This window comes from Dreissena polymorpha, chromosome 7 (assembly GCF_020536995.1).
Source record: "Dreissena polymorpha isolate Duluth1 chromosome 7, UMN_Dpol_1.0, whole genome shotgun sequence".
In the NCBI taxonomy this organism is placed as follows: domain Eukaryota; kingdom Metazoa; phylum Mollusca; class Bivalvia; order Myida; family Dreissenidae; genus Dreissena; species Dreissena polymorpha.
In genome coordinates, this window is record NC_068361.1 from 45,222,093 (window position 1) to 45,366,271 (window position 144,179).

A 144,179-nucleotide genomic window follows, 5' to 3' on the forward strand; every position below is an offset into this window, starting at 1 on the left:
AGTATTGCATAGTGGGTGTCATCATTTTACTTACTTGAAAGCCGCGACTTGCTAAAATCAATCCCATGTCAAATGTAAGTTTCAATAAAAACACAAATGCTATCTACACAATTGTGAGATGTATTCAACAGCTTGGGTATTGACATAATACTGAATATGCATAACAACATCAACGAACTGTAAACGTTCACATTACTCAATTATCTATACAAATGTGAAACGTGTTGTCCATGAGTTTTAAATATCATCGTATTCAAATATCAAACTTAAAATACTGCACTACATATTCAGGAGCAAAAAGCAATACTGTAATCGTAGGGTTGAAATCATACACACAAGTCTTTATGGTGATATTTGCTATATACGCAAGACACGTACAATATATACCGCAAATGCCGACCAAATTAACTATGGCTTCCGGATTCGGTATATTGTGATATAAACAGATAAACAGATATAATACATTAATGAAAATGTACATAACGTCATTGCCAGCATTAATACGAGGTGACAAAAAGATAGTTCGATAAAGTACATAAGTAAATGGTGAACTTGAAGATTTTCAACCCGTATTTGCTGAATACGATGTACGTACTTTTGACAGTTTATATAATTGATAAAATACCCAATATCGACGATTAATTGCGGCTTAGAAATTACCCTACCTAACACAATAGGCATACAATTAGCCGCGATCTGTGAACACTGGGCTTAATACATGTGCGTTAAGTGTCATGCAAGTTTTGCCAGTGCAGTCCGCACAGAATAATCATCAATGACCCTTTCCCTTTCAGTGGATATTTTCTTTTAAAGATGGTAAGTGTTGTTCCTTTTAAATCTGTGCGGACGACACAGGCTAATCTGGAATGACACTTAAAGCGCAAGCTTTAAGCCCTGTTTTCCAAGAACGCGGCTGGAATTAACTCAACTACTCAATTACTCAAATCTTAAGTGATTAATGCGTGAGCCGATCATTGTTGCACATGAGATACGACTAAATCCTTTAATATCCAAATAAGTGACATCTTATTGCATGCATTTTGTTTCTACGGAAAGAAAACTCTTTGTCGCATATGAAATACCGGTATTGAAATGTTTCTAGGATTGCAACAACAAATACAGCGAATGCTAAGTACATAGTAAACGCACGATACAATACGTGTACGGAGTCACATGTATGACCAACTTCTTTAACATCCGAATAAGTTACATCTTATTGCCTATATTTTGTTTCTACGGAAAGTATACTCTACCCATGCGTTCAATGAACAGGGTGGGTATCACGACCGTAATTAAGTAAAAACTTAACTTACATGTGAATTGTTTCCTCATTTAGTTTTCGTAAAATTCGAAATGAGTTTAAGCGCTTAATTTTGTGTAACCAAAAGTATTTTATAGTTTTGAGTCCGACTCAACCCCGAGTTTAATTGCTGAGATTTGAGATTGACTGAGATGTTCATACTTAGCTGAATGCAAATTCAAATCTCAACTTCTGAGTTGAGTTTGAAAATTGAGAACGTTAATGATACTGTGCCCTGGGCCATAACTTATAACGTTAATGTTACTGTGCCCGGGGCCATAACTTATAGCGTTAATGATACTGTGCCCTGGGCCATAACTTATAACGTTAATGATACTGTGCCCTGGGCCATAACTTATAACGTTAATGATACTGTGCCCGGGGCCATAACTTATAACGTTAATGATACTGTGCCCTGGGCCATAACTTATAACGTTAATGATACTGTGCCTTGGGCCATAACTTATAACGTTAATGATACTGAGCCCTGGGCCATAACTTAAAACGTTAATGATACTGTGCCCTGGGCCATAACTTATAACGTTAATGATACTGTGCCCTGGGCCATAACTTATAACGTTAATGATACTGTGCCCTGGGCCATAACTTATAACGTTAATGATACTGTGCCCTGGGCCATAACTTATAACGTTAATGATACTGTGCCCGGGGCCATAACTTATAACGTTAATGATACTGTGCCATGGGCCATAACTTATAACGTTAATGATACTGTGCCCTGGGCCATAACTTATAACGTTAATGATACTGTGCCCTGGGCCATAACTTATAACGTTAATGATACTGTGCCCTGGACCATAACTTATAACGTTAATGATACTGTGCCCTGGGCCATAACTTATAACGTTAATGATACTGTGCCCTGGGCCATAACTTATAACGTTAATGATACTGTGCCCTGGGCCATAACTTATAACGTTAATGATACTGTGCCCTGGGCCATAACTTATAACGTTAATGATACTGTGCCCTGGACCATAACTTATAACGTTAATGATACTGTGCCCTGGGCCATAACTTATAACGTTAATGATACTGTGCCCTGGGCCATAACTTATAACGTTAATGATACTGTGCCCTGGGCCATAACTTATAACGTTAATGATACTGTGCCCTGGGCCATAGCTTATAACGTTAATGATACTGTGCCCTGGGCCATAGCTTATAACGTTAATGATACTGTGCCCTGGACCATAACTTATAACGTTAATGATACTGTGCCCTGGGCCATAGCTTATAACGTTAATGATACTGTGCCCTGGGCCATAACTTATAACGTTAATGATACTGTGCCCTGGGCCATAGCTTATAACGTTAATGATACTGTGCCCTGGGCCATAACTTATAACGTTAATGATACTGTGCCCTGGGCCATCACTTATAACGTTAATGATACTGTGCCCTGGGCCATAACTTATAACGTTAATGATACTGTGCCCTGGGCCATAACTTAAAACGTTAATGATACTGTGCCCTGGGCCATAACTTATATCGTTAATGATACTGTGCCCTGGGCCATAACTTATAACGTTAATGACTCTGTGCCCTGGGCCATAACTTATAACGTTAATGATACTGTGCCCTGGGCCAAAACTTATAACGTTAATGATACTGTGCCCTGGGCCATAACTTATAACGTTAATGATACTGTGCCCTGGGCCATAGCTTATAACGTTAATGATACTGTGCCTTGGGCCATAACTTATAACGTTAATGATACTGTGCCTTGGGCCATAACTTATAACGTTAATGATACTGTGCCCTGGGCCATAACTTATAACGTTAATGATACTGTGCCCGGGGCCATAACTTATAACGTTAATGATACTGTGCCCTGTGCCATAACTTATAACGTTAATGATACTGTGCCCTGGGCCATAACTTATAACGTTAATGATACTGTGCCCTGGGCCATAACTTATAACGTTAATGGTACTGTGTCCTGGACCATAACTTATAACGTTAATGATACTGTGCCCTGGGCCATAACTTATAACGTTAATGATACTGTGCCCTGGGCCATAACTTATAACGTTAATGATACTGTGCCCGGGGCCATAACTTATAACGTTAATGATATTGGGCCTTGGGCCATAACTTATGACGTTACTTACGGAAAATCTAAGAAGATTCCTCAAATCTGCAAAATTACTTTGGCTATTTCTTGTTTATGTATTTTCATATCAAAATGTTTAAAACAAGTGAAAAATACTAGTACGTTTACAATTTTATCATGTTGCGAGCAGAAAAATATTAAATTTACAAATAAAATTTAATCTTTAATTTGCTATTAAAAGAATGACTCTAATTAAGATTCACCTAAGGAGATTTATGAATACTGACACTAAACCGTTGGGGGAAAAGCAATATCATATAATACATAGCACGTTCTTTGTCGTAAAAGCAATGTTTGCAAGTGTCCGGCATTTTTGTCGTACGTTGAATTGTGTAGGCGTGCTTTTAAATCTAAATGCGACCCGTAAAGCATGGGCATTTCAGTCAAATTAACAGAGGTACGCGGTGTTCGATAAGATAAAATCCATAACAACTTTAAATGCACAAAACGTTGCCCAAATCAGCTGTTATTCGTTGTTGCAGTACCACATAACACAAGACCTTATCAGGTAGCATGTCGAATCAAAATAATGGAAGCGTATATTGTACAGTTCACTATCATGTCAGCAGAACAACTTTAGTCAGAATTGTTTATGTTTATATAAATGCTATCATAAATAACTTTCGAATGCCGTTTAAAGTTATGTTACCCACCGATCAAGTGACTTAAGCCGACTTAGAGCTCGGTATCACATCAACCAAATAACTGAGGTGCGCATGTTTCATTTAGGAAGAATGTCAAGCAAATAGTTCAATGAGATTCCGTTTTGTTCTGCATCACGTCTGACTCAATCAAATTGACTATATAAGTCAGTTTAGTAGCCTGACTGTCGACCAAATAATTGAAGTAAGTGTATACAGTTTTTTGTTCAACCAAACAATTGACGAATGTTCAGTAGCACGTCACCTAATGACAATATGGTGTTAACTTCAGCTACACGTCTGCAAAATTACTAAACCTGCTTTCAGTTTTGTATAACGTAAACCAACTACAATACACAGTTTTACGGTCAGTAAAACATCGCCCAAATTTTGAAAGTTCAATATTTTTTTCAGCCGATATCGACAGTAGATCAATGTTTCCGATATCAAGACGAATCAACTTTTGTCAGCAGATCCCAATAGCCGAAGCAAACATGAATACACTTTTGTCAGAAGATTTAAAAAAACAATCAACTTTTGTCAGCAAATTCCAAAAGCCGAAGTCAGCATGAATTTAATGTTATCAGCAGATTTCAAAACCAATCAACTGTTGTCAGAGGATTTCAGCAGCTGTTGCACAACAATTTTCGTCTTTCGAACGCGGTCGAAGTCAGGAAGGTGCTCCACCATGGAGTGCTTTACGTGCTGGTGGTCCTTGACGATGTACTCGGTGTCAGCGAAGCGGCACGTCTGGCGTTGCACGATCACCCGGCCTCCTGGCTTCGGGGCTTCCTGGGACTGCGATAGAAGTAACGTTGAAAGAATGCATAAATGAGCCTCGTTCCGGTAAAACTGAGATGAATGCATGTGCGTAATGTGACGGCCCGGGTCAGCCTGTGTTGTCCGCACAGGCTAATCTGGGACGCCACTTTACGCTCACGCATTAAGCCCAGTTTTCCCAGAACGAGGCTAAAATAATAAAATGGATGATACTATTATCGTATAAATAATCTTATAAAGATTGACCAATATTAAAGAAGTTAAAGTGCAAGAAAAGATTATTAAGATGTTTGATTAATGTTGCGGAAAAACGAGTGCCCCTTGTCGCTTAGCTTTTGTTGTATTTATTGTTTGTAATGCAATAAATAAGTGTATGTTTGTCATTGATGTATACGACCGTACAATAGTTAATGCATTAAACGAGTGCTCATAACATACTTTTTGTGGAGGGGGATAGAAGATAAAACTCATAAAAAGGCGGACAGACGAATTAATAATGGCTTGTAAAATACTTATGCCGTCGAACGGTTGTAGTACATTTTATATATGGCAGACGGACATAATATTATCAAACCAATAACTGGTTGTAAAATACTGGAGAATATGAGTTTTAACGTTCAATGACAAGAAAAAAACATTATGGCAGGCAGGCTAATAAATAACTTCACGTATACACTTCCACGAAAAAAGAGGGGTTAGATAGTACGTACCAATATGTGGTACCGGGCTTACCAAAAACTGATTGTAACATGTTTTGCGGTTCCAATTTATTTTACAGTGTTAAGATAAAATGAATGGATATAAGGCAGGCGGATCACATCAAAAAACGCGTGAAACACAGATTGAAGGGTGGAACAATAGTATATTTTTTGTCGGACAATCAAGACACATACGGGCTGCGAACGTTGTTTTCGGAGAGGAATAAATCAAAACATGCTTAAATACATGCCCTTAAAGTGTCGTGCCAGATTAGCCAGTGCAATCTATACATACTGATCAGGGACGACACTCTCCGTAATAACTGGATTTTCGCTAAGAAGACACTTCCATTTAACAAAAAATTCCAAAAAAGCGGAAAGGTTCGTCCCTGATTATCCGGTGCAGACTGCATATACTAATCTGAGGCGACTCTTGGCGAAAATGCATTAAGTGCCATTTTCCCAGAGCTACACATAATTATTGTACGAAATCTTACGTCGAGCTTGTATCGTTTCAGGGGCGGTAGGTTTTTCGTTTTATGTCCCATTCCGTATTTGATGTGGAACGCTTGTATCCGGTTCTCGAGCAGTTTCAAAGACGGTTCGCTCGTCAAGAAATCCTTGTATGGCGTTTCTTCCTCCAGTAATGCCTGTAAACACCGAAATTATAGATTAAATGTTATGAACATATTTTTGTATGTTATTGTACGCCTTTTAATTTAATATTTTTGTTTACGATAAAACTTATGTTGAACATGTTAATTATGTTAATTGCTGGTGTTTAACCCAAACGTCAGTATATTTTTGTCCAATCATAATGCGGAATAAAATCACGTGAGCTCTTTTGTCATTGGCAATCAACATCGATCTTGGTCATTATGGCTCGAATGGTTGCATTTGGCACGGAAATCATAACCTTATTAATATGATATAATACATACATTAATCATACATGTTGACGGTAAATGGCTCCCGTTATGTTGCGTCTTTGTAAAAACAATACTCAGTACACGTGAAAGACGTGATGTATTATTGGTAAATAAATAAAAGAATTTTTTTAGTCACATTTAGTCGAGCCTTAACTATAATTTTACTATAAAACGCGAATTTATACGTAAGTGTTTTTGCCAGAACATGTGTCGACGTATAATGAAGTATTTCATGACAAGTAACTTGTTTATAAAAACGTATCATCGCAGGGTGTTATAGGATGCTATCTTTAATAACGTGTGCTAAATGTACATCATACATATATCAAACACAATCTTTGACAAACAAAGTCGAAAAAACTTATATGATCTATATGCTTTTTTTATTTTAACCTCATGGAAATTCATAAAATATAAAAAAAAAGCTTATTTATTCAAGATTTAAACTTATTTTAAAATGAAATTAGTTAAAATAAAATAAACTACATTATTAATATATGTAATTTTATGAAAAAGAAAAAAAATGTAATCCATATGTTTACAATTATTGGTATTAATTTGTATGCAATCTTAATACACGCAATTTAAACCATAAAACAACTAATTTATCGGAATATTAATTAACTAAATTTTCGTTAATGAGATAATTGTATAGAAATACAGTGACGTCACTTTATTACTGTAACCGGTACACAAGCCGCATAACGCATCAGAAATATTTGCCTTTAAACTACGCCTATAAATAATCACTGCATATATAAAAGTGCTGGTGATTTATTTTCGGCCAGTATGGGATTTAAACCCCCGACACTGGGTACTAGTCCGTCATCAACTGACATTTGTGAATCAGTCCAAAAAATAGCGGTGTGTATCTCTTCCATGACGTAATGCTCGTCAAGATTTTGGCATGTTTTAAGTTTGTCATTAAATGCTTTATATTGATACATGTGAACATTGGATCTAAAAAGCTCCATTAAAACAAGAATAAAGTTAAAATAAGAAAAAATAACCCGCAACGGGACTCAAACCACTGACCCCTGGAGTAAAACTCTAACGCTTAGAACACTCGGCCATCCGTGGTCATAAGAGGAGTGATGTATATTTTACTTTATATAAGCAATCCTCGTAGTATCACACAATACAACAACAACAACTGAACTCTCCAAATTATGCAATCGTTTCGCGTTGCAACGCTTTATAATTTGCAGGTTTTTAAATCGTCAAAAAATGCATATAATGGATATGTTAGTGCATGGTTAATGTTTAGTATTATTAATTCCTCACGAATATCATTACTTCAAGGAAAATGTGTGAAAGTTTCACATTTGTATATAATTGTGTCTAACAAAACGTGAACAGGCCCCTTTAAACTGAGGGTAAAAGTAACTGTGGGATTTCACGTTGGAAGTTGAAAATAGCGAATCATATTTCCCATAATACTTAACGATAAAAAACAGAGATCGGTTTGACTCGATGTGAAAACATTGGGTATGAGGTGTGTTAGTTATACAAAAACAGTACGAGTATGCAAACACGTATATGCACACAAACATAAACATAAACGTGATTACACAATATATACTGCATTCAAACACACATGTTTGCAAAACTGACTAATAAACCATTTTTAAATATAAGTCGTAGACTTTCTAAATGAATTAAAAAAAGATTAAATAAACGAGCGAAATAACAAAACGGTTATTACATATATGGTAAACCAGTTTTCTGAACATTATTAAGCGTTTCTAACACGGATCAATCCAATAATTATGGAAGTTCAAAAACGGAACATCCTAGTGTTTAAGGTTATGTTTGATTTATTCTCGAGACTTGGTTCGAAAAACTAGTAAGAGCAACATAAAAGTGTTCTTATTTATCTTAGTAAGTTTTAAGCGTATATCTGACAAGTTAAGACATCGCATGACTAACGTCAAAAATACACGAAACTTTGAACAAGTCCCTTTGAATTTAGAAACAAATGCGACCCGTTCTGGAAAAACTGGGCTTAATGCATGTGTGTACATTTTCGTCTCAGGTTAGACTGTGCGGACTGCACAGGCTTATCAGGGTCGACGCTTTCCACATACACACGATTTTATCTTAAAAGACTTTCTTTATACGAAAGTAAATAAAATCTGAAAGTGTCTTTACTGTGCGGACGGCTAAGCTTTATTTGTGACAACACTTTGCGTGCATGTTTTTAGCCCGGTGATCCAAAAGCGAGGCTCACACATACAGGAAGAACATAACGACTCGTTATGAAACATACAGGAAGTATATAACCACTAATTATCAAACATACAGGAAGTATATAGCCACTTATTATGAAACATACAGGAAGTATATAGCCACTTATTATGAAACATACAGGAAGTATACACCCACTTATTATGAAACATACAGAAAGTATATACCCACTTATTATGAAACATACAGGAAGTATATAGGCACTTATTATGAAACATACAGGAAGTATATAGCCACTAATAATGAAACATACAGGAAGTATATAGCCACTTAATATGAAACATACAGGAAATATATAGCCACTTATTATGAAACATACAGGAAGAACATAACCACTCATTATGAAACATACAGGAACTATATAGCCACTTATTATGAAACATACAGGATGTATATAGCCACTTATTATGAAATATACAGGAAGTATATAGCCACTTATTATGAATCATACAGGAAGTATATAGCCACTTATTATGAAACATACAGGAAGTATATAGCCACTTAATATGAAACATACAGGAAATATATAGCCACTTATTATGAAACATACAGGAAGAACATAACCACTCATTATGAAACATACAGGAACTATATAGCCACTTATTATGAAACATACAGGATGTATATAGCCACTTATTATGAAATATACAGGAAGTATATAGCCACTTATTATGAAACATACAGGAAGTATATAGCCACTTAATATGAAACATACAGGAAGTATATAGCCACTTATTATGAAACATACAGGAAGTATATAGCCACTTATTATGAAACATACGGGAAGAACATAACCACTCATTATGAAACATACAGGAAGTATATAGCCACTTATTATGAAACATACAGGAAGAACATAACCGCTCATTATAAAACATACAGGAAGTATATAGCCACTTATTATGAAACATACAGGAAGTATATAGCCACTTATTATGAAGCATACAGGAAGAACATAACCGCTCATTATAAAACATACAGGAAGTATATAGCCACTTATTATGAAACATACAGGAAGAACATAACCGCTCATTATGAAACATACAGGAAGTATATAGCCACATTTATAACGACCCTTGTAGCGCACGGGTTCATACTCACCACAATGTCTACCTGATGAGTAAACAGTACACGCATCACATTATTCTTATTTAAGACATGAAATTAAAAACTTGTAATACATCGCAATCGACCATTGTCGGCTAAGGTGCTACTTTAAAGTACCCCGGGTACTCTTCAGTATATAAAATATACTCAAAGGTGACCTACCTACATACTATTATTATTTTGCTTATGATAATTGAAATAAATTACTTGTTAGACCTAATCAACTGCAAGCGTCACTGCTGCCAGTAAATGCTCGCATTCTTTTAATGATGCATACTAATTTCAGGGCGTTTTAACCAATTGTTAATAGTATTCTGTAACTCAAAAACGGTGGAAACAATCTGTTACCTTCGTCAGCCTGTCCTGTACCCTCTGGTTCACAAACTTAATGGCGGTCTTCCAGTTCAGAGATACGTTGCTTCCACTGGTATCTTCCGTCCTCGCTGATTCCTGGCCATGATTAAAGCTTAGCTGGGAACCATCGAGTGCCGGAAGGCTAGGAACGTTTTCTTTCGAAAACGTCGAAGCCTCGGAGATGTCGAATGTTCCTTCAATGGGCGCATTGTCTTTATTGTCCGCGCTTGTGTGGGTTTTGGACTTCGCATGTTTGGTACCTTTAGTTGAAGCTTTACTGTTATTATTTTTCTCTCTATGGTGTGTCGTTGTCATGTTATCAGGCGTTCGTTCGGAGAGTATTTTACTAGCACTGCCTTCACGGAGTATTATCTCTTCTTGCGTTTTCTCCTCGCGGATTGCCGGCAGCTTAATCTCATGGGTCGAGAGCTCGGTCACAAAAACTGGAGGGACGGGTTTATGAGCACTGGCTACGTGGCTTGACTTTCCGTTACTATTGTTTTCGTTTCTAAACTCTGTGAGATGTTTTGGTAAATCGATAGACGATGTTTCGCTCGTCTCCGAAGCCGTGTCGGCTTTGCGCACTGCCTGCATTAAAGCGATAAGTCCTGGTTTTACCGAAGCTTGGGATTCGGAAACATTACTGTAAGAACTCACTAAAGTTCGCGGAGTATTAGAGGGCACGGTTCTAACGCTGAGCTGTTGATCGCTGCTATTAGCCTTTTGAGGTTTGGGGGTTCTCTTCTTAAATTTCTTCGTTTCCATTTCTGAAATGAAAAACAACAATTAAACAACGTTAAATTAGATAAGTATTTCTTCATGAACAACAAAAAACGGTGATTGCGAGTTTTCGATTAACAGAACTGGAAAACAAGCAAACGAAATGTCAGACTCCGATTTAACACACGCGCCGATATAACACTTATGGTAATCGCTGCATAGACAATTATGCACACGCACCTATCACTTCCGCCTCCATCATCTGCTGCAGGGATTCGCGAATTTGCGCGATACTTCGCGGCTTCCGGTTGTTTTGCGTCTTGATCACTCTGCGTCTTGTCGGCGGGTCAGCGTTGCCAGATGCCTTCTTCTGTTGCTCCCTGATTTTGGCCTTCTCGTGCATAAGCTCCCGGTAGTAGACGACGCCTGTTTGATTGCAAACGTTAATCTTTTTTAAACGTGAAATAAAAATAAGTCGCGCTCCGATAAAACAGGGGTTAATTGCATGTGCATAGAGTGGCTAATCAGAGACGACTCTTTCCGAATAAACTGGATGTTCGTCAAGCAAAGTCTTCCTTAAAACGAAAAATACAGTAAAAGCGGAAAGTGTCTTCCCTGATTAGCCTGTGTGGATTTCAAGGCTAATCTGGGACGACACTTTACGCACACGCATTAAATTTTGTTTCAAGTTGTTATTCTTATAATGTCATAAAAATTCTATGTTGAAAAGGGAAATTTATTTGAAGCATGTCAAATACTGTCAAATACAGTTGGATAATAATACGTGCATGCAAATCTTCCTATCATATGAAGAAACACTTCATGCAAATGTAATTTATGTGGGTTGATAACTGTATGACTACTTAGTCGCGTAAGTTTTGATCTGCGGAACATACGAACAGAATAACAACAACACGTCAATGATAATTCAAGTATACCTCTTTTGCGTCAAACAGAGGGGGTAATTACGTGATAAACAAGATGGTGACGTCAATGCCGAGACCGGTTTATTTCGCTGTTTTATACCCTTTATTACTTTTGGTTAATTTTTGTAATGCCGTTCACTTTCCGGCCACATCACTAAGAAAGTGAAAAGCGTTTATTCCGTTTAAATTTTATGCTATATATATATCGACTTAAATCTTTACGAATTTTCTTAGTGAAGCTATAATTAGGTCATCCCGCTAAGAAATTTCGAGGCGAGAAAAGTCGAATTATAGAACCAATATTAATACGAAATTAACGCTAGTAATGTTGTTGCTGATATGAGTGAGTAAGTGAGGGACATTAAAAAAACAAGTAATAAAGGGTATTCAACGGCGAAAAATACTTGTTTCGGCATTGACGTCGCCATCTTGAATGTCACGTGTTAAGCACTCTATCGTAATCAGGATATAAAACCTGAATCAATCAATAATTTCTTGAGACTTCGTTCTCTTCGTTAATGGAACAACTGGACCAATGACCATTAACATTCATGCCGATGAAAAGTGTTTATAAAAATGTGCTTTAGAATTATAATGAAAAGTAATGTGGTTGTTGTTTGTTCGATGTTATGCACACAAAACATATGAACAGCAATTTTAAGTAATTTAAGCGCACTAAATAAATTGACTGTTCAAATTGATACTCATGTCCAACGCCGCCCTGTCAACAACGCTCCATAAACAAACACAACACGGATCGCACGTACATATACTGCCGAAATCTTAATTAAACTATTTACCAGGCACAATTGGTTTGAGAAGCATGACTTCCTTTCCCTCCCGGAAGTACTGAAGCAGGTGCTGCATCTCCTCCTCCACATCCGGTACGGACTTCGATGTTTTAAATGGTTCCACCTGAATACGAGAATGTGTATGTCAATGTCAACATATTTATTTAAGCTTAATTGCATCGCAAACTCAGGCTTTTTGAAACGTTATTGAGTCCGTTTTCTGGTAATTACAAGTACTAGGTTTTCTTTCGAAAAGATCTAAAGAAAGCTCCCGCTTTTGAGATCGCACCCGTGACCTCCCGCTCGCTAGACGGAGACCACATCCACTACGTTAATGCGACCCCTTTCGATTCGAAATTTCAATTAAGATTATGTCTATCAATGAAAAGGCAAAATTTCTATTAAGTTTCGGTCTTCCGGTGAATGTGTTCAAATTCGATTACGATACCTTTCGAATGAAAACATGTCTGTGATGATAATGTTTACCCGTTTACTGTCACAATGGCGATTAACATGATGTTTACCAGTTTATATATACAAATATTGATAAAAATTATGTTAACCGATTCATATATAAAATATAAACCGGTTCATATTAAAATGTCGTTAAGATTATGTTTCGCGGTTTATGTATAAAATATTGAAGAAAATTAAGTTAAAAATAATCTTTAAATTGTCGAGATTGAATAAACCGTTTTACACATAACATGTGGGAGAATATTTAGTTAACCGGTTTGTTTGTAGTATTCTTAAATATTCCCTTGTGAGCCACTTAAGAAATCTTCAAAAATAAGCCATCCGCTTCATCTGCAGGTGAAAAACCTTATTATACAATTCGGTTCTTTATTTGTTCAAGAACCCATTATCCAAATAAGGAGGAAGCAAACAAATGTTGTAAAATTCACACATACGCAACAAACACACACACAATGAGCAAACGTGGGGTCACCGCCTTGGAACGGTCGATGCTTAGAATTGGGGTTTTAAACCGGTTTTAATGTGCTCAAAACCTCACACGTGGTCCATTTATACGTTTAACAATTTAGTGCAAATTAACCTCATATCACCATTTGTAAAATCAAACAGATATGAAATAATATGCATTTAAATTTAATTTCCATTTAATTACCATTTAATTACCATTTATCTACTAAATGGTTAAATACACTAACATACCAGAGTACCAAAACTGTAACCATCTTAGGCACGCTGAAGTTAAAACAAAACGAGTATCAACTACCTCTGGTCTTTATCAAAAGTCTTTTGGTGTATAGCATCATATACCTTAACAGGTAAACAGGCCGAATTACAAAGCTTGGTTGTGTATGTATATCTTAAAAATAACTTTAACCAGAAATTTTATTTGACAATATATGTGATATATTATAACCGTGTGTGTTAATTGCACAATGTGAGAGAATTTAATGCTGTACCTTTTTGGATAAATAATCAATCTTGTCCTATTTAAACATAAACAATACCATTATCATTAAGTGAAATGTATTTTCTAATAATAAACAATGTGCATGCACTTTTCAGTATCCAAAACGTCCTCATACATAAACATAGCAAGTTTAAAAAAGGTACAATATCTCAAAATATATCAGAACGCACATTGAGCATTTCTTCCGGTTTTTTATTTACCCCACCAACTTTTCATGTCTTATATATCAAATTATGGATCATATACACATTAAATATTATATCACTTAGTCTCAAACTTGTGTATAAATGCAGTTGGTAAGATTATAAACTGTTTCAGGAACAAATTGAAACATGTCATAGACAAAAAACACGTTTTCTGTAGCCAATGTTTATGTATGCAGTCATATTCTCGCATTTAATTTCTCTCTTTCACAAAAAAACGTATTTATTAAAATAAAATGTTAGCACTTACTTCAATTAAAAAGATAACCAAACTCGTGGAAAATAAATCGCGTTTGTGTCATTTGTGAAAACAAGGTATCTTGTAGATTGTTTTTGCGGCCTTGTTGTTTCCATCTTGGATTTAGATTCCATGGGAACAAAACATGTTGTTCGAACACAGATTTTCTTTTACCCAAGACAATGTACACCATCATCAGTATATTGAAAACAAAGTTCTAATCATACTTATTGAGCTACCGTTCCTATTAGACTTAAGTATCCACGCAAGATGACCTATATGGTCAGATAGAGTGGATAACAAAACAAATAACTTTCATTTTGTTTACGTTTTTTTTTCCAAAGAATCATAAACAACATATTGTTTCAGCAAACATAAAAAATCTTAAAATCTTTGCATCATGGAAAACATCGAACTTAAAATTAGACTTAATTTCTCATCCGGTCTTTAGATTATCCATTTAAACATTTATAAAAAATCAGATGGTCATATAACGAGTGTGAATACACAACGATTCTTTTCACAAAATTGTATAAATAAACGAATTATTATATTGTTGCTAATTCACCTTTTTCGTCTGCGGCAGCATTTGCTCGGTGATTTTATGGTGCATGTATCCAAGCAACGGAATAAGGTCAGCCTGCTTCATCTGCATGCGCATGCGCAGCTTGTTCTTGACGTGCACGCGCATGATATCCATGGTTATCGGATTCGCCTTGCGGTTGGAAACTAGGCGCTCGAAGTTCTTCGTATCGAGCACGAAGCATTGCGTGTCGGCCGTACATCGGACCGTCTGAACGTACGTCCTAAATAGGGAACGCTGCTAGTTTCTAACTTATTTCTTTAAGTTCTAGTTGAGTCAAAAATTAAAGGCTTATTACAGATCTACGGCTATTTACACACTGCCAAGCCCGTGTTCTGGGTAGGACTAGAATCACCTGTTGTTGTTTGTTATGGAGATTATATGAACGGTCCTCAAGTTAACTATCAATAACGCCTTTAACATTACATGAGATGGCTACACACATAAAACTAGTAATTTTGTTGATATGGAAATATTGCGTGAACTAGCTACAGGACTGACATCGTCAAAATACAAAATCTCATTTGAGAAATTAATCAAAAAGCCTTTAAGACGAGCGCTCTATTACAGATGTGAGCCCCGTTCCTACAGGACTATTATAATGGCGTCGTAAAACTAACCCCAGATTCAAGAGCGTCTCGACATCTTCCAGCACCTCCTTGCTCTGCGTAGAACACAGATTTGAGCCCATATTCCTACCAGGCCATTATAATGGCGTCGTAAAACTAACCCCAGATTCAAGAGCGTCTCGATATCTCCCAGCACCTCCTTGCTCTGCTAAGAACACAGATTTGAGCCCATATTCCTACCAGACTATTATAATGGCGTCGTAAAACTAACCCCAGATTCAAGAGCGTCTCGATATCTCCCAGCACCTCCTTGCTCTGCTAAGAACACAGATTTGAGCCCATATTTTCACAAGACTATTATAATGGCGCTGTAAAACTAACCCCAGATTCAAGAGCGCCTCGATATCTCCCAGCACCTCCTTGCTCTGCTAAGAACACAGATTTGAGCCCATATTCCTACCAGACTATTATAATAGCTCTGTAAAACTAACCCCAGATTCAGGAGCGTCTCGATATCTCCCAGCACCTCCTTGCTCTGCTAAGAACACAAATTTGAGCCCATATTCCTACCAGACTATTATAATGGCGCTGTAAAACTAACCCCAGATTCAAGAGCGTATCGGTATCATCCAACAACTCCTTGCTCTGCACAGAACACAGATTTGAGTCAATATTCCAACCAAACTATTATAATGGCGCTGTAAAACTAACCCCATATTTATGAGAGTCTAGATATCCCACAGCACATCTTTGTTCTGCTAAGAACACAGATTTGAACCGACATTCCTACAAAGCTATTAGAATGGCGCTGTAAAACTAACCCCAGATTCAAAAGCGTCTCGAAATCTCCCAGCATCTCCTTTCTCTGCTAAGAATATAGATTTGAGCCCATTTTCCTACCAGACTATAATAATGGCGCTGTAAAACTAACCCCAGATTCACAAGCGTCTCTATATCCCCCATCACCTCCTTGCTATGCACAGAACACAGACTTGAGCCCATATTCCTATCAGACTATTATTATGGCGCCGCTGCAAAACTAACCCCCGATTCAAGAGCATATCGATATCTCCCAGCACCTCTTTGTTCTGCACAGAACACAGATTTGAGCCCATATTCCTACAAGACTATTAAAATGGCGCTGTAAAACTAACCCCAGATTCAAATGAGTCTCGATATCCCCCAGCACCTCCTTGCTCTGCTAAGAACACATATATGACGCCATATTCCTATCAGATTATTATAAAAGCGCCGTAAAACTAACCCCAGATTCAAGAGCATCTCGATATCCCCCAGCACCTCATTGCTCTGAACATAACAAAGGTTTGAGCCCATATTCATACCAGACTATTATAATGGCGCTGTAAAACTAACCCCAGATTTAGGAGCGTCTCTATATCTCCCAGCACCTCCTTGCTCTGCACAGAACACAGATTTGAGCCCATATTCCTACCAGACTATTATAATAGCGTCGTAAAACTAACCCCAGATTCAAGAGCGTCTCGATATCTCCCAGCACCTCCTTGTTCTGCTAAGAACACAGATTTGAGCCCATATTCCTACTAGACTATTATAATGGCGCTGTAAAACTAAGCCCAGATTCAAGAGCGTGTCGATATCTCCCAGCACCTCCTTGCTCTGCTAAGAACACAGATTTGAGCCCATATTCCTACCAGACTATTATAATGGCGCTGTAAAACTAACCCCAGATTCAAGAGCGTCTCGATATCTCCCAGCACCTCCTTGCTCTGCTAAGAACACAGATTTGAGCCCATATTCCTACCAGACTATTATAATGGCGTCGTAAAACTAACCCCAGATTCAAGAGCGTCTCGATATCTCCCAGCACCTCCTTGCTCTGCTAAGAACACAGATTTGAGCCCATATTTTCACAAGACTATTATAATGACGCTGTAAAACTAACCCCAGATTCAAGAGCGCCTCGATATCTCCCAGCACCTCCTTGCTCTGCTAAGAACACAGATTTGAGCCCATATTCCTACCAGACTATTATAATAGCTCTGTAAAACTAACCCCAGATTCAGGAGCGTCTCGATATCTCCCAGCACCTCCTTGCTCTGCTAAGAACACAAATTTGAGCCCATATTCCTACCAGACTATTATAATGGCGCTGTAAAACTAACCCCAGATTCAAGAGCGTATCGGTATCATCCAACAACTCCTTGCTCTGCACAGAACACAGATTTGAGTCCATATTCCAACCAAACTATTATAATGGCGCTGTAAAACTAACCCCATATTTATGAGAGTCTAGATATCCCACAGCACATCTTTGTTCTGCTAAGAACACAGATTCGAACCGACATTCTAGAAGCTATTAGAATGGCGCTGTAAAACTAACCCCAGATTCAAAAGCGTCTCGAAATCTCCCAGCATCTCCTTTCTCTGCTAAGAATATAGATTTGAGCCCATTTTCCTACCAGACTATAATAATGGCGCTGTAAAACTAACCCCAGATTCAAGAGCGTCTCTATATCCCCCATCACCTCCTTGCTCTGCACAGAACACAGACTTGAGCCCATATTCCTACCAGACTATTATTATGGCGCCGCTGCAAAACTAACCCCCGATTCAAGAGCATCTCGATATCTCCCAGCACCTCTTTGTTCTGCACAGAACACAGATTTGAGCCCATATTCCTACAAGACTATTAAAATGGCGCTGTAAAACTAACCCCAGATTCAAATGAGTCTCGATATCCCCCCGCACCTCCTTGCTCTGCTAAGAACACATATATGACGCCATATTCCTATCAGATTATTATAAAAGCGCCGTAAAACTAACCCCAGATTCAAGAGCGTCTCGATATCCCCCAGCACCTCATTGCTCTGAACATAACAAAGGTTTGAGCCCATATTCATACCAGACTATTATAATGGCGCTGTAAAACTAACCCCAGATTTAGGAGCGTCTCTATATCTCCCAGCACCTCCTTGCTCTGCACAGAACACAGATTTGAGCCCATATTCCTACCAGACTATTATAATAGCGTCGTAAAACTAACCCCAGATTCAAGAGCGTCTCGATATCTCCCAGCACCTCCTTGTTCTGCTAAGAACACAGATTTGAGCCCATATTCCTACTAGACTATTATAATGGCGCTGTAAAACTAAGCCCAGATTCAAGAGCGTGTCGATATCTCCCAGCACCTCCTTGCTCTGCTAAGAACACAGATTTGAGCCCATATTCCTACCAGACTATTATAATGGCGCTGTAAAACTAACCCCAGATTCAAGAGCGTCTCGATATCTCCAAGCACCTCCTTGCTCTGCACAGAACACAGATTTGAGCCCATATTCTTACCAGACTATTATAATGGCGCTGTAAAACAAGTCCCAGATTCAAGAGCGTCTCGATATCCCCCAGCACCCCATTGCTCTGCTAAGAACACAGATTTGAGCCCATATTCCTACCAGACTATTATAATGGCGCTGTAAAACTAACCCCAGATTCAAGAGCGTCTCGATATCCCCCAGCACCTCCTTGCTCTGCACAGAACACAGATTTGAGCCCATATTCCTACAAAACTATAAAAATTGCGCTGTAAAACTACCCCAGATTCAAAAGAGTTTGAATATCCCCCATCACCTCCTTCCTCTGCACAGAACACAGATTTGAGCCCATATTCCTACAAGACTATTATGATGGCGCTGTAAAACTAACTCCAGATTCAAGAGAGTCTCGATATACCCCAGCACCTCCTTGATCTGCACAGAACACAGATTTGAGCCCATATTCCTACCAGACTATTATAATGGCGCTATAAAACTAACCCCAGATTTAAGAGAGTCTCGATATCTTCCAGCATCTCCTTAATCTGCACAGAACACATATTTGAGCTCATATTCCTACAAGACTATTACAATGGCGCTGTAAAACTAACCCCAGATTAAAGAGCGTTTCGATATCTCCTAGCACCTCCTTGCTCTGCACAGAACACAGATATGAGCCCATATTCCAACCAGACTATTATAATGGCACTATAAAACTAACCCCAGATTCAAGAGAATCTCTATATTTTACAGCACGCCTTGTTCTGCTAAGAACTCAGATTAGAGCCAATATTTCTACCAGACTATTATAATGGCGCTGTAAAACTAACCCCAGATTTAAGAGTGTCTCGATATCCCCCAGCACCTCCTTTCTCTGCATAGAACACATATTTGAGCCCATATTCCTACCAGACTATTATAATGGCGCTGTAAAACTAACCCCAGATTCAAGAGCGTCTCAAAATCCCCCAGCACCTCCTTGATCTGCACAGAACAAAGATTTGAGCCCATATTCCTACAAGACTATTTTAATCGCGCTGTAAAACTAACCCCAGATTCAAGAGCGTCTCGATATCTCCCAGCACCTCCTTGCTCTGCACAGAACACAGATTTGAGCCCATATTCCTAATAGACTATTAAAATGGCGCTCTAAAACTACCCCCAGATTTAAGAGCGTCTCGATATCCCCCATCACCTCCTTGCTCTGCACAGAACACAGATTTGAGCCCATATTCCTACCAGACTATTATAATGGCGCTGTAAAACTAACCCCAGATTACAGAGAGTCTCGATATCCCCCAGCACCTCCTTGCTCTGCACAGAACACAGATTTATGTGGCTCTCCTTCATGTGCTTCTCGATGGCGGCGTACCCCTGCTCTCTGCGGATCACCAGGTCTTCCGGTTTCGTGTCCCACACGGACGGATCCTCGTACTTCCGGAGGATCGCAGCGCGACGCGCTTCGCTGAGTATGAGCACATGGTTGTGATTAGATTTGTTGTTTTTTAGTATGAGCCTAGCTACAGGAAAAAGGGACATAATGCATGTTCGTACAGAATCACCCCAGATGACCCTGCGCAGCCCGCACAGGAAAATAAGGGACAACACTTACCGCTTTTATGGTAGTTTTCGTTTAAAAGCCCATAAACACTCACAATAAACGAATATTTTGTTCAATATTTCGAAACATGAAGTTAACACATAAAAAATAGATGTTCCTTATAGCAATAGCTAAAATGTCAAAGCTAGACGCGAGATTGGCTTCGGCAGCTTCGGAAGCACGACTTACCTCTCAAGAATACGTCGTTCTTAGGCGCTGCTCTAAGCCAATCTCGTGTTCGCTCGTAAATGTTCGGATATCGTGGCGGGAAATTAACATGGAACATATTGTCGCAGAAAAAAAAAACATGCATGGTGTATCTCGTTAAATCTATGTTACCACACCACATATAGATTCGAAATTTCGGCTATTGCTTAAATAAACACTGTATTGTATGGTTAAACTTTATTTTACGAAATATTTTGCGAATTATTCGTTGAATTTGAGTATTTATGTTACTTTTAAGGGAGCCTACTTTTAGGAAAAAAAAACAGTTGCTGGGAAAGTGGCTTCGCATATTAGGCAGTGCGGACTGGCACTTTACGTACATGCATTTCACCCCCTTTTCACAGAGGAAGGCCCATACAAAAGTTTTGTTTATCTATCTAGTCTATCGACCAGTAAAGCAAAACAACATCCGGAAGTTTGCTGAAAATTATAATACAAATATAAGATATATGATTTGTGAATTAAAGGTTAATACACTAAGTATTTATTCAATGTTAAATAATGGGCGATTAATTATCACTCCGGTATGTTCTAAAGAAAAGCTTAATTAAACATCGCTCTTTATATAATACGTTTTATATTGTGCCATTTATAATCTTTAACCTATTTTTTCGGAAAAAAATCTTTAAAACTAGCCTTTACATTACTTTTTCGTTTTGTGCTAGATATATGATTTTTTTTTATGTTAAAAGGCTGAAGTCAAAATACGTCTTTAAGGATAAAAACCATTTGGATCTAACACGCACTTGGTTAAAAACCAACCAAATACGTTTTAAAAAAACACTATTAAATAAAAAGAAATAAAAAATACTTCATATGTGCAAATCTTAAAAGGTAAGCGTTTCTTTGAAAAAATAACACACACACAGCGTCACTGCAAACATATCATTTACCTCTATTTTAAAATAAATAAACACTAATTTAAAAAAAAGACAAACAAACGTTTTAAGGAAGTCATGAATTTGAATAGGACACTATAGTGTGTGCTTCTATAACCAGAGGAGGTAATCACGTGATAGTCAAGGTGGCGACGTCCATGCCAAAACTGTTATTTTTCGCCGATTTATACACTTTATTACTTTTGTTTAATTTTAAATGACTATCACTTTCCAGCCATATCTGTAAAAGATGATACGCATTAGTTTCTTCATAAAATTCGCTGTATATCTCGACTTTACTTCCCGCGAATTTTCTTAGTGGTTAATTTGGTTATCGCGCCTAAAAATTTTGCAGCGAGTAAAGTCGAGATATAAGGCGCATATTGATATGAAATAAACGCAAGTAACTTTCTTGCTGGTATGGCTAGATATGGCTAGAACGTGTGAGTCATTAACAAATTAAAACAAGTATTTATGATATAAAACGTCGAAAAATACCTCGGAACTGACGTCACCATCTTGACTATCACGTGATTACACCCACTGTACAACTAAATTATTTGGTTCCAAGCGGTGGACATTATTGTGTGCTGTCTTCTAAAACTTATAAACATGCACAAATTAAAACATGGTATGTGCAATGTTAAGCACTAAATAATTATAATACCAAAATAGTATCTTATAAATAATTATAATAACACAAAAGTATCTTATAAACAAAAATCTATACTAAACTCTGCGAATGAAAGCAACTTGCCATTGAAACATACAAATCATGTTTTTTTGAGCAAAATAGAGCATTCTATGAAAATACAAATGCAAACATCAAGCGAAGTGCAAGACCATTTTTCTTTTTTATTCTTGTTGTTTAAAATAATAAATTCACTGTAAAAATAGCGCTACCAATCCCGTTTCTCATTTATGGAAAGTTGCTTTCAATTGCAAAACTTACTATTTTCTCCTTCGTTCGCTTGTTTATGAAATAATTGTATTATAACATGATTCAACAAAACGTTTTGATCATTGCAAAGAAGATGGTCTATCAAAAGTGCGTAAATTGCATAAATCTAAACATACAAATGTGTATTACTTAACCGATGTGCATGTATTGATTTAATATTAGATCATCACCATAGATAATTACATTGATGTACATCTAATTATTGCATATAAAACTACGACCATGAAATTATCTTTGTCAGCAAAAATTGATTTGAGATTGACATTTTTTATGATTTTATCCATAATTAACTTACATCAAGCTTACTACGTTAAGGTGGCACCCTCGACTTCTCTATTTGAGTTACTTTATGTCACTGTTTTGAGATGAGTGGATGGATAACACCGCTGTGGACCATTATTTTCTTGGCGGTTATCAGGCTAGCATGTGCGTATTCCAAAGTTTATGAGGTATTTCAGTGATATATTGCTTTATCTATAAACATTTTTCGGTCTGCGAAAACGGGTCAAAATTCATTTCGCATGCTGTAAACCCAGATTGTCCTGTTAGGTAAGTCCGCACGGGCTTATCAGGGGCTATGCTTTTCGCTGTAATTAGATTCCGCTAATAAGATATTTCCTTTGTACGAAAAAACAAACAATACAGACGGAAAGTGACTCCCGGATCAGCCTGCGTTGACTACACAGGCTAATCTGAGACGACAGTTTACGCACATTTAACCCCGTTACACAGATCGAGGCTCAGTTATCATTTCCGATAACTTCACGGTCTACTTGTGTCCCCTTGCTAACGCGCCTATGATTGTTGTCTGCTCAGGTACAACTTAAAAGCAGCCTGGGTACTCTAAGTGTACTACAAGAAACCCTGGGGACGGTATATACGCTTAAAGGCATCCAATTATTCTCCATGGTACTTTTTAGTATATGTTCAGTACCCCGGGTACGTTATAGTATACTTTAAGTATTATCTAAGACGGCAACGACCAATTTAGTCTTTATTACAAAAAGTGCTTAAACTCCATGGCTTTCTGGTCGACGTCTGCCTCGAATGGCAACAGGTGCTACTGGACGCAATTATTTTGGGATCGCGTTCTGTGAAAACGGGATGTAATGCATGTGAGTCCCAGGGCAGACACTGCCCGCTTCAATGGTATTTTCCGTTTTAAAGAAGTCTCTCCTTAACGAAAATACATTTAAGGCGGTAAGTGTCGCCCCTGATTAGCCAGTGCGGACTTCAGTACTATCCCCTGGCTTACCGGAGATGCTCGAACTCCATGGCTATCTGGTCGACGCCCGCCTCGAAGGGCCATAGTTGCGGGTACTGGCCCGGATGCTTCTTAGGCTGGATGATGATGTTGGCACTTCCGCTGCGGGAACAGAACATTGGTAAGGCAGTTTTACCAAATGATTTTAAATGTTTTCACTCTTGGGGTGGTATGACATATATGTCGAAAATATTACGCTCCTCTTCGGAAAGATAATATTGTTATTGATTTCTTGCTAAAACGTTTAAACTTAATAAGGGCAAGACTTTCATGATTTTTCCATAAAACAATTATGTAAAGAATTCTGGATGAAGATATTGGCTCTGCCGTTGCGTAAACAGAATATTGGTAAGGTATTCTCATTCAAACGTTTTCACCTTCTGAGGGCAAATTATGTTCATGTTTGTCCGAAAATAATATATTCCGGGGTATGCAAGGATTCCAGATGCCGAAAATAAGTTTGAGATGTACGGAACAAAAAGAGGTGCGATGATGAATTAAAACATTATTGCTTATTCGACATCATTCTTTATTGACTGAAAAATGAAAAAAATGTTAAACATCTTACACAAAATGCGTCCAATTACTTTCATGGGCTGTTTTAATACCTGATAATAAAATGCAACCCCTCGACAGGGTCACCCTGGCGTACAATGTTAGTGTCGAAAATGTAGCGTTCCTTCCTGATGCTCATTTCTAGCAGCTTCTTCAACTTCACGTTCATGTCTTTGAAAAAAGAATTCGTTTCGATGAATTCCCGGATCTCCGCGTATTTTGCCTCTTGCTCCGCCTGCGGAGAAAATAGTTCGGTTTAATGTAGTCCCATAAAATTTTGATAATACTAACTCCGTTTCCATTTCCCATACGGCCCCATTATTAAACTTCGATCTTTCGAATTGTTCTTGTAATTCATATACTTCAAATGGTGTAAGACCGGTATGGTTTTAAAAATAACTGTGTCCTCTGTCAATAAATTCTGTCAAAAATACAAGGTTTACGAACTTTTAAGAAAGTAACATTCGCCCAAAGGCAAGCAACTTCGAAGTTCCGGAAGTGAAATTTGGACAAAAGCCCCGTTCACCAATGAACGCATCCAAACGTTCTTCTTTCAACGTAATTCTCAATCAAATGCACCAAAGTGGTGCATATACACAAACAATACAAAAAATAATCACAAAATGCTTGGATGTGATCGCTAAATCGCTTTTAAATCCGAGGAGAAAATGAAATCTTTATAAATAGTTTCGGAATTATTTAGTGGAATGTAACCTAAATGGAAAAATAGTTCGCTATAAAGTAGTCCCGTGTGTACAGAAAAGTAGTTCGATTGTAAGTAGGCCTGTATAATCAAGTTTTATACAATCACTTTAGTCAGACTCAAAGCTAACAAAACTTATGTAAACACCAAGTTGAGCATTATTGTCAAACTCAGCACACATATTGCAAAAAAAAACTTGAAGTTGAGTAAGAATATTGACTTAATGAAAGTTTGTAATATGAGCGCTTGTTCAGACCTTTAACGACCTGTCGAAGAGTTCCTGGTCGATCACCATGAGATCCGTGTCTTCATCCGTGACCACGGTGGCGTTACGAAACGTGTCCTTGTTCACGAGGGCCAACTCGCCAAAAGCTCCACCCTGGCCTGTGAAATAATGAAACAGTGAAATCAAACGCGCATTGTGGGATAAGGTGCACACTTATTTTATGTGATATGCAAATATTAAGAATATACCGCAGTTTTATAAGTGACCACGGCGGCGTTACGGAACGTGTTCTTATTCATGAGAGATAACTCGCAGAAAAAGCCACCTTGATCTCTCAAATCCAAAATGCATTTGGGCTTGGGAGCAAAACTATTTTATCTGTTATACTTATGTTTAGCAGATACCAACGTGTATCATTGTGATTGTTCTCGAGAGATAGAATAATTATGTGGTGTCATTAGGGAGATTAAAAAAGAAAAACACATTGTGGATCAACCCGTCACCTCTGGATCGCTGGTCGGAAATCAAAAACACAATGATTCATTGACCCAAGAAGATTTGGGCTCTTCTAAGGAACTATTATTTCTTTTACATCTAATGATAAAATATGACATTTCTGCAGTGAAATAACAACAGTGAAAATAAACAAATTGTTCTTTTCAACGGTGAATAGAACACATTTTCGGAACTCCTTTTTCTATTTTTAGATTATCATAAATAATTGTATGTATATTTTCTATGATCACGACTGAATTAAAATCGACATTCCACCGAATCCAACAATTTTTCTTTGAATTATATGCTTTTTCGACGTTTATTTACACTGTAAAAGAGTTTAAATGGAGAATTTCGATGGTATAATGACGTCATTTCGACACACTAACGACGTCATTTTGTGTTTTGAAATGTATTGAGTCACGACATTGGAGAAACTCCGAAAAAAGGGTAACTTCTCAGCGAAAGGGAAACAGTTGTTAAATATTTTCTTGAAAAATGGGCATAAAAAGAAACATCAAATGTGTTCATTATGTCAGTGTAATATCGTTTGTTATTTCACTCGTGATCATAGACAAATAATATATTTTCTATGATCACTCGTGAAATAACAAACGATCTTACACTGACATGAACAAATAATCTCTATATCTGATATGCACCTGCTAAGCAGAACCCACAGTTTTATCAGTTCATGCTCAATCCCCTATTCCTGGTGTGCCTACATATTGAGCGCAGACATACAAAGTCAGAGGACGAACGGAATGTTAAGCTAATCTGGGACTTGGACCATACACCGTTAGGTTGATGTAACAGGAAAAACCCAGAATAAGCCTCACTCTGTGAAAAGGGGGTTAAATTGATGTGCGTAAAGTGTCTTCCCAGATTATCTTTCTCAGTCTACACAAGCTAATCAGGGAGGACACTTTAAATAATATTTTCGTTTATATAAAGTTTCTTCTTAGCACAAATCCAATTTAGGCGGGACGTGTCGTCCCTGATTAGCGAGGCTCAAGTATGTTCAGTAATCAGATGCTATAATATGGATTGCTGGCGACACCAACCTGCCAGACATCGATTGCAATATCAATACCACGGTAACTCGTACTCTAACAAGACCAACCAAACATTTCTTGCCATCGTTGCTGATTTAGGGGCAGAACAGTGCGTAACATTCCAAATAAAAGGTAACAACATCCTCGACCTCTTTATAACAAATGGGCCATCACGGTTGGAGAAGATCAAGCCAGTCCCAGGCGTCAGTGACCACGACATTGTATTTGTGCAGGCCTCAACACGTGTTCCTTGATCCAAACCACCTCAAAGAAAGATTCTGCTTTGGAACCATGCTGACCTTGCTACCACTCACTCAACTATTGGCGAATTTCGTGACATATTCCTCAACAGACATTACTCGGATACATACATCAACACTCTTTAGAAAGAATTTTAGCAGTTCTGTATTAACACCATAGAAAAACATGTTCCATCAAAATGTGCAACAAAACGTTACAACCAACCCTGGGTGAATCGAAAGATCAAGTGCCTATCAAGACAAAAAAGAGGGCCCTCAGGAGATCCAAACATACAGGGAAACCAGAAGATCTTACCCGATGTAAACAGCTGCAAAAGAGAGTCCAATACGAGTGCAGACGGGCATACAACACATACATCAGCGATACTGTATTTGAAGATCGCAACCCTAAGAAGATGTATTCCTTTATCAAAACAGGAAGATGTGACAGCAGTGGTATTGCCCCCCTGAACATGAAGGTCTCCTGCATAACGACCCTATGTCTAAGACTGCAATCTGGAATGAGCAGTTTGCAAGTGTAGTCACAGAAGAGGGCCCAAGTAACATTCCAAAGATGAGCGGAACACCATACCCATCAATGGCAACCTTCAACATAGGAATTTAGGGCGTACACAAACTCTTGTGGAACCTGAACCCACACAAGGCAACAGGACCTGATGCCATCCCTACAAGGTTCATTCAAGAATTTGCAAGTGAACTCTCACCTTTGTTGACCCTCATCTTTCAGGCCTCTCTGTCACAAGCCTGCGTGCCTGATGACTGGAAGCAGGCATTGGTGGCTCCCATATTCATGAAGGGCGACAAAAGCACACTTGCCAACTACAGGCCTATCTTCCGCGCCTCAGTCTGCTGTGAAGTCATGGAGCATATCATGCACAGCCAGATAATGCAGCATATGGAAGACCTGAACATATCGTCAGACTCACAGCATGGATTCCGAAAGCACCGGTAATGTGAGACACAGCTTCTTCTGACCTTACATGATCTTTCGGCAGCTCTTGATAACGTGAGCAGACAGACGCCATCTTTCTCGACTTTAGCAAAGCGTTCGAAATGGTCGCACACGAACACCTGGCTGTGAAACTGAAGCATTACGGCATCAGTGGAAACATACTCACCTGGATCAGAAGCTTCCTATCAAACCGAAGTCAACAGGTACAGGGTATACAGTCAAACCCAGGTACAGGGTGTACAGTCAAACCCAGTACCAGTGACAATGGGTGTTCCTCAAGGCTTGGTGTTAGGACCCATGCTATTCCTGGTGTACATCAATGCCATGCCCTCCATAGTTAAACCCACAACAAGGCTCTTCGCGGTTGACATTTTCCTGTACAGAAAAATCAAGTCTCCAGAGGATGCACAGATATTACAGGATGACCTCAAAGCCATCCAAGAGAGGGAAACAACTTGGAAGATGTCCTACATTCCAGACAAATGTGAGGTACTGAGTATAACAAGAGAGCGACACCCAATACAAGCAGACTACAACATCCAAGGGCACCAACTAGCCTTAGCCAAGACAGGAAAATACCTAGGCGGGACGCTTGCCACCGATCTTTCCTGGAAACCACATGTGGACAGCTGCACTAAGTCTGCCAATAACTCCCTCGCCTTCCTCCGCAGAAACCTCTCCAGCTGCCATCAAGACATAAAGCTGCAGTGCTACAAATCACTAGTCAGACCTGCCCTCGACCACACATCAGCAGCTCGGGGCCCTCACACACAGACATGTATCCAGCAGTTCGAGGCGGTGCAGCGAACAGAAGCGCGATTCATCACAGGCAATTACAGGACCACAAGCAGCACTAGCCAGATAATCGCAGACCTTGAGCTACCTTCCCTAGAACTTCGCGGCCAGCACTCAAAACTCCTGATGATGTATCGGATCACCTATGGTCTTCTCGACATTCCAGCGACCGATCTCCTCCGGCGATCGATCACATCTACACGAGTACATGGACTAGAAGACAAGAATGGTGCAGTGGTCCGTAACTGGATACCATACTGCAGAACAGACACATACCGTCACTCTTTCTTCATCTTTCTTCATCCGCTCGATTGCGGAATCAGCTACCAAAGCACCTAACAGTTCTACAGACTCCTGTGTCATTCAGGGAAGGACTGGCAGGCCTCTTATTCATAAATTGAACCTTCCTGACTGTACATTATTATAAATATTTAAGGTTTTATCTTTTTAACTGCACTCTTACGATCACCTTGTAAATGAAGAATGTACGTGTATGCTCCAGAGTAAGATTTGTAAATCACATGGAAGAAGAAGATGGGTTTGAAGGTTTGAGAGGAAGAGCATATACACTGGGATCAACGGGCAGCTTGATGTATTATACAAGATGTTATTAAGTTTCAGAACATATATTGTGAAAGAAAGAAATCAAAGACGTCCGTTAGTTTCTTTACCGTTGAAACATGCATAAACGTTGCGCAAATATCATAGTTCGGAAAGCAGTGTGAATACATGTAGGGGAAAGCTGGAGCGTTTGTGCATAACGCAGTCGGACAGTGGAAGGCGGAAGCTATACCAAACGGGAATCTACTGCACAAACGAAAGCGCTCAGATAGAGGCATTGTTCCATTCTGAAAACATCAGCTGCACAGTGGACAAAGACTCCTACATGTATATAGTGAACTTGACCGGACTGTCATGGGACCATGACGACCGCTTTACCCAATTGACCTCTGCACAATAGAATGATCATAGAACGACACGGCAGTGCAATACTTTTTTTGAACAGTTCGTTCTCTTCATCCTCGGATCTTTAATCTGCGTTCTCTGTACGGATGGAATTAACTCCAAGTAGTTTACTTAGGTAAGTATATTAGTGTTTCTTAAGAGAGGCCTCGTCAGTTCTGGAAGTCGCAACAGTCAACGAACTGCCTCTCTCACCTCACTGTAGCACTACAAACTAGGTTAACCGATTAATCTATTAACCTACCGGAATGATAAGTTAACCGGTAACATTATTAGGAAAAGGTTAACCTTATGTTTTTTTAAATATGCATTTGTCATGAAATATATCGTACGATTTTACTTTTTGAGCTCGACAAACTGCTTACTTTATCAATGCAAGCGAGAGAACATGTACGACCGATATGACAGTTTTAACGTATAATTTAGCATTTTTACTTGTTAAGGCTGTTCAGTTAACCGGTGGTTGATCGGTTACAATACAATTTTAACCGATTAATATATTTTTAATACCTGTTGCCTCCCTACTACAATCAATCAAGTGCTGCAGAATCGTACTCGATTAGAGGCCCTCTCACAGCGAAATACACATAAATTATGAGGCAGACCGAATAGCAGAGCTGGGAGCGAAAGAATACCAACATGGAAAAAGGTTCAGTCTCCAGGAAATCGATACCGTCAACAATTGCCTGTTCACAACTAAACAGCCAGAAAGCAGATACAATCACTTGTGCAGATTTGTTCTGAGGCCGTTTCATCAAAGATCGTACGATAACCTTCATTAACGACTGAAAATTTAAAACTTAACATATACACGCTGTTGGTAAATACCTCCGCAAGATATAAGCAATGGGTAAGACAATGTTGAAATATATGATTTTACTGGACATTAGCAAAAAATAAGCCTCGGTCTTTAAAAATAAAGTCTCATTGAAATTCGTATCGTTTTCTAAATTTGTTGGATAATGTTTGATGAAACGGCCCCTGGTGATCGTGTTACGACTGCGTTCACGGAACAATTCCATAAGTAAACCCCCATAGGTACAAGAGATTCCATCTCGCGCCGTTTCCAAAATGCTTATCTGGATAAGCCGAACACACGACTGAACGCATCCTCCAGGAATACAAGGAACTCCAACACAGACGGGAAAATGAGTGGACGAATATTTACGGAATACCGTAACGACCATCGTAGTTAAATATTAAAATCCGGAGGCCGACAATGCGATAGTACGATAATACGATGGCGACAATTCAATAGTACGATAGCGACAATGCGATAGTACGATGGCGACAATGCGACAACGCGATAGTACGATGGCGGCAATACGATACTACGATGGCGACAATGCGACAACGCGATAGTATGATGGTGACAATTCGATAGTTATATCGTACTGTCGCGATGGTATCGTCGCATTGTCGCCATCGTGCTATCGCATTGTCGCCCTCTAGATTTTAATGTGTTACCACGATGGCACTTACGGTATTCCGTAAATATGCTAGTCTGAATGAAACGCTGTATGGGCAGGTGGAAGCTCCACAGAAGACCACCTGTTTCACCGTTTGCTTTAGATTAAAACTGTAGGGGTAATGAAAAAAGGAAAATTCCATTGAATCAATAACAATGCTGGAAACTCATGATTTACCGTTATTTGAATTTTAGCACACACTTAATCAGTAGATGAACATATATCGATTTATGTTAGTCAAAAAATAGAATTTGTCCAATGAGTTTACGTCAATAGCATTGAGTATGCAATCGTATGCAATCATTTGCATGGCAAATATAAATCCGACTTAAGGAAATGTAATCTTCAATTGACATATATCTAAAAAAAAACATAAACAGTGGAAGAAATTCAAGCGTGTCTCGTTACCGTATTTCATTATAAATTTTCCGAATTTATTTCGATCTAGAGGCGCCAGCAATTTCGTCGGTTTCTTCGTCATTTCCGAGTCAGTGTCGGCATCCTCTTGGTCTGACACATATTTCGCCTCTGTTTTATGTAAGGTTACGTCATGCACCTCTACTGACGTCACTTCAAAAGGACAATATTTTTATTTTATTAGATGTTCATTTTTTTTTAAGTTTGATATGATTGAAAAGGGTGTTAATGTCGTTAGTCTTGTTTCATACAGGGATGTATCATAACAAAATAGATTGCAATCGAAAAGGAAAGTGTTTCAAACATTATCTTTACTTGTTCGGACCCAAATCAGACTACAAACTGTTTTAATGACAAAATTTGGTTGTTGTTTTTTAAACAAGCATATTGAGCGAATCTAGAAAAGCGATTTTCTTTTATTACATACACACAATTTTGTCTTGCTGATTTAACATAAATATTTTCAGCTAAATCATAGTTTAATAATGTGGGAAGCAAACAGTAAATGACATGTCATTTATTTTAAAGCCTATAAGCTTTAGAGCTTAAGAGTTAACTCGAATCCCTCTATTAAGTGTAAAATATCTTGTAGACTAGACAGTCGTGAAATCACATGACCCGCGTCAGGCAATAAATGGGTCTAATGCGCTATTAAGCTTGCAAACCTCCGTACAAGCTACCTAGCTGGTATAGAGGTACGCTGGCCACAGAGCGCGTAAGACCGCTTTTTACCTGACGCGGGTCATATACTATGGGCTAACCCACTAGGAAAAAAATGATTCTGTAAAACTGCAGTAGAAACAATGAAGATGAACATTTCTCGATAAGCAATAACATCAATAATTAGAATAAGTTGTAGGTCACCTGACGCCTTTTCCATCCCGCTCAGAATCGAGACTTCCGATTCAGGAGCTTTGGGGAGCTTTTTTACCGACTTCCGTTTTGCTGCCGCAGACGCTCTAGCGGTGGATTCATCCACGCCTTCTCCCGTCATCTTAGGGTCAATAAACACGCTGACCGAACCCCTTAGGATGATGTAGAAACTGTTGGGTACATCGACATTTAATGTTATAACAGAGAATCACACTAAACTTGTCGTTGTCGGCTCAGGAAATTTTTTTAAGTACCCCGGGTACTCGTTAGTCTACTACAATGTACCACGGGTACAACACGGGTACGGATATACGCGTTGAGACATCCGGTCATGCTTTGGGGTACGTTTAAGCATATTTGCGTTAGTCCGGGAACTTTAGAGTATACCTCAGAGTACATAGGGTACTTTTATGTAGTACCTGAGCCAAAATGATCATTCGAGTGAGAATAATACTTCTAAACAAATAACACAATATTTTATGCGTTTTCTTATTTTAAAAATGCATAATGTCTCCAGATGTGATATTGATAATTTTAATTAAGAAATTTCAAAGTTGCAAAGGTACACATGCTTTATACAAAACATGATTGTAACATTATTGATACCAGTTTTTACTATTACTAAGTGTAGTAACATTAGATTAAAATTTAGTTATTATCTACATATACTTTGGATTTGGTAGTGTTTGAAATCAAACAGTCTAAGGTTATTGTGAACATACTCACAAACGTAAATACACGCAAAACACATTCACGTTAACTTGACAGTATTTATTGGTTAAATTTATTTGTGACACAATGATTTATTACAGTTTTCTTACAAAGGTGTTATTTCACGACGGTAAAAGAGTGAAGTAAGTGATCGTTTTGATGACAATCAGTGAGTTAAAATAGTTAAACACGTGGCCATGACTGACGTTCTTTTTACGTGAGCGTTAACGTTTGACGGCCTACCATAGTTCTCCGTTGTGTTTGCTATATTCAGAAGTCGAGTTTGATGATTTAAACCATGTTATACATGAACATAATGATCATTGAACTATCAAGAACATTCTGATAAGTTGTGTTTTTCGGGCTTTTTCAAGTGGGTGTATTTTTAGGCATTTTCTGTTTTAAATAGTTTTAAATAATCGGATACAATTGTTACGAACTTTTTCTGAAATATACTCTTACACAATTATTTAGAATCCAAATAAAACATATTAACATTCTCTATAACGATAGGTAAAATTTTTTTTTTTTTACCAAGAATTGACTACTTAATACTTAATTGAAACATCTTACAAAATGTTCTTCGTATCTAACGTGTTAGACAACGGCATACATATATACGACATACCATACAAGCATTAGAGCGCAACGTTCGCTTAATGACCCAACATGCGCTACTTACCAAAAATCTTCAAAATAGCTACATTGTCCACAATACAAATGCAATTAAATTCAGCGATCAATCATGTCATGGTAATTGTTCCGAGAAAGTGATAAAAACACAGAAACGAGTAGCCTCGTTATATTCCTGAATAAGTAACATATAAATTTTGTACAGATATTTTTTTTTCGAGTGACTCTTTGTTGAGCCATACATTTATAAAATAGGCCATTATACGTTGCAACAGTTTTTAAGTTTCAAGTGTTATTAACAAAAAGAAGGCCAAAAGCCCAAGTGGACAAAATAAGCGTACATTGTTTACAAAGTAAATTGTTCTTGGTTATGCAAAGTAATAATACGTTTCCACAATAAATACATATATTATTTAATATATAGCATTAGAATTAGCCTTTGCTTGCTACATGTACCTTTTCAAAACGAAAATATAGGCAGACCAAAGGCCCTGGTGAATGTACATTATTTAATTAGAATAATATTCTTGTTGATTAACAAATTTAAGTGACTTTTTTTATTAAGGTGTTGCAATAATTTCTATTTCATTTGATTTAAAAGTTCAAACTAATTTCAAAATATAGCTTTAGACCCTATCGAAAATCACTTGATAAGTATCCGTACTTGACATAACATTACATTACATTCAAAAGGGAACAGACACTCGACTGTACCAATACAAATGATTTAACAATTTTAAAAGAGTATAAATACTGTGTACTCTGTACTGGACAGGGGCAGTATTCTAAATATTTGTTTGACTCATTTTTACAAAGAATTCATATTGTATCTAAGTATTATAACTATGATACTTTCGAGGTTTTTGTCTCATCGCGGAGGTTGTATTCACAGAGGAGGTAAACACGTGGCAAACAAGATGGCGACATAGGAGTTTGAATAGACGCTGGCTGTCAATAGTGCATATGCCATCTCAGTTTGAAGTCTACGAATTTATTGGCGAATACGGCACCCGAGGAGGTCACGTAGGAAACAGCAATCAGTTATCTTACCTATCGCCCCTCTCTCCTTGCTTAATAATGACGTCATCTTCGAAGCTTCTTACCAGTGCGCAGTTCCTCACGATGTCTATCAGGACGTCTGAAAAGAAAAAACTAACCTTTAATTAAAGTCTAATAATTTTGTGCTCGATTTTATTGAAAACCTAATGCTTATTAAAACACTCCAGGCCGTTTCCTTGGTATGACAAGTATTTGGTGTCTTTTGGGGAGATCTAAAGAACGCGTCCACAGAGGGAACACATGATCCCAGGGTCGCTAGTCGCACACCATATTTTCTACACTACGGCCGGCGACCTCACTACTATTGAATGGTACTTGATCACAATTTTGCAAACGGAGATTTTGAACATGGTCACAGTTTCTGGTAAATTCCTTGAGCCATGTTCTGGGAAAACTGAACATTCGCGTAAAGGGTCATCCCAGATTAGACAGTGTAGTCCGCACATTCCTACCAGGGACGCCACTTTCCGCTTTTATGGAATATCTTTTTAAAAGATGTCTCTTCTAAACGAATCAGAATTTCTGCTTACGTTATCCTACTTAGAAGACATAGTTCATTATTTTAATGTTTTTCTTGATGTCTTACGTTCGGCATCATTTTTGAGTTTGTTCATACTGATTTTAATAGCTTTTTACCCTTTGAATTTACTGAATAAAGCCATAGTGTAGATTTATAAAGTACTTGAGTGCTGCATAACAAAAGGCGAACGTTTCTAATTGAAAGTGAACAATGGAGAACATGATGTACCACATTACTAGCGAGTGCATTTTCCTCGAGCTTTTCTGTAAAGTATTGATTATCTCGAGGTAATCGGAGCAATGCCATGTTATTGGTGGAATTGCGATTAGAAACTGTGCTTTTAACTTTTAATGAGAGTCAACAAACGCCACGGTTGTCTTTATTTTCACCCTGTACTCCATGAATAGCTTATATTGTAATATTTCAAATGATGAACAACCTTTTAAAACGAACTTATAAATGTTCCATTTGTGAATGCAATAGTGTATTGAGCCGTTTGTGAACGGTTGTGGTCGCGATTGTTTATGTGTTATCTGATACCAGATGACGATTTTAAACTATAAAAATCACCTTTTTACTTATTATCAAATATATTTTCTCACTTTCGAATATTTTCTTGTCACATCTGTGTGTCTGACAAAGAAGCATATCTCGCTCCGTTTTAACGATTATACTATTTAAAAGTGACACCTAAGTTACAAAAGCAATAATCAATGTTCAAACATCTCTCTGGTTTTTAACATTACAAAAACGGAATCAATGCGTTGAAGTACTAATTTGACTGTCATGATGATGTCGTTTACAGACAACGGCGATACATTTTTTTGTGTATTTTCCAAAAACATAACATGATAAAACACGTACACTTTTAACAGATGTATCAGAGAAAGTTTTCATTGCTAATACATGTCTGCACGAAACACCCTTGATTAAATGCGTGTTTACAGATGGTTATTGACAAAATTCCTTATTATGAATCGACTTATTATAAAATTTGATTTTGAAAGCCCTGTGTCTCGGAACAATTGATTCAATGGATATCACATAAGAGACTGTGTCGAGAGCAAATCGAACACTTTTTATAGAGGACCACCTAAACCAAAATAGGAGAGCATGCGTATACGGGAGCTGACTGTGTTTAAGTGAGGTTTTTTGGAACTGACTTACAACATGGCGTCGTTTTAATGTTTGTCTATGTGTTTTCACTCGGTAAGCCACTTTATTTATAATTCATTAAAATGAATACTCCGTTTTGGCGCTACGGTGTTTCAACTTCCCTCGACTTGTTTTGTTTAAAGATCGTAGATTTATTTTAAATAAAAAAGTTTTTGAAGGAAAACCGTCAAATACCATATGTTTCCAGGACTTCTTTCTCTTGGGAAAGAGATAGAAAAAGAGTGGGATGGAATTTAAAATTAGAGCGAATTTCACCTCACAACAAATGTGTGGACGTTTTTCCTTTAATAACTTTTGGACGTCTACGACTTTGCACACGAAAACAACATGCAGTAAAAAAAAACGTTCAGCGTGTATTTATCAAAAAGAAATATAAGTATTAAGTGGCTTACCGGGTAAAAGCACATACTACTTCTTGACAAAAATCACGATAACGACGCCATGTTGTACGTCAGTTCAAACTAACCTCACTTAAACACAGTCAGCTCTCGTATACGCATGACCCCTGCTAAGGAACTTTCCCATTAAGTTCGTCAAATTATGCCCAGTGGTTTAGAACAGCAAATGTCTTAAACAATATTGACGGACGCAAGCACTAAAGCTTGGACAGACAGGTGACGGACATAACGATATTCCAGTACCTCTTCATAAGATTGTTGTGTTCAGGTGCGCTCAAACACCATAGGAAAACACCGCCAAGACAAGATGCTAACATGTCAGACTTCAAACTGAACACCATGAAGCGTAGTTCATGAATTGAAATGAAATGAAAATTAGAAGCCTATGCCATCAAAAACAAAATAACGAACGATTACAATATATAGGGTGTTTTACATTTTAAAATCGTTTACAGAAATTTGAGCCTTGCTTCGAGAAAACGGATAAATGCTTGTGTCTCAAATTTTGGCCAGTACAGTCTGGGCGGAAAGTGTCGTCCCTTTAAGCCTGTGCGGACTACACAGGCTAATCTGGAATGACACTTTACGCACATGTAGTAAGCCTGTTTTGCCTGAGAGGGTTCATATGTAAAACACTGATAAGGTATATATGGTTATCTTATTCGTATGAGGACAAAAAAGACAAACATGATTATCCCAAAAAGACTTCGGTTACTAATAGATAGGGAGTGACAATATATACTTGTACTTGAGTGTCACAAATGCCAGCTGGCGATTAAATTGACTATTGATTAAAAGTTGAAAATGATTTTAAAACTTTAAACTCACATTACAATCTTCGATACATGCCCTATACAACTACTCTATTAGAGATAATATTGCGCGGCGCGATTTGACCTCTATAATCCGCGGTATTTCTTTCTTCCGATAGTGCAATAGATAATTCAACACACGAAGTGCAGTAAAGTGTCAATGAAGATCTCGATAAATGTAATGTAAATTGCAGTTAATGCTTATTTTCAAAAGTGCAGTTAAATACCAATGAAGATCTCGATATATGAAATATAAATTGCAGTTAATGCGTATTTACATTAAATTTAAAAGGCGTGCATTTTGTAAACATTTGTTTTTACTGTTCACATGATTGCTGATATAGATATAAACAACCAAATTAGCACACGTGGGCTTTTTATAAACGATGGAAATGTGATACGTTTGGTAGTATTTACTAGATACAATATCTAATGTAATGCAGACACATTTGCAATTTCTAATTTCTAAGTAAATTAAAGGAAAACAATTTTAATAAAGCAAGGATTACTTTTATGGTTATGAAGCAGCATAATTCATAGTTATGCAGAGTTATTTTTTGTATTTAAACCCAATAAAGGCTTAACTACGGAAGCACTTGTTAAATCATTTGGAGCTATAAAAACAGCAGTAGCTGTAGTTTTATTCAATCTTGTATTTGAAGCTGCATTGTTTATACTTCTGTGTACGCCTTTGGAGACATATATAATAAAAACATTTGTACAAGAACTTGCATTTGCAGATGCATTTGTGGACTTATGTATAGCAGCATTATTAGAAATATTCGAGCATCAGTTTTATATATTAGTGTGGACATTATGTTCATTAATTTTGTTGAACACTTTGCAGAGCACTGTGTAATATAGTTTTCAGAAGCATGCGCAGAAGCGCTAGGAGAAGCGTTTATAGGCGCGGCTTACACTATAGAGTCTATAATGGATGCGTTTTTTGTAATATTGGATACACCTAAGGTTTGCCGTAGTGGGTTAGGGTTAGGTTGGATCCGGTTGGATCTGTTGTCACAATTTATTTTGTATCCAAAATAGACACGACCGGTTACACAGATAATAGCATGTCGAAATCGCCAATGATGCATTCACAATGTCATATATTAGGTTATATGATTGGATAAAAAAACGACAAATGTCCATATTTCTTTTTAAAGGAAGATTAATTTAATATAAATGTCATATGTTTATTTACATAAGGATCGTCGGCTGAGACCGTTTGATTGAAATCAATCCAACATTTGAATTGGACTTTATTTTCAACACAGTGTCACAAAAGGAAAGGGCTTACGTGAATATATTTACTACATTACACAATATATATTTGCAACTCTCAACAAATGTAAACTACAGTCGGCAATTCAAGACGATTTCAATGGATGTACTTTATTATGTTAAATATGCGCAATATATCTTGCCATTTAATTGTGATATGCCCATTGCATAGGGTCATAAAATGGCTTTTTTGTTTAAACACTTAACCTTTAACATGACATAACGTGGGACCTTCTCAATCAGTAATCATTGTGTGCGGGACACTTGTTCGCCTACGTATGCTAGATATGTCGGGAGATACAGAAATTGTTAATATTTTTGTTTAACTGAGAAATCATATTTGTTCAAACAGTATGGCTTTTGATACAAGATGTCAAAGTTTTATATTGTTGAATAAATAAACATTAAGGTGATTACTCAAGTAAAAACTATTTATCATTTTACTCCGAATAAAAATATTCATTTAATTTATAATATGTATTTCACTTACCAAAATTATGTTTGCTAATTGTTTATTTATATAGTTTGGTGTACACTCGATTTTAATTTTCAAGCTATTTTGTATAAGTGTTTTACATTCTATGTGTATTCATTTTCACATTCACGTTTAAGAAGAATACTGGACACCCGAAGACACTTTAACCTTTTAAAAGTCACCAAATGGCTTAAACACGTTTAATCGCGAGAGCAAATATATGCGTGAGACGAATTTATTTCAAAAAGCGTAAACTCAAGCTATTGAATGTTCCGTACACAAACATAAATACTTTTAGAATGTCTTAACAAATCCCATTTGAGCGTTAATGTATTTTGATAAGTTCAATGCACTTTCCTACAGCTTTGAACGTATAGTGTTTAAATGAATGAATAAAATCCCATATAGCCTAGGTAAAGCTTTACAAGATATTAACACAAATTAAATTAATCGGATTTGCCGCTACTAGTAATATATATATACGTTCAGTATATACATAATATATTCATCAAGCACCAATAAGCTCTTATATTATAGAATATCGCAATATATCATTATTACGCGATTGACTTACTCTTATTATTTCATGCAGTAATGAGTCGTGTGTTGTTGTTTTTGTGTGTGCAAATCCTTTAAAAATCATAAGGTATATTTGTTTCTTATTTTAAGAATAAATATCATAGCTATTGTCTTGCTTTTGTGCACGTAACGATTTCCGACAAGTGATATATAGTAAGGCTTACACGAACTATAAACCAATGTCATCAAGTTCTGTTTCGTCTTTATATTTTAGATACATTATTAGTTAGCCCAATGGCGAGACATTCACAGATTTTGTTGAATTTACAAACAGAATACACAATCAAATTCCGATTTCACAGCCGCTTATTAAACGCAGTAAGACTAAGATGCAACGTGCCCTAAACGAACCAAGACCTGAGACAGATTATAAACACGATCATGAACAAGACACAACGACAAAAACACTCGGTAAGCAGTGATTCCCAGAACCGAATTCTTTCTCGCCTTATACGCACCTTTGTGTTTATCCAAAATTCCCTATCTGTTTCTGTTATTCTTTCAAAAACACTTTGATTTCATTACAGTACTGGATAACTAACTTTCTCAGGCAGATATGTCTGTATTTTACGGTAGTTGCATAGCCCAAGATGTTCATTTCATTCACATACAATGCGATTTCGTGCTATTTTCTGATTTTTTTAATCCAACTTGCATATCGTCTTCCGATTTTGTTTTTTGGAACACCTAAATGTCATTAATAATGTCAGCACTAGTGCCTATTTCGATGCCTTTGAATTCTGAAAATGGATATTAAAAACGCGCGTTTAAATTATGAACATTAATACTTATGTGAAAAAATCAATTTATCCAATTATTTTTCCAGTGCAAAAAAATACTTGACAAATTTAGTCTTAGTTTGCCATATGCCACAAATTTACATGTTTTAAGTAAAAAATACACTTAAATACAGAAGATCAATTCAAATTTATTTGTAAACGTCTGACAACATTTGTATACACATGTGCAAGCACAAAAGCTAATTCAAGCCAATATTGCATAACAGCAACAAACCATTTTTTTTAACAAAACCGTATATAATGAACGTGTATCATGCCAGTTTAGTACAGCCAGTTGCAAATACGTTCATTATCACCCTTATTACAATATTGAACCTGAATGTCAGGATGTGTCGAACAGCCGCCATTCAGTAAGTACTTTTATAAACATTCGATAGCGCCCATAGAGCTTTGCACACGGGCTGATAAAAAGCGCCCCGTAATTTTCTGGCGGGTCAAATACCAGCAATTTATTTTTGATACGGATTATGCTTAAGAAATTTCAACAGATAATTAATATCTTTTCAATGATAAAACATCTTGTATGGAGAGTTCATTTCAAGCGAAGAACAAAAACTGGCGATATTGCCCCAGATAGAGGGATCGTTTATAATGCGGAAAATGCGAAACTGTATACTGTGTTTTTTAATTGGTGTTAAATCCTGTCTTTAACGTGGCAACATCTGAAGGTCCATGAATGTTACAAGGCGTTTAAGAACTGTGGCGCATTAGTAATAGATTGTTCGTAGATAAATTTTCACTAAATGGCGCATCAAAAATGTCCTTATGTAAAATTAAAGATAATATTATGCAATTTATTTGTTTTCCACAATACATGGTCTTTTCAGGCATTTTCATTTAAAAGCATGTTATTAAAATTCTGTAGCGCCATTCACCATTGCTGTATTCTGCTTTAAAAAAATAAGCGTATCACATAGATCGCAAAAAAAATACCAATGCCTCGCTGCCGAGCGCAGTCCTCCCATCTCTTTCTATTAACTCCCCTCTAAATTTACGATTAACAGTTAAAATAAAAACTTGGCGCATCCATTAACGCGTCGATTTGTTTTAAAGTTATGTTTGGCTTTTTTTACCATAAATTGAATCATGTTTTCGATTTGCATTGACAAAAGGAAAAAACGGATTAAAGCGAGTGCGATCGACATGTTTTGACAAAATTTAAATGGGGCTTACATTTAAAATTACAACAGTTCATTTTAAAATCCATGTGAATTCTTTATAATTGTAGGTTTGTAATTGATATATTGGTATTGTAACTTAACGTTGATACGTAAAACATACGATGTAAGGGCAACGTGTCGGATGCACGTAAATTATTCGGAATTGGCCCGTCGAGAGACGAAAAATGCAGACGACGTAAGACGCCCTCGCAGGAACTGTATGTCTGACTTGCGTCAAGCGCACGTGTATCGCACGTTTAAAATAGACAAATTACGGTCGCCGCAGGGAGAATGTGGTATCCGTTGACCATGTGTTCTTTTGAATAAAATGTTTATGTATAAAAGTGGTAAATATAATTATTCATTTATTCTTTCGAAGGTTATGCATAAAGCCTGGATATCCGAGAGTGAGACTCATTTTTTTAAATCTTCGTTCAGGCGAGTCTCTGCGCACATTTTAAATAGTGAAATACTTATTTTAACCTATTTTTACCCTTTTAATGTGCTTAAAAGCCATGGCGTAGCTCTATAGAATGCCAGAGTGCTACAACACAAAAAACGAACGATTCTAATTGGAAGTGAAACAATGTTCATGGAAAACAGGATGTACTCCTATTGCAGCGAGTTCATTTTCCTCGAGATTGCCTGGAATTAATCGATTTGCTCGAGAAAAATGTAAGAGTGCCTTGTTATTAACGGTATTGCGAATAGAAATTTTGCTTTTAACTTAACGAGTGTGAACAAACGCCACGATTGCCTTGATTGGAACCATATACTCGGTATATAGCCTATATTTAAAACATCGCTGACCTTTTGACACAAGCTAACAACGGTTTCATCAATGAATGCAATAGTATATTGAAACCATTTATGAACAGTTGTTGTCACCATAGATTATGTATTGTATGGTACCAGATGTCGATTATAAGTTATGACCTTATTATTGTACTGTCTATTAAATATGTTTTGTCACATATATTTTATTGTCACATCTTGGTGAAAGTGAATGCAATAGTATATTGAACCATTTATGAACGGTTGGGGTCGCGATAGATTATGTATTGTATGATACCAGATGGCGATTATAAATTATGGCCTCGTACTTGTACTATTTATTGTCCCCTACCGGTTTCACCGGAGGAGACTTACGGTTTGCGCTCTGTGTGTCTGTCTGTTTGTCAGTCTGTCAGTCCGTCAAATATGTCTAGATCCTGCGATAACTTTAAAAGTTTTTCGTATTTTTTCATGAAACTTGAAACATGGATAGATTGCAATATGGACATTATGCAAATCATTTCATTTTGTTCCTTCGTAAAAAATGGCAACAAATATAAAAAATCTGACAATGATGGAGCCGGAAGGGAACATATATTGCTTGGCAAATGTCTTGTTAACATATATTTTGTCGTCACATGTTGGTGAAAGTAAATGCAATAGTATATTGAACCATTTATGAACGGTGGTTGTCGCGATAGATTATGTATTGTTTGATACCAGATGTCGATTATAAATTATGATTTCATAATTGAACTGTCTATTAGATATTTTTTCCTGTCATACAATTCATTGTCACATGTTAGTGAATAACACACAGGCAAATCTCGCACAATCTTAAACAGCGATGATACAGTTTGACAGTGATACGTAAGTAACAACGTATTTTAAGGATTTCAATATTAAATGTTAAATCGTCTCTCTGCTTTTTCGCCATCAAGGATACTGCACGAAAACGATGACAGACAATTAAAACTGCCATAATGGTTTTGGTAAGAAACCACGGTCAGGATTTATTTTTGAACAAGTTGTAAAATAGGAGCGAAAAAACAAAAATATTACGTGATCAATCATGCGCAGGTTTAACAGATGTTTCAGTGAAAGTCTGGAGTTCTTATACACGTCTTTTAAAACGAAACAACCTTAATCGAATGCGTGTAAGTAAAGTAATTGTATTTACAATTAATTAACTTATGATAAAACTGAGGCTGAAAGTTCTGAGTCTCTGAACAATGGTTGATTGTTTAAAAGTTGTAACCTCAATTTGTACTTACTTTCTTTACCATCGGAAGGCATGGGCAACTAACACACCACAAGATGACATGAGTAAACTGATCGCTCACCGAGAAACTGTTGCCCAAATGTAGCAAACTCTAGACCCATGGTAAGGGGCAATACTTACACACCACAAGATGACATGAGTAAACTGATCGCTCACCGAGAAACTGTTGCCCAAATGTAGCAAACTCTAGACCCATGGTAAGGGGCTATACTTATCGCTCACCGAGAAACTGTTGCCTAAATGTATCAAACTCTAGCCCCATGGTAAGGGGCAATACTGATCGCTCACCGAGAAACTGTTGCCCAAATGTAGCATACTCTAGACTTATGGTAAGGGGCTATACTGATCGCTCACCGAGAAACTGTTGCCCAAATGTAGCAAACTCTAGACCCATGGTAAGGGGCTATACTGATCGCTCACCGAGAAACTGTTGCCCAAATGTATCAAACTCTAGACCCATGGTAAGGGGCTATACTTATCGCTCACCGAGAAACTGTTGCCTAAATGTAGCAAACTCTAGACTTATGGTAAGGGGCTATACTGATCGCTCACCAAGAAACTGTTGCCCAAATGTAGCAAACTCTAGACCCATGGTAAGGGGCTATACTGATCGCTCACCGAGAAACTGTTGCCTAAATGTATCAAACTTTAGACCCATGGTAAGGGGCTATACTTCCACACCACAAGAGGACATGAGTAAACTGATCGCTCACCGAGAAACTGTCGCCTAAATGTATCAAACTCTAGACCCATAGTAAGGGGCTATACTTCCACACCACAAGATGACATGAGTAAACTGATCGCTCACCGAGAAACTGTTGCCTAAATGTATCACACTCTAGACCCATGGTAAGGGGCTTTACTTACACACCACAAGATGACATGAGTAAACTGATCGCTCACCGAGAAACTGTTGCCTAAATGTATCACACTCTAGACCCATGGTAAGGGGCTTTACTTACACACCACAAGATGACATGAGTAAACTGATCGCTCACCGAGAAACTGTTGCAAACTGTAGCAAAATCTAGACCCATGGTAAGGGGCTATACTTATCGCTCATCGAGAAACTGTTGCCCAAATGTATCAAACTGTAGACCCATGGTAAGGGGCTATACTGATCGCTCACCGAGAAACTGTTGCCCAAATGTAGCAAACTCTAGACTTATGGTAAGGAGCTATACAAATCGCGTCATTAATTGGGCGTGTCATTTTTTCCCCAGAGGCATGTTTTGAATAAACTTTGAAGCTGACCACTATCAGATATTACACACTTATTATCAAAGATTGTTGTCGCTGAGATTTTAACATTTATTTTGCTTTATTTTAATTTTAAAAATGGAGCCCCTGATGTGTCGTTCTTTTTCATACCAGGGAAAGCTTTTAATAATTTAAAAATTTGTTTAGTACCTCTTAGTGTTCCCGACATAACTTAACGTAAAACTGGTGATCCCCGGGGGATGCACACGTAAACTCTAGGGTCATCATTTAAACATTCAAACAAACAGGACCTAAAATGATACATCATGCCAGAAGGCGATTATAAAGGTTTTAACTTTATAATTCTATGTAAAATGGTGACCATAAGTTTTAAGCCTAAACGCATAATTTTAACAAACTCTGTTGAGCTCATCTGGATGATTCTTCTTAGTAGTCGATTTCAGACAAGACGATGTTTAAATGTATCCCTTTCGTAAAACGGGTAACTCCCGGGTCGAGACTAGTCTCAATTCTAAGGGTATAATTAAAAAAAACTGTGTCAAAGACCGGAACGATTTGAACAATTTTCGCAGAGGACCTCCTTCGGAACATGACTGCGAAGTTTCGAACAAATTACATGTATGTATAGTGGTTTAGGAGCAGATACCTTATAAATATATATATTAATGCCCGCACGAACTGACGCATGGACGGACACACTACGGACATAACGGTACCCAAGAAGCTCTCAATATGCTCGGTATGCTCAGGTGATATCACACACATTGAAGCACCAACACTTCAAGATGGTAAGATGTCAGACTAGGAAAAGGGGACTGACAAGCGGAGTTCATGACTTGGAAATAAATTACAATGGACTGCCTATAAAGGAATCAACAAAATAACTTACACGCACCGATTTACTTTTTGCAATTTCAATATTGTTAACATAAATATGTAAACACTGACATATTTAAGGGGCTTATCTAATTCGTTTATAACAAATTACAAATACCTCGGTTACCAATAGACAGGGAATGGCAACATATATTTGAAAAGTGCTTTGGGAAAAACGGGATCCGCACACTTTCCGCTTTCATGGAATTTGATGTTATAATTAATTCTTTTGTGAACGAAAATCCACTGTGCCGAAAGTGTCGTCCCTGATTTGCCTGTGCTGATCGCACAGGCTAATCTTGAACGACACTATACGCACATGCATTAGGCCCCCTTTTTCCCCACAGCGCGGTTCATTTGTATTCGAGGGTCACAAATAACAGCTGGTGACTTTAATGAGATTTGATTAGAAATTCGAAATGATTTCAAATCCTTAAACAAACATTACAATCTTCGATGCCTGCCCTACCTAACTACTCTATAATAGACAATATTGCGTGACGCGATTTGACGTCTTTAACCCATGCTATGTTTTTCTGAAAACCTGTGTATGTTCAAGTAGTGCAATAGATAATTTGACACAATAAGTGCAATGAAGTATCAATAGAGATCTCGATAAATGCAGTATAAATTGCTGTTAATGCGTATTTAAATTAAATTCCAAAAGTATATTTTTAAACGTGTTAGTGTTCTGTTCAGCTGATAAAGATAACAACAACAACAAGTGTCTTTTATAAACGATGAAAATGTGCCTTTTGATGTACAAACAAAATATAAAATTGTATATGCACAAACTTGCAGTTTCGATTAAAGTATATTATAAATTACAATAATTTTCTTTGAATACATTTATGGTGATGAAGCATTATATTTTTTTATTGGGCCGTGCTCCGTGAAAAAGGAGTTTAAAGAATGTGCGTTGCAATGTAACATGTTTTATTTGGGAAATATGTCACTTATTTTCAATGTTCATTTTATTCATAAAAAAAGTTCTTACCTTCTCAAATGACTGTGTTAATTAGTTACTTTTATATACTTTTTTGCACAATCGATTTTACATTTTCACTATTTAGCAGTCAGCAAATTGCTTAATCGCCTTTAATCGCAATGAAAAATGCCACCGTGAAACGGATTTCTTTTAAAGTTTGGAGTGTAAAATGAAACTATTGAACAAACGTAAATATTTGTAAAACGTCCTTACAAATCGCATTATAGCGTTAATGTATTTTATTAACAACGCGCTTCCCAACGGCTTTGAATAAAGAAATATGAAATTAGAAAAATAAAACCCCATAAAACCTAGACACATTCTAGAAGGGTTTATCCATAAATTAATTGATTAAAATTTATCGGATTCGCCTATACAAATAAATTACAATTACCAACTACACTTCATTGTAGCATTGTAAGTACAACGTATACGTTAAACTTTATCACATATAAAATACATTCAACAAGCAAAAATAAACAATTGAATTTAACACATTTATGCCTAGCGTCTAGAAAAAAGGCCTTGGCGAACAGCGTTTACCCCGATGAGACGCCGCATCATGCGGCGTCTCATCGGGGTCTGCACTGTTTGCTTAAAGGAATTTCTGAAGGAAATATTCTAAATATAGAAATAAATATACTAGACATCCCTAATTTTGGAAATAAATTGATTTAATTTAGAAGGATGGGAGAGTGCACTAGGCATAAATGGGTTAAAAGATGCAATACAGTAACATATTAATATTACGTGATGGCCTTGTTCAGTGTTTTATTCCATGTAGAAATGGGGAGACAAAATGATGTTTTGTTAAATAAATCTACTGAACATCCACAAAGAATTCTTAAACAAGAAATCATTAAAACACTGAATTTTTGTAAGCAAATCTGTGGATGAAATTTAAGAATAAATATATATTTTTTATTTTGTACACATTAAGATTCCAGAAAATTGTCTTGCAAAATATATTAAACTAAACAAGAACTATGAACCATTGTGATCATGTTATATCAGGTATATTTATTTTGTAGATACACTATATGCGGACCCAAGGCGTAAGTGAAATTCACAGATTTTGTTGACTAATTTACAAACTGAAAGCTCAATCAAATTTCGAATTCACAGCCTCTTATTTAACGTAGAAAGATTAAGATGCAACATGCCATAGAACATTCAAAACCTGAGAAAGATTATATATGAGACGTGCTCTGTGAAAATGGGGTTTAATGCATGCGCGTAAAGTAACATCCCAGATAACCCTCTGCAGTCCGCACATGCTAATCAGGGATTACACTTTCCGCTTTTATAATATTTTTCGTTTCAAGAAAGTAAGGACAAATCCAGTTTCGGCGGAAAGTTTTGTCCCTGAAAAGCATGTGCGGACTGAACAGGCTAATCTGGAACGACACTTTTCGCACATGCATTAAACACCTTTTCACAGACACGATTCATGTATAGTCATGCTCAAGCCACCTATATTAAAAAACACTTTAAAGCTGTAAAGCACAAAACTAATTAGTTCTTACCTTATACGCGCCTGTTTGTGTATCCAAAACTCCCTTCTGTTTTTGTTATTCTGTTCACCCCAAATGATTTAGATCACATAAGTGGATAAGTAATAATGCTTTAAACAGCTTTTTAATAAAACACACACACTGTGTAAGCAGTGATTGCCCAAACGAATCCTCTCTCATCGTATATGCACCTCTATATTTATAGAACTCCCTTCTGTTGTTGTTGTTTTTTCCAACAAAATGTTTTACAGCACAGTATTTTCAAATGCAGGTATGTGTGAATTTAAAGGTATCTGCAAAGCCCAAGATGTTCACTTCATTCGCATACAATGTGATTTCATGCTCAACTCTATTTTTATATATCCAATTTGCATAACGCCTTCTGATTTTCTTGCTGCACACTAATCCACCAAAAATCTCATGCATAATGTGAACGCTCTTGTTCCTATAATTTCGACGCAATAGAATTCTCACCATGAATATTTAAACCGCGCGTTTTAATTATGAACATCAATAACTATGTGAAAAGTTCAGGAAATATTTCACTTGAAGAATCTTAAAATGAAAATAAAGACTCGCTCTGTGAAAAGGGGGTTTAATGCATGTGCGTAAAGTGTCGTCCCATATTAGCCTATGCAGTCCGCACATGCTTTTGGGGACGACACTTTCCGCTTTTATGGTATTTTTCGTTGAAAGAAAGTATCTTCTTAGCAAAAATCTAATTTAGGCGGAAATTGTTGTCCCTGATTAGCCTGTGTGGACTGCACAGGCTAATCTGGGACGACACTTTACGCACATGCATTAATCACCCTTTTCACAGAGAACGGCTCAAATAAAACAAAGAGAACATCGAATTATTATCATCCGTTTCTTCCGTTGTCCAATTTCTTGTTGATTATCACTAATGTTACTTAAAAAAATAAAATACGAAAGGTTAATTCATCATTAAACCAAACGTTTCACGACATTAAATATATGTACACGACGAAAACAAATACGATCCAATATTACGGTAAATAGCAACAACAAACACAATACTACGATGTTTTTTTTTTACCAAAACCGTATATAATAAACGCGTGTCACAACAGTTTCGGACAGCCAGTTAGTTACGAACTTGTTTATTTTATCACCGTTCTAACAACTTCCATTGCAAGGCGTTTCGTTCCGTCGCCATTCAATCAGAACTATTATAAAAACTTGATAGCGCCCATAGAGCTTTGCATAGTCGCTGATAATAAGCGCCCCATAATTTTCTGCCGGGTCAAATGGCAGCAATTTATATTTGATACGGATAACGCTTAAGAAATTGTAACAAAATAAATATCTTTTCAACGACAAAACATCTTTTACGGAAGGTAAATTTCAATCGAAGAACAAAAACTTGCGATATTGACCCAAATAGTGGGGTCGTATATTCGGAAAACGTGCAATCTATCTTGTGGGGCCTGTCTTAATTGGTGTTAAACCCTGGTTAAAGCGTGGCAACATATGAAGGCGCATGAATGTGACAAATTGGTTAAGAACCGTGGCGCATTAATAGTCAGGGTGCAGGATCAACGGGGTTCACATGGGTTTACACACGGGCTGGACAGAATGAAAACACACCGTTAAGAACTTTATTTTTGCAAATATCTCAAGAACTTGAAATACATTAGCAAAAATCTATAGTGCATAAAAGACAGTTTCTCTCTCAGTATTGAAGCATTGCATTAAACTTATGAATTGTAATTAATAATCGATATACAATGCATATATAAAATAAGTTTATAAAAAGATTGCAAGAAAATTGTGTTTGTCTTACTGTCGAGCACTCTCCGTAAATCTCTTCTTCTAAACTTACCTACTGAATTTACAATTTTACAAAAAACAATTCAATTTAAAACTTTCAGCGTTAATTAACCCATTTATGCCTAGCGTCTAGAAAAAAAGCCTCGGCAAACAGCGTAGACCCAGATGAGACGCCGCATGATGCGGTGTCTCATCAGGGTCTGCGCTGTTTGCTTAAAGGAATTTCTGTAAGAATATTCTAAATATAGAAATAAAGATACTAAACATCCCTTATGTTGGAAATAAATTGATCCAATTTAGAAGGATGGGAGAGTCCACTAGGCATAAATGGGTTAATGAAAACGTCATTCTAACATAACATTTGTTCGGCTTATCATTAACTGTATGATATGTTCGATGTTTATTTACACCAGTTATATTATAGATCAAACACTATGATGATATTACATATACATCTACTGCGAATTGTTTAAATTTTATTTGAGTGGCATATGTTTCAAAAAGTTAAAGGTCAAGCAAACATAAACAATGATAAATAAAATCGCATATTGAATATTCTCACGCAAAAAGCGCAGGCTTATTTGTACCATGTATATGCCAAGAAAATGATTTTAAAAACAAATTATATAATGAAAACAATGGTTTTAACCCGTTTTTCTTAACCTAAGCCACGTGTTTAAAAAAGCTGTATATTTTCTCTGTTCGGAAGGTCGCTGAAACAGATGCGGCTGACTTCTGCGCAATCGTTTCAATTAACTGTTTAAATACAATCTATTGTAAGAATTTCTAACATATGCATCTTACTTTATGAATATGTGCCAAATTTCGGTTCATCTGTATAGAAACTACACGGCTGGAAACTAATATAATAGTGGAAAATATAAATGAGCCGTGCTCTGTGACAATGGGATTAAATGCATTTGCGTGAAGTGTCGCCCCAGACTAGCCTGTGCAGTCCTAACGTGAAGTGTCGCCCCAGACTAGCCTGTGCAGTCCTAACGTGCTGCGTGAAGTGTCGCCCCAGACTAGCCTGTGCAGTCCTAACGTGCTGCGTGAAGTGTCGCCCCAGACTAGCCTGTGCAGTCGTAACGGGCTGCGTGAAGTGTCGCCCCAGACTAGCCTGTGCAGTCCTAACGTGCTGCGTGAAGTGTCGCCCCAGACTAGCCTGTGCAGTCGTAACGGGCTGCGTGAAGTGTCGCCCCAGACTAGCCTGTGCAGTCCTAACGTGCTGCGTGAAGTGTCGCCCCAGACTAGCCTGTGCAGTCGTAACGGGCTGCGTGAAGTGTCGCCCCGGACTAGCCTGTGCAGTCCTAACGTGCTAATCAGACACGACATTTTCCGCCTAAACTGGATTTTTGCTATGAAGAGACTTTCTGTAAACGAAAAATACCATAACAGTGCGGACTGCACAGGCTAATCTGGGGTGACACTTAACGTACATGCATTAAACCCCCTTTTCACAGAGCACGGCCCAAATATTAATTCTATCTTAGGAATGCTATGCCACCAAAACGATTAAGATTGCACAGATATTATACAAACGAATTAATTGGCGGTCATTTAAACCAGCCTTATTCACATGTAATTTCAATTCTGCTAGAATTTTTAACAGAGGTTTAAAGCGTGCATTCAAACGAATCCTATTTAAAAAAAGAATTATGATTTTTCTCAACCTTTCCAGTTTTATTTTGAAATTAAGTTTCATACGAGAACGAAACGTGAAAATTAACAGATTGAATTTCAAGTGGATCTCAACGTGCTATCGATATAATATTGATTCCGTATTGACTTACTTAAGATAAACGTTTACAAAGATGATTATTTATCTAAAGAGAGTTTATCGTGATATCAAAAAGGAATTTTGAAACACTATCCCCGTTGTAATGAATAAAATGTGCGTACTGGATAAGCTTTGATAGCTCCGGTATTATTATTATTAAAGTGCGTTGCGCTCTAGGTTTATTTAAGAACCAATCAATACACGCGTTAAACATATAACAAGCATTGAAATTGTTTCTGGTTGCATAGCAAAATATAGGAACAGTAGTATTGAGGCGTTTTATGAACATACATTACCGGTTTATATAATAACATATTTAACATTTGCTTTGCCTTAAATATAATAAATAAAAAGAAACGATGATTTACAAATAATTAAATAAAAAAATGTCTATTGCACTGTACATGTAGGTACTTTTCAATTTTCTTATTTACCTTATAAGCGTTGAATTTTAATACATATATGATGTATGAGTCCAATGTTTAAATATAAGAAAGTATATACCGTAGTATATAAATGAAATTATTTATTTACGTATATGAATGCGCTCGTTTTTGTCGACTCCACATTAATATAACTTGCTGAGCAGCATTGTCATTTGTTTTATAATCCTTGCAATTCGCTTACTGTAATTAAAGAATAAGTATTTATGTAAGCGTTTCCACGTTATACGTTGTTTTCTTAATCTCATTATTTTTACTAACAGCAGAAAGGAACAATTTTAAAGAGATACTATTTATGTAGAACAGTGTATTCTCGAATTCATTATTTTATTAACAACTGTCATTATCGACGTTCAATGAACATATCATAGGTTATGAATCAGTAAAATCTTTGTTAACTTCTACCATTATTTCATTTTCATAATTATTATGATGCATGTTATTACACTTGTGTATTGCGCATTTGGCTAAAAAGCAATTGTATGCTTAAGATCTAATAAATGTTTGTGTTATTGTTATTGTAGTCGTTCTTGTTGTTTTTACAGAAGACTCATTTACAGCGAACACTGCAAATCCGTAGAGATTTTTAAGGGAAGCAAATGTTGTTTGATTGTGAGATCGTGTATGAACATAATTGTACCCCTTCATTATATTTTCACTTTATAATACATTCGGAGGGTGCATTCTGTAGACAACGTATTAGTAACGAAGTAAAAGTTCATTTACTTGTTTTAACCCATTTATGTCTAGCGGCTTGGCAAACAGCGTAGACCCAGATGAGACGCCGCATGATGCGTCTTCGCATCTCGGTCTGCGCTGTTTGCTTAAAAAAATTCTGTTAGAAATATTCTAAATATAGAAATAAATATTCGAGACATCCCTAATTTTGGAAATAAATTGATCCAATTTAGAAGGTTGGGAGAGACCACTAGGCATAAATGGGTTAATCCCTCGTCGAAGGGGTTATAGGAATGCCATTCGTCCGTCCGTTTGTCCGTCTGTCAGTAACATGTTCGTGGCCTCTCCAAAACTACGATAACTTTTGAAGGATTTTCACGAAACATGTTAGGGTCTTTCAGACGATGAGCAGAAGGTTTTATACAATCATATCTGCTCAAGGTCAAGGTCACACTTGAATGAAACATTGTAATCCCTTTTTCGAGTCCGTTTTTTGTGTGTTCGCTCTGTATCATCTTTAAAAGGTTCATATGTGAGACCATGGCAACAAGGCAAATGCCAGTCACGCAAAGTTACACTTAGAGGTTGTATGCAAGATTATATATCTTTATTTCTGTATTTTGTATAATTAATGAACTTTATTCTAATGTTTGTCGCAGTGATAGCACATGATGTGCAGAAGCTCTGTGTCACTCACGTAACCCAAAATCAAGGTCACATTGAAAGTCAAAAGGATCACGGCAATCTTTGGAAGCCCATGTTTTTCTTTTTTGTCATGATAAAAGAATATTTCAATAGCAAAATATAGCTCACCGTTATATGATTAAATATCAGCAAAGCCAAAACATACCCAACACAGGTGATTATAGTATTACAGTAATAATGCCGAACGGCTAATTATGCAGTGTATAGTGTCACAGTATGCTTTATTGCTGGTATGTCTGCATCAAATTATAGTAAAGTTTGCTGCTGATGTTGTTTGCGATATGCTGGATATATACAACTCGCTGACAAATCGACATAAAGCATTTACAAAACACAATTCGCTTAAGATACGTTAATATACTGATACACAGATGTATTCGACATATACATGTATTCGATGTCGTACATGCATGTGTTTAATGCACAATTCAATGCAAAAACTATATGTTCACACAGTTATAACATCTAACACATATTTTGTGTATATGTTATTTATAACATATATTTATCATTTTAGTTTAAGCAGAAATGAACAATTCGTTGTTGTTGTTGTGTTGTCGTTGTTGTTGTTGTATTTACCGATTTTGTTACATACGCAAAATATTATATTCACGAAATCAATATTTTATATTCAAACAATATCGAGTACGTTACGTTTGAAGAACCAGTACTTATACATATAGCCTGACAGAAAGGTCGTGCCAACGCTCGCAGCGTAGGGATCGAACTCACGACATCGCAGGTTGGACACAAATGTGTGTTTTGTTAAGTCTTATTAGAGATTTACTGAAGCAAACACACGTCTGGTTAATTAAACTGAGTTGAGAAAACGCATGTTTTGGTGTTCATACGTTAAGTGTCGTCACAGATTAGCCTGTGCGGACTGATGTTTTGGTGTACATACGTTAAGTGTCGTCACAGATTAGCCTGTGCGGACTGCTCAGTGGTGTACATACGTATAGTGTCGTCACAGATTAGCCTGTGCGGACTGATGTTTTGGTGTTCATACGTTAAGTGTCGTCACAGATTAGCCTAAGCGGACTGTTGTTTTGGTTTACATACGTTAAGTGTCGTCACAGATTAGCCTGTGCGGACTGATGTTTTGGTGTACATACGTTAAGTGTCGTCACATATTAGCCTGTGCGGACTGATGTTTTGGTGTACATGCGTTAAGTGTCGTCACATATTAGCCTGTGCGGACTGTTCAGGCTAATCTGTGGCGACACGTATGCGCATGCGTTAAAGCGGGTATATACGATTTTGTCAAATATTTATGAATTTATATAAAATGTATAAAAAACGTATTATATATATATATTTCAATATAAATTAAAATAAAACTTAAGAAGAACATGTGTCGAAAAATGCGAAATAAGCCAGTTATTTTATTCTGGAATCGAAAACGGCTGTACAGCCGAATTCGCCAGCATGTATATCATACATGAAAGATGTGAATCTAAACTTAGTTAAACGGTTTATTTGAATTCCTGCAACGATATCTAATCGTACGACACACGAACACTAACTCCAATCCTAATACAAAGACGAATGTTTCGGTTATTGTAGGAAAATATGTACGTCACTATCGGCTCGGGGCGCTAATTTGTCTTTGCTGCATTTTATGAAATTCGGCTTCAATGTATAATTTTTCTTGCCTATTTTGTGTAATTGTAACATATTCTATCAATATATCACAATTAAACACATATAAAAAATCGTATATATCCGCTTTAAGCTCTGTTTTCCCGGAGCAAGGAAAATATATGCAGTAACGACTTAATGCCACTCGCGAACAGTTGGCATTTAAACGATGTGCGTCAATGTAGTGTTCGTTGAAATGCAGTGCAAGTGTGTTGAATACTTGATTTAAATAAAGAATCTCGTACCTAAACTGGGTTATTAAAAAAAAAATGTAATGGGCCAAACGCTGACTATTTAAAATAAATATTAAATTATACTACCCAAACATTATTATTATATTATAAAAGTACACTTCATTTTTTCAACGCAAATAATATCATGATATTATAGTATTACGATATCTTACTTTTCTCTACTTTCTGCAGCAGTTGGCTCCTTTTGCATAACCATGGCAACACGAAGTTGATCTCGTGGTCTTCGCGTTTAAAACGAGGCTTCGAGATCAAGCGTAGAAGTTCCTGCACCATCTCGCTAGAGGACGCTTTCAATGAGCTCATTGTCGTCTGACTCTTCAGCATTTTGGTTCCCGGTTTGAAGGCTGCGAAATACAAGGTAAAAAATACACTAATTCAATTTCTCATATGGGCCCATAAAAAACAGCCAACTTTCAAAGAATGTTTTTTCGTACCTATCCTATACATCAAATTTTTCAAACCTGGTTTAAGTTCGAAGATGGATTTGTCCTCTTGTAATAATTGTTATTAAAATGGTAACTTCTCCAAACGTCTAATACAGAAAAAATTGCCCAAATGCAAGCATCCACGTCAAACAGAGTCTCGACAATGAGAATTGGGATATCGACAAAAGCACAGTCCGGCAATAAACGCATCCCTAACGTTCACCCTCCTACCTTGTCCCAAATAAAATGCACCGAAATGTTGCAGACTCAAATAGACTTTTGTGGAAAAAACATACAAGCATGGAAGTTAACGCTTAATGGCTGTAAAACCAGAAGAAAAAGTAAACTCTTTAAAAATAAGCACCACTTCGCGGATGGATACAACATGATTAAGTTTAATGTAACCTACAAAGAGAATGCCTGCTTGGTTCCTGACGCATTGATATTCAATAAAATACATTATTGCACGAATGGCTTACCGATGAAGAAAATGTGTTCGTTTTTTTAAGCCAAAGATTATAAACATAGAGCGAGCATCGTAGAATGTTTCGATTCCCGCCATGACATAGACAAATAGTTGTGCATGTTAGGTGCCGGTATACAATAATAAAGTGTAAGTTGTGATCTCAGAAAGTTGACATAGCACGAGCTCCGTGGCATGATATGCGGTTCATGGTTGCTTTTGACGCACGCATCCGTACAGAACTAGATTGGTTTCTGGATGTATTGGCACATCCGTACAGAAATATATTGTTGTCTGGATGTATTGGCACATCCGTACAGAAATAGATTAGTGTCTGGATGTATTGACACATCCGTACAAAAATAGATTGTTGTCTGGATATCCGTACAGAAATAGATTGTTGTCTGGATGCATTGGCACATCCGCACATAAATAGATTTTATATCTGTAGTATTGGCACATCCATACATAAATAGATTGTTGTCTGGATGTATTGGGACATCCGTACAGAAAAAAGACTGGTGTCTGTATGTGAAGAAGTTATCCGGTGCTCTTAGAACAATAATTAGCACGCCTGATGTATAACAGTTTGGTTCCTTCGCTTTGAATGAGAGACATACATGAGGTAATCTTGTGACCTTAGAATATGTTAATCGAAATGGTTTGACATCTGACCTAGCAAAATGCAATATTTCGAGTCTTTGTTTCGGAAAACAAATATATATGGTGATGTGATAAACGAGCATGTTACTTGATTAGAAGTTAAAGAAAACGCATTTTTAATATGCACGACAGATAACTAGAATTAACAACGACGACATTATTAGACAGGATTGTAGAGTATGCACATATTCATTTAATTTTGAAGAGAAGTGTTATTCATATCTTAAAAGAAAAATCCCAATATTACGAAGCTATCCTGATGTTTCGGACAGGTAATTATCGATTTTCATGTACCTCTAGTTTCACTTAAGAGGAGTGTTTTGTATTACATTATAAAATTATGTGTACATTATATATTATATTATACAATGTTTTGTATTACATTATACAAATATTTACGATAAAAAAATGAGTTATCAATGCATACTATAGAGTTGGTATTTGCCGTTATCAATAACAATAACTCAGAATGCGTCGTAAAAAACTGCATTCAGACTTGATAAAAAATAAATTTGAATTCAGACTCAATAAAATACCGATCTATTTCATACTATATTTTGGAAATAAAAGTAAGTTTGTCTTCACAGGCGTACTATTTCTTTAAAAAAAAGGATTTTTTTATGTGAGATTAAGCATTACACTTATTAAAAGCATCTAAGACCACAAATTAACTTAACAATGATCGCTAGTTGGAACGCTGAATATGTGTTCGTGTTTGGCGCCGCTCGTACTTCATGATGTACGGCGCCAATGTTGGTGTTAAGTGTGGAATCGATTATTCGTCCAGCATTCTACCAATGGGAAGTCGTCAAAAATTGTCCTCGTTTATATTTAACGATTTATTTCTATTTATTGTTTTCTTTCTTTCTTTTTTTTTTGGGGGGGGGATGAACATGTAAATAAAATGGATTGAAATCACCAACTATATGGAATATAATGACTGCATTTATATTTAAAACAGCTTTTAATGAACAATCATACAAATGAAACAGAACATGGCTTCGATATATTGATAATTGGCATTTTAATACAGCACACAAACAAACATTACTTATGTGTCAGAATAAGAATAAATACCTTTGATTTAAAGTTCCAGTTCAATTTGCTGACGATTCAAGAGATGCAGTCATAAGGTTTGAGTAATTTTACACATAGATAATATATATATTTGTTTAATCCATGTGTATAGTATATCCCTTTTTCGTCCCTTGTTTGAAAGCACCATCAACCTGTGCTTTTATAACGATTATCTCTGAACGCGCTTGATACGTTATTCCGCGTTAATAATTATAATAATTGTTGTGTAGTCTGCGTGTATGTTTTAAACACACGAGCAATCTAGAACTGTAAACAAAAATACTTTGCAATCTATCGGTACTAAATTTAAGTTACCTTTGTTATTCAACATCTCTTGTCAAATGTAAAATTATTTTTCCCCAATTAAATATTTCAAATCAATTTTCATCTCTGAACGCAGATCTTTATCGTTTTTATAAACATCATATCTGACGTCGAACGTGATACTTAATTAAGTTATTCAACCGTATTAATCAAAACCAACAAACAAACCACAATGTTACATAACAAAAGACGCAATTATTTCTAAAGCAATGTCGGTATTTAAACCCTACTAGCAGAGGCACTAATTAAAAGACCATTGTAAATATCCACAAATAAATCAATTGAATCAAACCACAATTTAATCCAAATAGATCATCGCACGCGAGCCTTTAGTAGTTAATATTTGTACGCTATAGAAATACGAGCCTCATTGTCTTCGACGTAATGGCTGTATTAAGTTAAGCGAGATGATACACTTTATGTGGCATAAATGATGATAAAGATAACACACGAAATGCCAGTATACATATCGATAAATGAGCGCAAGGTTATCGCTTTAAAATAATGGGGCATAATACCCTTTAAAATGTTTTTTTAAAGATGATTATTAAAAATCGACGATCATGTATATGATACAAACTATACGGATATGAGTTTAATTTCTCTAACGGTATCAGTTTAATTTTAAAACACGTATAAGTAAAAACGTATCAAAGATATCCGTTTAATTTAGAAAATAAATTGTATTTGTTTTTATATGCATTGACAGTGTGACATGAATAGAAACTCATTTATTTATCGACATGTCATAGAACGGACCACGTACAACATATTATTTAGAGTAGTAATTGCTTTAATGTGTCGCTTAACAAGTTTTCTTTGAATGGATGAGCATCGTTTAAGACCTACATGTAGTTAACTTCAATTAAATTAAATAAACTTCAAACAGCCTCGAGGTGTTATTGGTTTCACGAAGTTAATGAATAGATATATGCTTACTGTGGTATAAGCAGTTGACGCTTTTCGTCGGTGTTATTTCTAAACATGACAGTTGGCCGTAGACGATTTCAGCCTATAGAAAGCTTGTACACGACAAGTTACTTGTTACAAGTTATCAATTTTGCATTTGTGTGTGTGTTATTATTTTTTAATTTGCAACAAAATCAAAGATAATTGATAATAAACTCCTAGGTAGCAATTTAATTATTATACGTATTCTCGACAAACTCCATTGAGCGTATGTGTGCGTATTGTAAAAACCAATAGGTAGGCGTCTATTTATTCTTTCATAGTCTATAATAATAAAACATGGTTTTCTTTTTCATCAGAGCACTAAAATTAGAATGCCGCATGAAGAGGCCGCTGTAGGTAATGTTTGCAATGCTTTGTGGCCACATTGATTCGTCTGTAAACCAAGGCTCAAGTCACGGTACAGAAATAAGGCTTTAATGAACAGGCAAATATTAACTCAAGCCAGGTGTAGCACCCTCGAGAAAAAACGCCTGTTTTCAAATGAAATGTTTGGGCATTCGAGATTTGTATCAATAATAAGTATAAATAGTAATTCAAATATGTGCTGGCCTAAGTATATTATACATGCTTAACTTGCCTACTTTACCATGTGAGTTTTGCCTAAGTAAAATAGTAATAAATTGAAAATACATGCTTAACTTACCTACTTTACCGTGATTGTTTTGGCCATGGCAAGTAAAATAGTAATAAATTGAAAATCAAGCCTGTTTGATTAAGCCGGTCTATGTCGAAAGCGAGAAGCGTTTGGAGACAAATGTTCCTATTAAGAACCATTTTCAGCTAGAAAACAAATTTCTAGCCTTGTAATTTCAAAGGGGTGGGGGGCAATATCTAGTATACGCCACTGCAACTTTGAGGAAACGAGACTTGGATGAGTCTAATATAATAACGTTTCGATATAGCATAAATAAGGCAAACATATAAATGGCCATGTATATGTATGATGTTTGCTACACTTTAATATGCATCACTTCAAATTGGAAGTGTCAACCTTCTGCCAAGTTAAAAAACCAATAAACATAAACAAAATATCAATAATATTATACAATATCTCGATACAAACTAAATTTTTGTACAATTACCTTTTGGGAATCTCAAACCACTCCGTTGTATTCCTTCTGTTAAATTATTTTTTAAGACGGAGGATAAAGCTTTAATGATGCTCGTATATTTCACATGTTGTTTATTTAGCTAATGCTTTAATGATGATGCTTGTATATCTCACATGTTGTATATTTAGCTAATGCTTTAATGATGATGCTTGTATATCTCACATGTTGTTTATTTAGCTTATGCTTTAATGATGATGCTTGTATATCTCATATATTGTATATTTAGCTAATGCTTTAATGATGATGCTTGTATATCTGACATGTTGTTTATTTAGCTAATGCTTTAATGATGATGCTTGTATATCTCACATGATGTATATTTAGCTTCCTAGAAAGAGTCAAAATGCGCGTATGTTTACCATTACTTGTACATCGAAACATGATACTCCTCGTCCTGTATTATGTACAGTATGGTATCATCATTTGTTTTGTTGTTCAAGTCCTACGATGTGACATTGCTATTAATTCCGCATTAATAACAAGTGACTTTTCTTGTGTCAATAAGTGCAATCACTCAACTCCGCTAGTTCCACTATGTTATACGATGCCAATATTTCGTGCACTATTTCATACAAATATATTCCATCGTCTTAAGCAACTAGAGCTAAAGACTTATTAGTTTTTCTCAAATTGTGTCCACACAATATAGAGCTGCGATTAAACTATTTATATCCATCGAACAATATTCATACTCGCACGCAACGCCTGATTAATCTTGAACTATTCCCAAATAAAAGATTTCAAATCAAATTTCATCTTTTGACATAGATCGTTTTCATTAATTAACGGAACACCGCTGAAGTTTTCAAGTGATACTTCAACTATTTAAATGCATTAAACCAGTAAACAAAGCGTCATATTATATCACCTTTGACGCACATGTTATTTCCAATACAGATGCCGATAATTGAACCCCTCTACAATATATTAAAAGCGTACCTTATTATAGCCTTTGTATCGGAAAACAAATAAAATCTGATTAAGTAGTTAATCCGCAGACAGACTTAGAGTTTGTCAAAGTTGAAAGACAATTCCTAAAAGTCGATTAAAAAGATTTGTTTAATTGTAGTGCAACAAACGCTAATACGTTGTTAATTTATGCCAATTAATCCCTCGAAAAAAATTGTGGCAGATATCAACGGATTATTATAAATACAGACACATTTTAATTCAGGACATTACATCAACCAGATAATAATCGCATTCAAAAACAATGACCTTTAAATAAGACAAAGAAGTTGTAAAAGAAGGGGAGATCACCGTGTACATAATCAGTGAACTCTTCGCAGCGGTTATTTCCCTTTTTTAAGTAATACCGCTCCCCGACATCATTTCGTGGCATAGTTTGTGTTTAGTCAAAGCACGTGTAGAGTTTAGATTAATCACTCTAAACTTTATGTTAGTTTTACGGAAGTCGATTACTAGTGTACAACTTTTGTAAACGAAAACATAACAAAACAAAAATGTTTAATACATTACCTTTAAAAAACTACAAACGTCAACTTAGCTCTCCGGAGCAAAACGTGTTTATGGCGAGCTTGGGTCCGTCGTCAATAATGACATTGTTAACACCCTAAAGGTCATCTTTATTTTCCAATCATCATAATACTTGGTCAGAATATTCGCCCTAATTATATCTTGTCCGACTTCGAAACTGTCTCGATTGTGGTCGAAAACTAGGTCACTATTTCAAATAAAAGAAATAGCTTGTTAATACTCTAGAAGTCACATTTACAGTCGTCACCCAACTTGGTCGGAATTATCGTTCTAATGATATTTCTATTGACTTAAAAACGATTCCCCATGACAGCCAGGGGACGGAAAAGTTTTTCGTATATGGCTATAGTTAAACCTTGTTAATACTCATTAAATCTCATATATTGTCGAATCTTCATGAACTTTGGTCAGAGCATTTATTCTAATGATATCTGGGATGAGTTTGCTAATGGTTCCGGTCTGTTGAAAAATATTGCCGCCAATGGGTATTGCATTTTTTCTTATATGACTATATGGCTTGTTTACACTCTAGACGTCTCATTTTAGTCCAATCTTCAATCTTCAGAACTTTTGCTGTTATGATATTCCGACAGAGTTCAAAATGGCTCCTGGTCGTTGAAAACATGGTCTCCAGGGAGCTTGGCAGTTTTCATTTTAGGGCTAAAGTTAAAAGTTAAACATTATCATCACTATAGAAGTTATAGTTTTAGTCCAATCTTCATGAAATTTCGTTCCCCATTCGTTGTCAAACAGGGCCACCACGTGTGCGGATCATTTTTTTTAAATTGCAGACAATATTAAAACCTTTCTAACACTTTGGAAGCCACATTTTAGCCCATTCATTATGAAACTCCTTAAAACGATTTGTACTAATGATATCTCGGCCCAGTTCGAAAGTGGCCCTGGTATGTTTAAAAACAGGGTCACCATGGCGTGGCGAAGGTTTTTGCCGAATTGTTACACTTACAGCGTGTGATGACTCTAGATAATGTATTTTTTTTACATATATACCTGAAACGTACTCGGATCATCTGTTATAATGATCTATCAAATGAGTTCAGAAATAGTTGCGGTCTTTTTCATTGTATACTTACTACGCGATGTTTTAGTTCAGCTTGTATTTTTGGCTTAAATGCAACCTTTAAACACAGGTTGATGTTTCTTTTTGTTAAGATTACTACAACTATTAAAGTGGAAGCTTTGATATTGTAATGTTAAAATTATTATTTGATGATGATGATGATGATGATGATGTTGGTGTCGGTGGTGACGATGATGATAATTTTGATGATGATGATGGTGGTGGTGGTGATGCTATTGCTGCTACTAATGATCATGATGGTGATGATGATGATGAGGATGATGATGATGATGATGATGATGATGATGATGATGATAATTATGATGATGATGATGATGATGATGGCGATGACGACGATGACGATGATGATGATGATGATGATGATAATGATGATGATGATGATGATGATGATGGTGGTGACGATGATGATTTACCTTTATAACGCTTCGAAAGATTTTGTGTGCATTCATCATGAAACTTACGAAAGCAATGCATATTTGAGCAATATAACAGTATTTACTTGCTGCAAACGAAAAATTAAATTTGGTAATTTGATATTAGCCCTTTTGTTCAGACTGTTTTGTTCTGCTTAGGCTGGTTTCATTTTATAAACATTGTCGTAGAAAATGTTTTTCCTTTGAAACATTTTAATAGTATCTTTTTGAATCAAACATTTTAAAATGTGGTCGACTATTATTTGCTCAATACATTGTAAACAATCTTAAACCAAAACAAATAAACAAAAATCGTGTTGAGCCCTCCGAAATAGAACAAGACAGGTTTGATATTAACTACTATATATTAATATTAGCAAATCAAAACTAGGAGTCACAATTTGAACACGGACTGCGATGAATTTGAAACAGTTGTGTGCATACAAGCCATTGATATTACTACAGTTGTGTACATACAAGCCATTGATATTACTACAGTTGTGTACATACAAGTCATTGATATTACTACAGTTGTGTACATACAAGCCATTGATATTACTACAGTTGTGTACATACAAGCCATTGATATTACTACAGTTGTGTACATACAAGCCATTGATATTACTACAGTTGTGTACATACAAGCCATTGATATTACTACAGTTGTGTACATACAAGCCATTGATATTACTACAGTTGTGTACATACAAGCCATTGATATTACTACAGTTGTGTACATACAAGCCATTGATATTACTACAGTTGTGTACATACAAGCCATTGATATTACTACAGTTGTGTACATACAAGCCATTGATATTACTACAGTTGTGTACATACAAGCCATTGATATTACTCTGACAAATCTCTGTTCATCAAGCTTAATCACGTGTATTCGAGAGGGAAAGTATTTCCATTTAAAGGTAGTTCATTATTTAGTCCATCATACTTAATTTCTTGGAAACAACGTACAGATCATGACATATCGGGGTTATTTCTATTAATTGTTTACGAATGTTCATGTCCATAAATGCATCGTGAGCTAGATTTGAAAATGTAGGTCATTGTAAGTAAATCCAAGAAACTTATTTTTATCATGGTTTATCTTGTAACGATATTTATCCTTTCAAATTAATCAAAATGCTTCTAAATTCTTTTTTAAGTTGTACAACAAGTTATTTACATTATATATACTCTTCACACTTTTGCGATATAATTTGTTCACTGGCGGCAGCTGACAACCTCCCAGATTTTGATCTGCCGGTATAAATATATACTAAGTATATCAATTTTAAGAACCGATATGCAATTTCCGATGGAGCCTCTATCGATTCTAAACAATTTCTGATAGAACGCCACTAATTGTAGGAAGGGCAGGAAATATGTGTGATTAACTATTATTTTAAGATCCTTTCACTTGGATAAAAAAACGAAACCAAGGTAATATTACACAGCAGCTCAGTCATGTGCTTTGTTTATTTTAGCTGTCAGAGGCTCCAGTCAACGATTGGTTGATAACCATCTGAGAAATAGGTGAGAAATATTTTAAAGTGGGTATGCACGATTTTTTAATGTGTTAAATTGTAATATATTGATAAAAAAATGTTACAATAGCACAAAATAGGCAAGACAAAAATATACATTGAAGACGAATTTCATAAAATGCAGCAAAGACAAATTAGCGCCCGAGCCGATTGTGACGAAGATGTTTCGTACATATTTTCCTACAATAACCGAAGCATTCGTCTTTTTATTAGGATCGGAGTAAGTGTTCGGTTGTCGTATGAATAGATATCGTTGCAGGAAATTAAATTTAGATTCACATCGTACATGCATGATATACATATTGGAGAATTCGACTGTACAGACATTTTCGATTTCAGAATTAAAAATCCGGCTTATTTCGCATTTGTCGACACATGTTTTTCTTAACTTTTATTTTAATTTATATTGAAATGTATGCATAATAAGTGTTTTTATACACATTTTATATAAATTCATAAATATTTGACAAAATCGTGCATACCCACTTAAAGCGAAAACAACGCTGGAATGCGACCAGAATTGACGTCTGTACCCGTTAGTTTGACTATTATTATTATTATTATTATTATTATTATTATTATTATTATTATTATTATTATTATTATTATAGTTTGCTCTTTCAATTGTTGAACTTCCTGTTGCTGATTAATTTTAAAAGTTCGTTGTATCGTTGTTGAAACGTTTGACGTTGTCCAGGGTGTTGGTAGTCGTAAAAGAGCTTCGGTTGTTTAATGAAGAAACAATTCGTTTGATCTTTGTTTGTTTGGGTATTATGATGCTTAGGAATAAAACCACTACGGCACCAGCATGAAATAGTAAATTACACAGATCAGAACTACATAAGTATAGTTTATTGACCTCTAAAACGATAATTTAAAAATTATGCATTGCGTTAGCGTTTGAGAAATATTTGCGTAATAAAAAAAATAATACTATTTTGCGATGTTAATCTAAGTAACGGGACTTATTAAAATTTCTTGGTAAGTAGTTATATACTTTCTTATTTTTATTCCTGGTTAGTACTAATGTCATCAAGTATATATTTGGAAGAATGATTTCGTATCATCACTGCTATTAATGTACATTTTTACACTGTATAAATTTTTAATTTTGTTTTGAACTCCATTGCAAAAGCTAACGTACAAGTTGTAATTTAATGTAGCGTTTTGTTCCGTCTCGTAACCGTTTGTATTGACTAAAGGCTTTCCGAAACACTTTACTGAATCAATCAATTGAAACCGATAACGTTATTATCGCTGATAATGATCGACCTCATGAAACCGGTTATGCCAAGATACTTTTAATTGAACATTTCAATGCAAGGACCCCCATAATTATGTATTAATTGTTCATGTTTTGATTTTAAACCTTTTAAATTCAGCTCGATTGCATCGAAAGTAAACAGATTATTGAAACGTGCCAAAGACCTTACGTATGTAGAACTATTTTTGAGGGGGATCACAAGAATGCTTCCACAATGGGGATCGAAACGTATACCTCCCGGTCTTTAGGCAGATTCCATATCCACTACGCCATTTCGACTTCAAACTACGTGTGTTTGTTGCGGTTTTGTTTGTGAATCGAGTCAAGTGTTTGTATGCTGCACCAGATTGTTTTGCCATTGGTCTTTTCGTTTAAATAAATCACTTTACGAGCAGAGTTTGCTCGAGCAGCTGAAATAAACTTTGTTTATAAATGTGTACATGTGTTGCAAATATCACTGGTGATATTTTGTCAGATTGTTTTTGCCTTCAATTGGCGTATCTCAGATAAAAATAATGAAAAAGGGTCTATAAAAACAGGTTCTCACGATGTTAAACCATTATCCGGTTTGTTTTTTAAATATATGGATGTATATGGCGATCCGCTATAACTATGTCACACTCGTGCCATATCAAATCAAATGCAATCATGAGCGTGTTTAATCTTTGTTTACCCAATCGATGTTCTTAACTAGCAGGCCCTATTGGAGTCAATGTTTGCATTAACGACGGTGTTTAATTTATAAACAGTTTTGATGTTAATAAGGCAAGTCATTTATCATTAATAATCTGGTTGAGATTTTATCTACAATATCCCTATTTTATGTTTAATATCTGAAGAGTAGTGATTTAACCAACATTTAAACTTGCTTATTCACAAAAGCTGTGGTTCCTTTTTTATTTTACCGCAATAAATTGCATATTTTTCTTGCACGCGCATGGCTTATACTAAGGCATTCGTAAACATTTCATTGCGTTTATAATTGAAAATATATTATTGAGATCAAATATATGAAAGGAATGCCACGGGTTGTAAATTTCCTAGGTTTACCAAGTTCATGGTGTCTTTGTAGGTAAAATCCCGTGTATTAGATTCTTCTTAATTATTTTAAGTACTTCCGTAAGACAAATATTCGCGGTGTTAACAATTTATGTAGTTTAACATTGTAGATCATTCATATGTGTTTGCATGACATGATGAGTTGGTATCATATTATAATTGAACCAATAGCGATTAAATTTACAATTTTAATATTATTGCTGATATTATATTTGCATTACATTCATCGAAAAGTTGTAAAATTGGCAATGGTATTTATTAACCCTTCTAAAGGAAAAACCCACTATACGAGTGATAGACGTTCTCCCTCAGTTCGATTGTTTAATATTTTAGACCAATTGCGGTTGGTGGGCGCAAGGGAAAGTGGGATTTAGGAAATCAAGAAAATCTTCGCGAGATTTTTAAACGAGAACACTGATCGCCTGAAGAATTTAAATTTAGCCTATCATTATGTTCGTACCAAGGTTCAGTTTTTTAGTTATCAGCTTGCAAAAGCTGTTCAAAAATCCACTTTAAAAACGCTGGAGGACATTGCAGTTTATGAAAAGAAAGCAATGGACAAGGCAAGCAATTCAATTGAAAAGATTAATAGGCTAAATGCAAGGTAGATCAATGAATCATTTATTGCTTTATTTTATTTTTTATTGTTTTAAAAGGTTTTTTTTAATGGAGACTAATGAAAATAAAACTATAATATATTATATAATTGATATTATATTTGTTTTACACGTTTTTTAATTCCAACTGTCATATGACTGATACCCAAACACGCACTTTAGACGACCTTTCAATATCTTTAGAACGCGTAGAAATTGGAGGAGGCGGGATGCTCAGTTACAGTGTCGTGTTCGAACCCGACCGACGTTTGTTGGATTTAGTATCTACGGCAACGATCGGTCAACTCTATCAGGTGGATAAATTGAACATAAACAAGATACGTCGCTAAAATGTGTGTCCGAGAGCCGCCAGAGACGTTGCTGCCAAGGGCATGAGTAGACAGGTGGCATGCACGTTTTACAACACGTCCATTTTCATTCCTCCAGTTTTCTGTTACAAAAACGCACGTGGTCAATCACGTCCAGTCATTTTTGCATATGCAACAACTCTTTTTACAGCTCAACGCAGTCCTTGTATAACACAGCGGAAGATAAAATCATGTATATCGTTCGCATAAGTCATGATTTTTTGCCGCACAGAGATACGCATTATTCCAAAAAATCTTCTGAAAAGAAATCAAATGTCGTCTACATTCCTATCCGAGAACTTCCTTATTTGTCGCAGTTTTTTAGCTGTAAACACCGATCATCATGCGTGATTCCAGACAATGCAATTGTGGAAAATATGCGTATCGTACATGAACTATTGGGTTATTTATTACCAGAATAACGTTTAAATGTTCAGTGAAAACGTTGAGTTCATAAAAGAAGTTCACTGCGAGAGTCGTATTGTTGGAAAATCATAATATTTTAATATTTATTGCTTTTTCAACGTTATATGCATTTAAACACAGCACGCTCGAAACCTACCCATTTCTCTTTCACTCATGATTTATTAAAACAACTGTCGTAGAGAAAAACAAGAAACAATCAAACACATTAAATATTAACACAAAGCGCATGATTACAAAACGCATTCGATATCTAACGTTAATGCGAATTAATTGTGGAGATAGGTACATTTTTATTGTTCAATGAGTTTTTCTAATAATCAACCAAAATATTTAGTCGTTATCTCTAAATGCAAACCATTTCACTACAGCATAAAACTTTTTTTTTCAAATGTAACTACAGACAATTTGAATTTGATGACAACCATAATAAAAGCAAAATTAAAAGTATGGAATTCAACATATTTATCACGGCAATGTATCTTTATTACAAATGGTTATTGTCTGTCAGTGTTGTTTTTTTCCTATGAAAAACGTTTTTGATCGCAAGAACTATACACATGAAAATAGCTGAAAAAATAAAGGCAACACAACAAATCTCCCAACTATGAGTCGGTACTGGCCAATCAGCTTCTAGCACGCATTCGTACTGGATATTACATATAAATATCCTGATTCTCAATCAACGGTTGCCTCAGATCGCTGTTTTGGCAAACATCATTTTTGTAGTCCTCGTTTACCTTCTTAATCTTCTCATACGTTGGCTTACCGTGCTGTCTCCACTCTTTCCACATGCGCTTAAATTTGTGACGCAAGGTTCTCATCGCAGCCGATGCCTGAACGCGCCTGTGTGTAATGCGAGCCAGTTTACAGTTTTATTTAATATCGCATTAAAAAATCGAAAATTCAATAAGGACAATCAGCAAACTAATCATTAATTTATCCGTTTTTAAATAAGTTGTTTGAAGTTGTGATGCAAACACGCGCATAAATCTTCGACCGATCCTTAAATTGATCTAGAGGAATAGAAGTATTATTAGACATAGGACGTGGATGTGCTATATACATCTTCCTTTATTATGGAAGAGTAACGAACGGGTACGTGGAAGGGTCAACGATAAAAGAAAATACCTGTGTTTTAAATTTCAACAAAAAATACGTTGTGCACCACGTGATAATCACTCACCAATCAAATCTCTTCCCCAAGTAGCACAACAGTGCCAGAAGTGTCAGCGACGAAGCCATAATTAATAAGAAGAGATAATTGCTTCCTGTAAATTTATCAATATAAATATTAACATATTGTTTCTTTAAAAAACCGGCGCTATCAGGCGTCATTGTATAATTGCTGATTATATATTCGGGCTTCAAATGTGAAATGGACTATTTGTTCGGAGAAATGTTCTGGATTCTCAAAACGTTAATCGTTTCATAAACAGATTAAATAAATAAATATTTATTTTCATCATAACTAGACATTTAAACATATTTAAGTGCACCTATACGACGAAATCATGCTACACAATAATTATTAAACATGAACAATCGTTTCTTAACTATGTAAATAACCTTTAACCGCTTTAATGCGATCATTGTTATATGCTTAAGCGGCATTGCATTCATTTGGAATGAATTTAAATATCAACAATATAAACAAGAACAGTTAAATGCTATTGGAATAAGTATTGATATGTCAGGTTTGACGTAAAATCAGGCATGACAGCCAAATTGTCAATGTCGTGACTCTTTTATTCGAGATTTTCAAGAAAAATGTTCAATATTGATGTAACTTCTAAAAACACATTTGTCGAAAATTTATTCATAACTTTTTAATAAATCAATCTTTGTGTTTTTATTGCTCAATATATGCACAATTTATTGATAGACATCATACAATTGTTGTCACTTTGATGTCTCTAAAATGAGAAAAATTAAGCAAATCGAGTGTGCATTGAATTTTCCCGCGGCATAATTATCTCAATAGATATATTTCAAAAGTGATCTTAGTCAGCTACGCCGAAAAAAACATACAAGATTGTATAACTGGATCAGATAACTGTCCTGACCAGGGGTAATGAATGTACATGGATTCTGATTATTATGGCTGTATTTTTTCAAATTCATGATCATAACAGTGCAGTTTTATTTACGCGCGGGATCGTTTACAATTTAATTTATTATTGTAACTTGATGCTCGGTTATGGTTTGGGTGTTTATAACAGTTGTTCAAATAGAATGTAACAAATTACTTTCGCAAGTTTAGATTGGATATTAAAATTATTTATCAATTTACAAGTACACACATCCTTTTAAAACAAGCGCTTTAAATGAAGTTAATTATTAGAACATGCATTTTACAGAAACTGGTTAATATATGAACGTATTTTTAAATATATCATTAAATATGTTGACAATTTTTTTGAATAGTTATAAATAATTTAATAATCAAAAAAGAAAAAAAAACAAACAAATATTGCTGTCACCGGGATTCGAGCCAGGGACCTCGTGAACATAACACTTTCAGTATTTAAAACTCAATTTTATTTTCTACTTGATATGTTTTATTAATAATGGCATTTTCCAAATCATCGTTGAAAAGCATTACAAACGCTTAATATGTATTATTTTACCGATTTCGAATGATGATTGTCCATTTAAGAACTTACATTTCAAAAAAGTGTTCTTATTCATGACTACCATTACCATTGCCTTCGAACAATGTGAACATATTTTTACCTATTACATGTTTTAAATAGTCAGTGGAGAATAAGCATGGACACATGTCTTTAAACAATGCACTAGTGTCTAATTTGTCATTTGTTCTGCTTTGCGTGCTTTTCGTCAGACTAATGCGTTGATTGCTTTATATTTTGATAACATGTGTTCGGTTAGTTAAGTTCTTTATTCCAATTTGTTTGCCAAACAGCTTTTGGAACCATTTCAATTAGTTTGTATTGCATGATTCATTGCTGGTTTCCCATGCATTGTGTTTAACCGATATTGCAACATATTTATCTGAACACGGACGCTATGTGTATGCTTTCCTTTATTATATAGGAATGCCTTTGGCTTATTCCCAACATAATCTCAAAACTTACCGACGCATGTGTGCATGTTGGTTGCCATGTTGAAACCCTCCGGACAGGAGCAATAGTAAGATCCATGGTTGTTATAACACTCATGAGAACAGCAACCGTTAAACCGACCGCATTCGTCAATGTCTGTATTTAAAGAGGCATTTTCACGTTTTGGTAAATTGACAAAATTGAAAAAAAGTTGTTTCATATTCGCAAATTTTCGTTTTAGTTATGATATTTGTGAGAAAACCGTAATACTGAACATTCTACCATGCTCTAAAATAGCCTTTATATGCATCTTTTGACGATTTTGAAACCTGAAAATTATAAAACGTTGCAACGCGAAACGATTGAATAATTTTGAGAGTTCTGTTGTTGTCGTTATATTTTTGCGAAACTACGAGGATCGCTTATATGAAGTATACAATACTTGTTGTATAATAGAAGGTAGAATGGCCGAGTGGTCTCATGCACAGACTTTTAACCCCATTACTCCAGAGGTCAGTGGTTCGAGTCCTGCTCAGGATAACCTTGTTTTCTTTCTTTTAAATTTTATTCTTGAATTTTTACTGGAGCTTTTAAGGTCCAATGTTTAAATTTATCAAATTATTAAATTTAAATTTAGCATTAAATGACAGACTTCAAAACATGCCAAAATCTGTGAAAAGGCCCCTTTAACAAGTATATTAAAAATTCACTGACCTTATATCGAAAAACATGTAAAAGCAAAATTAATAATTTTGTGGAGTATTCGAAGATTTTATCACAGTATAATGTGTAGTTCACATGACTTTTAAAAGTGACTTTGTGTGGTTCCTCGTGTCTTTTTGGACTCTACAAGAAAATGTAAAATAACTGTTTACTGCCTGAGCTACATCGCTAAATGTTTGAATTTGCAGTTGTTTTTCTATTTTAAACATTAACGTAAAATATTAACTTAACGCTGTATAAATAATATGCCGTAACGTTCAAATCAAACCTTCACATCGGTCGCCCCGAATCAATCCGCGCATGCGCAGTAATCTGGTCGAATACATGAGCCTCCATTTGGACACGTAAGTTGGCCGAAACAAAAAGCTGTTGAACAGCAAAAAATCAACTTTTGTTTAAGTATTTTGCCTAACTTGAGTCGTTTAGCTGAAATAAAACATCTATTGTATATCGTATGCGAAAAACCACCTTTATACATGCTACTTCAAGTATTTAAGATTACATGAAATAATAATTTGTTTTGAACGTTATTAAAATGTTTACCTTCGCAAACAATGACTTTTTGACAGTGAGGCCTTCTTTAACGGGGTTTTATTGCAAAATATACACACACACAAAAAAAAACAACAACTGAATTTATCATTTGAAGAATTGAGTCCTCTGATTACGCGTTTTTACATTGTTCAAAAATATATTCTTTGAAATTGGTGTAATCATACGTACGGTTACAGCTGAACTCTTCATGGCCGGGGCAACACTCATCGCGAAAACATGTGTCTAGCTCACTCACTGTTTAAGCTGAAAAGGTTATCGTTTGTATTGTCATAAATACAATCATCAACAATTAATTAAAGCAACATACTATTTAATATAAATGTCTGAGCATTTTTTAAATTAGTATGATCATGTACGTTCAATAATTATCAGGTGTAAGTATGAGTTTTATATGCATTTGAGCTACTCTTGTAAGTACAATTGGTGTTTGACAATCACGCCATTGTTGAAATGTAGCGTTTTTGTGTGTTTTTAAAGTTACTCTTTAAACTTTAATAATGGTTGAAATCGTACTATTCGAATGTGAAAGTTGAATGTTACCTCGATGTTTTGCATTTGAAAAACTGCGTCATGTCCTAATACCATTTAAAAGTGACCACTTCTTATGAATTTAACTTGTAGCAGCTGTATGACACTGTCGTCTTACATCCATGAACACACCTTTAAAGCATAACAATAATAATACTGTTTTATATACCAGTCTTTCCTAAGCTTAACATGATCACGAAAACAAAAGTATCGCTAAAATTTGATGAGAAATTTATTTTGCAAACAAAAGCCGTCTGACAAATGGAACGATTTGTAAATGCACATATGTAAGATATGTTGCTTTGATTTTTAAATACCTCGTCATATAAACAATACAAAACGTAAAATATGGGCAGTGAGTTTAAATGTTCCGGAAAACGTGCAAGTTTGATAAACACAGCATACATATAAGACATTTAAGAGAATTATGATGATTATGATGACAACAAAGAAAAAGAATGACGTAAAAGAGGAAAACATAGAGGATATTTGTTGGATCCAGTGGATTATCGATTTTAATTCACGAGTGATCATAGAAAATAATATTTTCACGAGTGGCGCAGCCACGAGTGAAAATATATGTTTTCTATGATCACGAGTGAATTAAAGTCGATAATCCACCGAATCCAACAAATTTTCTTTTTATTTAATGCATTTTTCACAGTTTATATACATTGTTCAAGAGTTTAACTAACGAATTTTGCTGGGATAATGACGTCATTTCGTAAAAAAAATGACGTCATTTCACAGTAAACAATGAAAATTATCGATAATTCTCACTGATAATTTTCACTGTTTGAAACAGTGAAATTATCAGTTTTAATTCACTGATATTTCTCTATAAACCACCGGAAAGAATTAAATAAAATGAAATAATATAAGACGACAAAAAAGAAAAAAAGAACAATAGAAATAAAGAAGGAAAGACAGAGAGAAGAAAGAAAGAAAAAAGATAGAAAGACAAAGAGACAGAACACAGTCAGACAGAAAAACGTATTGTAAATACGATACAATTTCTTTAAGCATATCCAATAAATTTACTTATCAAAGTTGATTTAAAACACTCGCAATAACTATCAAATAACTATCAAAGTATGTATCTTATAAATAAGGTTGAATTATGTTTATCAAAGAAAGGAACAAATATTAATTTAAAATTAGTCCTCGTTTTCAACAACCGATTCCGTGGCTAGTCCGCCATAAATACTGGTAAAAAATGGAAAATAATGTAAAGTTTCCGATAGCTCATGACTATATTTACTGTATTTGGGTTTCCACTCTGGAGGACAGCCAGATTAACTATTCTACGCCGTAACTGCCTTTTGTTGAAAGAAACAAATGTGTTTGGTTAGTTGGTATTGAGTCAAGTCGGCTTTCATGAGTCATATTGACACTGTTTCGGTTAGTTTTTATTCTGTTGAGCCAAGTTGGTATTAGGTTTTGTAAAATTAGCATTGTGCTGTATCGAAAATGGCAAAATGTGCAGTAAATTTGACATAATATTGGGTCCAGATGGCATTATGTTAAGTAACTTTAACACCAAGGTAAGTCAAATTGACATATTGACATAATATGGATGTCAGTTTACATTTGATTGACTCTATTTTGCATTAAGTTGAGTCTTAATGTCTTTAATACACGACCGTTAATTACGGGCGCCATCTACTTTTTGCGATTCATTGATAAATGAGCCAATGCTACATCCGAGGTGGCGCTAAGGACCGGGTGCTATTAAATGTCACGGATAATTCTACATAATGAGTTATATATGTTTTTCAACATAGCTCGCATTATTTTTATAATCGGGCAATGTAGTGCGATTCAGCGAAGAGTTATTCATCCAATCATGTACATAAACATATAAAAACAACCCATTTGGAAACGTGATAAACGGCCGTGTAATAAAGTAAGCGTTTTGATGGGTCAAAAAGCAAGTAGGTGGGGTAAATATGTCTGGAGATTGGATTCAATCGCATAATGTTAAGCCAACAGCATAAGATGTAGCTGTATTTAATTCAAGTCTATACGGTGTGTTGTAAAAAAACTTCGGCTTATATAATTTCCTTTTGAGAAGTATAGTTTTTATGTTCGGTTCAAAGATTTAACAAACCAGTGGAACATCAAATTTTCATCACTTTATTTTATTTTTGTTGGGTTAAATAGCATTAATGCTTGCCTTGATAACAAGTAAAGACAATAATGTGTTACGTTTGTTTGAAATAACCGTAACAATAAATAACTCAATATGATGTAAACTAAAGCCAAAATAATGTTGGCAACTTGAATCAAACTTATCTCATCTTGACCAAACGTCGTGCAAATGTGACCAACTCTTATACAATCTTGACTCAAAATCATGAAAACTTGACTCAACTTGTAAAAAACATGCCCAACATAATTTTAACTTGACTCTCCATAATGTCACTCTGAATCAACCTTATTCCAACTTGAATATGCATAATGTCAGCTAGACTTTACCTTTATACGGGTTTGACTCAATCTAGTGTTGACTTAGCTCAACCTATTGAATTAACTCAATCTAATTTCAATTTCACCGAACGTGTTGACAACGCCACTCAATCAAATTGCTTGTTAATCCAACAAAATGCCACCTTGACCCAATATATTCAATCTTATATAAACTCTCGTATATCGACTCTACAACATAATGCCAGTTTGACTCAACAGTTTGACTAATGCCATCTTGACAAGACGTTATGCCGTTTTCACCAAAACGACTCAATCATAGGTCACTTTGATCCAGCACAATGCATGTTTCACTTAACCTTATTTTGTCGTAATTATTCATTATGCTTTTTTATCCAACATATTGACATGTGAATATAACATAATGTCAAACTGACTCAATGAATTAGATAATTGAGTCATTCTTTTACTATTTTGATTTCACGTAATGCAAGTTTGGTAGAACATATTTACAACTTTACTCAATACAATGCTAAAATTACTCGATCTAATCCTTACTAACCAAGCATATCAGCTCTCTTTGGAGAAATGGCAGTTTTGGCTCTCCATTGTAGGTAAAATAAACAAGCAAGTCGGTTCTCTGAATGATTACGTGGATAGTCCGTGCCTAGAGCTAAATGAGGATATATTTTGGAAATTCTCGAGAAGTTTCCAAAAGCGCATGACTGTATTTATGGTGTTTGGGTTTCCACACTGAAGATAATTAAAATCGCCTGTATAGATTTGCCCATTGGTACGTTGCCTACTATTGCACGCATTGTATCTTGTGCATACCAATGTACATATGCATATTGAAATAGTTGACTCGTATTACGTTTCAGTTAAAATTATTGTGGCTTTGCGTTGAAAAGAAGGCTTTAGGTTTCTGAGTGTATAATGTGCATGCAATAGGATATATATCAATATCAATTAATAATATAATATCGACTCTATATTTACCACTTGATATACTAGCGAAAATTCGATTATAATTTGAGTATGCATATTTACACTAACAATCTGAACTGAATATTGCACATAGTAACATTTGTTAAGTATATATTAGTTCAGCATTTTATCGAAAGAATCTAGAGCTATATTTTTATATCCTATCATCAAACGTTCATTGTCGAAATAAACCACTGTGGAATTAAATTTCCTCTATTTCGGCAGTGCTGAAATATAGCTGTCACGCGCGGCGGAGAATGGTCAAATTACTCGGAATCAACTATAAAGTAATCATTTTTAGTAAAATCGAATCAGATTCAACAAAACAAACAATTTCATACCAAGATGTAATATATTTTTCACAAATAATGCAACTCAAAAAGCAAAACAAACATTATTTACAAATATTAAGTGCGCGTATTCATGACGTCATTATTAACACGTCATACGACACAATGTATGTTCTTTCACGCTAAAGCTGCAGTTGTTAAGTGTGTTTTTTTATTATTTCTTAACAATCGAAGACGTAGAGGTATGCTTAACAGAAAAACAGGTTAGTTACTGATCTTTTTGTAATGTATTAGGCTCGGCACGATTAAAATAATGAAACAACGTTTGCTTAAAATAACTTTGGGATTTTCCGTGTAGTTCGATTTTCCTATTTTATTTTTAAAGAAATAATTTACGACTAAGAGAATTGATGGGATAAATCGAACGCTAGGTCGGTGCCGAATAAAGCAAAGCTTATTTTGCTCGGCACGAAAATCTGAACCACTCGCCAAGGCTCGTGGTTCAGATTTTCTAAGCCTCGCAAAATAAACTTTGCTTTATTCGGCACCGACCTAGTATTCTCTATGTATCCAACAAAAAAATTGTACAAGATGTCTCAAAACGGGCTTCAGATTCGTGCTCAGCTATACAGCCGTCACTTACAAAATGATATTTGGTTGATGTCCTTGAACTTTGATTTTTTTACCCACAATTTGACCTGATGAGGGAAAATGTTGAATTTTGAGTAAAACCGTGACCTTACACAAAACATAAAGCTCTATAGCTCCATGAAAGGAGATAACGCTTAGCGTGAATCCGGTGTTAGTTTTCGGATATATGGTCCCCTTAAAGAATTATGGAGCTACACATGTTTGACCAAAATACACCTTAATTTACCCAACGAAATTTGTATAACTTCATAATCTTACAAGATAATCTCAAAACGGACGTTATATTTGTGCTTAGCGATGCAGTCGTCATTAAGAAAATGATGTTTGGTTGATGTCCTTCAACATTGACATTTTAACCCAAAATTTCCCAACATCAGGGAAAATGTTGAATTTGGGTAAAACCGTGACCTCGACACAAAACATTAAGCTGTTAAGATCCATGTAGGTATGCAACTCTGAGCACGAATCCGGGTTTAGTTTTCGGATATTTTGCCCCCCTCATCTAATCAGATTTAACAAAACAAACAATTTGATACCAAGATGTAATGTATTTTGAACACATAATGCAACTCAAAAAGCAAAACAAACATTATTTACAAATAATTTACGACTAAGAGAATTGATGGGATAAATCGAATACTAGGTCGGTGCCGAATAAAGCAAAGTTTATTTTGCTCGGCACGAAAATCTGAACCACTCGCCAAGGCTCGTGGTTCAGATTTTCTAAGCCTCGCAAAATAAACTTTGCTTTATTCGGCACCGACCTAGTATTCTCTATGTATCCAACAAAGAATTGTGGTTATCGTAATTGGTAAGTAAAAATAAACATTTGCATAATTCACGTATGACTTCAATAATTTAATAATGCAACCTAGTCAACACACATCAGTCAACATAATCAATAGTAATCAGTCAAAATAGTATAACTCTACAAATTAACAAAGCCTTAAAATGAGGTATAAGTAACCTTCAAACTCAATACAATGTGTCTCAATCACTGCTTTTTTTCTTCAATATATTTAAAGCAGTGACCATAAAACTAATGTAAACTAACATGGTTAAAGTAAAAGTGTACTAACATTGAAAAGTTAAATATACAAAAAAAAAATCGTTTATTTAGGGCATAAAACGGACAAGACTACAAAAAACTCATTTTTATCAAACATATAGTGTGAAGGTTCAGTGATTTTTTATTGATTGCTTCTAAGCACATATTACCGTTTGTGGCTTATGAACTTAATCAATAAAGTTGTCTACGTTGCGTACTTAGCCTCCGGTAAAGAACTACGAAGCTACACATGTTTGACCTAAATTTAATCCGTTGTTATTGTTCGGAAATCTGGACCCCTTAAACAATTACGGAGGTACACTCGTTTGACCGTAAATTGACCCTCCGAAACGTGTTAAACTTTTGAATCGTACAAGATGTCTCAAAACGGACTTCAGATTCGTGCACAGCGATACAGCCGTCACTTAGAAAATGATATTTGGTTGATGTCCTTGAACTTTGACTTTTTTACCCACAATTTGACCTGATGAGGGAAAATGTTGAATTTTGAGTAAAACCGTGACCTAACACAAAACATTAAGCTTTATAGCTCCATGCAAGGATTCAACGCTTAGCGTGGATCCGGTGTTAGTTTTCGGATATATGGACCCCTTAAAGAATTATGGAGCTACACATGTTTGACCAAAATAGACCTTAATTTACCCAACGAAATTTGTATAACTTCATAATCTTACAAGATAATCTCAAAACGGACGTTATATTTGTGTTTAGCGATGCAGTCGTCATTAAGAAAATGATGTTTGGTTGATGTCCTTCAACATTGACATGTTAACCCAAAATTTGAGCTGAATCATCAGGGAAAATCTTGAATTTGGAAAAACCGTAACCTCGACACAAAACATTAAGCTGTTAAGATCCATGTAGGTATGCAACTCTGAGCACGAATCCGGTTTAGTTTTCGGATATTTTGCCCCCCTCAAAGAATTAAGGAGCTACGAATGTTTTACCTAAAATGACCCTACGAAACGTGTATACTTTGAATCTTACAAAACAATCTCAAAACGGACTAAATATTTGTGATCAGAGATGCAGCCGTCACTTAGAAAAGGATAGTTGGTTGATGTCGTTGTTCTTTGACATTTTGACCCAAAATTTCACCTGATGTATATTTTCATCATAGAAAATGTTGCATTTTGGGTAAAACCGTGACCTTGACTCAAAACATTAAGCTGTTCAGATCTATGTAAGGATTCAACGCTGAGCACGAATCTGGTGTTCGCTACAAATGTTTGACCTTAATTAACCATATAAAACGTAAATAACTTTTGAATCGTACTAGATATCTCAAAACGGACTTCAAATATTTATGCTCAGAGATGTAGCCGTCACTTGCAGTCGAACCATTTAGGTCAATTACCGGGCAATCGAGCTTTTTTATTAAGTTAATTAAAATAAATAAACGCTTTGCTTTGTGTTCAATATGCCCTGACCAGGACATGCAAATCTAGGCATCGTGTGTGTATAACGTCTTTGCATCAACCCAATCGAAAGGCCCAGTGCTTTGTTTCGTGAAATAACGTTCTTGTGTGTGTTCAACTTGGCATAAAGGTAGGCCAGATCGATTTCAATGTGCTGACAGTATAAGCACAATATAAGATTAAACAATAAGAACAACTTATTCAACTCAACCAAATATACAAGGACATTTGTAAATACTCTGCAAGCAATTTCGCCAACCTCGTGCAATACGCAAACATCCGCAGATCTCGGATGTATCGACATGTATTTCTTTACATGGAAATCAGCTCGATCACCCACTATTCCATCTGAGTTAACATGCATTTATATGCCTATAAAGGGATTTTAATAAGCAAGTACGATATTCATTAAAAATATGTTGCCTACATTATTAAGATGTTCCGATATTTTTTGTTTTTAGAGGACCCGCTGCTTTATTAAATATAATGGCATCTGAACTGAAAAATTGTACCAATTTTTATACTATAATTGAAAAATAAGTTTTGGTGATAAGGTTTTGATGGTCAATAAAAGAGGAAAAAATTCAACGAAGGTTGAACGTTATAAACGTTTGAAGTCGATGCAGTGAGAATAGTTTTTATGGCATAGGTCACCGATTTATATATGCTGGCTTATCTTCAAATGTGTATTGAAAAGGTCATGACTTCAAAACGTACTGAATAGTGCCTTCAAGCTTTGAATTACTGAAAAATTCGCATATCCAATCCCCACTTGGTTCGTTTCAACAAATCTGTTTGTTGAATGGTTGGTAAAAATCAAATATTCGTAGCAAGTTGTTTTGGCAACAGATTGTTCTATATATAAGAACATTTTGCAATGAGCAGGGCCTCTTCTGATGTGTTGTTAATCAATTTTGCGCGGCCAATTGTGTTTTTAATGTTTTTAAAAAACAAACAAAAATAGTTTAAATGTGTCTCTATAGAGACATTGTCGTACACAATGTTACTAAAATAATACCAGTATAAGCAGAGCATGAGCAAAAGAGCTGTGTTTGTGGAACAAAATGCTCCCTACTGCGCCGCTGTAAAGCCATATATTTTGCCTTTGACCTTGAAGGATGACCTTGACCTTTCACCACTGAAAATTTGCAGCTCCATGAGCTACACACGCATGCCTAATATCAAGTTGCTATCATCAATATTGCAAAAGTAATGACCAAGGTTATAGTTTTGGACAGACACATACAATGACAGACAGACAGATAGGCCCAAACAATATACCCCCGATCATTCGATCCAGGGGCATACAAAGGTTTATAAATGCTTACCAAATTCATCCTTACGTAGAGCAAAAAGGCTCATGTTCGTTTACCAAATTCATCTCTTCGTTTAGCAAAAAGGCTTATGTATGTTTACCAAAGTCATCTTTTCGTTGAGCAAAATGGCTCATGTATTGTTACCAAATCCATCTTTTCGTTGAGCAAAAAGGCTAATGTCCGTTTACCAAATTTATCTGTTCGTTGAGCAAAAACGCTCATGTCCGTTTACCAAATGTATCTTTTCGTTGAGCAAAAAGGCTCTGGTTCGTTTACCAAATGTATCTTTTCCTATGCAACACGTATTGATTGTCGTAAGAAAACTAGGAAGCTTAAATAAAATAGAACATTGTAGTACGAATAGTGTGATATGAAGATACTTTTCTTTAAGGCTAGAACTCGTTGGCTTCTTGAGTAATTGCTACCCACGGGGGAATCAGCAGGTTATGGTGCAATCACTGCAGTGTTAAGATAACTATCGGCAGGATATGGTGCAACCGCTGCCATGTTAAGATAACTATCGGCAGGTTATGGTGCAATCACTGCAGTGTTAAGATAACTATCGGCAGGATATGGTGCAATCACTGCAGTGTTAAGATAACTATCGGCAGGATATGGTGCAACCGCTGCCATGTTAAGATCACTATCGGCAGGATACGGTGCAATCACTGCAGTGTTAAGATAACTATCGGCAGGATATGGTGCAATCACTGCAGTGTTAAGATAACTATCGGCAGGTTATGGTGCAATCACTGCAGTGTTAAGATAACTATCGGCAGGTTATGGTGCAACCGCTGCCATGTTAAGATAACTATCGGCAGGATATGGTGCAATCACTGCAGTGTTAAGATAACTATCGGCAGGTTATTGTGCAATCACTGCAGTGTTAAGATAACTATCGGCAGGATATGGTGCAACCGCTGCCATGTTTAGATAACTATCGGCAGGATATGGTACAATCACTGCAGTGTTAAGATAACTATCGGCAGGATATGGTGCAATCACTGCAGTGTTAAGATAACTATCGGCAGGATATAGTGCAATCACTGCAGTGTTAAGATAACTATCGGCAGGATATGGTGCAATCACTGCAGTGTTAAGATAACTATCGGCAGGTTATGGTGCAATCACTGCAGTGTTAAGATAACTATCGGCAGGATATGGTGCAATCGCTGCCATGTTAAGACACCTTTATAAGACTTTGCCAGTTGTTAAAGATTTTGTGTCATGCAAGGAAACGTAAATATTTTCAATCAAAACATAACATATGCTCTGTTGATCAACATTTTGTGCGTAGCTAGTGTTGATTAGTGACATAAAATGAAAAAGGACGTAAATTGAAAATAAATAGTAACGTCAATTAACTAATCATGAAAGCGTTTTTATACACTGTAAATGTGTACATGTAATTTCATTATATCCTAATGTGGGTTATTTAACTAAGGCCACGTGATTTTATAATAAAAGTAACAAAATGCTTATTATTGTGAAATTCATAACATCGTTTTTTGTGTGTGGTTCTGATTTTCTGTATTTCGTTTATTTGTGGTTGTTTATGGTTATTTTGTTGTTGTTTTCTTGATGCTTTTTTGTTTTGTTTTGTTCGTTGTTTTTTTGTAGTTATAGTTGTTGGTGTTTTGTTTGTTTGTGTTTGTTGTTTGTTGGTTGTTGTTGTTTTTGTTGTTTGTTTTTTTTTTGGGGGGGGCACAAAACAAACACAATAAGATATATTTTATACTACAATATTCAATGAATATTTCACAACATCATTAATGCTTATATAGAAGATAATCATTTCATTTTAGATTAAAAGGCTATACATTATATTCATAGTCGGTATGCATTTAATATATGTACAACAAATACTGTACTGTAGGTGGGATAATTTGTTTGTTTAATTAAACAAGTTAAACAGTAAACATGTACATTATACACGATTGACACCAATAATTGCTAACATGTTACAGAATCAATAATACTCAATCAACAAAATTAAAAATAATATATCAAAATTGGCACAGCCTGCTTACAATTTAAATTAATCAATAATCTTAATTAGTCGCGTCAAATGCCAAATATCTTTTTTCCACTATCGATATGCAGAAAAATTCGTCAAATTTATCAAGCATACACATGCCTTATGAGTAATGCTACAATACATTGCAATATCAGCAAAATGTGTCTTAATCCCTCCTTCCGACTTGTTAAGAGCAAACCATAAACCAATGTACAAAATAACATAATTTAAGTCCCGCTCCACTAACATAAAAAACATGCACACAAAACAAATCAGAGGAAATTAAACAAACCTAACTACAAACAAAAATACAGAGATGTACTGCAGATACTACGGCTTTACTCTCACAAATTCGATCGAGACAAATGGCGTATGTGTACTCGTGAAATACTGTACACAATAAAATACAATACGTTATCCTAAAAAATGTTCGACGTTTACCAAAACTGCATAATATGTATTACATCCACGGCCAAATGTAATTTAAGATGAAGATATTAAAATTGATTCCATGTACATGCAGTTTTAAATATTCAGCCATAAAATTACACAATATTATGTCATTCCTAAGTAAATTTAGAAACGATGTCTGCACATTCTCTTAGACAAAGACAGCATGTGCCTAAAATGAAAAACAATGCGCATTCAGCCAAACAAATATTTGTAAAATCGTTTAAATTAGACCGAGTATTATGTTTGTCTCAAATAGTTTATTACAATTATTTCATAAATTGTAACACATTTTGCTCTGAACAGTATGCAAATTGTATAACAAACAATTCGTATCAGCAAAGCGAATCTGAAACTGCAGTACTCATACTGTATGAATGTATTCAAGGTACTACGCAGTTTGAGAGATGTTAGCAAAGCTGACTGCCAATGAATCATCTCCCTTGGAAACGCGAAAGACGCCAACAATCTTCAAAAACACGTCCGCTATGCTACGGCGTACTCCGGATAAAAAAAGTGCGCAAATCGGCACGATGTAGAATGACTGTGCGTGGAAAACGTGAAGCAAAAGTACCACCCTATATTTATCCAGTGTGATCGGGCGTGTCTGTTTCAGAATGACAACTAAGGCGACAACGCGTACGAGTAAAATGACATTAAGGACCAAACAACTTCTCATCCACTCTGAAACGTCGCCTGTATCTTCGAATCGTACCTGGTGCAGTCCGGACGATTCAGTTCGCAAGTTTCGTCTAAACGTCTTCAAGCAACTGACAGCGATCATCACCATGTTACACAAAGCGCATATGGCCATCGGCAAAACCTCTCGTAGTGCGAACATCGTGCTCCACACGGCTTCGCTCTGGATGTGCAAACAGAACATCTCCTTAGTGTTGAAAGTAAGAACAACATGGGCCACAAGGAGGCTGGTGCAGAGCCAAGATATAAGACTGAGAATAAAAAATCTCGAGAATTCACGGGTCTGCCAACGAGAGAGCGGGATCACTTTTGCGAAAAGAACCTCCACGTGGAATACCACCATCAGCAAGGGCGACGCAAAACTTATGTATTCTGCTGTGTACATAACGAATTCACACAGACCGTTGTCATATAAGATCGTTCTAAAATGTCCCAACGGGTGCAAAATAATTCCCATCAGAACCGTAAGCAACATAATTTGAAACAGATGCCACATCTGAGGTATTTCGCGAAGCCTTTTGTCGGCGATGGTTAGAAATATTCCGATGCCAATAATGGACAAAACAAAGGCGCCTGTAATATTAACGTCGTCAAAGACCTGCAAGACAATAATTCATCTAGTAGCATTTACAAACCACATACTAAGGAAAATCATGTTTGCTTAACTCGACATACATTTAAAAAACGATTACATTTCACGGCTCTTTACAAAAAGATTGGCCAAGTGGAACTATATAAAATTAAATTGTAATGTTAAAGGGGCCTTTTCACGTTTTGGTAAATTGACAAAATTTAAAAATAATAATTAAGATTCGCAAGTTTTCGTTGTAGTTATGATATTTTTTAGCAAACAGTAATACTGAACATTTACCATGCTCCAAAAAATCATTATATGCATCTTTTGACGATTTATAAATCTGAAAATTATAAAGCGTTGCAACGCGAAACGATTGAATAATTTGGAGAGGTCTGTTGTTGTCGTTATATTGTGCGATACTACGAGGATTGCTTATATAAAGTATAAAATACATCACGCATTTTATGAGCATGGATGGCGAGTGATCAAGTGATAGACTGGTTTGAGCCCAGTTGAGAGTAACCTGTTTTCTTTCTTTAATTTTATTCTTGATATTTTTACTGGAGCTTTTTAGATCCAATGTTTACATGTATCAATAAAAAGCATGTGAAGACAAACTTCAATACATGTCAAAATCTGTGAAAAGGTCCCTTTAAAGTACCAAAAGTGATGTGCTATACCAATGTGTGCATATTCGTTGTAATGTACTCTGTTACAATTTATTTTATTTAATCAATAAATTTGAGTGTATTGCATGTCTGATCATATCAAATATGAACCAGTTAGTTTTTCTAAAATAGCATTATTTTTATACAATTCAGTCATCGGCAGTGATGTTCCATTTAAGCAACACGGATGTCACATAATACCTTTTCCAGCTCTTTGATTGGTTCCCAATCGTGCATGGTGCCGAAATCGTACACGTCGTTACTGATATCATCAATGGGCCCAGAAAATGGTGTTCCGTTGTTAGCAATGGTAACGTTGTACTTTTTAGTCTTAAAGAAACAGTTGTACATGAATAGTTTGATGCGGACCTGACTGTGAGAAAGAATTTTCTACTACTAACTATTTTATTATCATATAAATATCACAAGGTTATGAATAGCAAAGTGCTCTAAGTATGAAAGCCTTACAACTACTAATAGATGTTGAGTTTGTTTTTTGTAGGGCCTATTGTCGTTGTCAATATAATATATCATAGCAGTATATACATGTTATGCAAATTAAAATACCGTAATACAGTTTATAAGTAGTAATAGTAAATCATCCCGATTATATGCATCACAACAAATATCAATAGAAAAACACGTGGTGAGTAAATTATAAAGTAGCAGTTTTAGATGTCATCATTATTTTACCGTAGTGAACACGGTGGTTCTCAGAGTGGTCGTCATGATGCTCTTGTTTTGAATCTGTTGAATAAAGATCAACAACACATTACCATTTCATCTTACTATTGGTTATTTCAATACTGCCAGACATACACAAGTCGCTGTATAATACAAGTTGAAGATTATTGGATGGGTGTATGAATGGATGGTCAGATGGATGGATGGATTGGTGGGTTGGGTTGGTGGGTGTTTGGATGGATGGATGTCTGGCTTGCTGGCTTGATGGATGGATAGATGAATAGATGGATGGATGGGTTGATGGATGGATTGGTGGGTGTTTGGATGGATGAATGGGTGGATGGGTGCACTTACAAGATTATAAATTGACATATGAAACATCCATAATCACAGCGAAAACGATCAACTGAGCAAGAACATCAGAACACCAGTTAAGTAAATCTTGCACATTTTTGTACAAACAGCAAATATAAACGACATACACTTACCGCCATTTTAAGCAGGTTACTTCTGTGGACTAAGGATTAACAATTTACGCCATTGAAGGACAGATACATGTTAAAACCATATCTGTCTTTACACAAATATTCACACAATTAAATGTACGAGCGTATCTCCTCGACAATAATCTCACAAATATGTAACGTTTTCAATGAACGACGTTTTTTCGCAAGCTTACCCCGAGTTTATATAAATATGGTTCGGTTTGTAACAAGCTTCCCTTTTTACTTAATTGCATTCGGTTTTCGACAGTTTTGCTCTAAGTCTTAGATGTATTTAAGCGATTGTACCATTTAATGTAAGGTACCTAGTAATTAAGCTTTGTTATTTTATTAACCCAAATAAAGATAATTTCAAGACGGAACCACAGGCGAAGATAAGATGAGATGATAAATAAATTAACCCAAATTAGGATATTCTCAGACGGGCCCATAGGCGAAGATGAGATGAGATGATATTCAATTAACCCAAATTAAGATAAACTGTGCTGGGTGTCCGACATGCGCGGGTAAGAACATGAACATCTACGCATCATTAAGGTTTAACGTTTTAGCATCGAGGGGACAAGTGTTTTGCGGTTGAAATAGCGTTCTTTTCTGTTCTGTTCCACTTCACACATTCCCAAAAAAGCTAACAGTTTATGCACAATCTTATACATGTATAAACGACTTTAAAAAGATAATACAAGCAAAATAACATGGGCATGTGTAAATGTTATGATAATCATTATGCCAATCACAGTTGTACAGATTATAAATCAAAGTAAAGCACTTTAAAAAGAGAGAGAGAGAAAAAAAATTGCACATTTGTTTCTGTTTATGGAAGTCATCTGGAAGAATAAAAATTCCTGGGTTATATACAGTTATATAACTTTAATGGGGTGTTTATTGACATATAAGCTAATCATAAAAAATGTGACGTATACTGCGAAAATTTTCTAATTAATTATATGTCTATAAAAGGTACGTTGTTCTTTTATAATGACATCTTTACTGGAAAATCAGACCACGTGGTGTACCGGTACTTGTAATTGTTAGATACGATATTTTGTGTGATAAGATGGTTAATTATACTGAATGAGGTCTATCGGAGAATCCACAAATCAACGTATGTTCGCTATCTGTGTTTAATTGTACAGGCCATTCGTTTAGAATGGTTATTTATATGGTATAGGTCAGAGGTATATAATAAGCTGACTTCGCCCTTATTTGTATTGAAAAGGTTCTGTTGAAAAAAAAAACATTCAAATAACTAATATGGGCATTTGTGGTAAAAATGTTGGTATATAATCCCGATTTGGTTCATTGTGTGTATAATTGGCAGTTTCTTTAAAAATAAGTGGTTTGCGTGACAATTGGTAAAGTGATAGACAAAGTATTGCATAATGTAGTTCATAATTTCAACTGAGTTGTGACAGTTCAAAGTAAGTTATTCCGAGATGAAGATACACAATTTTTTTAATAACCATGTCGAATTAAGTTTATTCAGATACATAAATGCTTTCTACACCATTCTTAAATATATTCAACAGCTCGGGTAATGATATAAAACTGAATATGCAGAATATCAACATCAAAGAACTGTAAACGTTGAAATTACATATTTTATCTATTCTTATGTGAAATGGTTATCAATTAGTTTTTAAAAATGACCGTATTCAAATTTCAAAAGAACAATTCTGCAGAATAGTTTAACATCAGCACAAACAGTACGTGAGAGTAGTTAATGATATAAACTGGTGGAGTGAAACGCATACATCGAGGATATTTGTTCATGTCAGTGTAAGAGCGTTTGTTATTTCACGAGTGATCATATAAAATATGTGTTCACGAGTGGTGCAGCCACGAATGAAAATATTATTTTTCTATGATCACGAGTCATATGATTAACTTTTGTGTGTTCGTGATACTAGGCCATAATCGACGACCAATTCTAGGGTGCCAACAATAAATAGTGTGTATACTAGGTTTTCGGCTTCACGTTAATGACTTAATACTTAAACGTAAACATGAATGACATAAAGGTGCATGTATTTTGTTTCTACAGTAATTATCCGCAAATTCAATGACCCGAGTTGTTGAGTCAAAGCAATATCAAATATTAGCCAGCTTGTTGTGTGTAAAAACAGTTTCACAATGTCCGGAAAGTTTGTCGGAGGTTGAATGTAGTGAGCGTGCTATTTAATCGAAATGCGACCCGTAACAAAAGTGATCATTCAGTCAAATCAACAAAAGACCGCGATGTTCATTAATATATAATGTATAACAACGTTTAACAACTTCAAATCCACGAAAACTTACTCAAATTGGCTTCCACCAGTAGTTGCGAGTGCACACGTCATCCACGTAACAATAGCACTGGTTATTTAGCACGTCAACCGAAAATAATTAAAGCCTTCATTATTCAGTTCATTTTCATGTCAACAAAACAACTTATTTCAGTATTGTTTCTGTTAATATAAAAGTTAACATAAATAACTTATGCATGCGGTTTTAGTTCCCGCTAACCAAATAACTGTTACCGATTTTGCTGACCAAATAACTTGAGCCGACTTCGTTGACTTAAGCCGACTAAGCGTTCAGTATTTCGTCAACCAAAAGCTGACGTGCACCTGTTTTATTTAGGAAATATATAGTTTATATAAAATTATAAACAAAGTCAAGGTAGACATAACTTAACGAACGTCCAATCAAAATGAAACTGTATATGTTTCAACAAATAAAAATGAATATACGGTACTACATGAGCTATTCATTCAGTCACGTGCAAATGCGCACACGCGTAAATGTCCATACATACGTATACTCGGATAGTGTCGACGCTTTAATCATCCACAATGTTGGCTTGCATAACACATTATTTGTGTGTATACATTAATAAACAAGAGATGTGTTAGTCAGAAACACAATGCCCCCTACTGCGCCGCTTTTATTTTATTTTTTTTTACCTTTGACCTTGACGTATGATCTTGACCTTTCACCACTCAAAATGTTCAGCTCCATGAGAAGTAACTAAGAGATGGAATGGAGAAGTGGATTTTTTAAAATAATTTTTGACCTTTGACCGTGAAGGATGACCTTGACTTTGACATTTCACCACTCAAAATGTGCAGCTCTACCAGATACACATGTATGGTTAATATCAAGTTGCTATGTTCAATATTGCAAAAGTTATCACACTTTAACCAAGGTTCAAGTTTTGGGACAGAATGACAGAATGACAGACAGACAGGACAAAACAATATACCCCCGATCTATCCATCCGGGATCATAAAAAGTGACTTGTGACTTATATTAAGTATATTCGCCTACTAGGTCTTTATTTTCGCTTTCGCTTTAAGACATATCCTCGGCGAATAAGTTACACTGAAAAAAGGGACGTCTCCTATGCTCATTTCAATCTGATGAATTTCCTTAGGAATTAACAATTATTTATATATATACTCTAGTTATGTTACTTATCTTTGTTAATAATCTAATGGCTGTATTGAGTTGTTTCATTTTTATCTCTTCTATATGATCAACTGCACTTTCTTGCTTACAATCTGCATTATATGTTATGCTCTTGATGAATGGAAAAACATAAAAGTCAATTTATCGATGAATTATGTACTTGATGAGATGTGGGAAGCGGACAACGACAACGAGTGAGGCATGGTATTGTAATACGCATGGGGGTTAGAGAGTTAGGGTAAGGGGTAGGGTTAGGGTTAGGGGTCGAGTTTGAGTAAGGGTTAGCCTTAATCCTAACCTTAACCCTGACCTGACTCCTAACCCTAACCCTTACCTAACCATAACCCATGATTATCTCCCCTATACCAGGCCTCGCTCGTTGCCGTTGTCCCCTTCACACTTGATGTGAAACGCCTGTATTTGGTTCTCAAACAGTTTCAATGACAGGTCACTCGTCAAGAAATCCTTATATGGTGTTTTTTCCTCCATTAAGGCCTGAAAATACCGAAATTGTATATATTATGTGCATGCATAACTTTTTTGTGTCAATGCACACCTCCTAAAATAACGTTCTGTTTGCGATGATACTTGTGTTTAACCTTAAATGTTATAACTAGTTTTAAGCTCAAACAATTGTCATGGTCCAGTACTATTGAGGAATAGGATCACTTGACCTCATTTGTAAAAAACTATCTTGGTAATTATTGTTCGGATGTTTAATTGGGCATGTAGAGTATAACCGTTATCAATTTTAATTAAGTTAGATTTTTATCAATTAATCATTCGTGCTCGGTGGAAGTAAATAGCTCACTATCTGTCGCATCTTTGTAAAACAACACCCAATACACGAGAATGATTTGAATTGTTATTCGCAAAGAAATAAAAAATATATGAAATGCATAGCCCATGGTGTAAAGTTTTGTCTAGTCTAAACTATAATTATAATGAAATATTAATTCGCAACAGTGGTCGCCAGTACGTGTGACGACTTAAAAAAAGTACTGCCTCGTAATATAACGTTACCAACCAAAGCATATAGTCATATTATCGTTTGAGTGTTCACAAGAAATATATAGGAACTTACATGGTATTAAAGTATGCTTAATAAACAAACGTGTGCTCGTTGTAAAGCAAACACACTTCAACCAAAAAGTGTTTGTACCAACAGAGTCAGCTAAATGTATGAGAGCCATATAAAAAAGGCCCAAAAATAAGGGTCTGTTGATGTCAAAGAAGTCTAAAAAGTATTTATGTCATTGGTTTATGCTATCTCCATCTCCAGAAGAAATCAACGCATAAATGCTAAACCGTGAACCGTCCGATTTATTTGTGGATCCCGGCCACACGCAAGTAAATATGTTTGCGGGTAACGCTATTGAAATTCCTCCATGACTTTCTAGCATTTATAAGCATCGCAAAAAAAATGCAATCGTACACATTAAAGGTGGTTAGCGGTTGGCTATGATATTAATTAGTAAAAACATCATTTGGAATAAAAAATAATCAAATGATACCGAAATATCAACTTCTCTGTCATTTATCACAATAGCATAATTGATGAAATTATTGCTGCTCTGGCAAAGCGTATACCCTCATTCTACTAGTTTTTATAAACCACCACATTGATATCTGCTTGATATCCTGTTGCCTGATATCTTTTTTATATCACGGTCAACTTGAAGTTCATATATCAGTCATGTGAAGAGGGTACTAAGTCTTTTTTACAATGTTTTGTTTTATTGTAAAACTGAATCAGATTTATCAAAACAAATAATTTGATACCAAGAGGTATTATATTTAATCCACAAACAGCAACCAAAACAGAAAAAAAAAACGTATTTCAAAATATTTAGAATGAATAAATACAAGATCTGTAATGTTACAACACAAAAATAAGAATTTTTAACAAACCAACTGTACGTCACAACTCTTAAATGCAAATGCTTTTGACATACATTTCTGTGTTGCATTCTGGACTCATTTTAACATTTATTTTCGGGTGGCTGGCAAAGATCACGATCCTTAAAATTGTCTATGACCGGTATTTCACATCTTAATCCCTGCAAATAAACAATGTATACTGTAAAGTAATTGTATAAAACACAATTCCCTTACGAAGTGTCCATAAAAAATAAACATCAAAGTGTTATATGTTGTTGGAATGTTTCAGATTACGGATGGCTTTGACAGGATTTCAAAAGGCCATGGTTGTGTTGTTATTCAATTTAATCGCTCACATGTACACGTGTGTTCTTTCTCACGCTCATTTCATACATCCATTGCTCAGTCATACTAGTTAACACGTCCATTATCTGTTTCGACCATAAGCAACCAGTATAAGTATAATTTTACGAGCTCTTATATCTGAAGCATATTAGAAATTCACACACCTCTGAAAAAAAACAACACTCGTTAACATGTTGTTACCATAGTATTTTGATTATTTGCAATTGCATCCGCTTGGGGTATTATCGATACTTTTCTAATTTTTGACATATAAAACTGAAGTCCCGAATCCTTAAATTGTTTGAACTTTAATTGCCACTCGGGTTATGCTACAATAAAGTTGATTGCGTTAATTATCTAATCTATACAACAGTCGAGTCAAGTGCATTGCCGTACACATCTTTGTTTGTCTATCTAAGATGAACTTCGTCCGACCAATATTGCTGCACAAGTCTCTGAATTAACAATAACATATTCAAAACACTTCTTTTAATTTCAACTGCAAATATGTTCTACAATTGCAAACACGTACTAGTTTATGCAAACTGAAAATATGTTATACAATTGCAATAATCAAACACTATCTCATGTCAACTGAAAACATGTTATACAATTGCAAACCCACTATATTTAATGTCAATTGAAAACATGTTCCAATATGGCAATCCCACGCAATTTCATGTCATGTGAAAATGTTCTATTATTGCATGTATCCATCGGCAGCAATGAAGGAAGAATGTAAGTATTTGTGCAAGCATAATTAATCATTCGAACAGTATTTACACACGTCATGATGCACAGCAAGTTAATCAGTATTGTTCCACGGACCTGTTGCAACTGAAAAGAGGATTGGCAAAAATGATTTGTATTGCGCGTTCCAATTGACAATGTCGTGTTTTGTTTGGTAATTACCTTTTTCGGAACTCAAAAGTTCCACGGACTATTGCATATTAATATATAACTCGGGTGGTAAGGAAACACGATGTACCTAACTGCAATGCTTAAATCCCTGTTGTCTACCGTATTAGAGATTGTGTACACTCATGTCAAGTAGGTATACAACAGAACTCAATCATATCAGAAATTGTGATCAATACTGAGATTTAAACGTCGCGTGTAAAACATCATTTTAACGGCCAAGTTTCCTACCCAGATAAACTGTGATAAACAATACACAATAAATCTCTCCTAAACGAAAAATGCACATACGACATAAACACTATTAACATTAACGTAACAATTGACTGACAGATTGATACGAGGTTAATTAAAAAGTCAAAAAGTTTGTTTTATACAGTACATAGGTTTTGTGTTTGTATTCCAAAATATTTTCCGTACTCGTGTTTTTATATATATTATGTACCAGTAAAGGGGTTTCTAAATGAAATCTAACATAATCGGTGATATTTTCCAAATGTCTTTCACAACATCATAATAGATATGCACTACTCATAATACGACACTGCTACATTTTCACTCAAAAACAACAGGACCAAACTGGCAATACTTTCTTGATCATCTTAATGATGATGTTTCTTAGAGCTATATTTAATGCATGACTTCATGTCATCATTGTACGAAGACACTTTTGGGAACATATATTATTTGTCGTACTCGTCACATATGGTCTATAAGTCATGCCTTTGCAAAAAAAACTATTCAAACGCATCTCTATTTGTCTTATTTTTAATATACAGGTACATCAGTATGTGCGTTATTGTGTCTTTGCAATATTGATATTTCGAAGTTTATCTAATCACAGTTTTTGCTGTCAGACGAAAAAAGGTCCTCTATGCTGAACACGTGCACGGTTCGGTTTTTAACCGGTCTTATCGAAGGCGAAAATTGCGTTACTACAAGCCTGTCTCCTCTGACAGCAATGGCTCGCGGGTGGTCTAGCCCAGTTGTAACTACGTAATATAACAAGTGGCCATCGTCGGACAGCATAATCAGCTTGCTGGCTTGCCAGAGAGAACCAAAGAGAAAGCCATTGAAATAACGAATATCTTCAATCACCAACCCTTGTGCATTCCTGTCCCATTCTGGCAAATCAGTTTGCGAGAACCGCCATTTAAATTCCCCAGTAGCCGATATGCATCGAAGACCACTACGCTCGCACAAATATAAACGCGTTGCGTCATCGCTTACATCAAAATTTCGAATGAAGCCATGTTCTGTTGGAACACCAGACGATATTTTACTAAGCGCAACACCGGATGTGTTCATCACATGGATATTATTTTCATCGCAGACGACAAATAGTTTTTCTTGCTTGAATGCCACCTGCCAAAGGTAAAACTTGCAAGGCACCGGAAGATTCCTCACGAAACTGATCTTATGATCAGATGTTTGAAATATAGCTAGCATACTATCGCGACGCTTCGTGACCGCTACTAACCCGGCGCCTAGTGAACATATTGCCATAGGAAACTCGCAGTGAACTTCTTCTATGAACTCAAAGTTTTCACTGAACATTTGAACGTTGTTGTGATAATGATCCAATAGAACGATACGCATATCTTCCACGATTGCAATGTCCGGAATCACGCATGGCGATCGATGTTTGCAACTTACAAATTGCGACAAATGAGGAAATTCTCGCGTTGTAATGTAAATGGCATCTGATGTCTTCGAAGCAGATTTCTTTGAAAAATGCTCATGTCTTTGCGGAAAACAATCATGAGTCGTGCGAATGGAATTGATGATTTTATCTTCCGCGGTTCCATACAAGGACTGCGTTGAGCTGTAAAAAGAGTTGTTGCTAATGCTAGAATGTCTGGACGAGTTTGACCACGAGCGTTCTTGTAACAGGGAACTGGAGGAATGAAAATGGACGTCTTGTAAAACGTGTATGCCACCTGTCTGCTCATGACTTTGACAGCAACGTCTCTGGCGGCTCTCTGACACACATTTAAGCGACGTGTCTGAGGCATTCTTGATAATGTTCATTTTATCCACCTGACGGAGTTGACCGATCGTTGCCGTAGATACGAGATCAAACAAACGCCGGTCGGGTTCGAACACAATATCGTTACTAAGCATCCCGCCTCCTCCAATTTCTACGCATTCTAACGAAATCGAAAGGTCTTCTGAAGTGCGGGGGATGGTACAAGTCGTATCATTCCTGTAAGACAGTTGGGATTAAAACAACGTATAAAACTTGATACTTCCACGCTATGGAGAAACAATTGCACTTATTTTGCCATATTGTTATTGATGTGTTTATTCATATATACTTTATAGGTTATACAATTAATATTTATTTTGACGTGTGTATTATAATAACACCCTTTGTAACAATATAAAGTACAATAAAGCAATTAATGATTCATGGATCTACCTTGCATTTAGTTGATTGATCTTTTCAATTGCATCGATGGCCTTTCCCATTTCTTTCTTCTCATAAACTGCAATATCCTCCAGCGTTTTCATAGCTTTTTTCTGAACAGCCTTTGTAAGCTGGTCACTAAATGACTGAACCTTGGTACGAGCATAATGACAGGATATATTCAACTTCTTCAGACGTTCAGTTTTCTCTTTTAAAATCTCACTAAGAGTTTCTTGCTTTCCTAAATCTAACTTTGCCCGTCCTCCAAACGCCATTGTTCTAAAATGTTAAACAGTCCATATTTTTATATTATTTGATATTATTTATTGTCATCTTGACTGTTTTAGAATGCTTAATTGAAATGTTTCGACGAATATAATGCAAATCTACCTAAACATTTATTATGATCAATAATTTATTTACATTTTGAATTGAATCCCTTTTTGTCAAATTTCAAAAGTAATTAAGTATTCCATAAAAAGAAATGTAAATGGTCTAAATTGTTCAACTACAGAAATTGTTGATACTGCGAATGCTCGTCTCACGGAAGTACTTAAAATAGAAGCCTTTAATACACGGGGATCTACCTACACATTTACAATGACATCATCAACTATGAAAACCTATCTAATCTTAATTAACAAGTGTCCACCTGTAAAATCCCGTCCGTAAATTTACAGCATCTGTGCATAAACAAATTGAACTATTGTGAAAATCATTTAACATTAATAATAAAATAATAACTTTTTAACATAACATCTGAAAAAGGAAATAAAACAATTGCATTACTTGCCTGCGAATTAAACTGACCTAAAATGACTTAAAATGAAGATATCGCGGAGTTTCTAAGTGCAGTATCCGAGAATATGGCACGATTCAACTGAGTTATAACGCGACTTAATAAGATCAAGACTGTTCTGTTAAATTAAATACCGTCGACAATACAAACAAAGGCATTCCAAATGGGCCTTCGAGTTAAGGACATCGATTGCTCTAACGTCGATTAAACATCATCATGACTTTATTTGATTTGATATGGCACGAATGTAACATATTATGGACGGATTGCAATATAAATCCATACATTAAAACAAACCAGTAAATGCAAGGTTTTACAGAGTCAACAATTTTCACTCTTTTAATCTGTTAGATTCGACGATTTAATACACAAGCTACCATCATCACAAGTCGCAGTACTTCCAACATATTTAAGTAAGCATTTAGTATGTATGTTAACCAAATACATTCATATATAAACAAAGCGAACCTTCAGCTTTATGAGCAGAAGAAAAAACCATCTAACAGCGTTAAAACCTTTAATGGAGCTAAATGACCGATTGCCTAACAATCTGGTGCAGCAAAGAAACACTAGGCACAACTCACAAACACAAAAAAGCACACGTAGTTTGCCGTTGCGTGAAAACATTCTTCCAATCTCTCAAAATAATAGTTCTACATACGAAACGGTCGCAGGAATGTTGCAAGAATCTTCTGGCGTTGGCTACAATCGAGCTTAATTTTGTTTAAAATGAAAAAATAGCAAAAATATGGGGTTATCGCATGTGAATGGTCAATTAAATGTATGGGTGTTGAACCGATTTCACGAGGCCGATCGTTGTCAATGATAATAACGTTCTCTATTAAATGTGTTCGATGCAGTAAGTTGTTAATCGTCAAGCCTCATAATCGACATAGACGCTTACCAGGTTATCTCTAAAAATAATGTATTGCCAAAATATATTATTTTAACCCCTCTTTCTGGAAACGACTTTCGTTAAAGCACATTTTGGGACCGGACTTTCACTTTGTCTTAACAAAGAGCTCTTTCCGATGTTAAAGGGTTTGATACACACAAAGACTACACATCTTTAATAAAGTTTATATGTGTACCTCAATATTATATTTTCATAGCGTGTTATTTGGTGCACTATAAGCGTTTTCTTGAATACGTTACTTAATGCAAATTTATAATAATGCTGTACGAAAAAGCTGTCGACTAACGTACTCAATTCGCCCATTTTCAAGAGGATGGGTTTAGGGTTGGCTATTATACGAGATAATAGAACGTTTATCAGTCCTTTTCGTTTATAGTTTAATGAATTAATATATTTTATGACGTGCCGACCTTTTTTGGATACGTGGTGAGCGATTATAAGTGCATCTTTCGTTGCAGTCAACGAACGTTATTATGCCTTTAAAATAGTTGGGGACTGGGAAACCATTCCCCATAAATAGACCACATATGTAAAAAGTAGAATATACCAGAAAGTAACCTTTACCAGAGCCGCACTAAAACAGTAGATAAAGACACATGAACCAAACAAAAACATGTGCAGCTGATGTATGTAGTGTTGGGCATAAAATCTTCATATACAAGGCTTACATATAATTGCTATAAGTGTTACTTAATTACACTTTACGTTCGGTATATAAGTTAGTTTCTAACGGTTTTATATATATGGAAAAACCACATCTGTCTTACGTCATTTCTTCCCATGATGTCTCTGTATACATGTTCAAGTGCACTCAGCGCTTTCAAACATGATAAATACATCATTTGTGTCGGAATGAATTCGATATGCATTGGACATATTAACTTTGCTTAAGATTAGCGGCAACTGATAGGAACAAACGAAATAAGTTATCTAGGTGAACCAGTACTCTATTTCTTCAATACAACAGTCTTAAATAATATGTATTTATATAGGTATAATAAGTGATAAAATACATGCATATAATGTTCACTTATACTGAAATCATAGTATGTGTTGCATTTGCATTAATCTTTCTGTCCACTACAAGTTTACTTTTTCGATTATGATATATTTACCAATTTCAGAACTTGTTTAAATGAAGGTGTGCATAACAGATGCATTAAGTATGTAAGAAAACATACAAATCTCTTATGTCACCTTTGAGCTAATGAATTAAAACTTAACAATTTCACAAATATTTCATACTGAGTCAATTGCTTGAGACTTCAAAATGTTAACTCTTGACATCTTAAGAGAAACAGCTCTTCACAACATCGCATAAATGCGGATCTCATTCACAACAGTTATTTCGTGTAAAACCTTCTAACAGACGATTGAGATGTGTTTGTCGTTTAAAAGTCAGGTTCAAAGAGACGCTTAGACGAAAGTCAGTTTAAAAAGCGGGATTTAACCATTATAATTTGGCATAACTTGTATAAATAGAGACGATACTGCGTCGAGAAAATAAAATAATCTTGGTGTATGATATATTTTACTGTGCACACGCGTAAATAATGTTAATTATAAGAGAAAATGGTATTCCTACATCCAAGATCTCGAAGGTCACGTAATTAACAAACAATTTTGTTGACGGTTTTCCGTTAATAACTTTTTATTCCAACGTCAACGATCTTGTAACAAAACACTAAGGGAAGCACAAACAACGTAGCGCCGAAAGGGCGTATTCGTTAAAAAGCAACATTAATTTACGTACTGGGTGAAAATACACGCTACTCATTGGCGAATTTCTCGAACTCAACGCCATTTTGTACGTCGGTTCCAACTTAACTCACTTAAACACAGTCAGCTCCCGTATACGCATGACCCCAGCCCACTGCTTAAAGGTCAAACGAAACACTACAGTAAGCAAACAACATTTTATGAAGAGTTCTTCATTGGCTTTTGCCACGGATTTTAAAACGAAATATAAGATCTGTTATGTAAACACATGTATATTACTATAAGCGAGGAGACGAAATCATTCTTCCAATTTGATACTTGATGATATTTATACAAACAAATAATAACATAATTGTCGTACATAACTCCTAAAAAGCAAATCAAAATAAGCCCCTCACCTCTATTTAGCGTCGCATAATAAAATCTTATTGACGCAAATATTTATCAAATGTTGCTAGGTATAATTTTCGCAGTATCGACTATGTCGTTCTGATCTGTATAATAAAACAATTCAGGCTAATACGTCGTGATTTAATACCTAAGCATCATAATGCCAAAACAAACAACTATCAAGCTTAGTGTTTCTTAATTAAAAAACAAAAAGCACGTCTACAATGGCCACTATCATAGACGACGTTTAATGTTCAGCATTCAAACAAAGGAATGTTAATTTTGTTTCAGCAACAGGAAGTCGGTGGGGATTCAACAAAGAGCAAACAATTGGAGGGTGGTAATGTAATCATGTCAACTCGCCGGGCACAGACGTCAATTCTGGTCGCATACCGGCGTTGTTACGATAAGACCATTTCATATCGTGTTTCTACGAAAGATACGAATACCTCCGAAAGGTTTTCGATTAAAATATTTCTGAAGTATTTCTAAGATGGTGGTCAACCAATCGTTGATACGAGCCGGTTATAGCTCACATAAATAAAGCACACAAAAACGAGACTCCATGTGAAATTATCTGAAAATACTACGGATTTCACACGTTCGCGACTTCTTTCACCTGCCATTCATGCAAATAAATAACGGCGTACAATTAGAGATTGTTAAGAATAAGTAATAGATGCCCCGTCCAGAATTACACATCGGCTTAAAAATATAAACAAAAAAATACTGAGAGGTTTGTTAGCTGCGACAAATGCACAAATTACATCGCATAAGATTTATGAACTATGCACAATGCATTCGTGAACATGTGCATCTGTAAACAATTCATAGAAACCATCCCTTATTAACATTAACTGAAAGTTAGTGTCCAAAGAATACTGTATAATAGTCGAGTTAGTCAACTTTAGTGCCCTCTCCAATACGCGTGTGTAAGCTCGATAAACGGAGATTTTGAACAGAAGAACCAATGCCTTATAAGTGCACACAAGTTTATCAATTGACCAAGTCCGTATTGGAATAGTGGAACCAAATTTCAATGGTTTATATCAAATGAACTTGTTTCCACGAATATTTTTAATCTCTATGGGAAATGGTTAGTGAAAATCGATTATTTAAAGCAAGATGTGTTGCCGCAAATTGTTCCATATAACAGCAGATTTTGTAAAAACCAGGACTTTGATTTGTTTGTTTTAAAATTCGGTTATTCATGAACAGAAGAAAGTTTATTCGGTGTTTTAAACAAATAATAGTCAACAACATCTAAAACTGTACGATCCAAAGTGTTATTATTAAAATTCGTCTCAGAAGCAACATGCTCGTAGACAATGTTTATAAACTGAGACCAGCCAAAGCAGAATATTACCATAAGTTCGTTTATCAAATTTCAAATTTTCGTGTGCAACAGGTTAAAATATTGCTCGTATAAAATTGAACATAGTAGTCGTTAAAGTGTTTAACAAAGATATGTTTATTTAAGGCTTTATACCGCTTGGTGGGATATTTTAAAGCCAAAGATAACCTTATTACACGATTTTGTGTCATGCAGGTAAACTTTAATATTTTTAATTAAATATACCAAGCACCCTGCTAACAATGTGTGTAGCTAGTGTCGAATATTCATATGAATGGGAAAAAGATGAGTAAAGCAAAAATAAAAATAATGTCAATAAACTGCTCGTGTAAGCTTTTTAATACAATGTAAATAAGGGCAGTAAGCATAAATTTATAGTACGGTGTTTTTTTTCTCTTCACTATGGCCAAAGCGATAATTGGATAAAAATATATTTTATTTATAGTGGCATTCATATTGTTGTGATTTGTATGGTGTTTTGATTTGTGTGTTGACGTTTGTTTGTTTGCTGTATTTGTATATTTATTTAATTATTTATTTTGGGGAGGGGGTAGGGAATGGGGGTGCGGAAGTTGGTTGTTTAGAAACAGAACATATGCGCTTAAATAAAAATCTACATTAACAAAATGAATTAAAAAGTGTACAAACATGCATTGTTAGAATATAATAAATACTATTATAACGAATAATGCCAATAATGTTTTTCGCGAAGCATTTTGTCAGCGAAAGTTAGAAATAGCACGAGTCTATGATTTTAAAACATATCCACTATTCCTTTTTATAGGTTTCCGATACTTACGATGTTTTGACATTAAATCGTATACATTTGATTACATTTCGGCATTCATGTTTCATTTTCTATCTAATAAAAACATTTGATTTAAAAATTGTTTTAGATACGCATTTGGTTTATGATTAATTCTGAGGTAAGTGTGGGGTTATGCTAGCGCTAAAATCAGTTTTAACCCCCAAAGATTCGCGTTGACCGTTTCCAAGGCAGTGATCAGAATTTTAACTTTCGTGTGTTTATAGCTGATGTTTTTTCAAGAAGTGTAAGTGGTGTATAAGAACAAGAATTCCTCTTCTGACACAGATTCTGGCGTTTTATTGTTTGCTTTATTTGAAATGATATAAAATGTGAAGTGGAAAATCGGACCCCGTTAATATCATTCCAATTGATAAATCATTTTCTCTGATAAGACACTTATTTATTCGTGATTAGATTTCGGTGGTCTATGTGATAAGGCACAATTCAGCGCATGTTGATCATCTTTGCAGAAGTTTTAATGCCATGCGTTGAGCATTGCATTTTTATATCGTAGGTCAGTGGCGTAATTATGCTGGATTGCCCTCAAATTTGAAGCGGATAGGTCCTGTTCGCAATACGAACTGTTTTGGGAATCGAAAATTGTATTGGCTGCAAAACTCGTATAATTACATGTAATTTACACTTCACTTCTATTCACGAGTATATACATATGTTTCCGATCACTTTATGAAATGGTTGGTAAAAATCTAAGTTTGTAACCACATGTTGTAACGATCTGGACCTGCTTTGTTTTGTCAATTTCTTTTGCACGGCGAATCTTTTAGTTCTGTTTTAATGTTTTAAACAAATATTATTCAACCAAGACAAAAAAACGCAATTGAAAAACCGTTATAACTCTAAGTTTTCAGACACTTAAAACAATTAATTGTTTCGTGTTCGAAAATTTAGATACGCAAAATATTAAAAAATTACAGGTGTCCAAAAATGTTTAGAACGGACTAAATGTCCGAAATTTTAATTATATGAACATACAAGCAATCAATCAATGCAAAATAGTGTTACTTCTTTTAAAATAAATACAACTTCACAGCTTTGCTCACTCTTGCATGAAATGATACCGAACAAAAAAGTAAAAACATCAAACATACCGCTTACTTTATAGTCAGATATCATTTAAAATGTTGTTTGGTGCGGCGATTGTTTTCTGCCGGTATACATGGTTATTTTCCCAATAACGCACAGTCCCCAGTCCATTACCCTCAGGCATGCGTCTCCAAGGTTTTATGACCTTAATCCGTTGGTTAAATAAATGACCGAAGTGTCACAATATAAGAGCATACAGTGCCGAAATCTGGTCAAATAAAGCTGTAAAATATACTTCCGAAAATTTAGAGTAATTACTGATAGACGAAAATGCGCATGTCCGAAAATTAAGAGTCACAAAAAATATTATTTTAGCCAAAAAAGGGGGTGTATGTTTAAGACTTATTTATAAACTGAGACCAGTCTAAGCAGAATCCAATTTTATCTTCGGTGATCCACAGGAATAAACAACTACATAACAAACAGTATGATTGCACATACGTGAACATACAAGAACACAGTAGCCTTAATAGTGTTGAACAAAGACATGTTTATTAAAGGTTATAGACCACTGGCACATGGGGACTTGGCCCCCTTCTCCCCTGAGAAGAAATTTATTTGATATATTTAAAGGCTAAGAGAAACGTATGAAACTTATTGAGTTGTTCCCAATTGTGTGTCATGCAAAGAAACTTTTTTTAACACACGTCATGTGTTATGTTTATCGATGTGTTGTTTTTTCGCATGTGTCGAATATTCATACCACAGAAGAAAAGAGAAGGCAAGCTAGTGATAAAAATAACATAAACTGCTCGTGTAAGTTAATTTTTTTATATCGTTTTGACATTTCGCTTGAGTTTATACTAATGTCCCTACAAAAATGAAATAACAAAAACATTATTTCTATTGAGATATTCTTAATTTCGGTATGTGTATGTTCTTTTGATATGTATGCTGTTGTTTGTTTGTTGTTGGGTTGTTTTCGTTGTTGTTGTTATTTGGGGATTTTAGTAGGGGGATGAAACAGAACAAACGCATTTGGATATACATTATTTTGACAACCGAAAAATAAACGGATTAGCAAGATGGATAGTTGAAAGGTGGATAAATATTACTCGTATAATTTTGTCTTTACTCACTTTTTTACAAAATTAAATGTACGAGCGTATGTCATCGAACTTTGTAACACAAATGTGAATCATTTTCATTAACGACACTCATTTTATTTAAAGTTTAATCCGAGTTTTTTTGCAATAAATTAAGGTTATATGCCGAGCAAGTTAGCTTTGTAAGTAAATTTGACCAATGTTAGGTACGCTGCGCTAGGCCCGGGTCAGAAAATGAAAATGTACGAACGCAATTGCATCGCCCAAACCTTTTTGCCATTTGCTTTTCTTGGTCCTATAGTGCTCTGTTATTTTCAACTTCACACGCATCCAAAAATGGGATCGAGCAATTCCAATAGGCATAATGTGTATGCATTATCTTAGCAAAACACGGGCAATTGTAAAGTGCTAGCCGTTTTACCAATATCATCAATAATACTTTTGAATGACACTTGAGTGATTTTAATAAGAAATTTTAAAATAATTGCAATTATGTTTTAGAAGGTGTAAGAATCGGCTGGTAAATTAAGTCCAAGACGTATGTCGTAGTTATTAGTTACATCTCGAATGCGTCGACATTGCAGTCGTCTGCAATAATCAATATTTCTCCTGGGTTTACCTTAATTTGTTTCATTTTAACTGGTGTTTATAAACTTTTCATGTCAAGAACGGTGCGAATATTGTCAATATTTTTTTTATTAATTATTGGTCTATAAAAGATCCGCTGCTCTTGCAAATGGTGTTTATAAACTGTTCATTTCAAAAACGCTGCGAATATTGTCAATTTTTTGTTTTAGTTATTTGTCTATAGAAGATCCGCTGTTCTTTCAAATGGTTTTTATAAACTTTTCATTTCAAAAACGCTGCGAATATTGTCAATATTTTTTATGAATGATTTGTCTATAGAAGATCCGCTGTTCTTTCAAATGGTTTTTATAAACTTTTCATTTCAAAAACGCTGCGAATATTGTCAATATTTTTTATGAATGATTTGTCTATAGAAGATCCGCTGCTCTTTCAAATGGTGTTTATAAACTTTTCATTTCAAAAACGCTGCGAATATTGTCAATATTTTTTATTAATTATTTGTCTATAAAAGATCCGCTGCTCTTTCAAATGGTGTTTATAAACTTTTCATTTCGAAAACGCTGCGAATATTGTCAATATTTTTTATTAATTATTTGTCTATAAAAGATCCGCTGCTCTTTCAAATGGTGTTTATAAACTTTTCATTTCGAAAACGCTGCGAATATTGTCAATTTGTTTATTAATTATTTTTTCTATGGAAGATCCGCTGCTCTTTCAAATATAATGACATCTTAAACAAGAGGATCTGAAAGGCCCTAAGTCGCTCACCTGAGATAAAAGGTACAGACCTGCTCAGTGCAGCCCAAAAGATCATAAGAACAAATACGATTTAACTTTTAGAGTGCTAACAAGGCTTTACTATAGCCATATTAAGATAAATTTAAAGATCCCTGGTAACCATGTTTTTCAACAGACCGAAACTATTTTCGAACTGATCGAATATATCATTTAAACAAATGTTCTGAAGAAATGTTGTGAATATTGAACAATCAATAAATGCGACAATTACATGTAGAGTGATAAAACGATTTTACAATAGCCATATAACGAAAAATGCCCCGTCCCCTGGCGGCCATGTTATTCAACCAACCGATACCATTTTCAAATTCTTCCAAGATATCATTGGGACAAATCTTCTGACCAAGTTTCATTAAGATCCGACAATAAATGTGGCTTCTAGAGTGGTAACAAGATTTTACTATAGTAATAAATAGCCATATCAGGAAAATGCCCTGCTACCTGACGGATACGTTTTCAACAAATCAAAACTATTTTCGAACTCTTCCAAGATATCATTGAGACAAAGTTTCATGAAAATAGGAAAATAAATGTAGCCTCTAGAGTGCTAACAAGGTTTTACTATAGCAATATATATAGCAATATAAGGAAAAATTCCCCGCCTCCTGGTAACCATGTTTTTCAACAGACCGAAACTATTTTCGAACTGATCGAATATATCATTTAAACAAATGTTCTGAAGAAATGTTGTTTATATTGAACAATCAATAAATGCGACAATTACATGTAGAGTGATAAAACGATTTTACAATAGCCATATAACGAAAAATGCCCCGTCCCCTGGCGGCCATGTTATTCAACCAACCGATACCATTTTCAAATTCTTCCAAGATATCATTGGGACAAATCTTCTGACCAAGTTTCATTAAGATCAGACAATAAATGTGGCTTCTAGAGTGGTAACAAGATTTTACTATAGTAATAAATAGCCATATCAGGAAAATTCCCTGCTACCTGACGGATACGTTTTCAACAAATCAAAACTATTTTCGAACTCTTCCAAGATATCATTGAGACAAAGTTTCATGAAAATAGGAAAATAAATGTAGCCTCTAGAGTGCTAACAAGGTTTTACTATAGCAATATATATAGCAATATAAGGAAAAATGCCCCGCCTCCTGGTAACCATGTTTTTCAACAGACCGAAACTATTTTCGAACTGATCGAATATATCATTTAAACAAATGTTCTGAAGAAATGTTGTTTATATTGAACAATCAATAAATGCGACAATTACATGTAGAGTGATAAAACGATTTTACAATAGCCATATAACGAAAAATGCCCCGTCCCCTGGCGGCCATGTTATTCAACCAACCGATACCATTTTCAAAGTCTTCCAAGATATCATTGGGACAAATCTTCTGACCAAGTTTCATTAAGATCCGACAATAAATGTGGCTTCTAGAGTGGTAACAAGATTTTACTATAGTAATAAATAGCCATATCAGGGAAATGCCCTGCTACCTGACGGATACGTTTTCAACAAATCAAAACTATTTTCGAACTCTTCCAAGATATCATTGAGACAAAGTTTCATGAAAATAGGAAAATAAATGTAGCCTCTAGAGTGCTAACAAGGTTTTACTATAGCAATATATATAGCAATATAAGGAAAAATGCCCCGCCTCCTGGTGGCCATGTTTTTTAACAGACCAGAACCATTTTCGAACTTATCCAATTTGTCATTAAGACGTATGTTCTGATCAAGTTTCATGAAGATCGGGTCATCAATTTGGCCTTTGTGGTATTAACAAGGTTTTACCATTGCCATATCATGAAAAATGCCCTGCCCAATGGCGGCCATAATTTTCAACCAACCAGTACCATTTTCAAACACGTTTAAGATGTCATCGAGACAAACTTTATGACCAAGTTTCATTAAGATCAGAAAATAAATTCTGCCTTTAGAGTGTTAACAAACATTTAGTGTATAGTAATATGTAGCCATTTAAGGAAAAATGTCCCGCCCCCATTGCGGTCATGTTTTTCAAACAACCGAAACCATTTTCGAACTCGTTCAAGATATAATTAGATCAAATGTTCAGACCAAGTTTCATGAAGATTGGACAATAAATGTGACTTTAAGAGTGTTAACAAGGTATAGCAAAAGCCATATAAGGAAAAATGCCCTGCCCCCTAATGGCAATGTTTTTCAACCAACCGGTTCCTATTTCGAACTCTTCCAATATTTCGTTGGTACAACTATTCTGACCACATTACATAAAGATCGGACAATACGTGTGGCCTCTAGTGTTTTAACAAGGCAAATGTTTACGCCGCAATACGGACAGATCACAAAAGCTCACTATGAGCACATTGTGCTCAGCTGATCTTAAATGCCCTAAAAACGCTACTAGAAATCTTAAACTTAAACCAGTTTTTCTGACATGTGTATAATGTCATCATAAACGGGCGTTTAACTAAATACTGTGACAAAAGACATGGCTATAAATACAATCATTCCCGGTACTTATATGTAAGCTAACGTGTTATAAGTAGCTTTCTTTGACCACCATAAAAAGACACTTGTGTGATAAAACATGTTGTGTATTTAAAATAATTGTATGAACAAAATTCAAGGAATGAATAGGTATATATGATAGAATATTCAACTCAGTTGAGTATTCATTAACTACAAAACATGGATTTTGCTAAAGTTGAAGGTTAAAAGGCGAAGTCTAAGCTCTTGTCACTGGACCTCAAACATGGCAGCTATAAATGTTAAATAATTTTAATATTTTTAAGTGACCATATCAGATGAAATCATACGTGATTTTGTAAGATATATAGAGAATAACAGGTTGCTGCCTGATCTTTTTGTTATATATCAGGCGAGGCTTAGAATAATATAACGGCTAGGCTTGCCAATCCGTTATTTTATTCGTGCCGAGCCTGATGTATTACAAAAAGATCAGGTAGCAACCTGATTTTTGTTTATCATACCTCTACGTCCCTGATTTTAAAAAAATAATGAAAAAAATGGCTACGAGGCTGCCGGAAAGAATACGATTTTTGTCGTTTGACGTGTTAATAATGACGTCAAGAGCGCTTAAGCTAAATATTTGTAAAACATGTTTTTGCTGATTGTGTTGCTTTTTGTGTTTAAAATATATTATATCTTGGTACCAAATGGTTTGTTTTGTTGAATCTGATTTGATGTTACTACAAATGTTTGCTTTATAGTTGATTCCGAGTATTATGACATACTTCCTATCATCGACTGATATAAGAACTTCCTGTTGAACTGATACAAGAGGGTCATGGGCCCTAAGGCGCTAACCTTAGACCCGAAGGAACTAAACTATTCTGGGAAGGTGGAGTTCAAAATAATAAAAGTACTTCATGAAATATAAATATTATAATGAGGTTCACAAGAAGAAATTTGCTCGCCCCTGAATACCATGATCTTCAGAGCACCGGAACCATTTTCAAACTAAATCAAGATATTATACGAACATATGTTTTCAGCATGTTTCATTAAGAATGAACTAAAATGTTACTTGTAGAGAGTTCACAATGTTTCACTATAGCAATAAAAAGAAATCTGCCACCCACCTCATGGCCTTGATTTTAAACAAACTGGAACTATTTTCAGACTCACTTTGCAATGATATTTCCAATGAAAACAACAATCAACCCTTTTAAAACGCGAATCTTTGATAATCACACCAATACTACCGACCTCATCGATAAACTGTGCGTCATAACAATTTGTATTACACTCACTCTTATCAGACTGAAGGTCTTTGATGTGATTTTCCAGCTGGGAACTATTTCTAGGGACTAAGGGCATTTAAGCTGCAAGCCTGTAACACACATTACCATTTCAAAAAGCATCAATGAATGCTAATGTACCAGAGCATTTCAGGCACAGTCAATAGAGAACTAATTAGTTTATGATAAGCAGGTTGCTGAATGGGTTCAATTGGACAGATAAGAGTGCATTCCTGGCAAGCCATGTATTCATGATTGGAGGTCAAACACAATTCAAGTTATATACAGTTGTTTCTCCCCTAAGTAATTTTATTTCAAATCAATATTACTACTTGAAATTTTGAGAATATTTAATTAAGGGTTTTCAGATGACATAAATATGTCTGTTGCACTTCATCCCCAACCAATCATCATAATAATAAAACTCTTCAGAAAGGAACACAAATAAATCAATACGAATTTGACAATTTAACTGTATATCTTATCGGCAGAATTAATATTTTGATTACAGCATGGCGATCATAATATGCGTATATTTCATTCACAGTGTACATCGGTAATTTCTAAGTAGAGTGTAAACAAGGTTACACAACAAAGCCATTTAAGGAAAACTACCCCATCCCGTGGCAGCCATGTGTTTCAACAGACCGTAACCATAAAGATTCTCGGCCTAGATATCATAAAAACAAATGTTGTGACTAGCTACGCTTCATGACGATTTGAATACAAATATGACTTTTAGAGTGTTAACAAGGTTTTACTGTAATCATAAAAGGAAAACTACCCCGCTCCCTGGCGGTCACTGTCTTTCAACAAACCGGAACCATTTTGGAACTCAGCTGATATATCATAAGAACAAATGTTCTGAATTTTTTTCAAGAATATCGGACTATAAATATGACTTCTTAAGTGTTAACAAGGTTTTACTTTAGCCATAAAAACAAAACTGCCCAACCCACTTGCGGCCATGATTATCAACAGACCGCAACCATTTTGAAACTGAGCTGAGCTATCATAAGAACAAATGGTCTTACTAAGTTTAATGTAGACTGGAATATAAATGTGACTTCTTAAGTGTTTACAAGGTTTCACTAAAGCCATATCAGGAAAACTGCCGCGGCCCCTGGCTGCCATGTTTTTCCACAGACCGCAACCATATTGGAACTGAGCTGAGATGTTATTGGGACAAATAATGTTACAACGTTTTATGAAGATTTGACATAAAATGTGACGTCTAGCGTGTTAAAAAGGTTTCACTATAGCCATATAAGGAAAACTACCCCGCCCACTGGCAGACATTTTTTTTCAACGGACCGGAACCATTTTCGAACACAGCTGAGATATCATTGGGACATATTTTGTGACCACGTTTCATAAGATTGGATAATAAATGTTACTTCTAAAGTTTTAACAAGGTTTCCTTATAGCCATATAAGGAAAATTGTCCCGCGCCCTGACTGACATGTTTTTCAACGGACCGGATCCATTTTCAAACTCAGCTGATATATCATTGGTACAAATATTTTGAAAAAAGTTTCATGAAGATTAGTCTATATTACCAAATATTACTCGTATAGTGTAAACATGGTTTTTCTATAGCCATATAAGAAAAACTGCCCAGCCCCTGGCGGCCATTAAAGGACTGGAACAATTTTCAAACCGAGCTATCATAAGAACAAATGTTCTGACCAATTAAAATGAAGAGTGGACCATTAATGGGACTTCTAGAGTGTTAACAAGTTTTTACTATAGCCATATAAGGAAAACTGCCCCGCCCCCTGGCGGCCATAATATTTAACCAAGCAAAACCATTTTCGATCTCAGCTGAGAAAACATTAAGACAAATGTTATTACCAAGTTTCATGAAGATCGGACAACAAATGTGACTTCTAGAGTGTAAACAAGCTTTTTATTTAATTTGACCTAGTGACCTTGTTTTTGACCTCACCTGATCCAGTTTCGAAATCGACCAAGATAATATTGGGACAAATCTTTGTACAAAGTTTCATGAAGATCAGACAAAAAATGTGGCCTCTAGTGTGTTAACAAACAAAATGTTGACGACGCACGACGGACGACGCACAAACAGTGACCCCAAAAGCTCAAATGAGCACGTTGCTGATATATCATATCTGCCATTTCCACAATCATCAGTAAGTACACATGCACTTATTATGATGATCTTTGTTTAATGTCTATAGCAATTTTAAGCCATCCTTTAACTCCCCCAAGATAGTAGATATTTCAAAAGAGTGCCTTAAACATATTTTTAACTGTCTTATGTTTATTTTCATCTTGTTTTGGTTGAATATTGAAATTTTTTTAACTATTGCATCAATCATAAAACAAGAGATAATTGGAAATGCTGAAACGCCGAACCTGTGGCCTTGACCTTTGATCTCTGACTTGATAATCATTATGGGATATTGTTCATAAAGACAAAGCTTACTGATTCAAATGACGCTTAGAGATTTCTAGAAATAAACATGTATAAACAATTGTGATGTAGCAAGCACTTGTGACCTTGATCTTTGACATCTCCACCTCAGTCTAATTTTCTTTCCTCCTAACAACCATTACAATATATATGATCATAGGTAAAATCATTCTCAAGATATCATGCAGAAACCAATTTCTTGTTACCAAGTCACATGATCTCGAGCTTTAATCTTGTGATCTCAAAATAAACTAAGCAAATTCGTTGAATTGATATACCCCGCAAAATAAACTTAGTTTATGGATGGGATCAAATCTCTTGATAAACGGTAAAACCCAATGACTTTGGCGGGGTTATAAACAACTTTTCCATACATTCAATCACTATACCAATTTGCATGATCACAGGTCAAGGTGTCCTTAAAATATAGTGTAAAAACAAATTATATTATCCAAACCCATGTGACCTTGACCTTTGACCTTGTGACCTGTTTTTAAAGATATTTGTTTTTTTTAAATATTTTGTGTGACAAAATAATATAATTCAACAAAACGTGCAGTTGTAGGAATATTAACATCACTTGGAAAAACACATACATGCATATTTAAGTGGATTTGTTTTTGTAGGAAATGCAGTCACGTGGTACTAATAGCTGACAACGTGAAAGAGCTCCATTAAAAATGAGGCTTTAAGCAGTTGTCAGCAACTATTTACACACAACACCAGCAGTTGATACATGAGAAAGATGACTTTGAGGAGAATTGAAGTAACTTAACAAATCGTACAAGAAAATTCAGGAAGAAATCAATGCTTTACGAAAGAAAATCAATGAATCTTTGGATCAACTGGAGAAATATACCAAGAAGGATTTGGACACATTTCTGGTTGGTCACAATGAGGACATTATTTCAAACTGACATTGAAAGCTGCACTAAATCAATCAAGAATATAACATGCCTGCATGATGATTTGCTGAAAATAAAGACAAAAGTGAAGCACTTAGTTTTATCAAGTACATAACGTGTCTTGACCAGTCCCTTAAGGTAGAATCAGTTTTACAAGAACTGAGAGCAGTGGAACAATCACAACCTTCTAAAATGACAGCACAACACACATTTACCAGACAAAATAAATCTAAAGCATCCAGCCAGTCTGACCATGGAAACCAAAGAACTCCGGGAATTAAGACAAATCCAGAATCCAGGTCATCTAGACGGTATAGCCCCGGAAACCAAACTAGTGATCTGACCAAGTCAGGACTGATGTCTGATCAATTATCAAGTTCAACACACCAGCTGGCCCACGGATATCAACAGAGCGCAGTATATAAGCCTGATTAAATATTAACAGTGAAGCATGGTATAAGGTACAGAGTTAAAACTAAGGGTGATAAAAGCCCATGTGCTATAAACAGTATATGTGAGACTGTTACAGGAGAACTCCTCATCACAGACAGAGAAAACAAAAACGTGAAGTTCCAGAGTGATCGATGGTCAGCTAATAAAATACAAGATACGTATGCTCGCACTTGAATGCATGGGTATCGCCCATCAGCATGGTACCTTGTACACTACAGATGGTAGTGCTCTGTACCACTATACTCTGGATGGAAGACTGGTGAGAGAGATGTTTGCGGATACAACTGGTTATAATACAGGTAGTAATTATTCCTGGCATTATTCTTATGTTCAAAACTTTAAAGAACCCTGCATCTACTGCAACTGAAATCAAGCTTCACATACATGTACCAGTAATCTTATCAAACAAATACATGTTTTGTAAATAATGATCAGGACATCTTAAACCAAAATTAATTATGTAGTTTTTAATGCATATTCCCAAATATCATATTTTTCAAATCAATGACATTTTAACGATACATTTAAAATTGTAATAATTTTATTAAGTGTTTTTATGTCTGTAGTAAATACTAAACAAAATCTGGACTTTATTGTGTAACAAGGACATTTGAGTCCTACTTTTAATACCACACCCTTTATGCCCACATGATAGCAACATCTCATCATCACTGTCTTCCATACCACAGTTACCTCATGTGCAGTGAGTCTAGATGGTGAGAGGATATATGTGACCAACCAGAACAGTCCAGGCTTGGCATGGTGATCTCCACCCTGACTGTATCTGCTCTGGGCTCATGCAGACATCTACCCAGCCTACATGTCACAGATTCAGGACACGTTCTGGTGTGTGGTGGCTTTTCTAATAATATTGTCCAGGTGGACAGAGGTGGGCGACAGATACTGGCAAAGGTGGTCACATAGAATGATGGTGTGTTTGGCCCTTCGTCTGTCTACTATAGTAGGCACACAGGCTCAATAATTGTAGGAATGGGGAAAAATAATGACATTATAGTGTTTAAACACAGTGACTGTTGGAGTGAGATTATGGTCATTTATAATAATTTACATAATCATGTAAACAGCTGTCGTTGAAAATAGTGTTACAGTTTTAAATACAATGTATATATGACACAGTGACTGTTTGAATAGGACACATTCAACATTCCCTGTATAAAACTATTACAAATATCCCATGAAACATGTCTTTACGAAATCGGTTTCAGTGAGAAATTTAAATTGAAATGTACTTAAATATCATAAGCAAAACAAAACTAATAAGTATACTCGAAACTTGGATTGAAATAATTGTACAAACATTATAAAACAATCTATTAAAATGATATTGTTTTAATGATAAGTTTACTTATTATTTATAAATATCTTATGATATTGTTCACGATATGCATGTCATTAATATTTTTATGAACATTGTCAGTCAGTTAAGTATTTTATTAACTTATATTTATGTGAATATAATATCTAACAATATCCATACTTGTAAGAATGTTTAATGATTTAATATCTCAGAATAGCTTGATCAAAAAGTCCAAAATCAACTTTGAAATAAGCAGCTTAACAAATTTTCACTTAAACCAAAGCCAGGACAGACTATTGCCCAAACTTCGTGAAACAATCCAGAGTGAATCCATGAGATTCACATAATTAACTTCGTGAAACAATCCAGAGTGAATCCATGAGATTCACATAATTAACTTCGTGAAACAATCCAGAGTGAATCCATGAGATTCACATAATTAACTTCGTGAAACAATCCAGAGTGAATCCATGAGATTCACATAATTAACTTCGTGAAACAATCCAGAGTGAATCCATGAGATTCACATAATTAACTTCGTGAAACAATCCAGAGTGAATCCATGAGATTCACATAATTAACTTCGTGAAACAATCCAGAGTGAATCCATGAGATTCACATAATTAACTTCGTGAAACAATCCAGAGTGAATCCATGAGATTCACATAATTAACTTCGTGAAACAATCCAGAGTGAATCCATGAGATTCACATAATTAACTTCGTGAAACAATCCAGAGTGAATCCATGAGATTCACATAATTAACTTCGTGAAACAATCCAAAGTGAATCCATGAGATTCACATAATTAACTTCGTGAAACAATCCAGAGTGAATCCATGAGATTCACATAATTAACTTCGTGAAACAATCCAGAGTGAATCCATGAGATTCACATAATTAACTTCGTGAAACAATCCAGAGTGAATCCATGAGATTCACATAATTGAGATTACTCTAACTAATCTTTTTAGGCCAGGAAAAATGTCCTGAACTAACACGGTCAACTTGTACTTTTATTGTCTTACTTGAAAGAGGTCCCCACCCCCTCATTTACAGATAAGTTTTAATAACTTGTTTCAACGGGGATGCAATCTTCCAACCTGATAAGTTTTATCTCCATACCTCATATTATGGTCGCTATATGCCCTATTTTGTAATTTTTAGTATATGAACTTTGTTAAGACTGCTTTCTTTGATGCCATCAGGTCGTGGTGGGCGTCAATTAACAGAACAGGATAGTTTGTTGTCATCGTATTACAAATTAGCAAGGTATGGTCTGTTCTGTTGCTGGGCAGAGTCTGTTTGTCAGATATTTCAACAGAGAAACTGTGGGAGAGAGTGGTGTTGAGCCTAGACAAGTAATTATACAAGAAGTGTGAAAGAGTTATTCATTATTTTAATTAGTGTACACATGTATATATTTATTATTTTAGAGTTAAATACAATGTAGATTATATATACTGTTTTGTGACTATTGAAGTTATGAACTTTCTCCCTGAAAATTGCAACACCTAGACAACATTTCCACATGAACATTCGCAAGGGCAATAATTATGAAAAATGAAAGCAGGAGATACAGTTCTTATGCACTGGACATCCATTGCTTGACCACTAGAAGTTCTAAGTTGATACCTCTAACACAGGGTGCAGGATCACGTGACATTATGGGGTTCAGAAAATGGATGTAAATGGATGTAAAAACACCGGTAAGTGTTGCTTTTTCCAGTAACTTTTTAAATCAATTTTTCTGAAGAATGTAATCTAGTGCATAAAAGAGCAAAAAGTCTACCACTTAGACCACTCGGCCATTCTTCCGAACACAGTGCCAGTTTTATTTTATACTTTAAATGAGCAATCCTCGTAGTTTCACAAAATACAACGACAACAACAGGACTCTCCAAATTATTTATTCGTTTCGCGTTGAAACGCTTTATAATTTTCGGGGTTTTAAATCATCAAAAGATGCATATAATGGCTATTTCAGAGCATGGTAACTGTTCAGTATTACTGTTTCCTCACAAATATCATAACTACAAAGAAAATTTGCGAATCTGAAACAACTTTTTTTCAATTTTGACAATTTACCCAAACGTGAAAAGGCCCCTTTAACAAAATGAGCACACTTCAAATGTAAACAACTATATCTTTCTATTATTTATCAATCATATTTCTCAAACTGAATGTATTGTTGTGTACTTATTACTATTGTGTAATATCAGAGACATATAAAACATCGACGTATAACAACAACAAATTCGACTTTGGTGTTATGTCTCTGATTATATAAAAACATTTAGTGATTATGTCATATTTGAAACATGCTATACAAAAAACTTTATTAAGAATCCTAGATGTTCTAAAGTTGAAAAAATCCCATAAACGTACCTCTGGCTACACAACTGTAATCTCAACATAAATGTAAAAATAAACAGATATATTATTGATTTATTCTATCTTTGAGAAATTTAATTTGCCTTTATAATTATATTGCATTTGATATTGCTTTTAAGTAATTTCGCTTATGAAAGAGATTTAAGTACCGGTAATGCGAAATTCATTCGAAACTAAACGTTTTTCGGTTTTAAGATGGTCGCTTTAGCGACCGTCTAAAGTGCTTAGTGTAAAATTCAGGTCGGTACGACCTAGGTATGATTAACACAATTCCCGCTTACTACGCGCAAGAAAGAGTTGTATAATTTATGCAAGAGGTTTGAGTTCTCCAATTATGTTTATTCACAAATGGAAACATTATATTAATATCGTGTTAAATGCAATAGTTTCGAATGGTGTTTTATAGAAAAGAATAAAAAAAACAATGATCGTATTGTACGTGTCGCGGAGGAGATTGTTTATGAATGATTAAAATAGTCCACTTTCTGCTGCGTCTGCGTGACGTAGTATTTTCGCTCATCTCATTCATAACTCTGAGGCAGGCGATAAACAAAGGGGAGTCCGGGTGAGAATAACGCACTAGTATAAGGTTACGCTTGTTTATATTCACAGGTCTCAATTAATAATACGTTGACCACGAGTTCAACAATTATTACAGGGATACGATAGACAACATAAAAAAAATCATTATCGCTGAAACTGTTAAAAAAACATTTAAATATAACAAGAATATTCTCTAAAAAATGTAGTCTTGCTGTTTTGAAATAAGGTTTGGAATTTTGGTTTCTAAATAATTTAATTCAAAACAAAAGTTTAATTATAGTGTTTTTTACTTGTTAGTCGCATATTTACCGCATTATAATATGTGTTATAATAGGCAAACCATACATTAGTAAAATTCAATCTGCCTTCGCACATAGAAGGAATGGGTCAATTAGGTGCTGCGTTTCCTTTGCTTACTTCAGTTAGAGGTCAGTTCTTTACGTAATAGCAATCACAAGGCTCCGGCTTCAAAGGAATTGCGGAGCGTTCTTACATAATAAAAGTCGTAGTCGCATGGTATTTGCGTTTAGCGTCCTATTTGGTCACGTGGTTCTTTTTTCGCGGGTGTTTTGGCATTCATGATATGAGGCTATTAATAGATGCGCCTGTCGATCACAGATAGCGGCGATCTTTTGTATTTACGGGTGCTAGCAACGCAATAGTAGAAGGTTAGTAGAAGGTTTAGCTTGTTTATATTCACAGTTCTCAATACATAGACAGTTGGATATGAGTTCATCAATTACTACAGGCATACTATAGGCAACCTCGAAAATGCTTTATAATCGCAAAAACTGAAAACAACTAAATATATTATATTAAATATATTTATAACAATAAATGTCTTTTAAAAATGTAGTCGGCGTATACGCTGACTTTGAAATAAAGTTAGCAATTTTACTTTTCTAAATAATTAATTACAATTAAACAAAAGTTTAACTATTGTGTTGTGTTTTTCACTTGTAAGCTGCATATTCACCGCATGAAATGTGTGTTAGCATTGTCAAACCACACATTAGTGTGAGTAAATAAAAAATATACTACGGGAGAGCACTTCATATGTGTCCTCATATGCCTTGTTATGAGTATCTTTCTTCACTATCGAACTATATCGTATTTTTATATTTGATTTAAACGCATTCTTTCGACACATTTAAATCACACGTCAATAGCGCCGTCATGCGAAAATGGGTCTTATGCGTTTCGGCAAACGTTTGTTAAATCCAACATGTGCTTTTGCGCAGTCAGGCCATAGGCGATGCTGTTCGCTTTAAAATCACTCAATATGTTATGTTTCTCCTTACCAGAAGGAGGGATAGCTGAGTGGGCTATTTTTATGATGGGCGCATATGGAATAAGACCCATTTTCGCATGACGAGGGTCAATACAAACCTCATTGCGAATTGAAAATGCCACATTTAAGAACAATGCTTTTTGATACAAAATTAAATTCAAAATAGCAAACTTGTTAATAATGGCAGCCTATCCACACATTAAGGAATGATTTCCAGACGTGCTGACCAAGTACGGCAAACATTGTGGTATGATAATTAAACGATTTTCTCTTATCGTGACACTATACTATTTCGCTGATGATTGTTTTCTCATCTTGGAGGCGAAAGTGAAATTCTGCGAGATGGATTGTGACGCGTAATTGTAACAGGGCCACAATTTGTGTCGTTTGAGCATACAGAGAGTAGTCCGGAATTCCTTACACTGAACATTGCTACATCCTTTGAATTGAGCACATACGCAGTGATTTAGCAAAAATTCAGAGGTTGTATCTCGAATCAGCTTATTAAATATTTGAAAATATTCATGCGTGTCTGTTGGCGTTATGTAAAAGTCACTTAGATGAAAACTGAAACAGCTATGCCCAAAAGCGCATAAGTGCTCTATACCTTTGTTTATGTTAGCGTCGTTGACACCGTGTGAACTGCTCGGGTAGCAAACAAAGCATAAACAGCAATGTTTATATACTTTTATTCCTCCATATACAAGATACGAAGATTATTGTATATTTGGAATTTGTATATGGTGTCAAAAATCAAAAGTTTTGTACACGGAACTTTCATTATGAATTTATATTCTTAGTGAGATAGTCATTTGATATTAGAAAAAATATTCCTTTAATATGATGGTGACTGCAAATTTTCTTTATATTAAGTTCTCATTACCATTTTCATCATACTTTCTTTGCTGTCAGAACTTCCAAAAAGCATGTTGTTTTTATTTTGTCTTAGTTATTTCTATGAAATAATAAGGATGATAAAAAGTGCACACAAAACTCGACCCGTGCGCTATGACACACACTTTATAAAGTTGAATGGCGTGTGTTCATTTCAAACTTGCGATTGATTTTCAAAAATGAATTGCGTGTTAAATTATGCAATAGCAAACATCTTCAGTGTCTTCAGCGCTTTGATTCTTCTTGTATTATCTTTTCATATTTCTCTTTGTCGTTTTAAGAGGCTAAACTGATTGAAAGAGAGTAACAAGCAATACAATGTTAGTGATGTTTAACCGAAATCTTTCGGTTGATTGTGTATACATCGTATAAACCAGTCTATGTGGTAATTTCCGGAAATTTCGGCAATTGCAGCAAATTTTGTTTATGAGGAAGTGTATTGAATTCTGATTTACTGATATGTGTTAAGTGTCAATCGTTGCTATACTTTTCGACGTAAAGATCTGACTCTAAACAAATAATTTATGTTCAAGAAAACATATGTTAATGCTAGGAAAGAAAGCGTAATATGGGTCCTCCTCGGGCATTTTTACATGAATAAATATTTTTGCCTAATTTTGGTTTACTTTATCATCAGCCTATTATCATTTAAACTTAGTGCTAATTAAAAAGTAGTCAATATGAGTGGCAGGAAAAGAGCAACCGACAAACAATACTCTGCTGAAGACCAGGCACTTGATCAGATCTCCAAAGAGGTTAGTGCGCTTTTTTATTTGAATTGTTTGCCACGATTTCATTGCACCCAAATTCCCATTTGCCCTGGGTGTTGCCCTAAATGTTTGTAAAGCTTATTCAAAAATGGTTCTGTTTCCCTGATTCTTTTACTGTTGCTGACAATAAAACATTCAGTTGTGTAGGTAATTGTAGTATTTGCGTACCATACTCATCTATTTTTCAATACCATCTTTCAATACTGCAGAACTCCCCTTGCGGGTATTTCTGGCAGATATGGACACTGTAGAGTCCGTTTCCTGGGAAGAACCAGTACTTGGTGTCTCTGGAGGAGACCATGAGAACGCTCCCCTTAGGTATCGAACCCACCAACTCCCGATCTCAAGGCGGACACCTCATCCACTACACCACTGCGACCTCATACAGTAGAGCCAACGCGGAATAAACATAATCCTGGGTCACGCCACGGCCAGAACGTTAGTACTCGGCGGCGTTAGTACTCGGCGGCCGCATCGTGTGTTTACACCGCGTATCGCGGAGGCACGCGGCATCGATCCGCGCAACAATGCAGAGTCTGTATTAACCTTGCGTACTTTATCGGCATAAATCTGCCACATAAGTATGCGGTGGATCGAGTGCAAAGATATACCAGGGTTGCCACTAGTCAGGGAAAAGTCAGGGAATTTAAAAAAATGGTCAGTAAAAAATTAAATCTCAGAAAAGTCAGTGAAATGTCAGGGAAAAATAAAATTTTGGGTTGATGCATAAGTTATGAAGTGGCTATGGCAGTCTTCAGGTATCATTTGTTTTAGAAGATTCAACAGTATATTTTTGATTTGAAAGATTTTGACCATTTCTATGTTCATAAAACATAAACATGTGTAGAGCATGTTCAAAATGTAAACAGAGCTCCAGATAAGGGTCGTATTTTCGTAATTACGAATTATTTTCAAGTCCGTTGCGTATTTATTTCAAATTCTTGTCGTACCATTAAGAATTACAAAATCAAGTTACGAATATTATTTTTTCATCGGTTCGTATCTATTTGTATTGAGTTCTTTTCGCGTATTAAAAATCTTTGCGGTGCTTAATATATAGAATGGTTATCAGGTTTGTTTAACAAACTGTATTTTTTCCAATAAAAGCGGCGTATACAGTCTATCAGTCAAAAAACAATGGCTGCGCCCAGAGAGCGTTCTCAATAACTGCAAAGCGTCCAAAAACACGCTTTTAACATATAGTACGCACAGTGAGCCAAAATTAAATGTTTAGAGAAACATTATAGAAAAGATCTAATACGATATTGTATGTTCAGTTGCCGACACAGTCGGAAAAGCTAAACAAAAACGCAACACGACGGGTCCAAACATAAACACAAAAAAAACATTGAAAGTGTGGAAGGGACAAGTCCCGTGGGTAATCGTTGAAAAGATTGAAGGGGAGACCCGTTTTAATTGTGAAATATTTAAAAATTCAACTAAGGCATGCAATCTAAGCACAGTTTGGGCATATGAAGGTATTTGAAAAATAAAATTGTATAATACTGAAAAGACACTGTTGAACTCGTATAAATAAAGTTGCTAGTATGTTTATTTTGATTTTTTTTTGCATGAAAATAACCATTATTATTTATTTTTAAGGTCATTTAGAAAAAAATAAGAATTATTTTCTAAAACTTAGTAGAAACGTTAAGAATAAAATTTCAGAGTTAAGAATTCTTTTTGAAAATCTGGTAGTAATTTAAGATTTTCACAAAACTTTATCTGGAGCTCTGGTAAATTTATTAATTTTTTTATCTTTGATTAATTTTTGGTATCCTTGAAGGCTGAAAGGCTTTGCAACCCTTGCCCCCAGAGCTGATGAATTCTATATTTTATGCTTTGCAGGATCATTAAAGATGACAGCATGAAAGAGCTATACTAACTGTCTTTGCTTATTTATTTCAGTTATCAAGAAGACCTGCTTCTGCTCCTAACCGCATGATTTTTCATGTATTAACCTACCATATATCACAGATCACAAATTGATTTTCTCTTCTAATTTCAGATTTAATATAATGTACACATAGATAGACATATTGCGAGCATGAGTAAAAAGACATTATTTAATGATTGTTGGCTCAAAGTCCCTGAGTTTTTATCATGGGTTGGCAAAACCTCTAAAAATGAAAACAAAGCAGGCTATCATATGTATTCGTCTATGCTTGTGTCTAGATGTTAACGTATGATCATAGTATGTAATGGATATTGTTTATTTATGGACAGTTTTTTTGTGTCATAGGTGTTGTGCTACTACTGTATTGCTATAACTTACATCACATGTATCTACATAGAAGTATGTTTTGTTCATACACATGTAGATTTAGAGACGTAATCATATTATGTGGTAGTTGTACATGCATTACTTTTTTGTCTTTTTTTTTGGCATTTACTATATAGCCTTCCATCATGCATAGTTTAGTGTACAAGAAGTACTGCTTTGTTACTTGTTGTCCCCTACCGGTGAAACTGGAGGGGACTTATGGTTATTGCGCTCTGTCAGTCTGTCACACTTTTCTGGATCCTGCAATAACTTTAAAAGTTCTTCATATTTTTTCATGAAACTTGACATATGGATGGATGGCAATATGGAGATTATGCACGTCATTTCATTTTGTTCGTACGTCAAGAATTCTGGTTGCAATGGCAACAAATAGACTAGAAATAGTGCTGAAAATAGTGGATCCTGTGATAACTTTAAAAGTTCTTCATATTTTTTCATGAAACTTAAGCATGGATAGATGGCAATATGGAGAGTATGCACCTCATTTTATTTTGTTCCTACGTCAATAATTCTGGTTGCTATGGCAACAAATAGACTAGAAATATTGTTGAAAATGGTGGAGTTTCACTGGTAGGGGACTTATATTGCTTGGCAATAGTCTTGTTAAATATGTAATGTTGAAGAATAAAATAAACATTTAATTGGTGGATTTGTTCGGCTGTATGGGGAGGAGGAGGCTGAATATGTCGCAAAATTAGTCAGTGAAAACCAAGATTTGGTCAGGGAATTGTCAGTGAAAAGTCAGGGAATTTTATTTTATCAGGTTGGTGGCAACCCTGTTTACACCTACATGTACATTTGTGTAGCGTCGAAACCAAGATTTACGCTACTTTCATAGTTATTATTTTCACGTTTTAATAAGCGGATATGATTTTTGTATGATGCTTTATAGACTATTTATATAATATCTATATTTATAATTATCACTCAAATATATTCGACACGTATTGCGCCTTAACAAATTATCGTTGAATTAATTACGCACAACTGTAAATGTTTTGTTCGATTCTCAAATGAGCATTATTCTATTTGTAATCCAAAACATGCCTCCGAATTTAAATGCTAACGCGACATTAATAATTCAATTATGCAGCGTCAAATAAACAGTGCTCAGGCATTTTCCCAGGATTTTGGTCAAGCACAGCGGCAAGACATGGCGGAATGTGGGTTGATTCAAAAGGAAGCCCATTAAGCTTTCTTTTTTTTCTCTTCATTTTTTAATCACAAAACACAATACTTAGGAGCTTTTTAACCACTTTTTTCAACATGTTCCTATATAAAATACACACTAATTTGGAGCTATGAAAGCATTAAAATTTATTTTATTGTTTATTTATTTTTCCTCAATTTATTATATTAAAGTCATATTTTATATTATAAAATAACTAAGTCCACTGCCTCATTGTCTGGTCCTTCAATGCTGACCATCGCCAGAGCATTGAGGACAGCAGACTTCAGGCGAGCAGAATTTTCTGTGTTTACCCCCTTTCATTGTGCTTGAGCCTACTCGCAGTCTGAAATACAAACAAAATGTAAAATTATTCAGAAATTAGAATGTTTAATCTCATTGACTAAACACTAAGTGATGCTTAAGCAAAAATTCAATTTTCGTTTGTTATTACGTATATTATTGTCAGTCTAGTCAAGTACCCAAGGAGCAGTACAGACTTCTGAACGCACTGATCTGCACATGTGAAGAATACACAAAGAGCACAATAAACCTACAAAAGGGTGGATTATTTTTTCAAACAACTGTTTTATTTTAAAGTCTAGTATATGTTTATAAAGTAACATTAAAATATGCTTTTGAATTTAAATGTTATCATCTGTAGTGTCTAATATTTTATTCAAGACACTATCTGTCTGTTTTTAATAATTATTCGCGTGCGATTTCATTTTGGGTTGATTTCACTACATACTTATAAAAAGTTTAGTTAAGCTAAGATGTTCTTACCTCCTTTAACTTCTGTTACCCATGGACAACATTGGACAATATTGCTGCCATTGACTCGCTGTTTGAGACTTTTGGTTCGTGGGTTGGGGGTCTCAGGATCACTAAAACGTCCTTGACACTTTCACTTTTACTTATTTTACTCTCTGACAGCGACGATAATTAGCAGTACTGACAAAGAAATGTGCAATTGCAGATTTCCCAGACACAGGGACTGGTCATATATTCGATCGTATCATTATATCGTGCATCAAAACTAAAGAAAACTTTGTTGCAGATATTTAGCGTTTTCCGAAAATATTGAATAAGCTATTTGATGTGAATGCGTGTTATGTTGGTGTTGTTAATTTAGTCGCGTTTGAGAAAATAGTGTGAACATTGTAAGTTTGGGGAAGAAATCAAGTGACAGTTGTAGGACTAGGGTAAAGAATAGAATCAAATCTGATTGTGAATTGCTGCAGAACAAATTGCCCCTCACAAGAATGCTGCAGTGTCAGCTTACTATCTTATTATGAGCCAATAAATCTCTGATAAGCCCAATGTAGCAAAAGGATCAAGAAAATTATTTCTGGCTGAAGATATTGTATTGTTTTCTCTCCTGTTTAGAAAGAAACACAGCATGATTATAATCACTGTAAATATATGCATTTTTACTGTGTAAATGTTCAGATATAAAGAATGTATTCCTACAATGTATATTTGCCAATGATGATTATTGTGGTGCAATAAAATGAACTTTATAAAAAGTAAATTGTAAACTTTCTTTGCAACTGTATGATTTTCATTTGTGATACATAGTACACAGTGATAGTGAAATAACTTGAAAATTGGTCAAAAAAGTTCAACATAAAAAGGAGTTTGAACATTTGTATTAGCGCGTTTTTGTGTGAATACCTTGGGCTTACCATATGATAGATCATTTTTGATGCAGATAATGAAGGTGAGTAATTTTTACATTAATATTTTATTTCATGTTGAAATAAATGCCTAACATTTCATCATTATTATGGACAGCAAGCAACCAAATGGCATATTCAATGCATAAATACAAGTATAAAATGGGAATAACGTAGGTATCATGGTAGCTATATAATTATTACGTATGACGTTAAAATGTTGGCTACGTGCGCATATATATTTCAATACAAAAAGTCGAAATACCCTTTTTATTTGTCATTAAAATGCATTAAATAAACAGAAAATTTGTTTGCTTTTCGTGAATACATGAAATACTTATCTCACATCGAAGTGAGAAAATGTCCATATTATCACTTGCGCTCGAGTAATATTGCATTTTTGTCACTTCTTACTGTTCGAGATGTATTTCATATTCACTCAAAACAAACAATTGTCTTTTATAGAACTTAGTTTTATCCTCCTTTTCAGATAAAAAATATCTTAAAAACCAACATTTGTTTGAATACTATTATTAATGGAACCTTTAATGATGTCTTTGATTGAGACTTTATTATAAACACTGGTCGTATTTGTTTGATAAGAGACAGTGATATTTTATAACTTTAATGTTAACTCCTACGTCTCTGGTAAATTTTAGGTATCACGTAATTATTATTGTAACTTGCAAATTTCACATTGATTTCAATGTATTTATAGCAAATGTCAATTAGCAATATTAGAAGTGATTCAAAGTGTTCTTTATAATTTATTCTTTTATTCTTACTAAGCTATTTTATAGAAATGTCATGTGCATAATACCATTAAATCTTGTGTTATAAGTCAAGTGATAACAAAGGCATTCTTTTTTTCAGATGTCAGATGGATGATAAACCTACGTTAAGAAGTCTCAATGACTTACCCATTATAAAAATAAATGGTAGTTGCTGGATTGAATGTGAAAGACTTTCAACTTTTCTTCAAAACAGTAGGGGTGAAAATGAACCAAACGTCAATTATAGTAACATACTTCGTGACTTAAGGAGTTACAAAGCCGGGATTTCTGAATTTAAAGGGAAAAAGATTGTCAGTGCTTCGTCTGTGTTGAAATATTTAATCAAATTGTCTGACAAATACTCAGTGTGCGAAACTGTTCTCAGTGAATTAACAGACATAGTATTTAACTTTCAACAAAAAGAAAATAGGAATATATTCAATGTTGTTGACCTGTACAAGGAAATAGCAAAGTATGATTTATGGTGTGAAGATCTGTTGTTAAATGTTAATATAAAACACAGCTATACCCTGTACACTGATTATAAAAGTCATTTCAATGAGCTTGAATGGAAAAAGATTTGTTACTTTGAATACCATTTTGGTAGGGGACGCAAAACAATCCTACAATACGAAGAAGAGTTGCAAGAAAAATGTGTTTTCCTTCAAAGTCTTAAAATTTCAAAAAACACAGCAGAAGTTTCACAACAAAAGTGTGAACAGACAATCCAAACTAACAATTTGCGAAAGTCAGCAGCGGATGCTATCCATGGACAAAACTGCGTACACAATGATGTGACACATTCTTATATACAACTTGATAAAACTTTAAATGCTTGTTTAGAACAATACTTGTCTGGGAAAGGCAAATGTGTATGCATCAGCTGCAATAATTCATGTGTTCACCAAGGAGATGTTCATGTTGTAGTAGAGTTGAAGACTTGTTCGAATGAAACATTTTCAGAAATAGCAAATTTGCTTTCAATTGAACTTCAAGGAAAGCATAATCTGATATCAACTACATTTGTCTTTGTGAAAGATGGAACTTTGGACAGTTACAGGTGCAAATATTGTGATGAAGGCAACTCCCATCGATTTCAGTTGCAGCGTGACTTGAATTCCAAAACTCAAGAATTTGTGATTGGTGGCGCAACAGTTACTGAGCTGCAGTACAATGACCCGGAACTTTTGCAAGAAGTTCCACAGCTTCAGATGTGTGCAGAGTGTTTTAGCAGCATATGTCATCACTCTGCAGATGCACTTGACTGGCGGTCATTCGATGTCGTGACAGAATGGCTTCATCATGTACCAATTGAAATCCAGTTATTTTTCTCCACATGGTTTGTGAACAAAAGAAGCATAAAGAAAAGCAGAACACCAAGTGAATATCTTCAAACAAAGACAACAAAGCTGTATGCCCTCTTTGATGCTGGTCTATCCCTCCTCAATAGGAATTATCATGGTGTCATTCAGCAGCTTAATTCGGAAGAACTACTTATAAACTACCATTCACTGACGACAGTTTTTGACATTACATCAAGTTTTGGTTGTACATATAGCCTCAAAACTGCAGAAAGATGGCTTAAAATGGCATCTGATCCTAATGTTTCACACTTTGAAACATTCATTAATCGCTATCCGTTGACGTATCAGACACACTTTGAGACCAAAGCAAGAACACACAACGTTAGTCTTCAAGATTGTTACTTAGTTTTCTTCATGGACAATCTGGTGCGTTTGACAACACATGAAGATCCTGACCCTGGTATGAATAGAACCTCTCAGGTGTGCACTCTACCATTGACATTCAAAGGTTTACCACGTAACAACATAGTTACAGAATCATGGCATTCTGAGATGTGTGAAGATCTTTCAAGTGAGTGCAAGTGTATGGACTCCATTCACCTATCGAAAGACGACTACAAGCTTCTAGTGGAATGTTCACCAGCAGAATCTCTTGCTTGGCAGATGTTCAGCCGTCAACTGACATGGGGGCTTGTGAAAAGGTTTTCGACAGATGGTGTTCTTCCTCAGTTCCTGTCAGAAGGCAAGCATACAAAAGAAATGGAAGAAGATGATGAAATAATGATAATTGCTGATGAATCAACATCAAACTGTAATGAGACCGATGATGACCTGGTTAGTGTTTTGAATTTAGGAACAGAATTTGAGAATACAATGAATTTAAATGTGACAATTAATGAACAGCAGTTTGTAGAAGACATCCATGAATCAAATCAGAGTGAAAATCTTCACAGTACAATCTTGGAGGACAGTTCGCATTCAAATGAACTGGAAACCCAAACTGGTGATGTAGTTAAAGGGAACGAGTATCTGCTTACAGAGTTTAAAGTTCCACCATTAATATGTAGACACCCCATTCCAGCTACTGGAAGAGATGACAGCATATCAAATGTCAAACTAGTCCTTGACAACACACTGCAAAACCTAGACAGAGATAAAGCACGGAAAGACCGAATTCTTTTTGCACCTGACCACAAGATATCACAAAATGTGATCAAACTAATGAAAGAGAATGAAAAATATCAACAGTTTCTCCCAGAATTCCCGGCTCTTCATCTCAGGAAGTCCAAGATTACTAATCTGTTTGCTGCGTATGAAAAGGCTGGACTAAGCCATATGTTACAATTCATGAAAGATTCTGAGGAAGAGACTGATTGGCACAAACTTATCACGTTAAAAAACATTGAAACTGCAACAAAGAATATAACAAGGGTTTCAATAGCTCTTCACTTAGCACTGTTCTCAAAGTTTCGCACGTGCCTAGATCCTTTGCATCGCAACGAACTAGACAGAGATATTCAAGAGTTGTCTGTTGGAATGTTGTCAAAGAAATGGGAAGATAAATTCAACAACTTCTGTTCAAAACGCTGCGACACAAATGCCACTTTTGCTCTTCACCTAGATATCACAAACCATTGCGATGAAATTGTGGGCATAGCTGCTGCTGAAAGGATTGGAGGTGAAAGTGGATACAATCTACTACTGGCATCGGTAAAGAAGTCATTGCCGTTTGCATTTCTGAATGGTTCCTCTTCCTATGCTGCGTTTTGCGTAGATCTTCTACATCAACATTACAAGGCGGGACATTTTCATCAAAAAATGAAAATGTGCTTATTTTCCACTCCTCATAAAGATGGAACTGTCAATGTGGCTCTTGACACCCAAAGGGAGATGGACCACAAAGACGTGATGAAGGCCTTCCGACCGAGATCTACTGTTGAAACCGTGGTACCAAGAATGACGGTGGTGGACCACTTCACCGATGTTATTAAGGTTAGATCAAGGTTGATGAAACACAGCGAAGACGAAGACAATAACATGAATTCCATTGAAGCCAGTTTGGAAGTTACAGAGACAACCGAAAACAGTACTCTTCAGTTTAAAGTTAACAGGAAAGATTGGAAACACAGCTTACCATTAGTGAAAATGCTTGACAGACAGAATGCATTTTCTTTAGAAGAGAATTTAATTCCACAAAATATATATGACACGAAAGAAAAGGTGTTACCGTGTGAGATTCTAGACTCAAACTCCTATGCTGTGGGTCAATTCCTTATAAGAAAATATGCAGCTTCAAACAAACTGTTTGGTTTAGAAACTAGTGATATTCCTTCTAAAGAATGCATCGATGGACCAAGTGTTCTAGTCAAAAAAGCCCTAGGAAAAAGCACAACATTGAGGAGAATCAGTAGCACACAAAATAGCACCAAGAACATGAATGAAGTGGAACGTGCTGAAAAGAAAAGAAAAGCAAAAGTACAAAAACAGTCAAAAGTGTATAATTGTCTAAGCTCTTCGATGAATACCTGTCAGTCATTGATCAATCCAGACGGATCCAAAGCAACAGTTTCTAAGGCACCAGGCATCAAAAAAGCACTACAGACTGCTATCCAGCATCTGAAACCTCCCGAAAGTGTCTTGAATGAAACCAAATATATCTTAGAAGGCCTGGATGAAATACCTATTGACATGAAAGCTAGTGTTACACACGCTACAATAGAATTTGCTGGCATTAAGTTCCGATCGAAAGCGACATCTGGACAGGAATACATCATGCACATAGAAAATGGTATTTTGAAAAAGACATACGAGACATTTCAAAATATTGGAACTATAGTTGTCTGCGAGGAGAAATACTCATTCACCCCAGATGACTTTAAATGTGCCACACGGGTTAATAGAAAGAAAAAGATGGAGACACAATCAATTGCTCACCTGAAGAGCGGAGAGGAAATTATTAGTGACAGAAAAATGTCAAAATCAGCTGTCATCAGTACAACCGAGGGGAAAAAATTGATCAGCAATTACCTAGCCAAAAATCTGTCAAAGTTGAACATTAGAAAACCCATGACGATTATTGTCGACAGTGAAATGGTGTTCGAGTGTTATAATCAATGTGATGACATAGATTCATGTGTGCACAAAAAATACACCTTGCCCGTAGCCGCTCATTTCAACAGAGCTGGATTTGTCCAACAGGAAGTACTAGAGGAAGTGCACCAAACAAAGGGGGAGGCAGAGATGGCACAAGTGGACTGGTTATCAACACTTGAACCTAAATTGAAAGAAGGCAGTGCTGTTCTTAGTGTTGTATCATCTGGCGATATTGACAGTGTTGTAATACATATGATGATATTATCATTACGGTGGCCACGAAAGGACGATGGTACATTCAAGACACCTGTGTATGTTCTCCTCCAGAAAGTAAAGCCAGACATATACAAAATAACAGACTTGATACAATACTTGGAACAAACACTGGGATTCAAATATGCTGCAGTCTATATTGCAACAGTTTGTTTACTAGGTGGAAACGACTTCATCCCAAAGTTACAAGACAAGACACACGAGAAATGGATGAGCATTTTCCTGAATGACAAAGGGCTACTGGAAAGACTAGTACATATTCAAGAAACAGTGGGATTTCCGACAATTATGACAATAGATGAGGGAGTGTATGTAACTGCTCTTAAAAGACTGTATACAAGTAAAGGACTTCATTCGTTGGATTTGTCATTCGAAGAGGTACGTCAACTTTCCATCAAGGTACCAGGCAAAAAAGAGTTCAGGAACCCCACACTTTGGATGCCACCATATTCAGCTGTGCAATCCCTTATCAGACTTATAGACTGTCAGCTTGAATATATGTTGACTGCATGGACTCACAACGCGGAATTACCAGACTTCCTTGGAAAGGGGTGCCTAACAAAGGACGCTTTCACGGGTAATATCAGTTATGACTTTGGAAAAGAAAGTTACATCGACAAAATAGATGATCTTCTTCAGATAGATGAAGATCTTCTATCACAAAAAATAGGAAGAGGTAAGAAGAAGGCGAAGTCCAAAAGAAATCTAGACAACTGTACGCCACAGAAGGAAGTCTGCGTAAAGCGCAAGTCACAGAGACCTACCCCAAGGTATGCATGTCATATTTTTACAGTTTAGCAATGACATTATATAGTATAATAGCTTATCTAATCTTAAAGCAAATTTACATAATTAACAGATCTTAATTAAGTTCTACCTTAAGTCATGATAGCAGTTTGTGTGACAGTATTCTTTCTTTTTAAATAAAAGGTTTATTTATTCTGTACCATTTTTAACAAATTCTATTTAACTTTTGCCTACATAAAATTAGTGTACATGTATTCAATTTAGATCATTATATTAAATCAAAGCATGTATTTTAGGAAAATGAAGAGATCGCAATGTGTGAAGGCACTACAGCTCCAACCTGAAACAGAATCATAAAGGAACCCCAAAAAGTCTGGAAGCCAGAAAGGGAAAGGGACTTCATACGTCCCATCCCAATATCCATGACGTCAGAGAGGGAAAGGGACATCACATGTCCCATTCCAAGAACCAGGACACCAGAGAGGGAAAGGGACACCATATGTCCCATCCCAACAGTAAGGAAAGTCAGCATACATGAACCAAGAGAGTCTGAACAAATTAGATCCTACTCAGATGCTTGCAGATCCATAAGTGTCAGGGAACGTCATTCGGAAACGTCTGTTACAACGTACTTGGATTTTAATAGGAGCTATCAATAGTAGAGACATTATGCAAAACTGAGTGACGAGTTTGACAATATGTGACCACTTTTAGTATACATTTAAAAAGACAATAATATAATTATGAATGTTACTCTGTCGGATGAAATGATTGCTAATTTCGTTTTTCAAGACACGTGTAGACACGCAGCGAACTTTCAGTGTAAATAAATGTTTTTCTGTTTGATGAACTGAAATTTTAAGAAGATGTGAATCGTGTTTAGTATTAAGAAACATCTGGATATTACAAAGTGTAATATACTCTACTTTGAAGGATACGTAAGTGTTGTATAGTATGAAGAAAGTACAGATATTACACAAATGTGATAAACTGTACTTTAAAGGATACATAAATGGTGTATAGTGTTAAGAAAGCATGGATATTACAAAATGTGATAAACAGTATTTTTATTAAAGGGTACATAAATGGAGAAAAAAAGCATGGGTATACCAAAAATGTGATATACTGTACTTTGAAGGATACATGGATGGTGTAAAGTATTACGAAAGCATGGATATTACAAAAATGTGATACACTGTACGTTGAAGGATACATGGATGGTGTAAATATTATAAAGTTTAATAAGAAACAATGGATACTACAAATATTTGATAGACTGTTCTTTGATGGATACATCGGAGGCAGAATGTTTAATTAGTATAAAGAAACAAAAAATATTATGAAAATGTGTTTTTAACAGACTGGGTTCAATCACTAAATATATCCCGATCGGGCTATAGTAGTATTTCTTTAAAATGTACATTTTTGTTAGTTTAGTTTTCAATAATGATTTCACTTAACAACTATTTTACCATAAAGCTAACACCATCAGATCAGTTTGAAAATAAAAGGGCACTTTAAAAGGGAGAAAAAGAATCTGCCCCATGTCGGATTCGAATCCATGTGGCATCAGGTATTGACTGACAATGAACGTTAAGCTAACTTACGCGTTAGAACACGTTTCTATCAATATTTCACAAAAATAAAATAATGGTTATAATAGTCTTAATGTTAAAAGATCTGGATTGATAATGTAGAGGTAAATGTATTGATCTAAATTGCGCAAAATCTTGAGCTAAATGTATTTAAAAATACGACAAAAGTAGTGTATAAGCTGCAAGCAGATCAAGAAAATAATTTTTATAAAAAAAGTTTGCGTATTCCGTCACGTTCTGATTTTGAAATTATTGTAGTGAATAAACAATAATTTACCAGTGAATCATAAATTTAGACACCAATGGAATGTGCAAACTTCATTTTTTCCAATTAAGATAAATATTTCTTTACCCATTCAACTTTTGAGATAAATTAAAATAAATGATTGCACCCCAGCCTGTTTAAACTATTACTCTTATATTAAAGAAGGTGTATTTCCTCAAACCGTCATTGCTATGAATATAAGACCGGTTATATTTACCATTTTTATACTTTTTCTGTACATATTGTATCATAGAACAGAAGGGAATAGTAACATTATATACTGTGAACTCATTACAGTCCAATATTGAGTAAGGAGATTATTCATATCTATGTCTATTCATATCTATGTTTTCAGTAAAATAAATTCATATCTATGTTATCAGTAAAAATATAAATATAAACTGGCTCCTTTTAAAGTCTCTTAATCAATTAATTAATACTGTTATTGTTCAGTCAGATTCAAATGTTATGCTTTATTCATAAATACATTTGCATACAATTATCATAATCTACAACTGCAAATATATGTATTCAGTTATAGATTATTAATTCATATGTAGCTAAATTGTATTTTACAAAATAAAAAGAATTATGACCTGATTACTTTCTTTAATATATATAGTGAATAATTCAACATTTTGTGCAAGAAGATTATCCTTTAATGTGTAATTTTTTTCATTCTCATCAGATTATTTGCAAATTGATAATATCATCATCTCAGAAAATTAAAACACTGGAGCACATTTCATCTTTCTTATCAATTGTAATCATCCCACAGTTCGGGCTGGTGGCAAGCAGATATCAAATTACCCTGCTCCCCAGTGTTTAATTGTCAAGCAATTAATTATGGATTTCACCCTTCATGATAAGGTGTTTGGTGAAAATTCTGCCTTACCCTTGTCCTATAACTGGTGAGACGTTTGACTTCAATTAATTGTAAATATAACTTAAATTACGCTGAAACGTATACCGTGTTTTACTATAATAATATGATTAACGTGACATGAATCTTCTTTATCACGCTTTGTTTTGTTATACTGCAAGTAATAATAAAACACATGTTATGTTCTGTTATTCAAGTACGCACTACCGCAACAAACAACGTTGACTGTTTATTGTGTGAATAGTCGTGTGCAATTAAAATGGAACAGCAACAAAATCGAGCATACCTTTAATTGCTCTTATGTCACGTGTACCGGTAATAATCGATCATTATAGACCATTATTAGGGGATACACACCATAATTGACCCCTATAAACAACCCATAAATCGTGCTAGCGTCTTATCAAATCTATTATTATGAACATAAAACTTATAAGAATTGGTCGATGCCAGAATGCAGACAACATTCGGATCAGAGCTTGAAATGGCTTGTAAACTTTTCAAGCATCGCGACGTCATTATCTGAAAATCAAGCGCCGCGGCGTAATGGATTTTGAAGTCCAGGCACCGCGGGCCCGATGTGCTTAAACCGTCTGGGGAAATGCCTGGTGCTTTATCCTTTTTCCCAATAAAAAGCGCGTGAAAATTACGCAGACATGTAGAACGTCACATGGAAAGTGTGGGTGTATAAAAACATGAACATCACATCAAGCGATGTACGCGTATTCAGTGGGGAAAAAACGCCCCGATTGGATGTTATTTAATCACAACTTTAAATAGAAACAAATGCCAAAATGTATTTGACACTTAAGAAAAATGGCGAATGTTTGTATTTCTTGAAATTCATGAGAACTTTTATCGTAAATTTTTACCAGAATTTGCTTTAAAACTGGAATATACGGGATTATAGGGTAATGAGTAGCGACGGGAAAAATGGTAAGTATTCAGTACTAGATACATTAAATTAATTATGATTTAAATTATTATTATAATTGTTCTTTTCAAATTTATTGACTAACTAATCATTTTAAAAATATTTTTATTTTATAATGCGCATCGACTCGGCGTCATATTGCGGATCGTGGCTTGCCTCGCCGGACAGATGCAAAGCATCGCGGCAAAATGCGACATACCGCCGCATACTGACGCGGCTTCAACTGCCGACTCGGCATCGGCTCATTGCGCCTTGACGCGGCGGATCGCAAAATATGTTTGTTCCACGTTGGCTGTACTGTACTCCTGTATGTAATCAACCAAACGTCGAGATTTTGCTCACAAATTGTTTGTAAAGTATTGTTTTCCCTCATAAGGAGGCAGTTTGTTTTTTTTTTACCTAATTTTCACAATTTTAATACAAACTTCACAATTCTAACACTTTGCTCACAACTATAGAAAATAATCTTCTGTCACCACGTTCATTAGAGGATGTAGTGATGTACTTTCGTCTTAAAGTTTTCAAGCGCCAAAAATGTCTCAAACATTTTCATATATTTTTATCTGGAAAATCCATGCAAGCATCTAGATTTTTCATGAGGAACCAAATCGCTAAATCAGTTACGTACAATGACCACTTACTGGGGAAAAGAACACTAATATTGCGGTTACACTGAAATACAAATGGAACAGTTGTGGTAACTTTTTGGAAATATATAATTAAAATCTGTATTAAGAAACAGGAAATGTTAATGCAGATCATGAATAAGCTAGAAATAAGTGTTAACCTTTCATTTTTAGATAATGAAGTACATTGTTCACTAAATGTAAACTAATTTGCAAATCACAGTATGCATACATGACAGTCCTAGACTATGAACTTCAGGACAAGTTCTGCAAATACATCAGTGTCTACTTCAGAAATACCAAAGTGGGGGAGAGGGATAGTTTTAAAAATAGTGTTTTTTTTCATAAACATGGGAGCAGTTGTCAAATACCATTTTTATACATTTTAATTTTAATGTTAGATTTATTTAACTTAAACATGGTAATACAACATCAGGTCAGTGAAATACTAAAATTACTGCTGTAAAATATAATACACTCTCCATAGTATTGCTATGACTTGACTAAAAAAACGAAAACACGTGTTCACATGTTATTTCTGTATCATTTTAAATAATGAACATGTACTGTTTGGTTATCCTATCCTTAGACATCGCGTACAAAATCATCTGCTATTTTCTGCCATAAACACACAGTAGGCCACTACACTGATTTTCTAAACAACTTTCTTATTTTATATTCTCCTTTAAATTTTATTAACACGCCTGTCAGAGTTAATTCTTTTGCCTCTGGAATTCCTGTCAAAAATCCGCAAAGCGGAATTAAGCAGCTTTAAAGATGAATAAAAGGATATCGAGTGCACGAATATTCTTGCACATATGATAATACTGTTATATTTGCTTTTTTTACAAAAACAAATTACTTTAAATAACAGAGTTTAAAAAAGGGTTTTGTTTTGAAGTCGTTAAACTGTTGTGGTTTTAATACTGGTAAATAAAAGCTGCACCTATCAACATTTTGATGGCAAAAAGTCCTATGCTATAATGTTATTGAACATTATTTCATCCAAAATTATGGAAAGTATAATTTAAATTAAATATTCAGTTTATGTTTTATCTGGACTAAATTATAATTAGCTAAGGGCAATTTTTTATATCTCTTTAAATTCTCAAACTAGACAAGTTTATGTAAATGCAGCTTGTTTTTTCTGAAAATTACAGCCTCTTATCAAATGGTAAAATCTACCTTTTTCCCAAAAATCTGACCAAAATTTCCACAGAAAATGAAAAATATGCCAAACTTTTCTAATAAACTTAGTCATAAGTTTATTATGCTCACCCAAATTTATTTTTTTTGGGGGGAGCATATAGTCGCCGCTTCTTCTGTCTGTGCGTGCACCATTTTTGTCTGGGCTTTTTCTCAGCAATTAATGACCGGAATTTAATTAAACCTTATGGGAAGCTTCACTACCATGAGGAGATGTGCATATTATGAGCCGGTTCTGGTCGGATGATTTTTCACAGAGTTATGGCCCTTTGAAATTTTCCATTAACTGTACATATAGTGAAATTCTTGTCCGGGCTATTTCTCAGCAACTAATGACCGGAATTCAATGAAACTTTATGGGAAGCTTCACTACCAACAGAAGATGTGCATATTATCAGCTGGTTATGGTCGGATGATTTTTTACCGAGTCATGACCCTTTGAAGTTTTTCATTAACTGTACATATATTGCAATTCTTGTCTGGGCTATTTCTCCCCAACTACTGACTGGAATTCAATGAAGCTTTATGGGAAGCTTAACTACCTTGAGGAGATGCGCATGTAATTTGTGGGTTCTGGTTAGATGATTTATTTAGAGAGCAATGGCCCTTTTAAAATTTTAAGTTGCTAAACCATCCATCGTTTATTTTGTCCAAAGTTATGCCCCTCAAGACGTTTCCTTTTATCTGAATATAAAGTGCAATATTGTGACAAAAAAAAAACTTTGGGGAGCATCACCCGTCTCTGATGGTTTCTTGTTGAGTTTATTATACAACAATTTAATACCCCAGCAAACAATTAATTTTAGAAAGCAGCTAAACATGCACTGATAAACAATTGATATACTGTTATTTATAATCATATTAATATTTTTCAGAGTTTAATTGTCTTAATCTTTTCCCAATCACAAAGGCAGAGGCTGTAAATATAAGGCGAAAAAAAACACTGAAATGTTTAGCCCTGTTTCATGAGCTTTTTGACTGGATGAAATTTAAACTTTTTTAAAAATACACCAAATTAAAACTTCAACTTTGATATGTTGGTATTTTCAGTATGGTAAAAATTGAATTAATTAAAGTTAAAATCTATAGCCCACAATGAAAAAAATCTGAATTATTGTATCTCTTTTTAGTGTTATCTTCATGTATGGAAATTTATTTATATTCATATGTTTGACATAATTATTTGTCTTAAATATATTTTTTTTCTTCTCTGAATTATGTACAATTGATATTATTCAAAAATAAATATAAACTTTGTTATCAGTGTCCAGCTAAATTAATTAACACAATGTTAAGAAGTGGGAAAATACTATTATTTGTGTAGTATTTTATTGTAAAACAAAACTTGTTGCAAAACCATTAAAAACATATGCATGAAGCATGTTACTTGCTTAATTCGGCATCCAGACATATTGTGTACAACAAAAATGGTAAAAACATAATTATGCATGCAATCATAAATAATGGCAAGAAAATGTCTGTTAGCCTCAGCATAGGGCAAAGTAATGGAGATAGTGATTATGATAAGCGTGATTATCATTCGGATCACTGAAGGAGTTCTTTCTGCTTGCATGGATCTTGTGTATATGCCACCATTGCCTAGCAGAGGTAGCAATTAATGCATTATTAGCCAGCCTAATTAGAAACATGGGTATTTACCTCTTTGGGTGTAAGGACCTATGGTTGATACAACAAAAGAGGGTGTAGGGACCTATGGTTGATACAACAGTAAACAGATATTGGGATGTAGCAATAACACATGTTTTTTATCATGAAGTATGTAAGGACCCTGCATAATTAATTATGCATAATGATGAATCATTTATGATTTCAATTGATGTAGAAGTTGGAATTTTATTTTAAAAAATGCAGTTTTTCTCAAGCTGGAATCCTTTAGAGTTTTGTATTGTCCAACTTAAAGCATTCAAGAAAAGTGTATATATGGTGATCATATAATTATTCTGGAATTGTCAAGTAAGAAAATGGTTACAATCTACAAATCACAGTCTTATCCAAACTGGGTAGAATATACAGGACAGTAGGCCCTTAAAAATATGAACATTTAGGGGACCTCTCCTTTTTTTAAATAGACCAATCTGTATCCTAACGCCATTACTGTATACAGTTATTACAAATTGAAGAAATTAAAGCAAAGTTTGTTCGGACACTAGATCAACATGTGTTGTTTTTTTGCAATCTTTAGTGAATGAGGAATGTTATATGACGCAAAAGAACGAAAATTGTGTCTATGCCTCGTATGAGCATAACTGCATAGACAAAACGGGTATTTATCAACCGTGTGCATGTCTTGTGTACAGAAAGGAATGCATGTATTTTTGGTGAGCAGAAACAAATTATTGGCGACTGAATAAATTTTACTTACGTTTATTTTCTGTTGCTACTTTTTAACTTTTCTTCTTGTTTTTATTTCATCAAGGACTTTTAAGTTTTATCTGTTTTGAAAAAAGTACTAAGATCGTCTATACTTGTTGAATGATTAAGTTGTAAAAATGACATCATGTGGTGTCTTAGTTAGAAGCTGTATTTGTAGCTCAACTATTCAACGAAATATCGGCGTAAACGTAATGCCCTGGATAAGATAAACAACTTCCAGATCTCTTTTAACCACAGCTACACTGTATCTAATTGAAATGTCAGTGTTTTTTTTCGTTAAAAATCGGGCCCCATTCCTAATTGAAAAAAGTATATATAAATATATATATATAGCAAATGGGACCTAAAAATTCCCAGTTGAAGGTTTCAAAAAAAAATATAGATTTCAACTTTTTGATCCTCTTCTATCCAGCCATATCAGTTCAACTTAATTAAAAATAGCAAAACAGCGACAACATTAATTTCCCAATTATAGTCAAAACGCTGCGAATTTTCCCAATTCAAAGGGACCCGGCCCCATTCCCAAAATGGTGGGAAATAGACACTGTCTGTCACACATGTGTTTTGGATCATTGACCAAGTTCCAGATCTCTGACCTGCTATTAAGATGAATAATTCCCCTTTTTATGCTTTAAATTCATTTATGGAAAATAAGTACCATGGCTAACTCTTTCTACATGTACTTCCGGTATTCAATATCAAATGTCATTCTCATTAAAAAGGAAATCACTTTTTTCCTCTCAACCAAATTAAGAAGAGATATTTATAATTACAGGAATATTTTTGGGCTACTTGATTAAATATGGAATACTTGATGAAAAATCTGAGCAGCCCAAAGGTGGTGGTAAAAAAAAAAAACAATTTAATGTAGGGGGCAGATGAAAGATATTCAGTTTTAAATGCCAACAATAATAAATTAATACAAATAATGGAAGGTAAGCACAATCAGTTTGTATCGGAATGCAGGATGTTTTATGTATTGATATCAGCGTTTATTCATTTCTGCATATTTCAGGCAGAGGAGAGAATACAGGCCCGGCGGCAAGCGCGTGCCGAGGCGCGTGAAATGCGCATGAAGGAGATTGAACGTCAACAGAAAGAGGTAGCCCACATACTAGTGTCTTATTGAGTAACTAAGGTGTTTATAAGTAAAATCCTTTTGATTTAGACATATTTGGATCCTGACTCAAACGTATTTTTTGTAAGTGTCAAACGCATATGTTTTGCAGTTGGTGCCGTCAAAGAAGATCGTTTTAATACTCCTTTATAAGAGATATAGATCACAACTCTTTGTTTTAACTGGGCCGTTTATTTTCTTGATCATGTTTGTCTGAAATGATGAAGTCCGACAAATGTATGGACTGCGAGGCATATTAAGTTTTCTTTAGATGATGAAATACCTTATCAGATTGAACATGCATAGGTCTTCAAATATGATGGTGATACAGCATGTTTTTCAAAATTATTTAAATCTTTATTCATTTAATCCTTTAGATGTGGATGTGTCTATTTGCTTTTTGATTTGTTTTAGGAAGAGGAAAAACTAAAGGCAACTTCACAAGGCACCGATTCAGTAAAGGTTGGTGGTGTTAGTGAATTGTTAATTAGAATTTAATATAACTGTTTAATGAATAAATGTTCTTGAGGAATACACAAATGAACCAAATTGTGTTATTTAAACTAATTAGTATTGTTAGTCAACAGTCTTTGCAAAATGTTTGGTCCGCCTGTCCTAACTGGCAAATGAATATTTGCACTGGCATGATTTTTGAAAATGTAGGTCGGGGTGACCAGCAAAAATTGATCTACCAAATGTCAAAACAATCGCTTAGTATATCAGTTAACAAATAAGTCATTTAAATGTAGGCAAAGCTGAGGTGATTATACACAGAAATGTACATTCACTTTCCCCTGTTTCTCATACATTTTTTGCACATGTGGCGCTTGAACTAAATTTTTATGTCCCCTGCCTGGGGGACATATTGTTTTTGCCCTGTCTGTTTGTTGGCTTGCGTCAAACTTTAACATTGGTAACATTGGTCATAACTTTTGCAATATTAAAGATAGCAACTAGATATTTGGCATGCATGTGTATCTCATAGAGCTGCACATTTTGAGTGGTGAAAGGTCAAGGTCAAATATTGAAGATAGCAACTAGATATTTGGCATGCATGTGTATCTCATAGAGCTGCACATTTTTAGTGGTGAGAGGTCAATGTCATCATTCAAGGTCAATGGTCAAATATATGGAGGCGGAAAATAGTGTTTCACAAACACATCTTGTTTTTTTATACTTGTTGATTGTTAGTTATAAAAAAAAATAAGTGCATTACATGATTTACCCCTGTTCATTGGGAATTCCCTCTCTTCATTTGACATCCCACAATTTACTTTATGATTTAAAGGGCATGGTGCACCTGGTGTTAACTTTCAACCAATGGCAATCAATTGTGTTATTTTCTCAAGAGCTTTTTTCATGAACATACGCCTAAATTGCTTTTAAAAATGTAAGTTATTTGTATTTATTCTGCATTAAAGAGCGGAGTAATATGTTATGTGTTAATGCAATTGGGTCAAATGTACTCAAAATTTTAATGAAAAGTCAAAATTTAATTATCCCCACGCTTTTTGAAAAAAAGGTGGGGATATTGTGGTGATCTCCGCCGTCCGTCCGTCCGTCCGTCTGTCCGTCCGTCTGTCCGTCCGTCCTGGCCACTATCTCCTCCTACACTAAAAGCACTAGAACCTTGAAATTTACACACATGGTAGCTATGAGCATATGTGCGACCCTGCACTATTTGGAATTTTGATCTGACCCCTGGGTCAAAAGTTATAGGGGTTGGGGTGGGGCCGCGTCAGAAATTATCACTCATTTTTTTAGGTTATTTTACATTTACTTCTTTATTTCTACACCGATTCACTTCAAATTGATACTGGACCTCACCTATGACAATACGGTCAATCTCAACCATGCATGGCCCCATTCCCAACCCTGGGGCGCCCCGCCCACATAGGCCACACCCACCAAAAATTTCCATTTACTATAATTTTTTCATTTCTACACGGATTCACTTCAAATTGATACTGAACTTTTGTTATGACATTAGGGTCAATCTCAACTATGCATGGCCCCAATCCCAACCCTGGGGCGCCCGCCCACATAGGCCACACCCACCAAAAAATTCCATTTACTATAATTTTTTCATTTCTACACGGATTCACTTCAAATTGATACTGAACTTCTCTTATGACATTAGGGTCAATCTCAACTATGCATGTTCCCATAACCAACCCTGGGGCCCCGCCCACATAGACCACACCCACCCAAAATTGCCTTTACTATAATTTCTTCATTTCTACACCGATTCACTTCAAATTGATATTGAACTTCTCTTATGACAATACAGTCAATCTCAACTATGCATGGCCCCATTACCAACCCTGGGGCGCCCCGCCCACATAGACCACACCCACCCAAAATTGCCTTTTACTATAATTTCTTCATTTCTACACCGATTCACTTCAAATTGATACTGAACCTCTCTTATGACAATACGGTCAATCTCAACTATGC

The 144,179-nt window shown here is 35.3% G+C and overlaps 5 protein-coding genes and 1 long non-coding RNA gene across 8 annotated transcripts in view; 2 read left to right on the forward strand and 4 right to left on the reverse strand.

Moving 5' to 3' along the window:
- Window positions 1-5,697: 5,697 nt before the first annotated feature.
- LOC127839219 (uncharacterized) lies at window positions 5,698-61,316 on the reverse strand. Its single transcript, XM_052367501.1, has 14 exons — window positions 61,212-61,316; window positions 56,358-56,549; window positions 35,049-35,136; window positions 32,646-32,824; window positions 31,773-31,934; window positions 25,406-25,533; window positions 24,500-24,681; window positions 23,883-23,993; window positions 20,231-20,425; window positions 15,084-15,321; window positions 12,640-12,754; window positions 11,154-11,339; window positions 10,188-10,960; window positions 5,698-6,206 (listed from the first exon to the last, which is right to left on the reverse strand). Exons 2-14 carry the CDS (start codon window positions 56,527-56,529, stop codon window positions 5,973-5,975), a joined length of 2,763 nt encoding a protein of 920 aa, XP_052223461.1. The 5' UTR covers window positions 56,530-56,549; window positions 61,212-61,316; the 3' UTR covers window positions 5,698-5,972.
- Window positions 61,317-69,649: 8,333 nt separating this feature from the next.
- On the reverse strand, window positions 69,650-70,914 carry LOC127839225 (uncharacterized). The gene is made up of 2 exons (XR_008030231.1): window positions 70,694-70,914; window positions 69,650-70,353 (listed from the first exon to the last, which is right to left on the reverse strand). It is a non-coding gene; the product is annotated as an uncharacterized LOC127839225 (long non-coding RNA).
- Window positions 70,915-84,420: 13,506 nt separating this feature from the next.
- On the reverse strand, window positions 84,421-88,305 carry LOC127839223 (uncharacterized). Its single transcript, XM_052367508.1, has 4 exons — window positions 88,120-88,305; window positions 87,641-87,694; window positions 87,149-87,277; window positions 84,421-86,300 (listed from the first exon to the last, which is right to left on the reverse strand). The coding sequence occupies exons 1-4, from the start codon at window positions 88,123-88,125 to the stop codon at window positions 85,395-85,397; spliced, it is 1,095 nt and encodes a 364-aa protein (XP_052223468.1). The 5' UTR covers window positions 88,126-88,305; the 3' UTR covers window positions 84,421-85,394.
- A 5,052-nt stretch (window positions 88,306-93,357) lies between these two features.
- On the reverse strand, window positions 93,358-98,099 carry LOC127839221 (uncharacterized). 2 transcript variants are annotated; one of them, XM_052367503.1, is made up of 3 exons: window positions 97,932-98,099; window positions 97,151-97,417; window positions 93,358-96,934 (listed from the first exon to the last, which is right to left on the reverse strand). In XM_052367503.1, exons 2-3 carry the CDS (start codon window positions 97,411-97,413, stop codon window positions 95,563-95,565), a joined length of 1,635 nt encoding a protein of 544 aa, XP_052223463.1. In that variant the 5' UTR covers window positions 97,414-97,417; window positions 97,932-98,099; the 3' UTR covers window positions 93,358-95,562. The 2 variants fall into 2 exon arrangements, with proteins under 2 accessions (XP_052223463.1, XP_052223465.1); XM_052367505.1 differs by having other exon boundaries at window positions 97,949-98,061.
- A 22,884-nt stretch (window positions 98,100-120,983) lies between these two features.
- The window catches only part of LOC127839222 (leucine-rich repeat flightless-interacting protein 2-like), a 64,970-nt gene continuing 41,774 nt past the window's right edge, over window positions 120,984-144,179 (forward strand). For both annotated transcript variants that reach the window (XM_052367507.1, XM_052367506.1), the window contains exons 1-3: window positions 120,984-121,366; window positions 141,621-141,707; window positions 142,137-142,184. In XM_052367507.1, coding sequence (XP_052223467.1) covers window positions 121,292-121,366; window positions 141,621-141,707; window positions 142,137-142,184 — 210 coding nt within the window. In that variant the 5' untranslated portion in view covers window positions 120,984-121,291. The remainder of the gene's footprint in view (window positions 121,367-141,620; window positions 141,708-142,136; window positions 142,185-144,179) is intronic.
- LOC127839220 (uncharacterized) lies at window positions 131,082-133,168 on the forward strand. Its single transcript, XM_052367502.1, has 2 exons — window positions 131,082-132,725; window positions 132,999-133,168. The coding sequence occupies exons 1-2, from the start codon at window positions 131,107-131,109 to the stop codon at window positions 133,057-133,059; spliced, it is 1,680 nt and encodes a 559-aa protein (XP_052223462.1). The 5' UTR covers window positions 131,082-131,106; the 3' UTR covers window positions 133,060-133,168.

Excerpts from the sequence above, each read along its gene's own strand:
- LOC127839219 (XM_052367501.1), bottom strand. The coding sequence starts at position 56,529 with ATGCTGAAGAGTCAGACGACAATGAGCTCATTGAAAGCGTCCTCTAGC. Across the intron at positions 31,935-32,645 it reads CGGGATGGAAAAGGCGTCAG|TGACGTCAGTAGAGGTGCAT; the intron begins GTGACCTACAAC and ends GTCCTTTTGAAG. Across the intron at positions 12,755-15,083 it reads TGCTGCCGCAGACGAAAAAG|GTGGAACCATTTAAAACATC; the intron begins GTGAATTAGCAA and ends TCTCGTATTCAG.
- LOC127839223 (XM_052367508.1), bottom strand. Across the intron at positions 87,278-87,640 it reads GAACCACCGTGTTCACTACG|ACTAAAAAGTACAACGTTAC; the intron begins GTAAAATAATGA and ends TGTTTCTTTAAG. Across the intron at positions 86,301-87,148 it reads CAATCAAAGAGCTGGAAAAG|GTCTTTGACGACGTTAATAT; the intron begins GTATTATGTGAC and ends ATTGTCTTGCAG.
- LOC127839221 (XM_052367503.1), bottom strand. The coding sequence starts at position 97,413 with ATGGCGTTTGGAGGACGGGCAAAGTTAGATTTAGGAAAGCAAGAAACT. Across the intron at positions 96,935-97,150 it reads ATCAATCAACTAAATGCAAG|GAATGATACGACTTGTACCA; the intron begins GTAGATCCATGA and ends ACTGTCTTACAG.
- LOC127839220 (XM_052367502.1), top strand. The coding sequence starts at position 131,107 with ATGAATACCTGTCAGTCATTGATCAATCCAGACGGATCCAAAGCAACA. Across the intron at positions 132,726-132,998 it reads TCACAGAGACCTACCCCAAG|GAAAATGAAGAGATCGCAAT; the intron begins GTATGCATGTCA and ends CATGTATTTTAG.